The sequence below is a fragment of the Garra rufa genome, unplaced genomic scaffold (genome assembly GCF_049309525.1).
Source record: "Garra rufa unplaced genomic scaffold, GarRuf1.0 hap1_unplaced_001, whole genome shotgun sequence".
Classification (NCBI taxonomy): domain Eukaryota; kingdom Metazoa; phylum Chordata; class Actinopteri; order Cypriniformes; family Cyprinidae; genus Garra; species Garra rufa.
The window spans coordinates 9,816,971-9,961,149 of record NW_027394276.1 but is presented as its reverse complement, the minus strand read 5'-3'; positions in this window follow the sequence as shown (position 1 = coordinate 9,961,149).

Sequence of the window (144,179 nt, the reverse complement as noted above, 5' to 3'; positions counted from 1 at the left end):
ACTCGGATCATCTTCAGACCATGCTGACAAAAAGTTATGGATTTCGTGTCGATATTCGAAACCGTTTTCATTTAACGCATCAACGAATATGCAGGTAAGATGCCAAAGCGCATCGGAAGCTGTATCTCTGCAAAGCTTTGAGATATTTGCACCAAATTTGGTATGTGGCATTACCACCTCACACTGATTACACCACAAAAATTTGGTATCAGCGCCACCTATTGGTCAAGAGTAATGAAGCATTCATTAACAATTAGTTTTAAAATGAACAAAAATGCTAATAACTGTAGATAGCATTAGCCTATTGTAATGAAACTGGTCTCAAAATATTCCTTGGGTCATGCCGACAACATAGATACCAATTATGCAACAGTTGGCCAAACTCCCTGTCCGCCATTTTGATTTATGTTGAAAACCTACTTTTTCGAACTAGTCCTAGACCGCTTGTCCGATTTTCACCAAAATCGAATCAGATCATCTTCAGACTGTGCTGACAAAAAGTTATGAATTTCATGATGTTAGATGAAACCGTTTTCGTATAGCGCCTCTCTAAATTTAAGGCTTGATGTGAAAATGACTCTAAGGCTATATCTTTGGAAAACTTTGACATAATGACACCAAACTTTGTGTGAACGTTTGTCACCTCACACTAAACACACCACATCGATTTGATAACAGCGCCACCTGTTGGTCAAACCTAATAAGCATTAAATCATATCAGTAGGCGTTCTACATCATTTTTCTGTCGTTTTGACTAAAATCATCCTAAAATGGCTTCTTTTTACTTATTGTTGCAGTTGGTCTGCTGTTCCTGCCATCCTTAGCTCCTCATTTTCCGCTTTGAGTGCTTGGCCCCGTAATTGTTGCTTGCAGCTATATTTAGGGGCCAAGCACCGAAGGTGCGAAGGCACCTATTGAAACCGTTAGAATTCTTATTAGGGGCCAAGCACCGAAGGTGCGAAGGCACCTATTGAAACCGTTAGAATTCTTATTATTATTATTATTCTTCCGCCGCAAGTCTATGGCAGCCCATAGAACCGCTTGCGGGAAAGTTGTATAATTTGGCACACTAATAGTGGACCGTCCCAACATTAACCATAGCAAGTTTGGAGTCTCTAACTCAAACTCTCTAGCGCCACCACTTGTCCAAACTTTCACTTTCTTTTTGCTAATAACTTTTGAACCGTAAGCCATAAAATCAAAATTCCAATTTTCCCTGAATCCTTGGGTCATGCCGAGTCGAATGAACACCAAATTCCAAAAATCCTAAGGTTTAGTTTTTTTTCTATAATTTTTTGTTTATAAAACCTACTTTTTCGAACTCGTCCTAGACGGTTTGTCTGATTATCACCAAAATTGGCTCAAATCATCTTCAGCCCATGCAGGCAAAAAGTTATGGAATTCAAGTTGATTGGACAAACCGCACTCGAATAACGCGCTAATTAATTCTATGAAAAGCGTTCAAAAATGGAATTGAGGCCATATCTCCGCAATGCTTTGGAGTATTGAGACCAAACTTGGTGTGTGTTATAACAAGCATAACCTGAGGCTACCTGCAGCGTTTCGTCACAGTGCCACCTAGTGGTCAGGAGATATAAAAAATGGCTATTTTTGCTTATAACTTCTCAGTGGTTTGACCAAAAATCTCAAAACTGGTCTTGTTAGATTCGGAGGAGCATGCCGAGTCGACCCATATCCAATTTTCCCATGTCAGCCATTTTGGGTGTCGGCCATTTTGAATTTAGCTTTAAAATGCTGTATCTTGAGAACGGATTAACGTATCGTTTCGACAATAATTACAAAAATGTTCGGCACCATGCCCTGAATGTACATAAAAATTTTGGGGCCAGCGCCACCTTGTGGTCAAAAGTTATACCGAAATTTCGAAAAATGCTAATAACTTCTGAAACAAATGGCTTATTGTAATAAAAGTGATCTCAAAATATTCCTTGGGTCAGACCGAGAACATTGATACCAATTATGCCAAAATTGGCCTTACTTCCTGTTCGCCATTTTGATGAATGTAGAAAACCTACTTTTTCGAACTCCTCCTAGACCGTTAGTCTGATTTTCACCAAATTTGACTCGGATCATCTTCAGACCATGCTGACAAAAAGTTATGGATTTCGTGTCGATATTCGAAACCGTTTTCATTTAACGCATCAACGAATTTGCAGGTAAGATGCCAAAGCGCATCGGAAGCTGTATCTCTGCAAAGCTTTGAGATATTTGCACCAAATTTGGTATGTGGCATTACCACCTCACACTGATTACACCACATAAATTTGGTAGCAGCGCCACCTATTGGTCAAGAGTAATGAAGCATTCATTAACCATTAGTTTTTAAATGAACAAAAATGCTAATAACTGTAGATAGCATTAGCCTATTGTAATGAAACTGGTCTCAAAATATTCCTTGGGTCATGCTGACAACATAGATACCAATTATGCCACAGTTGGCCAAACTCCCTGTCCGCCATTTTGATTTATGTTGAAAACCTACTTTTTCGAACTAGTCCTAGACCGTTTGTCCGATTTTCACCAAAATCGAGTCAGATCATCTTCAGACTGTGCTGACAAAAAGTTATGGATTTCATGATGATAGATGAAACCGTTTTCGTATAGCGCCTCTATAAATTTAAGGCTTTATGATAAAATGACTCTGAGGCTGTATTTCTGCAAAGCTTTGATATAAAGACACCAAACTTTGTGTGCACGTTTGTCACCTCACACTAAACACACCACATGGATTTGAGAACAGTGCCACCTGTTGGTCAAACGTAATAAGCATTAAATCATATCAGTAGGCGTTCTACATCATTTTTCTGTAATTTTCACTAAAATCCTCTTAAAATTGGTTCCTTTTCCTTATTGTTGCAGTTGGTCTGCTGTTCCTGCCATCCTTAGCTCCTCATTTTCCGCTTTGAGTGCTTGGCCCCGTAATTGCTGCTTGCAGCTATATTTATTATTATTATTCTTCCGCCGCAAGTCTATGGCAGCCCATAGAACCGCTTGCGGGAAAGTTGTATGATTTGGCACACTGATAGAGGACCGTCCCAACATTAACCATAGCAAGTTTGGAGTCTCTAACTCAAACTCTCTAGCGCCACCACTTGTCCAAACTTTCACTTTCTTTTTGCTAATAACTTTTGATCCGTAAGTCATAAAATCAAAATTCCAATTTTCCCTGAATCCTTGGGTCATGCCGAGTCGAATGAACACCAAATTTCAAAAATCGTAAGGATTAGTTTTTTTTCTATAATTTTTTGTTTATAAAACCTACTTTTTCGAACTCGTCCTGGACGGTTTGTCTGATTTTCACCAAAATTGGCTCAGATCATGTTCAGACCATGTTGGCAAAAAGTTATGGAATTCAAGTTGATTGGACAAATTGTTTTCGAATAACATGCAAACTAATTCTACGAAAAGCGCGCAAAAATGGATGTGAGGTCATATCTCGGCAACGGTTTGTCCTATTGAGACCAAACTTGGTGTGTGTTATTACAAGCATGACCTGAGGCGTCCTGCAGTGTTTCGTCACAGTGCCACCTAGTGGTCAGGAGATATGAAAAATGGCTATTTTTGCTTATAACTTCTCAGTGGTTTGACCAAAAATCTCAAAACTGGTCTTGTTAGATTCGGAGGAGCATGCCGAGTCGAACGATATCCAATTTTCCCATGTCAGCCATTTTGGGTGTCGGCCATTTTGAATTTAGCTTTAAAATGCTGTATCTTGAGAACGGATTAACGTATCGTTTCGACAATAATTACAAAAATGTTCGGCACCATGCCCTGAATGTACATACCAATTTTGGGGCCAGCGCCACCTTGTGGTCAAAAGTTATAACGAAATTTCGAAAAATGCTAATAACTTCTGAAAAAAATGGCTTATTGTAATAAAAGTGATCTCAAAATATTCCTTGGGTCAGGCCGAGAACATTGATACCAATTATGCCAAAATTGGCCTAACTTCCTGTTCGCCATTTTGATGAATGTAAAAAACCTACTTTTTCGAACTCCTCCTAGACCGTAAGTCGGATTTTCACCAAATTTGACTCGGATCATCTTCAGACCATGCTGACAAAAAGTTATGGATTTCGTGTCGATATTCGAAACCGTTTTCATTTAACGCATCAACGAATTTGCAGATAAGATGCCAAAGCGCATCGGAAGCTGTATCTCTGCAAAGCTTTGAGATATTTGCACCAAATTTGGTATGTGGCATTAACACCTCACACTGATGACACCACATCAATTTGGTAGCAGCGCCACCTATTGGTCAAGAGTAATGAAGCATTCATTAACTATTAGTTTTAAAATGAACAAAAATGCTAATAACTGTAGATAGCATTAGCCTATTGTAATGAAACTGGTCTCAAAATATTCCTTGGGTCATGCCGACAACATAGATACCAATTATGCAACAGTTGGCCAAACTCCCTGTCCGCCATTTTGATTTATGTTGAAAACCTACTTTTTCGAACTAGTCCTAGACCGTTTGTCCGATTTTCACCAAAATCGAGTCAGATCATCTTCAGACTGTGCTGACAAAAAGTTATGGATTTCATGTTGATAGTTGAAACCGTTTTCGTACAGCGCCTCTATAAATTTTAGGCTTGATGTGAAAATGACTCTAAGGCTATATCTTTGGAAAACTTTTACATAATGACACCAAACTTTGTGTGAACGTTTGTCATCTCACACTAAACACACCACATCGATTTGATAACAGCGCCACCTGTTGGTCAAACCTAATAAGCCATTAAATCATATCAGTAGGCGTTCTACATCACTTTTCTGTCGTTTTGACTAAATCATCCTAAAATGGCTTCTTTTTACTTATTTTTGCAGTTGGTCTGCTGTTCCTGCCATCCTTAGCTCCTCATTTTCCGCTTTGAGTGCTTGGCCCCGTAATTGCTGCTTGCAGCTATATTTATTAGGGGCCAAGCACCGAAGGTGCGTAGGCACCTATTGTATCCGTTAGAATTCTTATTATTATTATTATTATTCTTCCGCCGCAAGTCTATGGCAACCCATAGAACCGATGGCGGGAAAGTTGTATAAATTTGCATACTGTTAGAGGACAGTCTGAAATGTCAGCATAGCCAATTTGGAATCTCTAACTCAAACTCTCTAGCGCCACCACTTGTCCAAACTTTCACTTTCTTTTTGCTAATAACTTTTGAACCGTAAGCCATAAAATCAAAAATCAATTTTCCCTGAATCCTTGGGTCATGCCGAGTCGAATGAACACCAAATTTCAAAAATCCTAAGGTTTAGTTTTTTTTCTATAATTTTTTGTTTACAAAACCTACTTTTTCGAACTCGTCCTAGACGGTTTGTCTGATTTTCACCAAAATTGGCTCAGATCATCTTCAGACCATGCAGGCAAAAAGTTATGGAATTCAAGTTGATTGGACAAAACGTTCTCGAATAACGCGCTAATTAATTCTACGAAAAGCGCGCAAGAATGGATGTGAGGCCGTATCTCGGCAACGGTTTGTCATATTGAGACCAAACTTGGTGTGTATTATAACAAGCATGACCTGAGGCTACCTGCAGTGTTTCGTCACAGTGCCACCTAGTGGTCAGGAGATATGAAAAATGGCTATTTTTGCTTATAACTTCTCAGTGATTTGACCAAAAATCTCAAAACTGGTCTTGTTAGATTCGGAGGAGCATGCCGAGTCGACCCATATCCAATTTTCCCATGTCAGCCATTTTGGGTGTCGGCCATTTTGAATTTAGCTTTAAAAAGCTGTATCTTGAGAACGGATTAACGTATCGTTTCGACAATAATTACAAAAATGTTCGGCACCATGCCCTGAATGTACATAAAAATTTTGGGGCCAGCGCCACCTTGTGGTCAAAAGTTATAACGAAATTTCGAAAAATGCTAATAACTTCTGAAAAAAATGGCTTATTGTAATAAAAGTGATCTCAAAATATTCCTTGGGTCAGGCCGAGAACATTGATACCAATTATGCCAAAATTGGCCTAACTTCCTGTTCGCCATTTTGATGAATGTAGAAAACCTACTTTTTCGAACTCCTCCTAGACCGTTAGTCGGATTTTCACCAAATTTGACTCGGATCATCTTCAGACCATGCTGACAAAAAGTTATGGATTTCGTGTCGATATTCGAAACCGTTTTCATTTAACGCATCAACGAATTTGCAGGTAAGATCCCAAAGCGCATCGGAAGCTGTAAATCTGCAAAGCTTTCAGATATTTGCACCAAAATTGGTATGTGGCATTAACACCTCACACTGATGACACCACATCAATTTGGTAGCAGCGCCACCTATTGGTCAAGAGTAATGAAGCATTCATTAACTATTAGTTTTAAAATGAACAAAAATTCTAATAACTGTAGATAGCATTAGCCTATTGTAATGAAACTGGACTCAAAATATTCCTTGGGTCATGCCGACAACATAGATACCAATTATGCCACAGTTGGCTAAACTCCCTGTCCGCCATTTTGATCTATGTTGAAAACCTACTTTGTAGAACTAGTCCTAGACCGTTTGTCTGATTTTCACCAAAATCGAGTCAGATCATCTTCAGACTGTGCTGACAAAAAGTTATGGATTTCATGATGATAGATGAAACCGTTTTCGTATAGCACCTCTATAAATTTAAGGCTTGATGTGAAAATGACTCTAAGGCTATATCTTTGGAAAACTTTTACATAATGACACCAAACTTTGTGTGTACGTCTGTCACCTCACACTAAACACACCACATCGATTTGATAACAGCGCCACCTGTTGGTCAAACGTAATAAGCCATTAAATCATATCAGTAGGCGTTCTACATCACTTTTCTGTCGTTTTGACTAAAATCATCTTAAAATTGCTTTCTTTTACTTATTGTTGCAGTTGGTCTGCTGTTCCTGTCATCCCTTGCTCCTCGTTTTCCGCTTTGAGTGCTTGGCCCCGTAATTGCTGCTTGCAGCTATATTTAGGGGCCAAGCACCGAAGGTGCGAAGGCACCTATTGAAACCGTTAGAATTCTTATTATTAGGGGCCAAGCACCGAAGGTGCGAAGGCACCTATTGTATCCGTTAGAATTCTTATTATTATTATTATTCCGCCGCAAGTCTATGGCAGCCCATAGAACCGCTTGCGGGAAAGTTGTATAATTTGGCACACTGATAGAGGACCGTCCCAACATTAACCATAGCAAGTTTGGAGTCTCTATATCAAACTCTCTAGCGCCACCACTTGTCCAAACTTTCACTTTCTTTTTGCTCATAACTTTTGAACCGTAAGCCATAAAATCAACATTCCAATTTTCCCTGAATCCTTGGGTCATGCCGAGTCGAATGAACACCAAATTTCAAAAATCGTAAGGTTTACTTTTTTTTCTATAATTTTTTGTTTATAAAACCTACTTTTTCGAACTCGTCCTAGACGGTTTGTCTGATTTTCACCAAAATTGGCTCAGATCATCTTCAGACCATGCAGGCAAAAAGTTATGGAATTCAAGTTGATTGGACAAACCGCTCTCGAATAACGCGCTAATTAATTCTAAGAAAAGCGTTCAAAAATGGAATTGAGGCCATATCTCCGCAACGCTTTGGAGTATTGAGACCAAACTTGGTGTGTGTTATAACAAGCATGACCTGAGGCTACCTGCAGTGTTTCGTCACAGTGCCACCTAGTGGTCAGGAGATATGAAAAATGGATATTTTTGCTTATAACTTCTCATTGGTTTGACCAAAAATCTCAAAACTGGTCTTGTTAGATTCGGAGGAGCATGCCGAGTCGAACCATATCCAATTTTCCCATGTCAGCCATTTTGGGTGTCGGCCATTTTGAATTTAGCTTTAAAATGCTGTATCTTGAGAACGGATTAACGTATCGTTTTGACAATAATTACAAAAATGTTCGGCACCATGCCCTGAATGTACGTACAAATTTTGGGGCCAGCGCCACCTTGTGGTCAAAAGTTATAACGAAATTTCGAAAAATGCTAATAACTTCTGAAAAAAATGGCTTATTGTAATAAAAGTGATCTCAAAATATTCCTTGGGTCAGGCCGAGAACATTGATACCAATTATGCCAAAATTGGCCTAACTTCCTGTTCGCCATTTTGATTAATGTAGAAAACCTACTTTTTCGAACTCCTCCTAGACCGTTAGTCTGATTATCACCAAATTTGACTCGGATCATCTTCAGACCATGCTGACAAAAAGTTATGGATTTCGTGTCGATATTCGAAACCGTTTTCATTTAACGCATCAACAAATTTGCAGGTAAGATGCCAAAGCGCATCGGAAGCTGTATCTCTGCAAAGCTTTGAGATATTTGCACCAAATTTGGTATGTGGCATTACCACCTCACACTGATGAAACCACATCAATTTGGTAGCAGCGCCACCTATTGGTCAAGAATAATGAAGCATTCATTAACCATTAGTTTTAAAATGAACAAAAATGCTAATAACTGTAGATAGCATTAGCCTATTGTAATGAAACTGGTCTCAAAATATTCCTTGGGTCATGCCGACAACATAGATACCAATTATGCCACAGTTGGCCAAACTCCCTGTCCGCCATTTTGATTTATGTTGAAAACCTACTTTTTCGAACTAGTCCTAGACCGTTTGTCCGATTTTCACCAAAATCGAGTCAGATCATCTTCAGACTGTGCTGACAAAAAGTTATGGATTTCATGTTGATAGTTGAAACCGTTTTCGTACAGCACCTCTATAAAATTTAGGCTTGATGTGTAAATGATATTAAGGCTATATCTTTGGAAAACTTTGACATAATGACACCAAACTTTGTGTGAACGTTTGTCATCTCACACTAAACACACCATATCGATTTGATAACAGCGCCACCTGTTGGTCAAACCTAATAAGCCATTATATCATATCACTAGGCGTTCTACATCATTTTTCTGTCGTTTTGACTAAAATCATCCTAAAATGGCTTCTTTTTACTTATTGTTGCAGTTGGTCTGCTGTTCCTGCCATCCTTAGCTCCTCATTTTCCGCTTTGAGTGCTTGGCCCCGTAATTGCTGCTTGCAGCTATATTTATTAGGGGCCAAGCACCGAAGGTGCGAAGGCACCTATTGAAACCGTTAGAATTCTTATTATTATTATTATTATTCTTCCGCCGCAAGTCTATGGCAGCCCATAGAACCGCTTGCGGGAAAGTTGTATAATTTGGCACACTGATAGAGGACCGTCCGAACATGAACCATAGGAAGTTTGGAGTCTCTAACTCAAACTCTCTAGCGCCACCATTTGTCCAAACTTTCACTTTCTTTTTGCTAATAACTTTTGAACCGTAAGCCACAAAATCAAAATTCCAATTTTCCCTAAATCCTTGGGTCATGCCGAGTCGAATGAACACCAAATTTCAAAAATCGTTAGGTTTAGTTTTTTTTCTATAATTTATTGTTTGTAAAACATACTTTTTCGAACTCGTCCTAGACGGTTTGTCTGATTTTCACCAAAATTGGCTCAGATCATGTTCAGACCATGAAGGCAAAAAGTTATGGAATTAAAGTTGATTGGACAAACCGTTCTCGAATAACGCGCTAATTAATTCTACGAAAAGCGTTCAAAAATGGAAGTGAGGCCATATCTCCGCAACGCTTTGGAATATTGAGACCAAACTTGATGTGTGTTGTAACAAGCATGACCTGAGGCTACCTGCAGTGTTTCGTCACAGTGTCACCTAGTGGTCAGGAGATATGAAAGTTGCCTATTTTTGCTTATAACTTCTTAGTGATTTGGCCAAAAATCTCAAAACTCGTCCCGTTAGATTCGGAGGAGCATGCCGAGTCGACCCATATCCAATTTTCCCATGTCAGCCATTTTGGGTGTCGGCCATTTTGAATTTCGCTTTAAAATGCTGTATCTTGAGAACGGATTAACGTATCGTTTCGACAATAATTACAAAAATGTTCGGCACCATGCCCTGAATGTACATAAAAATTTTGGGGCCAGCGCCACCTTGTGGTCAAAAGTTATAACGAAATTTCGAAAAATGCTAATAACTTCTGAAAAAAATGGCTTATTGTAATAAAAGTGATCTCAAAATATTCCTTGGGTCAGGCCGAGAACATTGATACCAATTATGCCAAAATTGGCCTAACTTCCTGTTCGCCATTTTGATGAATGTAGAAAACCTACTTTTTCGAACTCCTCCTAGACCGTTAGTCGGATTTTCACCAAATTTGACTCGGATCATCTTCAGACCATGCTGACAAAAAGTTATGGATTTCGTGTCGATATTCGAAACCGTTTTCATTTAACGCATCAACGAATTTGCAGGTAAGATCCCAAAGCGCATCGGAAGCTGTAAATCTGCAAAGCTTTCAGATATTTGCACCAAAATTGGTATGTGGCATTAACACCTCACACTGATGACACCACATCAATTTGGTAGCAGCGCCACCTATTGGTCAAGAGTAATGAAGCATTCATTAACTATTAGTTTTAAAATGAACAAAAATTCTAATAACTGTAGATAGCATTAGCCTATTGTAATGAAACTGGACTCAAAATATTCCTTGGGTCATGCCGACAACATAGATACCAATTATGCCACAGTTGGCTAAACTCCCTGTCCGCCATTTTGATCTATGTTGAAAACCTACTTTGTAGAACTAGTCCTAGACCGTTTGTCTGATTTTCACCAAAATCGAGTCAGATCATCTTCAGACTGTGCTGACAAAAAGTTATGGATTTCATGATGATAGATGAAACCGTTTTCGTATAGCACCTCTATAAATTTAAGGCTTGATGTGAAAATGACTCTAAGGCTATATCTTTGGAAAACTTTTACATAATGACACCAAACTTTGTGTGTACGTCTGTCACCTCACACTAAACACACCACATCGATTTGATAACAGCGCCACCTGTTGGTCAAACGTAATAAGCCATTAAATCATATCAGTAGGCGTTCTACATCACTTTTCTGTCGTTTTGACTAAAATCATCTTAAAATTGCTTTCTTTTACTTATTGTTGCAGTTGGTCTGCTGTTCCTGTCATCCCTTGCTCCTCGTTTTCCGCTTTGAGTGCTTGGCCCCGTAATTGCTGCTTGCAGCTATATTTAGGGGCCAAGCACCGAAGGTGCGAAGGCACCTATTGAAACCGTTAGAATTCTTATTATTAGGGGCCAAGCACCGAAGGTGCGAAGGCACCTATTGTATCCGTTAGAATTCTTATTATTATTATTATTCCGCCGCAAGTCTATGGCAGCCCATAGAACCGCTTGCGGGAAAGTTGTATAATTTGGCACACTGATAGAGGACCGTCCCAACATTAACCATAGCAAGTTTGGAGTCTCTATATCAAACTCTCTAGCGCCACCACTTGTCCAAACTTTCACTTTCTTTTTGCTCATAACTTTTGAACCGTAAGCCATAAAATCAACATTCCAATTTTCCCTGAATCCTTGGGTCATGCCGAGTCGAATGAACACCAAATTTCAAAAATCGTAAGGTTTACTTTTTTTTCTATAATTTTTTGTTTATAAAACCTACTTTTTCGAACTCGTCCTAGACGGTTTGTCTGATTTTCACCAAAATTGGCTCAGATCATCTTCAGACCATGCAGGCAAAAAGTTATGGAATTCAAGTTGATTGGACAAACCGCTCTCGAATAACGCGCTAATTAATTCTAAGAAAAGCGTTCAAAAATGGAATTGAGGCCATATCTCCGCAACGCTTTGGAGTATTGAGACCAAACTTGGTGTGTGTTATAACAAGCATGACCTGAGGCTACCTGCAGTGTTTCGTCACAGTGCCACCTAGTGGTCAGGAGATATGAAAAATGGATATTTTTGCTTATAACTTCTCATTGGTTTGACCAAAAATCTCAAAACTGGTCTTGTTAGATTCGGAGGAGCATGCCGAGTCGAACCATATCCAATTTTCCCATGTCAGCCATTTTGGGTGTCGGCCATTTTGAATTTAGCTTTAAAATGCTGTATCTTGAGAACGGATTAACGTATCGTTTTGACAATAATTACAAAAATGTTCGGCACCATGCCCTGAATGTACGTACAAATTTTGGGGCCAGCGCCACCTTGTGGTCAAAAGTTATAACGAAATTTCGAAAAATGCTAATAACTTCTGAAAAAAATGGCTTATTGTAATAAAAGTGATCTCAAAATATTCCTTGGGTCAGGCCGAGAACATTGATACCAATTATGCCAAAATTGGCCTAACTTCCTGTTCGCCATTTTGATTAATGTAGAAAACCTACTTTTTCGAACTCCTCCTAGACCGTTAGTCTGATTATCACCAAATTTGACTCGGATCATCTTCAGACCATGCTGACAAAAAGTTATGGATTTCGTGTCGATATTCGAAACCGTTTTCATTTAACGCATCAACAAATTTGCAGGTAAGATGCCAAAGCGCATCGGAAGCTGTATCTCTGCAAAGCTTTGAGATATTTGCACCAAATTTGGTATGTGGCATTACCACCTCACACTGATGAAACCACATCAATTTGGTAGCAGCGCCACCTATTGGTCAAGAATAATGAAGCATTCATTAACCATTAGTTTTAAAATGAACAAAAATGCTAATAACTGTAGATAGCATTAGCCTATTGTAATGAAACTGGTCTCAAAATATTCCTTGGGTCATGCCGACAACATAGATACCAATTATGCCACAGTTGGCCAAACTCCCTGTCCGCCATTTTGATTTATGTTGAAAACCTACTTTTTCGAACTAGTCCTAGACCGTTTGTCCGATTTTCACCAAAATCGAGTCAGATCATCTTCAGACTGTGCTGACAAAAAGTTATGGATTTCATGTTGATAGTTGAAACCGTTTTCGTACAGCACCTCTATAAAATTTAGGCTTGATGTGTAAATGATATTAAGGCTATATCTTTGGAAAACTTTGACATAATGACACCAAACTTTGTGTGAACGTTTGTCATCTCACACTAAACACACCATATCGATTTGATAACAGCGCCACCTGTTGGTCAAACCTAATAAGCCATTATATCATATCACTAGGCGTTCTACATCATTTTTCTGTCGTTTTGACTAAAATCATCCTAAAATGGCTTCTTTTTACTTATTGTTGCAGTTGGTCTGCTGTTCCTGCCATCCTTAGCTCCTCATTTTCCGCTTTGAGTGCTTGGCCCCGTAATTGCTGCTTGCAGCTATATTTATTAGGGGCCAAGCACCGAAGGTGCGAAGGCACCTATTGAAACCGTTAGAATTCTTATTATTATTATTATTATTCTTCCGCCGCAAGTCTATGGCAGCCCATAGAACCGCTTGCGGGAAAGTTGTATAATTTGGCACACTGATAGAGGACCGTCCGAACATGAACCATAGGAAGTTTGGAGTCTCTAACTCAAACTCTCTAGCGCCACCATTTGTCCAAACTTTCACTTTCTTTTTGCTAATAACTTTTGAACCGTAAGCCACAAAATCAAAATTCCAATTTTCCCTAAATCCTTGGGTCATGCCGAGTCGAATGAACACCAAATTTCAAAAATCGTTAGGTTTAGTTTTTTTTCTATAATTTATTGTTTGTAAAACATACTTTTTCGAACTCGTCCTAGACGGTTTGTCTGATTTTCACCAAAATTGGCTCAGATCATGTTCAGACCATGAAGGCAAAAAGTTATGGAATTAAAGTTGATTGGACAAACCGTTCTCGAATAACGCGCTAATTAATTCTACGAAAAGCGTTCAAAAATGGAAGTGAGGCCATATCTCCGCAACGCTTTGGAATATTGAGACCAAACTTGATGTGTGTTGTAACAAGCATGACCTGAGGCTACCTGCAGTGTTTCGTCACAGTGTCACCTAGTGGTCAGGAGATATGAAAGTTGCCTATTTTTGCTTATAACTTCTTAGTGATTTGGCCAAAAATCTCAAAACTCGTCCCGTTAGATTCGGAGGAGCATGCCGAGTCGACCCATATCCAATTTTCCCATGTCAGCCATTTTGGGTGTCGGCCATTTTGAATTTCGCTTTAAAATGCTGTATCTTGAGAACGGATTAACGTATCGTTTCGACAATAATTACAAAAATGTTCGACACCATGCCCTGAATGTACATACCAATTTTGGCACTAGCGCCACCTTGTGGTCAAAAGTTATAACGAAATTTCGAAAAATGCTAATAACTTCTGAAAAAAATGGCTTATTGTGATAAAAGTGATCTCAAAATATTCCTTGGGTCAGGCCGAGAACATCGATACCAATTATGCCAAAATTGGCCTAACTTCCTGTTCGCCATTTTGATGAATGTAGAAAACCTACTTTTTCGAACTCCTCCTAGACCGTTAGTCGGATTTTCACCAAATTTGACTCGGATCATCTTCTGATCATGCTGACAAAAAGTTATGGATTTCGTGTCGATATTCGAAACCGTTTTTATTTAACGCATCAACGAATTTGCAGGTAAGATGCCAAAGCGCATCGGAAGCTGTATCTCTGCAAAGCTTTGAGATATTTGCACCAAATTTGGTATGTGGCATTAACACCTCACACTGATGACACCACATCAATTTGGCAGCAGCGCCACCTATTGGTCAAGAGTAATGAAGCATTCATTAACTATTAGTTTTAAAATGAATAAAAATGCCAATAACTGTAGATAGCATTAGCCTATTGTAATGAAACTGGTCTCAAAATATTCCTTGGAACATGCCGACAACATAGATACCAATTATGCAACAGTTGGCCAAACTCCCTGTCCGCCATTTTGAATTATGTTGAAAACCTACTTTTTCGAACTAGTCCTAGACCGTTTGTCCGATTTTCATCAAAATCGAGTCAGATCATCTTCAGACTGTGCTGACAAAAAGTTATGGATTTCTTGTTGATAGTTGAAACCGTTTTCGTACAGCACCTCTATAAATTTTAGCCTTGATGCAAAAATGACTCTAAGGCTATATCTTTGGAAAACTTTGACATAATGACACCAAACTTTCTGTGCACGTGTGTCACCTCGCACTAAACACACCACATCAATTTGATAACAGCGCCACCTGTTGGTCGAACCTAATAAGCCGTTAAATCATATCAGTAGGCGTTCTACATCATTTTTCTGTCGTTTTGACTAAAATCATCCTAAAATGGCTTCTTTTTACTAATTGTTGCAGTTGGTCTGCTGTTCCCGCCATCCTTAGCTCCTCATTTTCCGCTTTGAGTGCTTGGCCCCGTAATTGCTGCTTGCAGCTATATTTATTATTATTATTCTTCCGCCGCAAGTCTATGGCAGCCCATAGAACCGCTTGCGGGAAAGTTGTATAATTTGGCACACTGATAGAGGGCCGACTCAACATTAACCATAGCAAGTTTGGAGTCTCTAACTCAAACTCTCTAGCGCCACCACTTGTCCAAACTTTCACTTTCTTTTTGCTAATAACTTTTGAACCGTAAGCCATAAAATCAAAATTCCAATTTTCCCTGAATCCTTGGGTGATGCCGAGTCGAATGAACACCAAATTTCAAAAATCGTAAGGTTTAGTTTTTTTTCTATAATTTTTTGTTTATAAAACCTACTTTTTCGAACTCGTCCTAGACGGTTTGTCTGATTTTCACCAAAATTGTCTCAGATCATCTTCAGACCATGCAGGCAAAAAGTTATGGAATTCAAGTTGATTGGACAAATTGTTTTCGAATAACATGCAAACGAATTCTACGAAAAGCGCGCAAAAATGGATGTGAGGCCATATCTCGGCAACGGTTTGTCGTATTGACACCAAACTCGGTGTGTGTTATAACAAGCATAACCTGAGGCTAACTACAGTGTTTCGTCACAGTGCCACCTAGTGGTCAGGAGATATGAAAAATGGCTATTTTTGCTTATAACTTCTCAGTGGTTTGACCAAAAATCTCAAAACTGGTCTTGTTAGATTCGGAGGAGCATGCCGAGTCGACCCATATCCAATTTTCCCATGTCAGCCATTTTGGGTGTCGGCCATTTTGAATTAAGCTTTAAAATGCTGTATCTTGAGAACGGATTAACGTATCGTTTCGACAATAATTACAAAAATGTTCGGCACCATGCCCTGAATGTACATACAAATTTTGGGGCCAGCGCCACCTTGTGGTCAAAAGTTATCACGAAATTTCGAAAAATGCTAATAACTTCTGAAAAAAATGGCTTATTGTAATAAAAGTGATCTCAAAATATTCCTTGGGTCAGGCCGAGAACATTGATACCAATTATGCCAAAATTGACCTAACTTCCTGTTCGCCATTTTGATGAATGTAGAAAACCTACTTTTTCGAACTCCTCCTAGACCGTTAGTCGGATTTTCACCAAATTTTACTCGGATCATCTTCAGACCGTTCTGACAAAAAGTTATGGATTGCGTGTCGATATTCGAAACCGTTTTCATTTAACGCATCAACGAATTTGCAGGTAAGATGCCAAAGCGCATCGGAAGCTGTATCTCTGCAAAGCTTTGAGATATTTGCACCAAATTTGGTATGTGGCATTACCACCTCACATTGATGACACAACATCAATTTGGTAGCAGCGCCACCTATTGGTCAAGAGTAATGAACCATTCATTAACCATTAGTTTTAAAATGATCAAAAATGCTAATAACTGTAGATAGCATTAGCCTATTTTAATGAAACTGGTCTTGAAATATTCCTTGGGTCATGCCGACAACATAGATACCAATTAGGCCACAGTTGACCAAACTTCCTGTCCGCCATTTTGATTTATGTTGAAAACCTACTTTTTCGAACTAGTCCTAGACCGTTTGTCCGATTCTCACCAAAATCGATTCAGATCATCTTCAGACAGTGCTGACAAAAAGTTATGGATTTCATGTTGATAGATGAAACCATTTTCGTACAGCGCCTCTATAAATTTTAGGCTTGATGTGAAAATGACTCTTAGGCTTTATCTCTGCAAAGCTTTGACATAACGACACCAAACTTTGTGTGTACGTTTGTCACCTCACAATAAACACACCACATGGATTTGATAACAGCGCCACCAGTTGGTCAAACGTAATAAGCCATTAAATCATATCAGTAGGCATTGTACATACTTTTTTTCTGTATTTTTGACCAAAATCATCATAAAATTGCTTCCTTTTCCTTATTGTTGCAGTTGGTCTGCTGTTCCTGCCATCCTTAGCTCCTCATTTTCCGCTTTGAGTGCTTGGCCCCGTAATTGCTGCTTGCAGCTATATTTATTATTATTATTCTTCCGCCGCAAGTCTATGGCAGCCCATAGAACCGCTTGCGGGAAAGTTGTATAATTTGGCACACTGATAGTGGACCCTCCCAACATAAACCATAGCAAGTTTGGAGTCTCTAACTCAAACTCTCTAGCGCCACCATTTGTCCAAACTTTCACTTTCTTTTTGCTAATAACTTTTGAACCGTAAGCCACAAAATCAAAATTCCAATTTTCCCTGAATCCTTGGGTCATGCCGAGTCGAATGAACACCAAATTTCAAAAATCCTAAGGTTTAGTTTTTTTTCTATAATTTTTTGTTTATAAAACCTACTTTTTCGAACTCGTCCTAGACGGTTTGTCTGATTTTCACCAAAATTGGCTCAGATCATCTTCAGACCATGCAGGCAAAAAGTTATGGAATTCAAGTTGATTGGACAAACCGTTCTCGAATAACGCGCTAATTAATTCTACGAAAAGTGCGCAAAAACGGATGTGAGGCCATATCTCCGCAACGGTTTGTCTTATTGAGACCAAACTTGGTGTGTGTTGTAACAAGCATGACCTGAGGCTACCTGCAGTGTTTCGTCATAGTGACACCTAGTGGTCAGGAGATATGAAAAATGGCTATTTTTGCTTATAACTTCTCAGTGGTTTGACCAAAAATCTCAAAACTGGTCTTGTTAGATTCGGAGGAGCATGCCGAGTCGACCCATATCTGATTTTCCCATGTCAGCCATTTTGGGTGTCGGCCATTTTGAATTTAGCTTTAAAATGCTGTATCTTGAGAACGGATTAACGTATCGTTTCGACCATAATTACAAAAATGTTCGGCACCATGCCCTGAATGTACATACCAATTTTGGGGCCAGCGCCACCTTGTGGTCAAAAGTTATAACGAAATTTCGAAAAATGTTAATAACTTCTGAAAAAAATGGCTTATTGTAATAAAAGTGATCTCAAAATATTCCTTGGGTCAGGCCGAGAACATTGATACCAATTATGCCAAAATTGGCCTAACTTCCTGTTCGCCATTTTGATGAATGTCGAAAACCTACTTTTTCGAACTCCTCCTAGACCGTTAGTCGGATTTTCACCAAATTTGACTCGGATCATCTTCAGACCATGCTGACAAAAAGTTATGGATTTCGTGTCGATGTTCAAAACCGTTTTCATTTAACGCATCAACGAATTTGCAGGTAAGATGCCAAAGCGCATCGGAAGCTGTATCTCTGCAAAGCTTTGAGATATTTGCACCAAATTTGGTATGTGGCATTAACACCTCACACTGATGACACCACATCAATTTGGTAGCAGCGCCACCTATTGGTCAAGAGTAATGAAGCATTCATTAACTATTAGTTTTAAAATGAACAAAAATGCTAATAACTGTAGATAGCATTAGCCTATTGTAATGAAACTGGTCTCAAAATATTCCTTGGGTCATGCCGACAACATAGATACCAATTATGCAACAGTTGGCCAAACTCCCTGTCCGCCATTTTGATTTATGTTGAAAACCTACTTTTTCAAACTAGTCCTAGACCGTTCGTCCGATTTTCACCAAACTCGAGTCAGATCATCTTCAGACTGTGCCTTCAAAAAGTTATGGATTTCATGATGATAGATGAAACCGTTTTCGTATAGCGCCTCTATAAATTTAAGGCTTGATGTGAAAATGACTCTAAGGCTATATCTTTGGAAAATTTTGACATAATGACACCAAACTTTGTGTGCACGTTTGTCACCTCACACTAAACACACCACATGGATTTGAGAACAGCGCCACCTGTTGGTCAAACGTAATAAGCATTAAATCATATCAGTAGGCGTTCTACACCATTTTTCTGTAATTTTCACTAAAATCCTCTTAAAATTGCTTCCTTTTCCTTATTGTTGCAGTTGGTCTGCTGTTCCTGCCATCCTTAGCTCCTCATTTTCCGCTTTGAGTGCTTGGCCCCGTAATTGCTGCTTGCAGCTATATTTAGGGGCCAAGCACCGAAGGTGCGAAGGCACCTATTGTATCCGTTAGAATTCTTATTATTATTATTATTATTATTCCGCCGCAAGTCTATGGCAGCCCATAGAACCGCTTGCGGGAAAGTTGTATAATTTGGCACACTAATAGTGGACCGTCCCAAAATTAACCATAGCAAGTTTGGAGTCTCTAACTCAAACTCTCTAGCGCCACCACTTGTCCAAACTTTCACTTTCTTTTTGCTAATAACTTTTGAACCGTAAGCCATAAAATCAAAATTCCAATTTTCCCTGAATCCTTGGGTCATGCCGAGTCGAATGAACACCAAATTTCAAAAATCCTAAGGTTTAGTTTTTTTTCTATAATTTTTTGTTTATAAAACCTACTTTTTCGAACTCGTCCTAGACGGTTTGTCTGATTTTCACCAAAATTGGCTCAGATCATCTTCAGACCATGCAGGCAAAAAGTTATGGAATTCAAGTTGATTGGACAAACCGTTATCGAATAACGCGCTAATTAATTCTACGAAAAGTGCGCAAAAACGGATGTGAGGCCATATCTCCGCAACGGTTTGTCTTATTGAGACCAAACTTGGTGTGTGTTGTGACAAGCATGACCTGAAGCTACCTGCAGTGTTTCGTCATAGTGACACCTAGTGGTCAGGAGATATGAAAAATGGCTATTTTTGCTTATAACTTCTCAGTGGTTTGACCAAAAATCTCAAAACTGGTTTTGTTAGATTCGGAGGAGCATGCCGAGTCGAACCATATCCAATTTTCCCATGTCAGCCATTTTGGGTGTCGGCCATTTTGAATTTAGCTTTAAAATGCTGTATCTTGAGAACGGATTAACGTATCGTTTTGACAATAATTACAAAAATGTTCGGCACCAAGCCCTGAATGTACAAAAAATTTTTGGGGCCAGCGCCACCTTGTGGTCAAAAGTTATAACGAAATTTCGAAAAATGCTAATAACTTCTGAAAAAAATGGCTTATTGTAATAAAAGTGATCTCAAAATATTCCTTGGGTCAGGCCGAGAACATTGATACCAATTATGTCAAAATTGGCCTAACTTCCTGTTCGCCATTTTGATGAATGTAGAAAACCTACTTTTTCGAACTCCTCCTAGACCGTTGTTCGGATTTTCACCAAATTTAACTCGGATCATCTTCAGACCATGCTGACAAAAAGTTATGGATTTCGTGTCGATATTCGAAACCGTTTTCATTTAAGGCATCAACGAATTTACAGGTAAGATGCCAAAGCGCATCGGAAGCTGTATCTCTGCAAAGCTTTGAGATATTTGCACCAAATTTGGTATGTGGCATTAACACCTCACACTGATGACACCACATCAATTTGGTAGCAGCGCCTCCTATTGGTCAAGAGTAATGAAGCATTCATTAACTATTAGTTTTAAAATGAACAAAAATAATAATAACTGTAGATAGCATTAGCCTATTGTAATGAAACTGGTCTCAAAATATTCCTTGGGTCATGCCGACAACATAGATACCAATTATGCAACAGTTGGCCAAACTCCCTGTCCGCCATTTTGATTTATGTTGAAAACCTACTTTTTCGAACTAGTCCTAGACCGTTTGTCCGATTTTCACCAAAATCGAGTCAGATCATCTTCAGACTGTCCTGACAAAAAGTTATGGATTTCATGATGATAGATGAAACCGTTTTCGTATAGCGCCTCTACAAATTTTAGGCTTGATGTGAAAATGATTCTAAGGCTATATCTTTGGAAAATTTTGCCATAATGACACCAAACTTTGTGTGCACGTTTGTCACCTCACACTAAACACACCACATGGATTTGAGAACAGCGCCACCTGTTGGTCAAACCTAATAATCCATTAAATCATATCAGTAGGCGTTCTACACCATTTTTCTGTCGTTTTGACTAAAATCATCCTAAAATGGCTTCTTTTTACTTATTGTTGCAGTTGGTCTGCTGTTCCTGCCATCGTTAGCTCCTCATTTTCCGCTTTGAGTGCTTGGCCCCATAATTGCTGCTTGCAGCTATATTTATTATTATTATTATTCCGCCGCAAGTCTATGGCAGCCCATAGAACCGCTTGCGGGAAAGTTGTATAATTTGGCACACTAATAGTGGACCGTCCCAACATTAACCATAGCAAGTTTGGAGTCTCTAACTCAAACTCTCTAGCGCCACCACTTGTCCAAACTTTCACTTTCTTTTTGCTAATAACTTTTGAACCGTAAGCCATAAAATCAAAATTCCAATTTTCCCTGAATCCTTGGGTCATGCCGAGTCGAATGAACACCAAATTCCAAAATTCCTAAGGTTTAGTTTTTTTTCTATAATTTTTTGTTTATAAAACCTACTTTTTCGAACTCGTCCTAGACGGTTTGTCTGATTATCACCAAAATTGGCTCAAATCATCTTCAGCCCATGCAGGCAAAAAGTTATGGAATTCAAGTTGATTGGACAAACCGCACTCGAATAACGCGCTAATTAATTCTATGAAAAGCGTTCAAAAATGGAATTGAGGCCATATCTCCGCAATGCTTTGGAGTATTGAGACCAAACTTGGTGTGTGTTATAACAAGCATAACCTGAGGCTACCTGCAGCGTTTCGTCACAGTGCCACCTAGTGGTCAGGAGATATAAAAAATGGCTATTTTTGCTTATAACTTCTCAGTGGTTTGACCAAAAATCTCAAAACTGGTCTTGTTAGATTCGGAGGAGCATGCCGAGTCGACCCATATCCTATTTTCCCATGTCAGCCATTTTGGGTGTCGGCCATTTTGAATTTAGCTTTAAAATGCTGTATCTTGAGAACGGATTAACGTATCGTTTCGACAATAATTACAAAAATGTTCGGCACCATGCCCTGAATGTACATACCAATTTTGGGGCCAGCGCCACCTTGTGGTCAAAAGTTATACCGAAATTCCGAAAAATGCTAATAACTTCTGAAAAAAATGGCTTATTGTAATAAAAGTGATCTCAAAATATTCCTTGGGTCAGACCGAGAACATTGATACCAATTATGCCAAAATTGGCCTTACTTCCTGTTCGCCATTTTGATGAATGTAGAAAACCTACTTTTTCGAACTCCTCCTAGACCGTTAGTCTGATTTTCACCAAATTTGACTCGGATCATCTTCAGACCATGCTGACAAAAAGTTATGGATTTCGTGTCGATATTCGAAACCGTTTTCACTTAACGCATCAACGAATTTGCAGGTAAGATGCCAAAGCGCATCGGAAGCTGTATCTCTGCAAAGCTTTGAGATATTTGCACCAAATTTGGTATGTGGCATTACCACCTCACACTGATTACACCACATAAATTTGGTAGCAGCGCCACCTATTGGTCAAGAGTAATGAAGCATTCATTAACCATTAGTTTTTAAATGAACAAAAATGCTAATAACTGTAGATAGCATTAGCCTATTGTAATGAAACTGGTCTCAAAATATTCCTTGGGTCATGCTGACAACATAGATACCAATTATGCCACAGTTGGCCAAACTCCCTGTCCGCCATTTTGATTTATGTTGAAAACCTACTTTTTCGAACTAGTCCTAGACCGTTTGTCCGATTTTCACCAAAATCGAGTCAGATCATCTTCAGACTGTGCTGACAAAAAGTTATGGATTTCATGATGATAGATGAAACCGTTTTCGTATAGCGCCTCTATAAATTTAAGGCTTTATGATAAAATGACTCTGAGGCTGTATTTCTGCAAAGCTTTGATATAAAGACACCAAACTTTGTGTGCACGTTTGTCACCTCACACTAAACACACCACATGGATTTGAGAACAGCGCCACCTGTTGGTCAAACGTAATAAGCATTAAATCATATCAGTAGGCGTTCTACATCATTTTTCTGTAATTTTCACTAAAATCCTCTTAAAATTGGTTCCTTTTCCTTATTGTTGCAGTTGGTCTGCTGTTCCTGCCATCCTTAGCTCCTCATTTTCCGCTTTGAGTGCTTGGCCCCGTAATTGCTGCTTGCAGCTATATTTATTATTATTATTAGGGCCCGAGCACTACAGTGCGAGGACCCTATTGGAATTGCTCCGTTTATTAGGGCCCGAGCCCAAAAGGGCGAAGGCCCTATTGTTCTTCTAAGGGTTATTTTTTTTTTTTTTTTTTTTTTTTTTCAACCTTCCGGGCACTTTTGGGGGCCTTAACATACTCAAAAACTCTTGAAAATTTGCACACACGTCGGAATCTGCGGCCATCAGGACTCCAAAGAGGCTGGGACCCGGGCGTGGTTCAGGGCCTCTACAGCGCCCCCTGGAACACAGTTTGAAAACTTGATGTACTGCGCACACATACTTGCATGTATTGATATGAAACTCGGTACACATATAGATCTCACTGAGCCAAACAACTTTTGTACTCTATGTCATGGGCTCCACGCAACAGGAAGTGAGATATTTAGGGCTGTTTAAAAAGCGCATGCTCTGGAATTTAACGTACTCCTCCCAGGAATTCCATGGGATTGTCACCAAACTCGGTCAGCATGATCTCAAGACATTGGGGACGCTAAATTGCGAGGAGATTTTTGATATCTCGAACGGTTTGGCCGTGGCAAGGCGACAAAGTTATGGCGAGAAATGAGAAACAGGAAGTGTCTAATAACTGTTGATCACATGGCCTGATTCTGATGAAACTTCACCAGTTTGTTCGTTGTATGATGCCGATTCCATAAATGTGACTATTATGAGTCAAAGTTATAGCGCCACCAACTGGCAGCAGGAAGTGTGTCATTTTCAAAATGCTTTGATATCAGCCTCTTAATTTTACTCGATTTTCTTTAAACTTCATCAAAATCATGTCAAAACACGGCCGATAAGAATATGTAAAGGGGTCGATGATAAATCGAATGCTGTTGCCATGGCAACATGTCAAACTTTAAAATTAGATTCCTGTCTTTTCGAGGCAGTTAACATGCTTAGAATTTCATGAAACTCAACACACACATCAATATTAATGATAGTTAGACACTGGCAAAAGGTCATAAATGGGCGTGGATCAGGCACTCTATAGCGCCATCTTTTGACAAAAGTTGGGGGGTTAGTTTTTCCTACAGTCACTAAACTCTGTACATATATTAATCTCATCAATTTGGACAACTTTCTAAATCAAACTCATTAGCTGAGACCAACAGGAAGCCGGCTATTTTGATTTGAATGTGGATTTTTGGAAAAATCAGGCTGTAAACAAATGCACACTACTTCTAAGAACAACCAGCTGTTCACACCAAACTTTTTTAACATGAAGAGAATATTCTGAAGATGTATCTTGAACGGTGTGGACGTGGTGATTTTTTAAAGATATAGTAAAAAATATTTTTATATCTTTAAAGTGCAGCATCCAAACTCTTTAAAACTTTTTTCACACAGAGATCTAATCATTCTGAGCAAGTGCTGGAAATAAAAAATGTATACAAGCTTCTATGAATTAAAGAAAATTTAAAAAAGAACTCAGAAACCTGCTGTCACTCTGGTGAATGTCCCTACTGTGTGTGTGCGTTCAGTCAGGCACAGAGAAGCTCATTATTGCAGGGGGGAGGGGTGAGAGGCAGAGAGGGTGACAGAGTAGAGAGCCATCCTACAGACCATCTTTGAACAAAATGCACATACTGTATGTAGTGTAATTACATAAATATGTCTGATCTTTGATAGTCTGATATTTTGAGAAAATATAAAGGGTCACTAAGTCTTTCATTGTTCATTTTTTGCAGTTGTTGTTTTTTATTCATTTTTTACTTAACTGTACCATGAACTTGTCCTATTCAGTCACATAGCAAAAGATTTTAAAAAATACAACTTTTTAGCATGATCAATTTATCTTCATTGATAGACAATATTTACATAGTGTTATTTATTGAATATAAAATCATAATAATAAAAAATTAAGACAAACTTTGACAACAAAACAAACGTTACTGTTATCTCTTCAAAACATCTGAAAACCATAATTTTAAGATCAGTTATATATATGTATCACCCCGTTAAAATACTCAACTTGATTTTTAAAGATATTTTGAAAGAAAGCGTTTATAGAGCACTTTATTGTGTATTGCTGTACACCCACATGAACTGTGTTCATGTTCATGTTAATTCACAGTACATAAACTTTATATGAATACTTTTTTTAGCTTAATATTAATTAACATTAATAAATGCTATTTATTTATTGGTCATGTTAACTGATATAGTTAATTTTAACAAATGAAACTGGATGGCAACATTTTATATTTTGTGTGTATGTGTCTGTGTGTTGATTTTAAAGTGTAACCCTTTCAATTCTGTAAACTTAAAATCCAAACTAGCAGATGGTTACTGTGAATGCATGTGCCAACTGGGCACCGTCTTCCTTATTGATTCTTAGTTATGACAACAATTGATTTTATACAAAAATATATTATACAAAAATTGTACAGATAGGTAACAATGACATTTAAGCAGAAGTGGTGGATATAAAGGAAGCAATAATAACATTTTACTATCATCATGAATTACATGTTCTTATTTGTAGCATACTGGTTCACAGTTGGCATCTATCTGAAGTCCTTGCATTGATTGCATTTAATTAAATCAACATTATATTTGGTCAGTCTGATCTTGAGGCCTTAGAGATGTTAAATTGTGAAGATCTTGAGTTTTCATTAAAGAGCATGTCCGTGGTGGCCTGACAAAGTTTGATGTTTCTGCATAGACATAGAAGTGGTTATAACTTAGCCTGAAAATGTCTGATCTGCCACAAAATTCACAGGTTTGGTAAGAGTCCTGGCCTGAAGACACCTAAAGACCAATATTCAGATATTATCATAGCGCCACCTGTTGGCAGCAGGATATCTCATATATTTCACTAACTCAAACACACCAAGGTCAATCTGAACCAAACTTCATATGTTTGATAATAGTGCTGGCCTGAACACATCTACATGTCAATAATCAGTTATAGGCATAGCGCCACCAGCTGGCAGCAGCAATTTTGGCACATTTAAATGACTTATGACATATTTTTTCTATATTTACTGTATTAAAAGCATACTGCCCACCGATTGCTGTTTTCCTGAAGCCACCGGTCGGCGGTGAGCCCGGGTGCGAGGGCCCGTTCATCGCTGCTCGCAGCTTTAATTATTAGGGCCCGAGCCCAAAAGGGCGAAGGCCCTATTGTTCTTCTAAGGGTTCTTATTTTTAGGGCCCGAGCCCAAAAGGGCGAAGGCCCTATTGTTCTTCTAAGGGTTATTATTTTTTTTTTTTTTTTTTTTTTTTTTTTTATTTTTTTCAACCTTCCGGGCACTTTTGGGGGCCTTAACATACTCAAAAACTCTTGAAAATTTGCACACATGTCGGAATCTGCGGCCATCAGGACGCCAAAGAGGCTGGGACCCGGGCGTGGTTCAGGGCCTCTACAGCGCCCCCTGGAACACAGTTTGAAAACTTGATGTACTGCGCACACATACTTGCATGTATTGATATGAAACTCGGTACACATATAGATCTCACTGAGCCAAACAACTTTTGTACTCTATGTCATGGGCTCCACGCAACAGGAAGTGAGATATTTAGGGCTGTTTAAAAAGCGCATGCTCTGGAATTTAACATACTCCTCCCAGGAATTCCATGGGATTGTCACCAAACTCGGTCAGCATGATCTCAAGACATTGGGGACGCTAAATTGCGAGGAGATTTTTGATATCTCGAACGGTTTGGCCGTGGCAAGGCGACAAAGTTATGGCGAGAAATGAGAAACAGGAAGTGTCTAATAACTGTTGACCACATTGCCTGATTCTGATGAAACTTCACCAGTTTGTTCGTTGTATGATGCCGATTCCATAAATGCGACTATTATGAGTCAAAGTTATAGCGCCACCAACTGGCAGCAGGAAGTGTGTCATTTTCAAAATGCTTTGATATCAGCCTCTTAATTTTACTCGATTTTCTTTAAACTTCATCAAAATCATGTCAAAACACGGCCGATAAGAATATGTAAAGGGGTCGATGATAAATCGAATGCTGTTGCCATGGCAACATGTCAAACTTTAAAATTAGATTTCTGTCTTTTCGAGGCAGTTAACATGCTTAGAATTTCATGAAACTCAACACACACATCAATATTTATGATAGTTAGACACTGGCAAAAGGTCATAAATGGGCGTGGAGCAGGCACTCTATAGCGCCATCTTTTGACAAAAGTTGGGGGGTTAGTTTTTCCTACAGTCACTAAACTCTGTACATATATTAATCTCATCAATTTGGACAACTTTCTAAATCAAACTCATTAGCTGAGACCAACAGGAAGCCGGCTATTTTGATTTGAATGTGGATTTTTGGAAAAATCAGGCTGTAAACAAATGCACACTACTTCTAAGAACAACCAGCTGTTCACACCAAACTTTTTTAACATGAAGAGAATATTCTGAAGATGTTAAATTGCGACCGGATTTTGGATATCTTGAACGGTGTGGACGTGGTGATTTTTTAAAGATATAGTAAAAAATATTTTTATATCTTTAAAGTGCAGCATCCAAACTCTTTAAAACTTTTTTCACACAGAGATCTAATCATTCTGAGCAATTGCTGGAAATAAAAAATGTATACAAGCTTCTATGAATTAAAGAAAATTTAAAAAAGAACTCAGAAACCTGCTGTCACTCTGGTGAATGTCTCTACAGTATGTGTGTGCGTTCAGTCAGGCACAGAGAAGCTCATTATTGCAGGGGGGAGGGGTGAGAGGCAGAGAGGGTGACAGAGTAGAGAGCCATCCTACAGACCATCTTTGAACAAAATGCACATACTGTATGTAGTGTAATTACATAAATATGTCTGATCTTTGAGAGTCTGATATTTTGAGAAAATATAAAGGGTCACTAAGTCTTTCATTGTTCATTTTTTGCAGTTGTTGTTTTTTATTTATTTTTTACTTAACTGTACCATGAACTTGTCCTATTCAGTCACATAGCAAAAGATTTTAAAAAATACAACTTTTTAGCATGATCAATTTATCTTCATTGATAGACAATATTTACATAGTGTTATTTATTGAATATAAAATCATAATAATAAAAAATTAAGACAAACTTTGACAACAAAACAAACGTTACTGTTATCTCTTCAAAACATCTGAAAACCATAATTTTAAGATCAGTTATATATATGTATCACCCCGTTAAAATACTCAACTTGATTTTTAAAGATATTTTGAAAGAATGAAGCGTTTATAGAGCACTTTATTGTGTATTGCTGTACACCCACATGAACTGTGTTCATGTTCATGTTAATTCACAGTACATAAACTTTATATGAATACTTTTTTTAGCTTAATATTAATTAACATTAATAAATGCTATTTATTTATTGGTCATGTTAACTGATATAGTTAATTTTAACAAATGAAACTGGATGGCAACATTTTATATTTTGTGTGTATGTGTCTGTGTGTTGATTTTAAAGTGTAACCCTTTCAATTCTGTAAACTTAAAATCCAAACTAGCAGATGGTTACTGTGAATGCATGTGCCAACTGGGCACCGTCTTCCTTATTGATTCTTAGTTATGACAACAATTGATTTTATACAAAAATATATTATACAAAAATTGTACAGATAGGTAACAATGACATTTAAGCAGAAGTGGTGGATATAAAGGAAGCAATAATAACATTTTGCTATCATCATGAATTACATGTTCTTATTTGTAGCATACTGGTTCACAGTTGGCATCTATCTGAAGTCCTTGCATTGATTGCATTTAATTAAATCAACATTATATTTGGTCAGTCTGATCTTGAGGCCTTAGAGATGTTAAATTGTGAAGATCTTGAGTTTTCATTAAAGGGCATGTCCGTGGTGGCCTGACAAAGTTTGATGTTTCTGCATAGACATAGAAGTGGTTATAACTTAGCCTGAAAATGTCTGATCTGCCACAAAATTCACAGGTTTGGTAAGAGTCCTGGCCTGAAGACACCTAAAGACCAATATTCAGATATTATCATAGCGCCACCTGTTGGCAGCAGGATATCTCATATATTTCACTAACTCAAACACACCAAGGTCAATCTGCACCAAACTTCATATGTTTGATAATAGTGCTGGCCTGAACACATCTACATGTCAATAATCAGTTATAGGCATAACGCCACCAGCTGGCAGCAGCAATTTTGGCACATTTAAATGACTTATGACATATTTTTTCTATATTTACTGTATTAAAAGCATACTGCCCACCGATTGCTGTTTTCCTGAAGCCACCGGTCGGCGGTGAGCCCGGGTGCGAGGGCCCGTTCATCGCTGCTCGCAGCTTTAATTTTTTTTTTTTTTTTTTTTTTTTTCAACCGTTGGGGCACTTTTGGGGGCCTTAACATACTCAAAAACTCTTGAAAATTTGCACACATGTCGGAATCTGCCGTCGTCCGGACGCCACAGAGGCTGGGACCCGGGCGTGGTTCAGGGCCTCTACAGCGCCCCCTGGAACACAGTTTGAAAACTTGATGTACTGCGCACACATACTTGCACGTATTGATATGAAACTCGGTACACATATAGATCTCACTGAGCCAAACACCTTTTGTACTCTATGTCATGGGCTGAACGCAACAGGAAGTGAGATATTTAAGGCTGTTTAAAAAGCGCATGCTCTGGAATTTAACGTACTCCTCCCAGGGTTTCCATAGGATTGTCACCAAACTCGGTCAGCATGATCTCAAGACATTGGGGACGCTAAATTGCGAGGAGATTTTTGATATCTCGAACGGTTTGGCCGTGGCAAGGCGACAAAGTTATGGCGAGAAATGAGAAACAGGAAGTGTCTAATTACTGTTGCACACATTGCTTGATTCTTATGAAACTTCACCGGTTTGTTTGTTGTATGATGCCGCTTCCATAAATGTGACTATTATGAGTCAAAGTTATAGCGCCACCAACTGGCAGCAGGAAACGTGTCATTTTCAAAATCCTTTGAAATCAGCCTCTTAATTTTACTTGATTTTCTTCAAACTTCATCAAAATCATGTCAAAACACGGCCGATGAGAATATGTAAAGGGGTCGATGATAAATCAAATGCTGTTGCCATGGCAACGTGTCAAACTTTAAAATTAGATTCCTGTCTTTTCGAGGCAGATAACATGCTTAGAATTTCATGAAACTCAACACACACGTCAATATTAATGATAGTTAGACACTGGCAAAAGGTCATAAATGGGTGTGGAGCAGGCACTCTATAGCGCCATCTTTTGACAAAAGTTGGGGGGTTAGTTTTTCCTACAGTCACCAAACTCTGTACATATATTGTTCTCATCAATCTGGACAACTTTCTAAATCAAACTCATTAGCTAAGACCAACAGGAAGCCGGCTATTTTGATTTGAATGTGGATTTTTGGAAAAATCAGGCTGTAAACAAATTCACACTCCTTCTAAGAAAAATAAGGTATTCACACCAAACTTTTTTAACATGAAGAGAAGATTCTGAAGATGTTAAATTGCGAGCGAATTTGGGATATCTTGAACGGTGTTGACGTGGTGATTTTTTAAAGATGTAGTAAAAAACATAACCGTAATTTTTTTATATCTTTAAAGTGCAGCATCCAAACTCTTTACAACTTTTTTCACACAGAGATCTTATCATTCTGAGCAAGTGGTGTAAATATCAATTTTATGCAAGCTTCTATGAATTAAAGAAAATTAAAAAAAGAAATTAGAAACCTGCTGTCACTCTGCCTGTGCCTGTCTGTGTTCAGTCACCATTGAGTCACTGAAGAGTGACTGAAGGGGGGAGGGGTGTAAGGGAGAGAGACCAGTGGAACATGCTGTTTTGCTTAAGACCATCTTTGAGGAAGATGAACATTGCTGTAGCGTAATCGACATAAATATGTCTGATATTTTGAGAAAATATAAAGGGTCATTAAATCTTTCATTGTTTTGTATTTTGCAGTTGTTGTTTTTTATTTATTTTTACTGAACTGTACCATGAACTTGTCCTATTCAGTCACATAGCAAAAGATTAAGAAAAATACAACTTTTAAGCATGAGTGAATAATCTTCATTGTAGACAATATTTTCATAGTGGTATTTATTGAATATAAAATTATAATAATTAAAAATTTCAAGACAAACTTTGACAACAAAACAAACTTAGCTGTTATCTGTTCAAAACATCCGAAAACCATCATTTTAAGATCAGTTATATATATATCGCCCCATTAAAACACTCAACTTGATTTTTAAAGATATTTTGAAAGAATTAAGCGTTTATAGAGCACTTTGTGTATTGCTGTACACCCACATGAACTGTGTTCATGTTCATGTTAATTCACAGTACATAAACTAATTTACCTTTAAACAATATATGAATACTTTTTTTTAGCTTAATATTAATTAACATTAATAAATGCTATTTAATTATTGTTCATGTTAACTAATATAGTTAATGTTAACAAATGAAACTGGATGGCATCATTTTATATATTGTGTGTATGTGTCTCTGTGTTGATTTTAAAGTGTAACCCTTTCAATTCAGTAAACTTAAAATCCAAACTAGCAGAGGGTTACTGTGAATGCATGTGCCAACTGTGCACCGTTTTCCTTATTGATTCTTAGTTATGTAGCGCTTAAGAGTGATGTCTTATAACAGGAGTCACCAGCAAAGCAATATCCACATACAAATTGTACAGATAGGTAACGATTTAAGCAGAAGTGGTGAATGTAATGCAAGCAATAATAACATTTTGTTATCATCATGAATTACATGTTCTTATCATCATCATCAAATTATTGGGAAAATGTTCACATTTGGTTCACAGTTGGCATTATCTGAAGTCCTTGCAGGGGATTAGGTTTATAGCAAACTCCTCCTAGACATTTAATGAAATCAACATTATATTTGGTCAGTCTGATCTAGAGGCCTTAGAGATGTTAAATTGTGAAGATCTTGAGTTTCAGTAAAGGGCGTGTCCGTGGCGGCCTGACAAAGTTTGATGTTTTGCCATGGACATAGGTGTAATAACTCAGCCATAAAATGTCTGATCTGCCTCAAACTTCAGAGGTTTGGTAAGAGTCCTGGCCTGAAGACACCTAAAGGCCAATATTCAGATATTATCATAGCGCCACCTGTTGACACCAGGATATATCATATCTTTCACTAACTCAAACATACCAAGGTCAATCTGCACCAAACTTCATATGTTTGATAATAGTGCTGGCCTGAACACATCTACATGCCATTTAAAGGCATAGCGCCACCAGCTGCCAATGGGAAGTTTGGCACATTTAAATGACTTATGACATATTTCTCATATATTTACTGTATTAAAAGCATACTGCCCACCCTTTGCTGTTTTCCTAAAGCCACCGGTCGGCGGTGAGCCCGGGTGCGAGGGCCCGTTCATCGCTGCTCGCAGCTTTAATTATTCTTCTTCTTCTTCTCCAAAATGAAAAGTCTTTTTGAGGGCCTAAACATGCCCGAAAACTCACGAAACTTTGCACACGCATCAGACCTGGCGAAAATTTACATCTGATATGGTTTTCAAAAGTGGGTGTGGCAAAATGGCTCGATAGCGCCACCTATAAAATTTCAACGGAGTGCGCCTCGAGCTACGTTTCACGTACATGTACGAAACTCGGTACACATATGTAACACACCAATACCTACAAAAAAGTCTCCTGGTGCAACATCCGAAACCCAACAGGAAGTCCGTTATATTGAATTTCCTGTACGATTTTTGTGCAGTTTTTGCCATTTTCAGGCCTCGTACTTTAACGAACTCCTCCTATAGTTTTTATCCGATCATCTTCAAATTTGCTGAGTGTCATCATAAGGCCTTTGCGATGTTAAATTGCGAAGCTTTAGAGTTTTCGTCGAATGGCGTATCCGTGGCGGTCGGACAAACTTTGATGTTTCGCCATGAAAAAGGAAGTTGCTATAACTCAGGCATATGATGTCCGATCTGCCTCAAACTTCACATGTTTGATGACAGTCCGGTCCTGAACACACGTCAGTGCCCATATTCAGTTATAGTCATAGCGCCACCTGCTGACAACAGGAAATAACATGGTTAACACTGTTACGGACTCCTAGAAACATATTGAAAAGCGTTAACAAGTCTTAAATAGGCTAGCAACATGCTACAAACATGCTAAAACATGCTAGCAACACTTAGCTAAGAGCTAAAGCATGCTATTAATACAAATACAAAAGGAAATTGCTGTAACTCATGTATATAATGTTGAATTTGACCCAAACTTAATATTCAACATGCTACAAAAATAATAAAGCATGCTAGCAACACTTAGCTAATATGCTAAAGCATGCTAATAATACAATGAAACAGGAAGTTACTCTAACTCAGGCATACAATGTCCAATCAGCCCCAAACTTAACATGTTTGATAAGAATCCTGGCCTAAACACACGCCCATGCCCGTATTCAGTTACAGTCATAGCGCCACCAGCTGGTAACAGGAAGCCACATGTTTAATACTGTTGTGGATGCCTAGCAACATTTTAAAAAAATTCAACAACTGTTAAACAGGGTAGCAACATGCTATAAACATGCTATAACATGTTAGCAACATTTAGCTAAGTGCTAAAGCATACTCTTAATGCAATGAAACAGAAAGTTACTGTAACTCAGGCATGCAATGTCCAATCAGCCCCAAACTTCACATGTTTGATAACAGTCCTGGCCTGAAGATATCTACATGCCAATATTCAGTTATAGTTATAGCGCCACCTACTGTCAACAGGAAGTGACATGTTTAACACTGTGACACACTATTAGCAACACACTAAAAAAGCCATTGAGTGCTAAACTAGTTTAAAACGTACTCAAACATGCTAGCAACACTTACTTAGTGCTAAAGCATGTTGTTAAAGACATAAAACAGGAAGTTACTGTAACTCAGACATGCAATGTCCAATCAGCCCCAAACTTCACATGTTTGATAAGAGTCCTGGCCTGAAGAGATATACATGCCCATATTCAGTTATAGTCACAGCGCCACCTGCTGACAACAGGAAGTGATGTTTAATGGTGTTACGGACTCCTAGCAACATATTAAAAAGCGTTAGCAAGTTTTAAATAGGCTAGCATCATGCTAGAATCATGTTAAAACATGCTAGCAACACTTAGCTAAGAGCTAAAGCATGATATTAATACAAAGAAAAATAAGTGTAACTCATGCATACAATGTCCAATCTGACCCAAGCTTAATATGTTTGATAAGAGTCCTGGTCTGAACACAAGCCCATGCCCATATTCAGTTAGTGCCACCTGCTGGCAACAGGAAGTCACATGTTTAATACTGTTGTGGATGCCAAGCAACATTTTAAAAATATCAACAATTGTTAAATAGGGTAGCAAAATGCTATAAACATGCTATAACATGTTAGCAACATTTAGCTAAGTGCTAAAGCATACTCTTAATGCAATGAAACAGGAAGTTACTGTAACTCAGGCATGCAATGCCCAATCAGCCCCAAACTTAATATGTTTGATAAGAGTCCTGGCCTGAATACATTTACATGCCAATATTTAGTTATAGTCATAGCGCCACCAGCTGGCAACAGCAAATTACTTGTTTTACACTAACTTAAGCATGCAATGTACAATTTGCACCAAACTTGACATGTTTGCCAATAGTCCTGGCCTGAAGACATCTAAAAGCCAATATTTTGTAATAGCGCCACCTGTTGGCAGCAGGATATGTCATGACTTACACTCAAGCATGCCATGTTCAAGCTTCACCAAACTTCATATGTTTGATAAAAGCACTGGCCTGAATACATCTGCATGCCAATATTCAGTTATCGGCATAGCGCCACCAGCTGGCAGAAGGAAGATTGGCACATATCAATGACTTTGACATATTCCTCCTACATTTTCTGTGTTAATAGCATAGTGCCCACCATTCGCCACCGATCGGCGGTGAGCCCGAGTGCGAGGGCCCTACCATCGCTGCTTGCAGCTTTAATTATTATTATTATTCTTCTCCAAAATGAATCGCATTTTAGAGGACCTAAACATGCCCGAAAACTCACAAAACTTTGCACACACATCAAACCTGGCGAAAATTTACGTCTGATATGGGTTTCAGAAGTGGGTGTGGCAAAATGGCTCGACAGCGCCACCTTTAGATGTTCAGCGGTGTGCGCTTTCAGCTGTGATTCACGTACATGTACGAAAATCGGTACACACATGTAACACACCAATACCTACAAAAAAGCCTCTTGGAGCAAAATCCGGAACCCAACAGGAAGTCGGTTAATATTAATATTCTCAACAAAATTTGTGTCATTTTTGCCATTTTCAGGCGTCGTACTTGAACGAACTCCTCCTAGAGATTTATTCCAATCAACAGCAAATTTGGTGAGTCTAATCTAAAGCCCTTTGTGACGTTAAATTGTGAAGATCTAGAGTTTTCATCAGAGGGCGTGTCCGTGGCGGCCTCGCAAATTTCGATGTTTCGCCATGAAAAAGGAAGTTGCTATAACTTAGCCATAAAATGTCCGATCTGTCCCAAACTTCACATGTGTGATAACACTCCTGACCTGAAGACATCTACATGCCCATATTCAGTTATAGTCATAGCGCCACCTGCAGGCAACAGGAAGTGTCATTCTGTACTCTTCAACCAACTCCTCCTAGAGATTTATACAGATCAATACCAAAATAGGCCAGTCTAATATAAAGGCCTTAGCAATGTTAAATTGTGAAGATCTTGAGTTTTCGGTAAAGGGCGTGTCCGTGGCAGCCTGACAAATTTCGAGGTCTCGCCATGGATATAAAACTTGTTATAACTCAGCCATAAAATGTCCGATTTGCCTCAAACTTCACATATTCGATAAGAGTCCTGGCCTGAACACATCTGAAGGCCAATATTCTATTATAATCACAGCGCCACCTGTTGGCAACAGGAAATGACTTGTATCAAACTCCTCCTAGAGATTTAATGATATCAACATTATATTTGGTCAGTCTGATCTAGAGGCCTTAGAGATGTTAAATTGCGAAGATCTTGAGTTTTCGTTAAAGGGCGTGTCTGTGGCGGCGTGACAAAGTTTGATGTTTCGCCATGGACATAGAAGTTGTTATAACTCAGCCATAAAATGTCTGATCTGCCTCAAACTTCACAAGTTTGGTAAGAGTCCTGGCCTGAAGACACCTAAAGGCAAATATTCAGATATTATCATAGCGCCACCTGTTGGCAGCAAGATATATCAAATCTTTCACTAACTCAAACATACCAAGGTCAATCTGCACCAAACTTCATATGTTTGATGAAAGTGGTGGCCTGAACACATCTACATGCCAATAATCAGTTATAGGCATAGCGCCACCAGCTGGCAGCAGGAAATTTGGCACATTTAAGTGACTTTGACATATTTCTCCTATTTTTACTGTATTAAAAGCATACTACCCACCATTTGCTGTGTTTCTAAAGCCACCGGTCGGCGGTGAGCCCGTGTGCGAGGGCCCGTTCATCGCTGCTTGCAGCTTTAATTATTATTAGGGCCCGAGCACCGATGGTGTGAGGACCCTATTGAATCTGCTCCGTTTATTATTAGGGCCCGAGCACTACAGTGCGAGGACCCTATTGGAATTGCTCCGTTTATTATTCTTCTTCTTCTTCTTCTTCTTCTTCTCCAAAATGAAAAGTCTTTTTGAGGGCCTAAACATGCCTGAAAACTCACGAAACTTTGCACACGCATCAGACCTGGCGAAAATTTACATCTGATATGGTTTTCAAAAGTGGGTATGGCAAAATGGCTCGATAGCGCCACCTATAAAATTTCAACGGAGTGCCCCTCGAGCTACGTTTCACGTACATGTACGAAACTCGGTACACATATGTAACACACCATTACCTACAAAAAAGTCTCCTGGTGCAACATCCGAAACCCAACAGGAAGTCTGTTATATTGAATTTCCTGTACGATTTTTGTGCAGTTTTTGCCATTTTCAGGCCTCATACTTTAACGAACTCCTCCTACAGTTTTTATCCGATCATCTTCAAATTTGCTGAGTGTCATCATAAGGCCTTTGCGATGTTAAATTGCGAAGCTTTAGAGTTTTCGTCGAAGGGCGTGTCCGTGGCGGCCGGACAAACTTTGATGTTTCGCCATGAAAAAGGAAGTTGTTATAACTCAGGCATACGGTGTCCGATCTGCCTCAAACTTCACATGTTTGATGACAGTCCGGTCCTGAACACACGTCAGTGCCCATATTCAGTTATAGTCATAGCGCCACCTGCTGACAACAGAAAATGACATGTTTAACACTGTTACGGACTCCTAGAAACATATTGAAAAGCGTTAACAAGTCTTAAATAGGCTAGCAACATGCTACAAACATGCTAAAACATGCTAGCAACACTTAGCTAAGAGCTAAAGCATGCTATTAATACAAATACAAAAGGAAATTGCTGAAACTCATGTATATAATGTTGAATCTGACCCAAACTTAATATTCAACATGCTACAAAAATAATAAAGCATGCTAGCAACACTTAGCTAATATGCTAAAGCATGCTAATAATACAATGAAACAGGAAGTTACTCTAACTCAGGCATACAATGTCCAATAAGCCCCAAACTTCACATGTTTGATAAGAGGCCTGGCCTGAACACACGCCCATGCCCGTATTCAGTTATAGTCATAGCGCCACCAGCTGGTAACAGGAAGCCACATGTTCAATACTCTTGTGGATGCCTACCAAAATTTTAAAAATATCAACAAGTGTTAAACAGGGTAGCAACATGCTAGAAACATGCTATAACATGTTAGCAACATTTAGCTAAGTGCTAAAGCATACTCTTAATGCAATGAAACAGGAAGTTACTGTAACTCAGGCATGCAATGTCCAATCAGCCCCAAACTTCACATGTTTGATAACAGTCCTGACCTGAAGATATCTACATGTCAATATTCAGTTATAGTCATAGCGCCACCTACTGTCAACAGGAAGTGACATGTTTAACACTGTGACACACTATTAGCAACACACTAAAAAAGCCATTGAGTGCTAAACTAGTTTAAAACGTACTCAAACATGCTAGCAACACTTACTTAGTGCTAAAGCATGTTGTTAAAGTTATAAAACAGGAAGTTACTGTAACTCAGGCATGCAATGTCCAATCAGCCCCAAACTTCACATGTTTGATAAGACTCCTGGCCTGAAGATATATACATGCCCATATTCAGTTATAGTCACAGCGCCACCTGCTGACAACAGGAAGTGACGTTTAATGGTGTTACGGACTCCTAGCAACATATTAAAAAGCGTTAGCAAGTTTTAAATAGGCTAGCATCATGCTAGAATCATGTTAAAACATGATAACAACACTTAGCTAAGAGCTAAAGCATGATATTAATACAAAGAAAAATAAGTGTAACTCATGCATACAATGTCCAATCTGACCCAAGCTTAATATGTTTGATAAGAGTCCTAGTCTGAACACAAGCCCATGCCTATATTCAGTTAAAGTCATAGTGCCACCTGCTAGCAACAGGAAGTCACATGTTTAATACCGATGTGGATGCCCAGCAACATTTTAAAAATATCAACAAGTGTTAAATAGGGTAGCAACATGCTAGAAACATGTTAGCAACATTTAGCTAAGTGCTAAAGCATACTCTTAATGCAATGAAACAGGAAGTTACTGTAACTCAGGCATGCAATGTCCAATCAGCCCCAAACTTAATATGTTTGATAAGAGTCCTGGCCTGAATACATATACATGCCAATATTCAGTTATAGTCATAGCGCCACCAGCTGGCAACAGCAAATTACTTGTTTTACACTAACTTAAACATGCAATGTACAATTTGCACCAAACTTGACATGTTTGCCAATAGTCCTGGCCTGAAGACATCTAAAAGCCAATATTTCGTAATAGCACCACCTGTTGGCAGCAGGATATGACATGAATTACACTCAAGCATGCCATGTTCAATCTTCACCAAACTTCATATGTTTGATAAAAGCGCTGGCCTGAAGACATCTGCATGCCAATATTCAGTTATAGGCATAGCGCCACCAGCTGGCAGCAGGAAGATAGGCACATATCAATGACTTTGACATATTCCTCCTACATTTACTGTGCTAATAGCATAGTGCCCACCATTCGCCACCGATCAGCGGTGAGCCCGAGTGCGAGGGCCCTACCATCGCTGCTTGCAGCTTTAATTATTATTATTATTATTATTATTATTCTTATCCGGAATGAATCACATTTTTGAGGGCCTAAACATACCCGAAAACTAACAAAACTTTGCACACACATCAGACCTGGCGAAAATGGACATCTGATATGGGTTGCAGAAGTGGGTGTGGCAAAATGGCTCAATAGCGCCACCTTTACACGTTCCGCGGTGTGCGCATTCAGCTGTGATTATCGTACATGCGCAAAAATCGGTACACATATGTAACACACCAATACCTACAAAAAAGCCTCTTGAGATAAAATCCGAAACCCAACAGGAAGTCGGTTATTATTAATTTTCTCAGCAAAATTTGTGTCATTTTTGCCATTTTCAGGTGTCATACTTGAACGAACTCCTCCTAGACATTTATTCGGATCAACACCAAATTTGGTGAGTCTAATCTAAAGCCCTTTGTGACGTTAAATTGTGAAGATCTAGAGTTTTCATCGGAGGGCGTGTCCGTGGCGGCCTCGCAAATTTCGATGTTTCGCCATGAAAAAGGAAGTTGCTATAACTTAGGCATAAAATGTCCGATCTGTCCCAAACTTCACATGTGTGATAACACTCCTGACCTGAAGACATCTACATGCCCATATTCAGTTATAGTCATAGCGCCACCTGCTGGCAACAGGAAGTGTCATGTTGTACTCTGCAACAAACTCCTCCTAGAAATTTATACAGATCAACACCAAAATCGGTCAGTCTAATATAAAGGCTTTAGTGATGTTAAATTGCGAAGATCTTGAGTTTTCGTTGAAGGGCGTGTCCGTGGCGGCCTGACAAATTTCGAGTTCTCGCCATGGATATAAAACTTGTTATAACTCAGCCATAAAATGTCCAATTAGCCTCAAACTTCACATATTCGATAAGAGTCCTGGCCTGAACACATCTGAAGGCCAATATTCTATTATAATCACAGCGCCACCTGTTGGCAACAGGAAATGACTTGTATCAAACTCCTCCTAGAGATTTAATGATATCAACATTATATTTGGTCAGTCTGATCTAGAGGCCTTAGAGATGTTAAATTGCGAAGATCTTGAGTTTTCGTCAAAGGGCGTGTCTTTGGCGGCCTGACAAAATTTGACGTTTCGCCATGGACATAGAAGTTGTTATAACTCAGCCATAAAATATCCGATCTGCCTCAAACTTCACAGGTTTGGTAAGAGTCCTGGCCTGAAGACATCTAAAGGCCAATATTCAAATATTATCATAGCGCCACCTGTTGGCAGCAGGATATATCATATCTTTCACTAACTCAAACATACCAAGGTCGATCTGCACCAAACGTCATATGTTTGATGAAAGTGCTGGCCTGAACACATCTACATGCCAATAATCAGTTATAGGCATAGCGCCACCAGCTGGCAGCAGAGAGTTTGGCACATTTAAGTGACTTTGATCTATTTTTCCTACATTTACTGTATTAAAAGCATACTGCCCACCGTTTGATGTTTTCCTAAAGCCACCGGTCGGCGGTGAGCCCGGGTGCGAGGGCCCGTTCATCGCTGCTTGCAGCTTTAATTATTATTATTCTTCTTCTCCAAAGTGAATCGCATTTTAGAGGACCTAAACATTCCCGAAAACTCACAAAACTTTGCACACACATCAAACCTGGCGAAAATTTACGTCTGATTTGGGTTTCAGAAGTGGGTGTGGCAAAATGGCTCGACAGCGCCACCTTTAGACATTCAGCGGTGTGCGCTTTCAGCTGTGATTCACGTACATGCACGGAAATCGGTACACACATGTAACACACCAAAACCTACAAAAAAGCCTCTTGGAGCAAAATCCGGAACCCAACAGGAAGTCGGTTAATATTAATATTCTCAACAAAATTTGTGTCATTTTTGCCTTTTTCAGGTGTCGTACTTGAACGAACTCCTCCTACAGATTTATTCGGATCAACGCCAAATTTGCTGAGTCTAGTCTAAAGCCCTTTTTGACGTTAAATTGTGAAGATCTAGAGTTTTCATCGGAGGGCGTGTCCGTGGCGGCCTCGCAAATTTCGATGTTTCGCCATGAAAAAGGAAGTTGCTATAACTCAGGCATACAATGTCCTATCTGTCCCAAACTTCACATGTGTGATAACACTCCTGACCTGAAGACATCTACATGCCCATATTCAGTTATAGTCATAGCGCCACCTGCAGGCAACAGGAAGTGTCATGCTGTACTCTACAACCAACTCCTCCTAGAGATTTATTCAGATCAACACCAAAATCGGTCAGTCTAATATAAAGGCCGTAGCGATGTTAAATTGTGAAGATCTTGAGTTTTCGGTAAAGGGCGTGTCCGTGGCGGCCTGACAAATTTCGAGGTCTCGCCATGGATATAAAACTTGTTATAACTCAGCCATAAAATGTCCGATTTGCCTCAAACTTCACATATTAGATAAGAGTCCTGGCCTGAACACATCTGAAGGCCAATATTCTATTATAATCACAGCGCCACCTGTTGGCAACAGGAAATGACTTGTATCAAACTCCTCCTAGAGATTTAATGATATCAACATTATATTTGGTCAGTCTGATCTAGAGGCCTTAGAGATGTTAAATTGCGAAGATCTTGAGTTTTCGTTAAAGGGCGTGTCCGTGGCGGCGTGACAAAGTTTGATGTTTCGCCATGGACATAGAAGTTGTTATAACTCAGCCATAAAATGTCCGATCTGCCTCAAACTTCACAGGTTTGGTAAGAGTCCTGGCCTGAAGACACCTAAAGGCCAATATTCAGATATTATCATAGCGCCACCTGTTGGCAGCAAGATATATCATATCTTTCACTAACTCAAACATACCAAGGTCAATCTGCACCAAACTTCATATGTTTGATGAAAGTGGTGGCCTGAACACATCTACATGCCAATAATCAGTTATATGCATAGCGCCACCAGCTGGCAGCAGGAAATTTGGCACATTTAAGTGACTTTGACATATTTCTCCTATTTTTAATGTATTAAAAGCATACTACCCACCATTTGCTGTGTTCCTAAAGCCACCCGTCGGCGGTGAGCCCGTGTGCGAGGGCCCGTTCATCGCTGCTTGCAGCTTTAATTATTAGGGCCCGAGCACCGATGGTGTGAGGACCCTATTGGAATTGCTCCGTTTATAATTAGGGCCCGAGCCCAAAAGGGCGAAGGCCCTATTGTTCTTCTAAGGATTCTTATTTGTTGTTTTTTTTATTTTTTTTCAACCGTTGGGGCACTTTTGGGGGCCTTAACATACTCAAAAACTCTTGAAAATTTGCACACACGTTGGAATCTGCCGTCGTCCGGACGCCACAGAGGCTGGGACCCGGGCGTGGTTCAGGGCATCTACAGCGCCCCCTGGAACACAGTTTGAAAACTTGATGTACTGCGCACACATACTTGCACATATTGATATGAAACTCGGTACACATATAGATCTCACTGAGCCAAACAACTTTTGTACTCTATGTCATAGGCTCCACGCAACAGGAAGTGAGATATTTAGGGCTGTTTAAAAAGTGCATGCTCTGGAATTTAACGTACTCCTCCCAGGGTTTCCATAGGATTGTCACCAAACTCGGTCAGCATGATCTCAAGACATTGGGGACGCTAAATTGCGAGGGGATTTTTGATATCTCGAACGGTTTGGCCGTGGCAAGGCGACAAAGTTATGGCGAGAAATTAGAAACAGGAAGTGTCTAATTACTGTTGCACACATTGCCTGATTCTTATGAAACTTCACCAGTTTGTTCGTTGTATGATGCCGATTCCATAAATGTGACTATTATGAGTCAAAGTTATAGCGCCACCAACTGGCAGCAGGAAGCGTGTCATTTTCAAAATCCTTTGAAATCAGCCTCTCAATTTTACTTGATTATCTTCAAACTTCATCAAAATAATGTCAAAACACGGCCGATGAGAATATGTAAAGGGGTCGATGATAAATCAAATACTGTTGCCATGGCAACGTGTCAAACTTTAAAATTAGATTCCTGTCTTTTCGAGGCAGATAACATGCTTAGAATTTCATGAAACTCAACACACACATCAATATTAATGATAGTTAGACACTGGCAAAAGGTCATAAATGGGCGTGGAGCAGGCACTCTATAGCGCCATCTTTTGACAAAAGTTGGGGGGTTAGTTTTTCCTACAGTCACCAAACTCTGTACGTATATTGTTCTCATCAATCTGGACAACTTTCTAAATCAAACTCATTAGCTAAGACCAACAGGAAGCCAGCTATTTTGAACTGAATGTGGATTTTTGGAAAAATCAGGCTGTAAACAAATTCACACTCCTTCTAAGAACAACAAGGAATTCACACCAAACTTTTTTAACATGAAGAGAAGATTCTGAAGATGTTAAATTGCGAGCGGATTTGGGATATCTTGAACGGTGTTGACGTAGTGATTTTTTAAAGATGTAGTAAAAAACATAACCGTAATTTTTTAATATCTTTAAAGTGCAGCATCCAAACTCTTTACAACTTTTTTCACACAGAGATCTTATCATTCTGAGCAAGTGCTGTAAATATAATTTTTTTACAAGCTTCTATGAATTAAAGAAAATTAAAAATCGAAATCAGAAACCTGCTGTCACTCTGAGTCTCTGTGTGTGTGCGTAGTTGAGTCACAGTAACTTAAGAGAGACTGAGGGGGGAGGGGTGAAAGGAAGAGAGAGAGTGAAACCCATTACCCCATTACAATACTCAACTTGATTTTTAAAGATATTTTGAAAGAAAGAAGCGTTTATAGAGCACTTTGTGTATTGCTGTACACCCACATGAACTGTGTTCATGTTCATGTTAATTCACAGAACATAAACTAATGTTAAAATATACTATTTTACCATTAAACGATATATGAATACTTTTTTTGGCTTAATATTAAAATTAATGAATACTATTTAATTATTGTTCATGTTAACTAATATAGTTAATGTTAACAAATGAAACTGGTTGGCAATTTTATATATTGTGTGCATGTGTCTGTGTGTTGATTTTAAAGTTTAACCCTTTCAATTCAGTAAACTTTAATTCCAAACTGGCTGAGGGTTACTGTGAATGCATGTGCCAACTGGGCACCGTTTTCCTAATTGATTCTTTGTTATGTAGCGCTTAAAAGCGATGTCTTATAACAGGAGTCACCTGCAAAGCAATATCCACACAAAAATTGAACAGATAGGTAACGATGACATTTAAGCAGAAGTGGTGGACGTAAAGCAAGCAATAATAACATTTTGTTATCATCATGAATTACATGTTCTTATCATCATCAACAGAATATAGGGAAAATGTTCCCTATATTGTGAACGGCTTTGGGATATCTTGAACGGTGTTGATGTGGTGATTTATGAAAGTAACAATAAAAAAGATGAAGAGTTATTTTCATATATCTTTAAATTGCATTATTCTTACTCATCAAAACTTTTTACATATAAAGAACAAGAAATTCTTAGGAAATACGTGTAGTTTCAAAATGTTATCATGCTCAGAGGCCCCAAAAACATTAAAAGTGTCAAATAAATTCGTCAGATTAAAGCTGTAATACCAGGGATGAACACTAGAGGTCCTCATAAAATAAAGAATCGTTTGACCTCTAATGCTATTTAGCTCATTGTCAGTGTATAAGAATGACAATAATCCATAGAATCAGTTGATATGTACTGTAATGTCAGTGTAATTTTACATAATTATTTTGTATAGGTGCTTAAAGAGCATTAAAATCTTTTTTTTATCTTTTAAGGAAAAATTATGTGATTTAAATACATATATACACTCTCACTGATAGAACAAAGTATCTTATAAGAATGACACTATACTGCTCAGTTCACTTAATTAGAATGAGAAACAAATACAAAAAGGCCAAAAAATCAACTAAGTTAATATGTATTTATTTTTAATATATTTGTTTCTAATTATTTCACAGATGCTTATAGACTATTAAAATAATATTTAAAAATGCTTGTAGACCATAAAACATGGTAACTATTTAAAATAGGGTCCAATACCTACAAAAAAGCTTCTTGGAGCAAAATTTGACACCCAACAGGAAGTCGGTTATTTTTAATTTTCTCAGCAAATTTTGTCATTTTTGCCATTTTCAGGCCTCGTACTTGAACGAACTCCTCCTAGAGATTTATCCGGATTAACGCCAAATTTGCTGAGTGTAATCTAAAGCACTTTGTGACGTTAAATTGCAAAGATCTAGAGTTTTCATTGGAGGGCGTGTCCATAGCGGTCTCGCAAATTTCGATGTTTCGCCATGAAAAAGGAAGTTTCTATAACTCAGGCATACAATGTCCGATCTGTCCCAAACTTCACATGTGTGATAACACTCCTGACCTGAAGACATCTACATTCCCATATTCAGTTATAGTCATAGCAGCACCTGCTGGCAACAGGAAGTGTCATGCTGTACTCTACAACAAACTCCTCCAAGAGATTTATACAGATCAACACCAAAATCGGTCAGTCTAATAAAAAGGCTTTAGTGATGTTAAATTGCGAAGATCTTCAGTTTTCGTTGAAGGGCATGTCCGTGGTGGCCTGACAAAGTTTGATGTTTGGTCATGGACATAGAAGTTATTATAACTCAGCCATAAAATGTCCAATCTGCCTCAAACTTCACATGTTTGATAAGAGTCCTGGCCTGAAGACACCTTAAGGCCAATATTCAGATATTATCATAGCGCCACCTATTGACAGCAGGATATATCATATCTTGCACTAACTTAAACATACCAAGGTCAATCTGAACCAGACTTCATATGTTTGATGAAAGTGCTGGCCTGAACACATCTACATGTCAATAATCAGTTACAGGCATAGCGACACCAGCTGGCAGCAGGAGGTTTGGCACATTTAAGTGACTTTGATCTATTTTTCCTACATTTACTGTATTAAAAGCATACTGCCCACCGTTTGCTGTTTTCCTAAAGCCACCGGTCGGCGGTGAGCCCTGGTGCGAGGGCCCGTTCATCGCTGCTTGCAGCTTTAATTAGGGCCCGAGCCCAAAAGGGCGAAGGCCCTATTGTTTTTCTAAGGATTATTATTATTAGGGCCCGAGCCCAAAAGGGCGAAGGCCCTATTGTTCTTCTAAGGATTCTTATTTGTTTTTTTTTTGTTTGTTTTTTTTTTTTGTTTTTTTTTCAACCGTTGGGGCACTTTTGGGGGCCTTAACATACTCAAAAACTCTTGAAAATTTGCACACACGTCGGAATCTGCCGTCGTCCGGACGCCACAGAGGCTGGGACCCGGGCGTGGTTCAGGGCCTCTACAGCGCCCCCTGGAACACAGTTTGAAAACTTGATGTACTGCGCACACATACTTGCACGCACTCATATGAAACTCGGTACACATATAGAACTCATCGAGCTGAACAACTTTTGTACTCTATGTCATGGGCTCCACGCAACAGGAAGTGGGATATTTAGGGCTGTTTAAAAAGCGCATGCTCTGGAATTTAACGTACTCCTCCCAGGAATTCCATAGGATTGTCACCAAACTCGGTCAGCATGATCTCAAGACATTGGGGACGCTAAATTGCGAGGGGATTTTTGATATCTCGAACGGTTTGGCCGTGGCAAGGCGACAAAGTTATGGCGAGAAATTAGAAACAGGAAGTGTCTAATTACTGTTGCACACATTGCCTGATTCTTATGAAACTTCACCAGTTTGTTCGTTGTATGATGCCGATTCCATAAATGTGACTATTATGAGTCAAAGTTATAGCGCCACCAACTGGCAGCAGGAAGCGTGTCATTTTCAAAATCCTTTGAAATCAGCCTCTCAATTTTACTTGATTATCTTCAAACTTCATCAAAATAATGTCAAAACACGGCCGATGAGAATATGTAAAGGGGTCGATGATAAATCAAATACTGTTGCCATGGCAACGTGTCAAACTTTAAAATTAGATTCCTGTCTTTTCGAGGCAGATAACATGCTTAGAATTTCATGAAACTCAACACACACATCAATATTAATGATAGTTAGACACTGGCAAAAGGTCATAAATGGGCGTGGAGCAGGCACTCTATAGCGCCATCTTTTGACAAAAGTTGGGGGGTTAGTTTTTCCTACAGTCACCAAACTCTGTACGTATATTGTTCTCATCAATCTGGACAACTTTCTAAATCAAACTCATTAGCTAAGACCAACAGGAAGCCAGCTATTTTGAACTGAATGTGGATTTTTGGAAAAATCAGGCTGTAAACAAATTCACACTCCTTCTAAGAACAACAAGGAATTCACACCAAACTTTTTTAACATGAAGAGAAGATTCTGAAGATGTTAAATTGCGAGCGGATTTGGGATATCTTGAACGGTGTTGACGTAGTGATTTTTTAAAGATGTAGTAAAAAACATAACCGTAATTTTTTAATATCTTTAAAGTGCAGCATCCAAACTCTTTACAACTTTTTTCACACAGAGATCTTATCATTCTGAGCAAGTGCTGTAAATATAATTTTTTTACAAGCTTCTATGAATTAAAGAAAATTAAAAATCGAAATCAGAAACCTGCTGTCACTCTGAGTCTCTGTGTGTGTGCGTAGTTGAGTCACAGTAACTTAAGAGAGACTGAGGGGGGAGGGGTGAAAGGAAGAGAGAGAGTGAAACCCATTACCCCATTACAATACTCAACTTGATTTTTAAAGATATTTTGAAAGAAAGAAGCGTTTATAGAGCACTTTGTGTATTGCTGTACACCCACATGAACTGTGTTCATGTTCATGTTAATTCACAGAACATAAACTAATGTTAAAATATACTATTTTACCATTAAACGATATATGAATACTTTTTTTGGCTTAATATTAAAATTAATGAATACTATTTAATTATTGTTCATGTTAACTAATATAGTTAATGTTAACAAATGAAACTGGTTGGCAATTTTATATATTGTGTGCATGTGTCTGTGTGTTGATTTTAAAGTTTAACCCTTTCAATTCAGTAAACTTTAATTCCAAACTGGCTGAGGGTTACTGTGAATGCATGTGCCAACTGGGCACCGTTTTCCTAATTGATTCTTTGTTATGTAGCGCTTAAAAGCGATGTCTTATAACAGGAGTCACCTGCAAAGCAATATCCACACAAAAATTGAACAGATAGGTAACGATGACATTTAAGCAGAAGTGGTGGACGTAAAGCAAGCAATAATAACATTTTGTTATCATCATGAATTACATGTTCTTATCATCATCAACAGAATATAGGGAAAATGTTCCCTATATTGTGAACGGCTTTGGGATATCTTGAACGGTGTTGATGTGGTGATTTATGAAAGTAACAATAAAAAAGATGAAGAGTTATTTTCATATATCTTTAAATTGCATTATTCTTACTCATCAAAACTTTTTACATATAAAGAACAAGAAATTCTTAGGAAATACGTGTAGTTTCAAAATGTTATCATGCTCAGAGGCCCCAAAAACATTAAAAGTGTCAAATAAATTCGTCAGATTAAAGCTGTAATACCAGGGATGAACACTAGAGGTCCTCATAAAATAAAGAATCGTTTGACCTCTAATGCTATTTAGCTCATTGTCAGTGTATAAGAATGACAATAATCCATAGAATCAGTTGATATGTACTGTAATGTCAGTGTAATTTTACATAATTATTTTGTATAGGTGCTTAAAGAGCATTAAAATCTTTTTTTTATCTTTTAAGGAAAAATTATGTGATTTAAATACATATATACACTCTCACTGATAGAACAAAGTATCTTATAAGAATGACACTATACTGCTCAGTTCACTTAATTAGAATGAGAAACAAATACAAAAAGGCCAAAAAATCAACTAAGTTAATATGTATTTATTTTTAATATATTTGTTTCTAATTATTTCACAGATGCTTATAGACTATTAAAATAATATTTAAAAATGCTTGTAGACCATAAAACATGGTAACTATTTAAAATAGGGTCCAATACCTACAAAAAAGCTTCTTGGAGCAAAATTTGACACCCAACAGGAAGTCGGTTATTTTTAATTTTCTCAGCAAATTTTGTCATTTTTGCCATTTTCAGGCCTCGTACTTGAACGAACTCCTCCTAGAGATTTATCCGGATTAACGCCAAATTTGCTGAGTGTAATCTAAAGCACTTTGTGACGTTAAATTGCAAAGATCTAGAGTTTTCATTGGAGGGCGTGTCCATAGCGGTCTCGCAAATTTCGATGTTTCGCCATGAAAAAGGAAGTTTCTATAACTCAGGCATACAATGTCCGATCTGTCCCAAACTTCACATGTGTGATAACACTCCTGACCTGAAGACATCTACATTCCCATATTCAGTTATAGTCATAGCAGCACCTGCTGGCAACAGGAAGTGTCATGCTGTACTCTACAACAAACTCCTCCAAGAGATTTATACAGATCAACACCAAAATCGGTCAGTCTAATAAAAAGGCTTTAGTGATGTTAAATTGCGAAGATCTTCAGTTTTCGTTGAAGGGCATGTCCGTGGTGGCCTGACAAAGTTTGATGTTTGGTCATGGACATAGAAGTTATTATAACTCAGCCATAAAATGTCCAATCTGCCTCAAACTTCACATGTTTGATAAGAGTCCTGGCCTGAAGACACCTTAAGGCCAATATTCAGATATTATCATAGCGCCACCTATTGACAGCAGGATATATCATATCTTGCACTAACTTAAACATACCAAGGTCAATCTGAACCAGACTTCATATGTTTGATGAAAGTGCTGGCCTGAACACATCTACATGTCAATAATCAGTTACAGGCATAGCGACACCAGCTGGCAGCAGGAGGTTTGGCACATTTAAGTGACTTTGATCTATTTTTCCTACATTTACTGTATTAAAAGCATACTGCCCACCGTTTGCTGTTTTCCTAAAGCCACCGGTCGGCGGTGAGCCCTGGTGCGAGGGCCCGTTCATCGCTGCTTGCAGCTTTAATTAGGGCCCGAGCCCAAAAGGGCGAAGGCCCTATTGTTTTTCTAAGGATTATTATTATTAGGGCCCGAGCCCAAAAGGGCGAAGGCCCTATTGTTCTTCTAAGGATTCTTATTTGTTTTTTTTTTTTTTTTTTTTTTTTTTTTTTTTTTTTCAACCGTTGGGGCACTTTTGGGGGCCTTAACATACTCAAAAACTCTTGAAAATTTGCACACACGTCGGAATCTGCCGTCGTCCGGACGCCACAGAGGCTGGGACCCGGGCGTGGTTCAGGGCCTCTACAGCGCCCCCTGGAACACAGTTTGAAAACTTGATGTACTGCGCACACATACTTGCACGCACTCATATGAAACTCGGTACACATATAGAACTCATCGAGCTGAACAACTTTTGTACTCTATGTCATGGGCTCCACGCAACAGGAAGTGGGATATTTAGGGCTGTTTAAAAAGCGCATGCTCTGGAATTTAACGTACTCCTCCCAGGAATTCCATGGGATTGTCACCAAACTCGGTCAGCATGATCTCAAGACATTGGGGACGCTAAATTGCGAGGAGATTTTTGATATCTCGAACGGTTTGGCCGTGGCAAGGCGACAAAGTTATGGCGAGAAATGAGAAACAGGAAGTGTCTAATAACTGTTGCACACATTGCCTGATTCTGATGAAACTTCACCAGTTTGTTCCGTGTATGATGCCGATTCCATAAATGTGACTATTATGAGTCAAAGTTATAGCGCCACCAACTGGGAGCAGGAAGTGTGTCATTTTCAAAATGCTTTGAAATCAGCCTCTTAATTTTACTCGATTTTCTTTAAACTTCATCAAAATCATGTCAAAATACGGCCGATAAGAATATGTAAAGGGGTCGATGATAAATCAAATGCTGTTGCCATGGCAACGTGTCAAACTTTAAAATTAGATTCCTGTCTTTTCGAGGCAGATAACATGCTTAGAATTTCATGAAACTCAACACACACATCAATATTAATGATAGTTAGACACTGGCAAAAGGTCATAAATGGGCGTGGAGCAGGCACTCTATAGCGCCATCTTTTGACAAAAGTTGGGGGGTTAGTTTTTCCTACAGTCACCAAACTCTGTACTTATATTGTTCTCATCAATCTGGACAACTTTCTAAATCAAACTCATTAGCTAAGACCAACAGAAAGCCGGCTATTTTGATTTGAATGTGGATTTTTTGAAAAATCAGGTAGTAAACAAATTCACACTACTCCTAAGAACAACCAGCTTTTCACACCAAACTTTGTTAACATGAAGAGAAGATTCTGAAGATGTTAAATTGCGAGCGGATTTGGGATATCTCGAACGGTGTTGACGTGGTGATTTTTTAAAGATGTAGTAAAAAACATAACCTTAATTTTTTATATCTTTAAAGTGCAGCATCCAAACTCTTTAAAACTTTTTTCACACAGAGATCTAATCATTCTGAGCAAGTGCTGGAAATATAAATTTTATACAAGCTTCAATGAATTAAAGAAAATTAAAAAAATAACTCAGAAACCTGCTGTCACTCTGGTGAATGTCTCTACAGTATGTGTGTGCGTTCAGTCAGGCACAGAGAAGCTCATTATTGCAGGGGGGAGGGGTGAGAGGCAGAGAGGGTGACAGAGTAGAGAGCCATCCTACAGACCATCTTTGAACAAAATGCACATACTGTATGTAGTGTAATTACATAAATATGTCTGATCTTTGAGAGTCTGATATTTTGAGAAAATATAAAGGGTCACTAAGTCTTTCATTGTTCGTATTTTGCAGTTGTTGTTTTTTATTTATTTTTTACTTAACTGTACCATGAACTTGTCCTATTCAGTCACATAGCAAAAGATTTTAAAAAATACAACTTTTTAGCATGATCAATTTATCTTCATTGATAGACAATATTTACATAGTGTTATTTATTGAATATAAAATAATAATAATAAAAAATTAAGACAAACTTTGACAACAAAACAAACGTTACTGTTATCTCTTCAAAACATCTGAAAACCATAATTTTAAGATCAGTTATAAATATATATATATCACCCCGTTAAAATACTCAACTTGATTTTTAAAGATATTTTGAAAGAATGAAGCGTTTATAGAGCACTTTATTGTGTATTGCTGTACACCCACATGAACTGTGTTCATGTTCATGTTAATTCACTGTACATAACCTTTATATGAATACTTTTTTTTAGCTTAATATTAATTAACATTAATAAATGCTATTTATTTATTGGTCATGTTAACTGATATAGTTAATTTTAACAAATGAAACTGGATGGCAACATTTTATATTTTGTGTGTATGTGTCTGTGTGTTGATTTTAAAGTGTAACCCTTTCAATTCTGTAAACTTAAAATCCAAACTAGCAGATGGTTACTGTGAATGCATGTGCCAACTGGGCACCATCTTCCTTATTGATTCTTAGTTATGACAACAATTAATTTTATACAAAAATATATTATACAAAAATTGTACAGATAGGTAACAATGACATTTAAGCAGAAGTGGTGGATATAAAGGAAGCAATAACAACATTTTGCTATCATCATGAATTACATGTTCTTATTTGTAGCATACTGGTTCACAGTTGGCATCTATCTGAAGTCCTTGCATTGATTGCATTTAATTAAATCAACATTATATTTGGTCAGTCTGATCTTGAGGCCTTAGAGATGTTAAATTGTGAAGATCTTGAGTTTTCATTAAAGGGCATGTCCGTGGTGGCCTGACAAAGTTTGATGTTTCTGCATAGACATAGAAGTGGTTATAACTTAGCCTGAAAATGTCTGATCTGCCACAAAATTCACAGGTTTGGTAAGAGTCCTGGCCTGAAGACAGCTAAAGACCAATATTCAGATATTATCATAGCGCCACCTGTTGGCAGCAGGATATCTCATATATTTCACTAACTCAAACACACCAAGGTCAATCTGCACCAAACTTCATATGTTTGATAATAGTGCTGGCCTGAACACATCTACATGCCAATAATCAGTTATAGGCATAGCGCCACCAGCTGGCAGCAGCAAGTTTGGCACATTTAAATGACTTATGACATATTTTTTCTATATTTACTGTATTAAAAGCATACTGCCCACCGTTTGCTGTTTTCCTGAAGCCACCGGTCGGCGGTGAGCCCGGGTGCGAGGGCCCGTTCATCGCTGCTCGCAGCTTTAATTATTATTATTATTATTATTATTATTTTTTTTTTTTCAATGTTTTGGGGGATTTCGGGGGCCTTAACATACACGAAAACTCTTGAAACTTTGCACACACATTGGAACCTGCGGCCATCAGGGCCGGACAGACTTTGACATGGGGGGGTCACCTGGGGGGGGGGGCATGGTACAGCGTTAAAAATTGCGACTTTTGAAGGGCTCTGGAGCGCACAACGGTTGACCTACAGTCACCAAAATTCATACACATATAGACCTCATCGGGCCGAACAAATTTCACACTCATAGTCCGTGCTTCGCCAAACAGGAAGTTGGCTATTCAGGGATGTCTAAAAAGTGCATGCAATGGAATTTGAAATACTCCTACTAGGCCTTTCCACCGATGGCCACCAAACTCGGTCAGCATGATCTCAAGACATTGGGGACGCAAAATTGCCAGGGGATTTTTGATATCTCGAACGGTTTGACCGTGACGGGGCGACAAATTTATGGCGAGAAATGAGAAACAGGAAGTGCCTAATAACTTTGACATACTTTGTCTGATTTTGACCAAACTTCAGCAGTTTGTTCATCGTCTGATGCCGATCACAGAGATGTGACTATTATGAGTCAAAGTTATAGCGCCACCAACTGGCAGCAGAAAGCGTGACGTTTTTGAAACGCTTTAAACTCAGCCTCTTAATTTTACTCAATTTGCTTCAAACTTCATCCCAATAATGTCAAAACACGACCGATAAGAATCTGTGAAGGGCGTTATCCATAACTTTTATCATGTTGCCATGGCAACGTGTCAAACTTTAACTTTAGTTTTTTGTGTTTTTGAGCCACTTAAAATGCTTAGAATTTCATGAAACTCAACACACACATCTGTATTAATGACAGTTAAACACTGATAAAAGCCCATAAATGGGCGTGGAGCAGGCGCTCCATAGCGCCACCTTTTGACAAAAGTTGGGGGGTTACTTTGTCCTACAGTCACCAAACTCGGTACATATATTGGACTCATCAAGCCGGACAACTTTCTAATTTACACCCATTAGCTACGACCAACAGGAAGTCACCTATTTTTATTTAAATATGGATTTTTGGAAAAATCAAGCTGTGGAATTTGAAATACTCCTCCTAGACCTTTCCACCGATGGCCACCAAACTCGGTCAGCATGATCTCAAGATATTGGGAATGCAAAATTGCCAGGGGATTTTTGGTATCTCGAACGGTTTGGCCGTGGCAGGGCGACAAATTATGGCGAGAAATGAGAAACAGGAAATGTCTAATAATTTTGACACACTTTATCTGATTTTGACCAAACTTAAGCAGTTTGTTCGTCGTATGATACCGATCACAGAGATGTGACTATTATGAGTCAAAGTTATAGCGCCACCAACTGGCAGCAGGAAGTGTGTTGCTTGCAAAACGCTTTTAAATCAACCTCTTAATTTTACTCAATTTGCTTCAAACTTCATCAGAATAATATCAAAACACGGCCGATGAGAATCTGTGAAGGGGTCCTTGATACATCAAATGCTGTTGCCATGGCAACATGTCAAACTTTAACATTTGTTTCCTGTGTTTTTAAATATAGCTGTGAATAAATTCATATCACTCATAGCAGAATCAGACAGTTCACACCAAACTTTGTCAACATGATGCCAAGATACAGAAGATGTTAAATTGTGAACGGCTTTGGGACATCTTGAACGGTGTTGATGTGGTGATTTATGAAAGTAACAATAAAAAAGATGAAGAGTTATTTTCATATATCTTTAAATTGCATTATTCTAACTCATCAAAACTTTTTACATATAAAGAACAAGAAATTCTTAGGAAACACGTGTAGTTTCAAAATGGTATCATGCTCAGAGGCCCCAAAAACATTAAAAGTGTCACATAAATTTGTCAGATTAAAGCTCTAATACCAGGGATGAACACTAGAGGTCCTCATAAGATAAGGAATCGTTTGACCTTTAATGCTATTTAGCTCATTCTCAGTGTATAAGAATGAAAATAATCCATAGAATCAGTTGATATAGACTGTACTGTCAGTGTACTTTTACATAATTATTTTGTATAGGTGCTTAAAGAGCATTAAAATCTTTTTTTAATCTTTTAAGGAAAAATTATATGATTTATATACATATATACAATCTCACTGATAGAATAAAAAATCTTATAAGTATGACACTATACTGCTCAGTTCACTTAATTAGAATGAGAAACAAATACATCAACTAAGTTAATATGTATTTATTTTTAATATATTTGTTTATAATTATTTCACAGATGCTTATAGATCATTAAAATAATATTTAAAAATGGATGTAGATCATAAAACATGGTAACTATTTAAAATAGGGTCTCTTTTGTTAACATTGGTTAATGAACTAACACACGAACGAACAACGAACAATATATTTGTACTCGATTTTCTTCAAACTTCATCAGAATGATGTAAAAACACGGCCGATGAGAGTCTGTAAAGGCGTCCCTGATGCATCAAATGCTGTTGCCATGGCAAATAAATAAAAATACAAAATACATTCAAATATTTGTTTCCTGTGTTTTTGAGGCAGATAGCGTGCCTAGAATTTTATTTTCCATTTTCAATTTTCAATGATTTATTATATATTTAAAGTGCAGCATCCTAACTCTTTGAAACTTTTTTCATACAAATAACTATTCATTCTGATTAAACACAGTTCATTTCATAATTATACAAAACTCCACGAATGAAAGAAAATTAAAAAACAAATCTGATCTCACTCTGCTCTGCACTCTATGTGTGTGTTTGTGTGGTAAGTGGCTGAGTGTAAGGAGGTGGGATGGGTGGTAAGAGAAAGAGTCAGACAGGAGGAGAGACAGTTAGGGTTAGTCCAAAGGGTTATTGTGAATGCATGTGCCAACTGGGCACCGTTTTCCTGATGCTATCGGGATGGCGACTGCCAGACGGCGAGGGCCCGGTCAACGCTGCTTGCAGCTTTAATTATTATTATTATTCTCAAAATGAATCGCATTTTTGAGGGCCTAAACATACCCGAAAACTCATGAAACTTTGCACACACATCAAACCTGGCGAAAATGTACATCTGATATGGGTTTCAGAGACGGGTGTGGCAAAATGGCTCGACAGCGCCACCTTTACACGTTCCGCGTTGTGCGCATTCAGCTGAGATTCACGTACATGCACGAACATCGGTACACACATGTAACACACCAATACCTACAAAAAAGCCTCTTGGAGCAAAATTTGACACCCAACAGGAAGTCGGTTATTTTTAATTTTCTCAGCAAAATTTGTCATTTTTGCCCATTTCAAGCGTCGTTCTTGAACGAACTCCTCATAGAGATTGATTCGGATCAATGCCGAATTTGGTGAGTCCGATCTAAAGCCCTTTGTGACGTTAAATTGCGAAGATCTAGAGTTTTCGTCGGAGGGCGTGTCCGTGGCGGCCTCGCAAATTTCGATGTTTCGCCATGAAAAAGGAAGTTGCTATAACTTAGGCATAAAATGTCCGATCTGTCCCAAACTTCACATGTGTGACAACACTCCTGATCTGAAGACATCTACATGCCCATATTCAGTTATAGTCATAGCGCCACCTGCAGGCAACAGGAAGTGTCATGCTGTACTCTACAACAACCTCCTCCTAGAGATTTATACAGATCAACACCAAAATCGGTCAGTCTAATATAAAGGCCTTAGTGATGTTAAATTGCGAAGATCTTGAGTTTTCGTTAAAGTGCGTGTCTGTGGCGGCGTGACAAAGTTTGATGTTTCGCCATGGACATAGAAGTTGTTATAACTCAGCCATAAAATGTCCGATCTGCCTCAAACTTCACAGGTTTGGTAAGAGTCCTGGCCTGAAGACACCTAAAGGCCAATATTCAGATATTATCATAGCGCCACCTGTTGGCAGCAGGATATATCATATCTTTCACTAACTCAAACATACCAAAGTCAATCTGCACCAAACTTCATATGTTTGATGAAAGTGGTGGCCTGAACACATCTACATGCCAATAATCAGTTATAGGCATAGCGCCACCAGCTGGCAGCAGGAAATTTGGCACATTTAAGTGACTTTGACATATTTGTCCTATCTTTACTGTATTAAAAGCATACTACCCACCATTTGCTGTGTTCCTAAAGCCACCGGTCTGCGGTGAGCCCGTGTGCGAGGGCCCGTTTATCGCTGCTTGCAGCTTTAATTAGGGCCCGAGCACTACAGTGCGAGGACCCTATTGGAATTGCTCCGTTTATTCTTCTTCTTCTTCTTCTTCTTCTTCTTCTCCAAAATGAAAAGTCTTTTTGAGGGCCTAAACATGCCCGAAAACTCACGAAACTTTGCACACGCATCAGACCTGGCGAAAATTTACATCTGATATGGTTTTCAAAAGTGGGTGTGGCAAAATGGCTCCATAGCGCCACCTATAAAATTTCAACGGAGTGCCCCTCGAGCTACGTTACATGTACATGTACGAAACTCGGTACACATATGTAACACACCAATACCTACAAAAAAGTCTCCTGGTGCAACATCCGAAACCCAACAGGAAGTCCGTTATATTGAATTTCCTGTACGATTTTTGTGCAGTTTTTGCCATTTTCAGGCCTCATACTTTAACGAACTCCTCCTACAGTTTTTATCTGATCATCTTCAAATTTGCTGCGTGTCATCATAAGGCCTTTGCGATGTTAAATTGCGAAGCTTTAGAGTTTTCGTCGAAGGGCGTGTCCGTGGCGGCCGGACAAACTTTGATGCTTCGCCATGAAAAAGGAAGTTGCTATAACTCAGGCATACGATGTCCGATCTGCCTCAAACTTCACATGTTTGATGACAGTCCGGTCCTGAACACACGTCAGTGCCCATATTCAGTTATAGTCATAGCGCCACCTGCTGACAACAGGAAATGACATGTTTAACACTGTTACGGACTCCTAGAAACATATTGAAAAGCGTTAACAAGTCTTAAATAGGCTAGCAACATGCTACAAACATGCTAAAACATGCTAGCAACACTTAGCTAAGAGCTAAAGCATGCTATTAATACAAATACAAAAGGAAATTGCTGTAACTCATGTATATAATGTTGAATCTGACCCAAACTTAATATTCAACATGCTACAAAAATAATAAAGCTTGCTAGCAACACTTAGCTAATATGCTAAAGCATGCTAATAATACAATGAAACAGGAAGTTACTCTAACTCAGGCATACAATGTCCAATCAGCCCCAAACTTAACATGTTTGATAAGAATCCTGGCCTAAACACACGCCCATGCCCGTATTCAGTTATAGTCATAGCGCCACCAGCTGGTAACAGGAAGCCACATGTTTAATACTGTTGTGGATGCCTAGCAACATTTAAAAAAAATTCAACAACTGTTAAACAGGGTAGCAACATGCTAGAAACATGCTATAACATGTTAGCAACATTTAGCTAAGTGCTAAAGCATACTCTTAATGCAATGAAACAGGAAGTTACTGTAACTCAGGCATGCAATGTCCAATCAGCCCCAAACTTCACATGTTTGATAACAGTCCTGGCCTGAAGATATCTACATGCCAATATTCAGTTATAGTTATAGCGCCACCTACTGTCAACAGGAAGTGACATGTTTAACACTGTGACACACTATTAGCAACACACTAAAAAAGCCATTGAGTGCTAAACTAGTTTAAAACGTACTCAAACATGCTAGCAACACTTACTTAGTGCTAAAGCATGTTGTTAAAGACATAAAACAGGAAGTTACTGTAACTCAGACATGCAATGTCCAATCAGCCCCAAACTTCACGTTTGATAAGAGTCCTGGCCTGAAGATATATACATGCCCATATTCAGTTATAGTCACAGCGCCACCTGCTGAGAACAGGAAGTGACGTTTAATGGTGTTACGGACTCCTAGCAACATAATAAAAAGCGTCAGCAAGTTTTAAATAGGCTAGCATCATGCTAGAATCATGTTAAAACATGCTAGCAACACTTAGCTGAGAGCTAAAGCATGATATTAATACAAAGAAAAATAAGTGTAACTCATGCATACAATGTCCAATCTGACCCAAGCTTAATATGTTTGATAAGAGTCCTGGTCTGAACACAAGCCCATGCCTATATTCAGTTATAGTCATAGTGCCACCTGCTGGCAACAGAAAGTCACATGTTTAATACCGATGTTTATGCCCAGCAACATTTTAAAAATATCAACAAGTGTTAAATAGGGTAGCAACATGCTAGAAACATGTTAGCAACATTTAGCTAAGTGCTAAAGCATACTCTTAATGCAATGAAACAGGAAGTTACTGTAACTCAGGCATGCAATGTCCAATCAGCCCCAAACTTAATATGTTTGATAAGAGTCCTGGCCTGAATACATTTACATGCCAATATTTAGTTATAGTCATAGCGCCACCAGCTGGCAACAGCAAATTACTTGTTTTACACTAACTTAAGAATGCAATGTACAATTTGCACCAAACTTGACATGATTGCCAATAGTCCTGGCCTGAAGACATCTAAAAGCCAATATTTCGTAATAGCGCCACCTGTTGGTAGCAGGATATGTCATGACTTACACTCAAGCATGCCATGTTCAATCTTCACCAAACTTCATATGTTTGATAAAAGCGCCGGCCTGAACACATCTGCATGCCAATATTCAGTTATAGGCATAGCGCCACCAGCTGGCAGCAGGAAGATTGGCACATATCAATGACTTTGACATATTCCTCCTACATTTACTGTGTTAATAGCATAGTGCCGACCATTCGCCACCGATCGGCGGTGAGCCCGAGTGCGAGGGCCCTACCATCGCTGCTTGCAGCTTTAATTATTATTCTTCTTCTTCTCCGAAATGAAAAGTCTTTTTGAGGGCCTAAACATGCCCGAAAACTCACGAAACTTTGCACACGCATCAGACCTGGCGAAAATTTACATCTGATATGGTTTTCAGAAGTGGGTGTGCCAAAATGGCTCGATAGCGCCACCTATAAAATTTCAACGGAGTGCGCCTTGAGCTACGTTTCACGTACATGTACGAAACTCGGTACACACATGTAACACACCAATACCTACAAAAAAGTCTCCTGGTGCAACATCCGAAACCCAACAGGAAGTCTGTTATATTGAATTTCCTGTACGATTTTTGTGCAGTTTTTGCCATTTTCATGCCTAGTACTTTAACGAACTCCTCCTACAGTTTTTATCCGATCATCTTCAAATTTGCTGAGTGTCTTCATAAGGCCTTTGCGATGTTAAATTGCGAAGCTTTAGAGTTTTCGTCAAAGGGCGTGTCCGTGGCGGCCGGACAAACTTTGATGTTTCGCCATGAAAAAGGAAGTTGCTATAACTCAGGCATACAATGTCCGATCTGCCTCAAACTTCACATGTTTGATAACAGTCCGGTCCTGAACACACGTCAGTGCCCATATTCAGTTATAGTCATAGCGCCACCTGCTGACAACAGGAAGTGACATGTTTAACACTGTTACGGACTCTTAGCAACATATTGAAAAGCCTTAACAAGTCTTAAATAGGCTAGCAACATGCTAGAAACATGCTAAAACATGCTAGCAACACTTAGCTAATATGCTAAAGCATGCTAATAATACAAATACAAAAGGAAATTGCTGTAACTTATGCATATAATGTCAAATCTGACCCAAACTTAATATTCAACATGCTACAAACATAGTAAAGCATGCTAGCAACACTTAGCTAATATGCTAAAGCATGCTAATAATACAATGAAACAGGAAGTTACTCTAACTCAGGCATACAATGTCCAATCAGCCCCAAACTTCACATGTTTGATAAGAGGCCTGGCCTGAACACACGCCCATGCCCGTATTCAGTTATAGTCATAGTGCCACCAGCTGGTAACAGGAAGCCACATGTTCAATACTCTTGTGGATGCCTACCAAAATTTTAAAAATATCAACAAGTGTTAAACAGCGTAGCAACATGCTAGAAACATGCTATAACATGTTAGCAACATTTAGCTAAGTTCTAAAGCATACTCTTAATGCAATGAAACAGGAAGTTACTGTAACTCAGGCATGCAATGTCCAATCAGCCCCAAACTTCACATGTTTGATAACAGTCCTGACCTGAAGATATCTACATGTCAATATTCAGTTATAGTCATAGCGCCACCTACTGTCAACAGGAAGTGACATGTTTAACACTGTGACACACTATTAGCAACACACTAAAAAAGCCATTGAGTGCTAAACTAGTTTAAAACATACTCAAACATGCTAGCAACACTTACTTAGTGCTAAAGCATGTTGTTAAAGATATAAAACAGGAAGTTACTGTAACTCAGGCATGCAATGTCCAATCAGCCCCAAACTTCACATGTTTGATAAGACTCCTGGCCTGAAGATATATACATGCCCATATTCTGTTATAGTCACAGCGCCACCTGCTGACAACAGGAAGTGACGTTTAATGGTGTTACGGACTCCTAGCAACATATTAAAAAGCGTTAGCAAGTTTTAAATAGGCTAGCATCATGCTAGAATCATGTTAAAACATGATAACAACACTTAGCTAAGAGCTAAAGCATGATACTAATACAAAGAAAAATAAGTGTAACTCATGCATGCAATGTCCAATCTGACCCAAGCTTAATATGTTTGATAAGAGTCCTAGTCTGAACACAAGCCCATGCCTATATTCAGTTATAGTCATAGTGCCACCTGCTGGCAACAGGAAGTCACATGTTTAATACCGATGTGGATGCCCAGCAACATTTTAAAAATATCAACAAGTGTTAAATAGGGTAGCAACATGCTAGAAACATGTTAGCAACATTTAGCTAAGTGCTAAAGCATACTCTTAATGCAATGAAACAGGAAGTTACTGTAACTCAGGCATGCAATGTCCAATCAGCCCCAAACTTAATATGTTTGATAAGAGTCCTGGCCTGAATACATTTACATGCCAATATTCAGTTATAGTCATAGCGCCACCAGCTGGCAACAGCAAATTACTTGTTTTACACTAACTTAAACATGCAATGTACAATTTGCACCAAACTTGACATGTTTGCCAATAGTCCTGGCCTGAAGACATCTAAAAGCCAATATTTCGTAATAGCACCACCTGTTGGCAGCAGGATATGTCATGAATTACACTCAAGCATGCCATGTTCAATCTTCACCAAACTTCATATGTTTGATAAAAGCGCTGGCCTGAAGACATCTGCATGCCAATATTCAGTTATAGGCATAGCGCCACCAGCTGGCAGCAGGAAGATAGGCACATATCAATGACTTTGACATATTCCTTCTACATTTACTGTGCTAATAGCATAGTGCCCACCATTCGCCACCGATCAGCGGTGAGCCCGAGTGCGAGGGCCCTACCATCGCTGCTTGCAGCTTTAATTAGGGCCCGAGCACTACAGTGCGAGGACCCTATTGGAATTGCTCCGTTTATTCTTCTTCTTCTTCTTCTTCTTCTTCTCCAAAGTGAAAAGTCTTTTTGAGGGCCTAAACATGCCCGAAAACTCACGAAACTTTGCACACGCATCAGACCTGGCGAAAATTTACATCTGATATGGTTTTCAAAAGTGGGTGTGGCAAAATGGCTCGATAGCGCCACCTATAAAATTTCAACGGAGTGCCCCTCGAGCTACGTTTCATGTACATGTACGAAACTCGGTACACATATGTAACACACCAATACCTACAAAAAAGTCTCCTGGTGCAACATCCGAAACCCAACAGGAAGTCCGTTATATTGAATTTCCTGTATGATTTTTGTGCAGTTTTTGCCATTTTCAGGCCTCATACTTTAACGAACTCCTCCTACAGTTTTTATCCGATCATCTTCAAATTTGCTGAGTGTCATCATAAGGCCTTTGCGATGTTAAATTGCGAAGCTTTAGAGTTTTCGTCAAAGGGAGTGTCCGTGGCGGCCGGACAAACTTTGATGTTTTGCCATGAAAAAGGAAGTTGCTATAACTCAGGCATACGATGTCCGATCTGCCTCAAACTTCACATGTTTGATGACAATCCGGTCCTGAACACACATCAGTGCCCATATTCAGTTATAGTCATAGCGCCACCTGCTGACAACAGGCAATGACATGTTTAACACTGTTACGGACTCCTAGAAACATATTGAAAAGCGTTAACAAGTCTTAAATAGGCTAGCAACATGCTACAAACATGCTAAAACATGCTAGCAACACTTAGCTAAGAGCTAAAGCATGCTATTAATACAAATACAAAAGGAAATTGCTGTAACTCATGTATATAATGTTGAATCGGACCCAAACTTAATATTCAACATGCTACAAAAATAATAAAGCATGCTAGCAACACTTAGCTAATATGTTAAAGCATGCTAATAATACAATGAAACAGGAAGTTACTCTAACTCAGGCATACAATGTCCAATCAGCCCCAAACTTAACATGTTTGATAAGAATCCTGGCCTAAACACACGCCAATGCCCATATTCAGTTATAGTCATAGCGCCACCAGCAGGTAACAGGAAGCCACATGTTTAATACTGTTGTGGATGCCTAGCAACATTTTAAAAAAATTCAACAACTGTTAAACAAGGTAGCAACATGCTAGAAACATGCTATAACATGTTAGCAACATTTAGCTAAGTGCTAAAGCATACTCTTAATGCAATGAAACAGGAAGTTACTCTAACTCAGGCATGCAATGTCCAATCAGCCCCAAACTTCACATGTTTGATAACAGTCCTGACCTGAAGATATCTACATGCCAATATTCAGTTATAGTCATAGCGCCACCTACTGTCAACAGGAAGTGACATGTTTAACACTGTGACACATTATTAGCAACACACTAAAAAAGCCATTGAGTGCTAAACTAGTTTAAAACGTACCCAAACATGCTAGCAGCACTTACTTAGTGCTAAAGCATGTTGTTAAAGACATAAAACAGGAAGTTACTGTAACTCAGGCATGCAATGTCCAATCAGCCCCAAACTTCACATGTTTGATAAGACTTCTGGCCTGAAGATATATACATGCCCATATTCAGTTATAATCACAGCGCCACCTGCTGACAACAGGAAGTGACATTTAATGGTATTACGGACTCCTAGCAACATATTAAAAAGCGTTAGCAAGTTTTAAATAGGCTAGCATCATGCTAGAATCATGTTAAAACATGCTAGCAACACTTAGCTAAGAGCTAAAGCATGATATTAATACAAAGAAAAATAAGTGTAACTCATGCATACAATGTCCAATCTGACCCAAGCTTAATATGTTTGATAAGAGTCCTGGTCTGAACACAAGCCCATGCCTATATTCAGTTATAGTCATAGTGCCACCTGCTGGCAACAGAAAGTCACATGTTTAATACCGATGTGGATGCCCAGCAACATTTTAAAAATATCAACAAGTGTTAAATAGGGTAGCAACATGCTAGAAACATGTTAGCAACATTTAGCTAGGTGCTAAAGCATACTCTTAATGCAATGAAACAGGAAGTTACTGTAACTCAGGCATGCAATGTCCAATCAGCCCCAAACTTAATATGTTTGATAAGAGTCCTGGCCTGAATACATTTACATGCCAATATTTAGTTATAGTCATAGCGCCACCAGCTGGCAACAGCAAATTACTTGTTTTACACTAACTTAAGAATGCAATGTACAATTTGCACCAAACTTGACATGATTGCCAACAGTCCTGGCCTGAAGACATCTAAAAGCCAATATTTCGTAATAGCGCCACCTGTTGGTAGCAGGATATGTCATGACTTACACTCAAGCATGCCATGTTCAATCTTCACCAAACTTCATATGTTTGATAAAAGCGCCGGCCTGAACACATCTGCATGCCAATATTCAGTTATAGGCATAGCGCCACCAGCTGGCAGAAGGAAGATTGGCACATATCAATGACTTTGACATATTCCTCCTACATTTTCTGTGTTAATAGCATAGTGCCCACCATTCGCCACTGATCGGCGGTGAGCCCGAGTGCGAGGGCCCTACCATCGCTGCTTGCAGCTTTAATTATTATTATTATTCTTCTTCTCCGGAATGAATCGCATTTTTGAGGGCCTAAACATACCCGAAAACTCATGAAACTTTGCACACACATCAAACCTGGCGAAAATGGATGTCTGATATGGGTTTCAGAGATGGGTGTGGCAAAACGGCTCGATAGCGCCACCTTTACACGTTCAGCGGTGTGCGCTTTCAGCTATGATTCACGTACATGCATGAAAATCGGTACACACATGTAACTCACCAATACCTACAAAAAAGCCTCCTGGGACAAAATCCGAAACCCAACAGGAAGTCGGTTATTATTAATTTTCTTAGCAAAATTTGTGTCATTTTTGCCATTTTCAGGCATCATACTTGAACGAACTCCTCCTAGAGATTTACTCCGATCAACAGCAAATTTGGTGAGTCTAATCTAAAGCCCTTTGTGACGTTAAATTGCGAAGATCTAGAGTTTTCATCAGAGGGCGTGTCCGTGGCGGCCTGACAAATTTCGATGCTTCGCCATGAAAAAGGAAGTTGTTATAACTCAGGCATAAAATGTCCGATCTGCCCCAAACTTCACATGTGTGATAACACTCCTGACCTGATGACATCTATATGTCCATATTCAGTTATAGTCATAGCGCCACCTGCTGGCAACAGGAAGTGTCATGCTGTACTCTGCAACAAACTCCTCCTAGAGATTTATACAGATCAACACCAAAATCGGTCAGTCTAATATAAAGGCTTTAGTGATGTTTATTTGCGAAGATCTTGAGTTTTCGTTGAAGGGCGTGTCCGTGGCGGCCTGACAAATTTCGAGGTCTCGCCATGGATGTAAAACTTGTTATAACTCAGCCATAAAATGCCCGATTTGCCTCAAACTTCACATATTCGATAAGAGTCCTGGCCTGAACAAATCTGAAGGCCAATATTCTATTATAATCACAGCGCCACCTGTTGGCAACAGGAAATGACTTGTAGCAAACTCCTCCTAGAGATTTAATGATATCAACTTTATATTTGCTCAGTCTGATCTAGAGGCCTTAGAGATGTTAAATTGTGAAGATCTTGAGTTTTCGTTAAAGGGCGTGTCCGTGGCGGCGTCACAAAGTTTGATGTTTCGCCATGTACATAGAAGTTGTTATAACTCAGCCATAAAATGTCCGATCTGCCTCAAACTTCACAGGTTTTGTAAGAGTCCTGGCCTGAAGACACCTAAAGGCCAATATTCAGATATTATCATAGCGCCACCTGTTGGCAGCAGGATATATCATATCTTTCACTAACTCAAACATACCAAGGTCAATCTGCACCAAACTTCATATGTTTGATGAAAGTGCCAGCCTGAACACATCTACATGCCAATAGTCAGTTATAGGCATAGCGCCACCAGCTGGCAGCAGGAAATTTGGCACATTTAAGTGACTTTGACATAATTTTTCCTATTTTTACCGGATTAAATGCATACTGCCCACCATTAGCTGTGTTCCAAAAGCCACCGGTCGGCGGTGAGCCCGTGTGCGAGGGCCCGTTCATCGCTGCTTGCAGCTTTAATTATTATTATTATTATTCTTATCCGGAATGAATCGCATTTTTGAGGGCCTAAACATACCCGAAAACTCACAAAACTTTGCACACACATCAGACCTGGCGAAAATGGACGTCTGATATGGGTTGCAGAAGTGGGTGTGGCAAAATGGCTCAATAGCGCCACCTTTACACGTTCCGCGGTGTGCGCATTCAGCTGTGATTACCGTACATGCACAAAAATCGGTAAAAACATGTAACACACCAATACCTACAAAAAAGCCTCTTGAGATAAAATCCGAAACCCAACAGGAAGTCGGTTATTATTAATTTTCTCAGCAAAATTTGTGTCATTTTTGCCATTTTCAAGTGTCATACTTGAACGAACTCCTCCTAGAGAATTATTCCGATCAACAGCAAATTTGGTGAGTCTAATCTAAAGCCCTTTGCGACGTTAAATTGTGAAGATCTAGAGTTTTCATTGGAGGGCGTGTCCGTGACGGCCTCGCAAATTTCGATGTTTCGCCATGAAAAAGGAAGTTGCTATAACTTAGGCATGAAATGTCTGATCTGTCCCAAACTTCACATGTGTGATAACACTCCTGACCTGAAGATATCTACATGCCCATATTCAGTTATAGTCATAGCGCCACCTGCAGGCAACAGGAAGTGTCATGCTGTTCTCTACAACCAACTCCTCCCAGAGATTTATACAGATCAACTCCAAAATCGGTCAGTCTAATATAAAGGCCTTAACGATGTTAAATTGTAAAGATCTTGAGTTTTCGGTAAAGGGCGTGTCCGTGGCGGTCTGACAAATTTCGAGGTCTCGCCATGGATATAAAACTTGTTATAACTCAGCCATAAAATGTCCGATTTGCCTCAAACTTCACATATTCGATAAGAGTCCTGGCCTGAACACATCTCAAGGCCAACATTCTATTATAATCACAGCGCCACCTGTTGGCAACAGGAAATGACTTGTATCAAACTCCTCTTAGAGATTTAATGATATTAACATTATATTTGGTCATTCTGATCTAAAGGCCTTAAAGATGTTAAATTGCGAAGATCTTGAGTTTTCATTAAAGGGCGTGTCTGTGGAGGCGTGACAAAGTTTGATGTTTCGCCATGGACATAGAAGTTGTTATAACTCAGCCATAAAATGTTCGATCTGCCTCAAACTTCACAGGTTTGGTAAGAGTCCTGGCCTGAAGACACCAAAAGGCCAATATTCAGATATTATCATAGCGCCACCTGTTGGCAGCAGGATATATCATATCTTTCACTAACTCAAACATACCAAGGTCAATCTGCACCAAACTTCATATGTTTGATGAAAGTGGTGGCCTGAACACATCTACATGCCAATAATCAGTTATATGCATAGCGCCACCAGCTGGCAGCAGGAAATTTGGCACATTTAAGTGACTTTGACATATTTCTCCTATTTTTAATGTATTAAAAGCATACTACCCACCATTTGCTGTTTTCCTAAAGCCACCGGTCGGTGGTGAGCCCGGGTGCGAGGGCCCGTTCATCGCTGCTTGCAGCTTTAATTATTATTATTATTATTAGGGCCCGAGCCCAAAAGGGCGAAAGCCCTATTGTTCTTCTAAGGATTCTTATTTGTTTTTTTTTTAGGGCCCGAGCCCAAAAGGGCGAAGGCCCTATTGTTCTTCTAAGGATTCTTATTTTTAGGGCCCGAGCACCGATGGTGTGAGGACCCTATTGAATCTGCTCCGTTTATTATTATTATTATTATTATTAGGGCCCGAGCACCGATGGTGTGAGGACCCTATTGGATCTGCTCCGTTTATTATTATTATTAGGGCCCGAGCACCGATGGTGTGAGGACCCTATTGGAATTGCTCCGTTTATTATTATTATTATTATTCTCAAAATGAATCGCATTTTTCAGGGCCTAAACATACCCGAAAACTCATGAAACTTTGCACACACATCAAACCTGGCGAAAATTTACGTCTGATATGGGTTGCAGAAGTGGGTGTGGCAAAATGGCTCGACAGCGCCACCTTTACACGTTCTGCGGTGTGCGCTTTCAGCTGTGATTCACGTACATGCACGAAAATCGGTACACACATCTAACACACCAATACCTACAAAAAAGCCTCTTGGAGAAAAATTTGACACCCAACAGGAAGTCGGTTATTTTTAATTTTCTCAGCAAAATTTTTGTCATTTTTGCCATTTTCAGGCGTCGTACTTGAACGAACTCCTCATAGAGATTGATTCAGATCAATGTCGAATTTGGTCAGTCCAATCTAAAGCCCTTTGTGACGTTAAATTGCGAAGATCTAGAGTTTTCATCGGAGGGCGTGTCTGTGGCGGCCTCGCAAATTTCGATGCTTCGCCATGAAAAAGGAAGTTGCTATAACTCAAGCATAAAATGTCCGATCTGTCCCAAACTTTATATGTGTGATAACACTCCTGATCTGAGGACAACTACATGCCCATATTCAGTTTTACTCATAGCGCCACCTGCTGGCAACAGGAAGTGTCATGCTGTACTCTGCAACAAACTCCTCCAAGAGATTTAATCAGATCAACACCAAAATCGGTCAGTCAAATAAAAAGGCTTTAGTGATGTTAAATTGCGAAGATCTTGAGTTTTCGTTGAAGGGCGTGTCCGTGGCGGCCTGACAAATTTCGAGGTCTCGCCATGGTTATAAAACTTGTTATAACTCAGCCATAAAATGTCCGATTTGCCTCAAACTTCACATGTTTGATAAGAGTCCTGGCCTGAACCAATCTGAAGGCCAATATTCTATTATAATCACAGCGCCACCTGTTGGCATCAGGAAATGACTTGTACCAAACTCCTCCTAGAGATTTAATGATATCAACATTATATTTGGACAGTCTGATCTAGAGGCCTTAGAGATGTTAAATTGTGAAGATCTTGAGTTTTCGTCAAAGGGCGTGTCCTTGGTGGCCTGACAAAGTTTGATGTTTCGCCATGGACATAGAAGTTGTTATAACTCAGCCACAAAATGTCCGATCTGCCTCAAACTTCACATGTTTGGTAAAAGTCCTGGCCTGAAGAAATCTAAAGGCCAATATTCAGATATTATCATAGCGCCACCTATTGGCAGTAGGATATATCATATCTTGCACTAACTCAAACATAGCAAGGTCAATCTGCACCAAACTTCATATGTTTGATGAAAGTGGTGGCCTGAACACATCTACATGCCAATAATCAGTTATATGCATAGCGCCACCAGCTGGCAGCAGGAAATTTGGCACATTTAAGTGACTTTGACATATTTCTCCTATTTTTAATGTATTAAAAGCATACTACCCACCATTTGCTGTTTTCCTAAAGCCACCGGTCGGTGGTGAGCCCGGGTGCGAGGGCCCGTTCATCGCTGCTTGCAGCTTTAATTATTATTATTATTATTAGGGCCCGAGCCCAAAAGGGCGAAAGCCCTATTGTTCTTCTAAGGATTCTTATTTGTTTTTTTTTTAGGGCCCGAGCCCAAAAGGGCGAAGGCCCTATTGTTCTTCTAAGGATTCTTATTTTTAGGGCCCGAGCACCGATGGTGTGAGGACCCTATTGAATCTGCTCCGTTTATTATTATTATTAGGGCCCGAGCACCGATGGTGTGAGGACCCTATTGGAATTGCTCCGTTTATTATTATTATTATTATTCTCAAAATGAATCGCATTTTTCAGGGCCTAAACATACCCGAAAACTCATGAAACTTTGCACACACATCAAACCTGGCGAAAATTTACGTCTGATATGGGTTGCAGAAGTGGGTGTGGCAAAATGGCTCGACAGCGCCACCTTTACACGTTCAGCGGTGTGCGCTTTCAGCTGTGATTCACGTACATGCACGGAAATCGGGACTCACATGTAACACACCAATACCTACAAAAAAGCCTCTTGGAGCAAAATCCGGAACCCAACAGGAAGTCGGTTAATATTAATATTCTCAACAAAATTTGTGTCATTTTTGCCATTTTCAGGTGTCGTACTTGAACGAACTCCTCCTAGAGATTTATTCGGATCAACGCCAAATTTGCTGAGTCTAGTCTAAAGCGCTTTGTGACGTTAAATTGTGAAGATCTAGAGTTTTCATTGGAGGGCGTGTCCATGGCGGCCTCGCAAATTTCGATGTTTCGCCATGAAAAAGGAAGTTGCTATAACTCAGGCATACAATGTCCTATCTGTCCCAAACTTCACATGTGTGATGACACTCCTGACCTGATGACATCTACATGCCCATATTCAGTTTTACTCATAGCGCCACCTGCAGGCAACAGGAAGTGTCAGGCTGTACTCTGCAACAAACTCCTCCAAGAGATTTAATCAGATCAACACCAACATCGGTCAGTCTTATATAAAGGCTTTAGCGATGTTAAATTGCGAAGACCTTGAGTTTTCGTTGAAGGGGATGTCCGTGGCGGCCTGACAAATTTCGAGGTCTCGCCATGGATATAAAACTTGTTATAACTCAGCCATAAAATGTCCGATTTGCCTCAAACTTCACATGCTCGATAAGAGTCCTGGCCTGAACCAATCTGAAGGCCAATATTCTATTATAATCACAACGCCACCTGTTGGCAACAGGAAATGACTTGTAGCAAACTTCTACTAGAGATTTAATGATATCAACATTATATTTGGTCAGTCTGATCTAGAGGCCTTAGAGATGTTAAATTGCGAAGATCTTGAGTTTTCGTTATAGTGCGTGTCCGTGGTGGCGTGACAAAGTTTGATGTTTCGCCATGGACATCGAAGTTGTTATAACTCAGCCATAAAATGTCCGATCTGCCTCAAACTTCACAGGTTTGGTAAGAGTCTTGGCCTGAAGACACCTAAAGGCCAATATTCAGATATTATCATAGCGCCACCTGTTGGCAGCAGGATATATCATAACCTTCACTACCTCAAACATACCAAGGTCAATCTGCACCAAACTTCATATGTTTGATAATAGTGCCAGCCTGAACACATCTACATGCCAGTAATCAGTTATAGGCATAGCGCCACCAGCTGGCAGCAGGAAATTTGGCACATTTAAGTGACTTTGACATATTTCTCCTATTTTTACTGTATTAAAAGCATACTGCCCACCATTTGCTGTGATCTTAAAGCCACCGGTCGGCGGTGAGCCCGTGTGCGAGGGCCCGTTCATCGCTGCTTGCAGCTTTAATTAGGGCCCGAGCACCGATGGTGTGAGGACCCTATTGGATCTGCTCCGTTTCTTATTAGGGCCCGAGCACCGATGGTGTGAGGACCCTATTGGATCTGCTTCGTTTATTATTATTATTATTATTCTTCTTCTCCGGAATGAATCGCATTTTTGAGGGCCTAAACATACCCGAAAACTCATGAAACTTTGCACACACATCAAACCTGGCGAAAATGGATGTCTGATATGGGTTTCAGAGATGGGTGTGGCAAAACGGCTCGATAGCGCCACCTTTACACGTTCCGCGGTGTGCGCTTTCAGCTATGATTCACGTACATGCATGAAAATCGGTACACACATGTAACTCACCAATACCTACAAAAAAGCCTCCTGGGACAAAATCCGAAACCCAACAGGAAGTCGGTTATTATTAATTTTCTTAGCAAAATTTGTGTCATTTTTGCCATTTTCAGGCGTCGTACTTGAACGAACTCCTCCTAGAGATTTACTCCGATCAACAGCAAATTTGGTGAGTCTAATCTAAAGCCCTTTGTGACGTTAAATTGTGAAGATCTAGAGTTTTCATCGGAGGGCGTGTCCGTGGCGGCCTCGCAATTTTCGATGTTTCGCCATGAAAAAGGAAGTTGCTATAACTTAGGCATAAAATGTCCGATCTGTCCCAAACTTCACATGTGTGATAACACTCCTGACCTGATGACATCTACATATCCATATTCAGTTATAGTCATAGCGCCACCTGCTGGCAACAGGAAGTGTCATGCTGTACTCCACAACCAACTCCTCCTAGAGATTTATACAGATCAACACCAAAATCGGTCAGTCTAATATAAAGGCCTTAGTGATGTTAAATTGTGAAGATCTTGAGTTTTCGTTGAAGGGCGTGTCCGTGGCGGCCTGACAAATTTCGAGGTCTCGCCATGGATATAAAACTTGTTATAACTCAGCCATAAAATGTCCGATTTGCCTCAAACTTCACATATTCGATAAGAGTCCTGGCCTGAACACATCTGAAGGCCAATAATCTATTATAATCACAGCGCCACCTGTTGGCAACAGGAAATGACTTGTATCAAACTCCTCCTAGAGATTTAATGATATCGACATTATATTTGGTCAGTCTGATCTAGAGGCCTTAGAGATGTTAAATTGCGAAGATCTTGAGTTTTCGTTAAAGGGCGTGTCCGTGGCTGCGTGACAAAGTTTGATGTTTCGCCATGGACATAGAAGTTATTATAACTCAGCCATAAAATGTCCGATCTGCCTCAAACTTCACAGGTTTGGTAAGAGTCCTGGCCTGAAGACACCTAAAGGCCAATATTCAGATATTATCATAGCGCCACCTGTTGGTAGCAGGATATATCATATCTTTCACTAACTCAAACATACCAAGGTCAATCTGCACCAAACTTCATATGTTTGATGAAAGTGGTAGCCTAAACACATCTACATGCCAATAATCAGTTATAGGCATAGCGCCACCAGCTGGCGGCAGTAAATTTGGCACATTTAAGTGACTTTGACATATTTCTCCTATTTTTACTGTATTAAAAGCATACTACCCACCATTTGCTGTGTTCCTAAAGCCACCGGTCAGCGGTGAGCCCGTGTGCGAGGGCCCGTTCATCGCTGCTTGCAGCTTTAATTATTATTATTCTTCTTCTCCGGAATGAATCGCATTTTTGAGGGCCTAAACATACCCGAAAACTCATGAAACTTTGCACACACATCAAACCTGGCGAAAATGGATGTCTGATATGGGTTTCAGAGATGGGTGTGGCAAAACGGCTCGATAGCGCCACCTTTACACGTTCCGCGGTGTGCGCTTTCAGCTATGATTCACGTACATGCATGAAAATCGGTACACACATGTAGCTCACCAATACCTACGAAAAAGCCTCCTGGGACAAAATCCGAGACCCAACAGGAAGTCGGTTATTATTAATTTTCTTAGCAAAATTTGTGTCATTTTTGCCATTTTCAGGCGTCGTACTTGAACGAACTCCTCCTAGAGATTTACTCCGATCAACAGCAAATTTGGTGAGTCTAATCTAAAGCCCTTTGTGACGTTAAATTGTGAAGATCTAGAGTTTTCATCGAAGGGCGTGTCCGTGGCGGCCTCGCAAATTTCGATGTTTCGCCATGAAAAAGGAAGTTGCTATAACTCAGGCATACAATGTCCGATCCGTCCCAAACTTCACATGTGTGATAACACTCCTGACCTGATGACATCTACATGCCCATATTCAGTTTTACTCATAGCGCCACCTGCTGGCAACAGGAAGTGTCATGCTGTACTCTGCAACAAACTCCTCCAAGAGATTTTATCAGATCAACACAAAAATCGGTCAGTCTAATAAAAAGGCTTTAGTGATGTTAAATTGCGAAGATCTTGAGTTTTCGTTGAAGGGCGTGTCCGTGGCGGCCTGACAAATTTCGAGGTCTCGCCATGGATATAAAACTTGTTATAACTCAGCCATAAAATGTCCGATTTGCCTCAAACTTCACATATTCGATAAGAGTCCTGGCCTGAACACATCTGAAGGCCAATATTCTATTATAATCACAGCGCCACCTGTTGGCAACAGGAAATGACTTGTATCAAACTCCTCCTAGAGACTTAATGATATCAACATTATATTTGGTCAGTCTGATCTAGAGGCCTTAGAGATGTTAAATTGCGAAGATCTTGAGTTTTCGTTAAAGGGCGTGTCTGTGGCGGCGTGACAAAGTTTGATGTTTCGCCATGGACATATAAGTTGTTATAACTCAGCCATAAAATGTCCGATCTGCCTCAAACTTCACAGGTTTGGTAAGAGTCCTGGCCTGAAGACACCTAAAGGCCAATATTCAGATATTATCATAGCGCCACCTGTTGGCAGTAGGATATATCATATCTTTCACTAACTCAAACATACCAAGGTCAATCTGCACCAAACTTCATATGTTTGATGAAAGTGGTGGCCTGAACACATCTACATGCCAATAATCAGTTATAGGCATAACGCCACCAGCTGGCAGCAGGAAATTTGGCATATTTAAGTGACTTTGACATATTTCTCCTATTTTTACTGTATTAAAAGCATACTACCCACCATTTGCTGTGTTCTTAAGGCCACCGGTCGGTGGTGAGCCCATGTGCGAGGGCCCGTTCATTGCTGCTTGCAGCTTTAATTATTATTATTATTCTTCTCCAAAATGAATCGCATTTTAGAGGGCCTAAACATGCCCGAAAACTCACGAAACTTTGCACACACATCAAACCTGGCGAAAATTTACGTCTGATATGGGTTTCAGAAGTGGGTGTGGCAAAATGGCTCGACAGCGCCACCTTTACACGTTCTGCGGTGTGCGCTTTCAGCTGTGATTCACGTACATGCACGAAAATCGGTACACACATCTAACACACCAATACCTACAAAAAAGCCTCTTGGAGAAAAATTTGACACCCAACAGGAAGTCGGTTATTTTTAATTTTCTCAGCAAAATTTTTGTCATTTTTGCCATTTTCAGGCGTCGTACTTGAACGAACTCCTCATAGAGATTGATTCAGATCAATGTCGAATTTGGTCAGTCCAATCTAAAGCCCTTTGTGACGTTAAATTGCGAAGATCTAGAGTTTTCATCGGAGGGCGTGTCTGTGGCGGCCTCGCAAATTTCGATGCTTCGCCATGAAAAAGGAAGTTGCTATAACTCAAGCATAAAATGTCCGATCTGTCCCAAACTTTATATGTGTGATAACACTCCTGATCTGAGGACAACTACATGCCCATATTCAGTTTTACTCATAGCGCCACCTGCTGGCAACAGGAAGTGTCATGCTGTACTCTGCAACAAACTCCTCCAAGAGATTTAATCAGATCAACACCAAAATCGGTCAGTCAAATAAAAAGGCTTTAGTGATGTTAAATTGCGAAGATCTTGAGTTTTCGTTGAAGGGCGTGTCCGTGGCGGCCTGACAAATTTCGAGGTCTCGCCATGGTTATAAAACTTGTTATAACTCAGCCATAAAATGTCCGATTTGCCTCAAACTTCACATGTTTGATAAGAGTCCTGGCCTGAACCAATCTGAAGGCCAATATTCTATTATAATCACAGCGCCACCTGTTGGCATCAGGAAATGACTTGTACCAAACTCCTCCTAGAGATTTAATGATATCAACATTATATTTGGACAGTCTGATCTAGAGGCCTTAGAGATGTTAAATTGTGAAGATCTTGAGTTTTCGTCAAAGGGCGTGTCCTTGGTGGCCTGACAAAGTTTGATGTTTCGCCATGGACATAGAAGTTGTTATAACTCAGCCACAAAATGTCCGATCTGCCTCAAACTTCACATGTTTGGTAAAAGTCCTGGCCTGAAGAAATCTAAAGGCCAATATTCAGATATTATCATAGCGCCACCTATTGGCAGTAGGATATATCATATCTTGCACTAACTCAAACATAGCAAGGTCAATCTGCACCAAACTTCATATGTTTGATGAAAGTGCTGGCCTGAACACATCTACATGCCAATAATCAGTTATAGGCATAGCGCCACCAGCTGGCAGCAGGAAGTTTGGCACATTTAAGTGACTTTGATCTATTTTTCCTACATTTAATGTATTAAAAGCATACTGCCCACCATTTGCTGCTTTCCTAAAGCCACCGGTCGGCGGTGAGCCCGGGTGCGAGGGCCCGTTCATCGCTGCTTGCAGCTTTAAATAGGGCCCGAGCACCGATGGTGTGAGGACCCTATTGAATCTGCTCCGTTTATTAGGGCCCGAGCACCGATGGTGTGAGGACCCTATTGAATCTGCTCCGTTTATTAGGGCCCGAGCACTACAGTGCGAGGACCCTATTGGAATTGCTCCGTTTATTCTTCTTCTTCTTCTTCTTCTTCTTCTTCTTCTTCTTCTTCTTCTTCTCCAAAGTGAAAAGTCTTTTTGAGGGCCTAAACATGCCCGAAAACTCACGAAACTTTGCACACGCATCAGACCTGGCGAAAATTTACATCTGATATGGTTTTCAAAAGTGGGTGTGGCAAAATGGCTCGATAGCGCCACCTATAAAATTTCAACGGAGTGCCCCTCGAGCTACGTTTCATGTACATGTACGAAACTCGGTACACACATGTAACACACCAATACCTACAAAAAAGTCTCCTGGTGCAACATCCGAAACCCAACAGGAAGTCCGTTATATTGAATTTCCTGTACGATTTTTGTGCAGTTTTTGCCATTTTCAGGCCTCATACTTTAACGAACTCCTCCTACAGTTTTTATCCGATCATCTTCAAATTTGCTGAGTGTCATCATAAGGCCTTTGCGATGTTAAATTGCGAAGATTTAGAGTTTTCGTCGAAGGGCGTGTCCGTGGCGGCCGGACAAACTTTGATGTTTCGCCATGAAAAAGGAAGTTGCTATAACTCAGGCATACGATGTCCGATCTGCCTCAAACTTCACATGTTTGATGACAGTCCGGTCCTGAACACACGTCAGTGCCCATATTCAGTTATAGTCATAGCGCCACCTGCTGACAACAGGAAATGACATGTTTAACACTGTTAAGGACTCCTAGAAACATATTGAAAAGCGTTAACAAGTCTTAAATAGGCTAGCAACATGCTACAAACATGCTAAAACATGCTAGCAACACTTAGCTAAGAGCTAAAGCATGCTATTAATACAAATACAAAAGGAAATTGCTGTAACTCATGTATATAATGTTGAATCTGACCCAAACTTAATATTCAACATGCTACAAAAATAATAAAGCATGCTAGCAACACTTAGCTAATATGCTAAAGCATGCTAATAATACAATGAAACAGGAAGTTACTCTAACTCAGGCATACAATGTCCAATCAGCCCCAAACTTAACATGTTTGATAAGAATCCTGGCCTAAACACACGCCAATGCCCATATTCAGTTATAGTCATAGCGCCACCAGCTGGTAACAGGAAGCCACATGTTTAATACTGTTGTGGATGCCTAGCAACATTTTAAAAAAATTCAACAACTGTTAAACAGGGTAGCAACATGCTAGAAACATGCTATAACATGTTAGCAACATTTAGCTAAGTGCTAAAGCATACTCTTAATGCAATGAAACAGGAAGTTACTGTAACTCAGGCATGCAATGTCCAATCAGCCCCAAACTTCACATGTTTGATAACAGTCCTGGCCTGAAGATATCTACATGCCAATATTCAGTTATAGTTATAGCACCACCTACTGTCAACAGGAAGTGACATGTTTAACACTGTGACACACTATTAGCAACACACTAAAAAAGCCATTGAGTGCTAAACTAGTTTAAAACGTACTCAAACATGCTAGCAACACTTACTTAGTGCTAAAGCATGTTGTTAAAGACATAAAACAGGAAGTTACTGTAACTCAGACATGCAATGTCCAATCAGCCCCAAACTTCACGTTTGATAAGAGTCCTGGCCTGAAGATATATACATGCCCATATTCAGTTATAGTCACAGCGCCACCTGCTGACAACAGGAAGTGACGTTTAATGGTGTTACGGACTCCTAGCAACATAATAAAAAGCGTCAGCAAGTTTTAAATAGGCTAGCATCATGCTAGAATCATGTTAAAACATGCTAGCAACACTTAGCTGAGAGCTAAAGCATGATATTAATACAAAGAAAAATAAGTGTAACTCATGCATACAATGTCCAATCTGACCCAAGCTTAATATGTTTGATAAGAGTCCTGGTCTGAACACAAGCCCATGCCCATATTCAGTTATAGTCATAGTGCCACCTGCTGGCAACAGGAAGTCACATGTTTAATACTGTTGTGGATGCCCAGCAACATTTTAAAAATATCAACAAGTGTTAAATAGGGTAGCAACATGCTAGAAACATGTTAGCAACATTTAGCTAAGTGCTAAAGCATACTCTTAATGCAATGAAACAGGAAGTTACTGTAACTCAGGCATGCAATGTCCAATCAGCCCCAAACTTCACATGTTTGATAAGAGTCCTGGCCTGAATACATTTACATGCCAATATTCAGTTATAGGCATAGCGCCACCAGCTGGCAGCAGGAAGATTGGCACATATCAATGACTTTGACATATTCCTCCTACATTTACTGTGTTAATAGCATAGTGCCCACCATTCGCCACCGATTGGCGGTGAGCCCGAGTGCGGGGGCCCTACCATCGCTGCTTGCAGCTTTAATTATTAGGGCCCGAGCACCGATGGTGTGAGGACCCTATTGGATCTGCTCCGTTTCTTATTAGGGCCCGAGCACCGATGGTGTGAGGACCCTATTGAATCTGCTCCGTTTATTATTAGGGCCCGAGCACCGATGGTGTGAGGACCCTATTGGATCTGCTCCGTTTCTTATTATTATTATTCTTATCCGGAATGAATCGCATTTTTGAGGGCCTAAACATACCCGAAAACTAACGAAACTTTGCACACACATCAGACCTGGCGAAAATGGACGTCTGATATGGGTTGCAGAAGTGGGTGTGGCAAAATGGCTCAATAGCGCCACCTTTACACGTTCCGCGGTGTGCGCATTCAGCTGTGATTATCGTACATGCACAAAAATCGGTACACATATGTAACACACCAATACCTACAAAAAAGCCTCTTGAGATAAAATCCGAAACCCAACAGGAAGTCAGTTATTGTTAATTTTCTCAGCAAATTTTGTGTCATTTTTGCCATTTTCAGGCGTCATACTTGAACGAACTCCTCCTAGAGATTTATTCGGATCAACGCCAAATTTGCTGAGTCTAATCTAAAGCCCTTTGTGACGTTAAATTGCGAAGATCTAGAGTTTTCATCAGAGGGCGTGTCCGTGGCGGCCTGACAAATTTCGATGCTTCGCCATGAAAAAGGAAGTTGTTATAACTCAGGCATAAAATGTCCGATCTGCCCCAAACTTCACATGTGTGATAACACTCCTGACCTGATGACATCTATATGTCCATATTCAGTTATAGTCATAGCGCCACCTGCTGGCAACAGGAAGTGTCATGCTGTACTCTGCAACAAACTCCTCCTAGAGATTTATACAGATCAACACCAAAATCAGTCAGTCTAATAAAAAGGCTTTAGCGATGTTAAATTGCGAAGATCTTGAGTTTTCGTTGAAGGGTGTGTCCGTGGCGGCCTGGCAAATTTCGTGGTCTCGCCATGGATATAAATCTTGTTATAACTCAGCCATAAAATGTCCGATTTGCCTCAAACTTCACATGTTCGATAAGAGTCCTGGCCTGAACCAATCTGAAGGCCTATATTCTATTATAATCACAGCGCCACCTGTTGGCAACAGGAAATGACTTGTACCAAACTCCTCCTAGAGATTTAATTATATTAACATTATATTTGGTCAGTCTGATCTCGAGGCCTTAGAGATGTTAAATTGTGAAGATCTTGAGTTTTCGTTAAAGGGCGTGTCTGTGGCGGCCTGACAAAGTTTGATGTTTCGCCATGGACATAAAAGTTGTTATAACTCAGCCATAAAATGTCCGATCTGCCTCAAACTTCACATGTTTGGTAAGAGTCCTGGCCTGAAGACATCTAAAGGCCAATATACAGATATTATCATAGCGCCACCTATTGGCAGCAGGATATATCATATCTTGCACTAACTCACACATACCAAGGTCAATCTGCACCAAACTTCATATGTTTGATGAAAGTGCTGGCCTGAACACATCTACATGCCAATAATCAGTTATAGCATAGCGCAACCAGCTGGCAGCAGGAAGTTTGGCACATTTAAGTGACTTTGATCTATTTTTCCCACATTTACTGTATTAAAAGCATACTGCCCACCGTTTGCTGTGTTCCTAAAGCCACCGGTCGGCGGTGAGCCCGTGTGCGAGGGCCCGTTCATCGCTGCTTGCAGCTTTAATTATTATTATTATTCTTCTCCAAAATGAATCGCATTTTAGAGGGTCTAAACATGCCCGAAAACTCATGAAACTTCGCACACACATCAGACCTGGCGAAAATTTACGTCTGATATGGGTTGCAGAAGTGGGTGTGGCAAAATGGCTCGACAGCGCCACCTTTACACGTTCCGCGGTGTGCGCATTCAGCTGTGATTCACATACATGCACGAAAATCGGTACACACATGTAACACACCAATACCTACAAAAAAGCCTCTTGGAGCTAAATTTGACACCCAACAGGAAGTCGGTTATTTTTAATTTTCTCAACAAATTTTGTGTCATTTTTGCCATTTTCAGGCCTCGTATCTGAACGAACTCCTCCTAGAGATTTATTCGGATAAACGCCAAATTTGCTGAGTCTAATCTAAAGCCCTTTGTGACGTTAAATTGTGAAGATCTAGAGTTTTCATCGGAGGGCGTGTCCGTGGCGGCCTGGTAAATTTCGATGTTTCGCCATGAAAAACGAAGTTGCTATAACTCAGGCATACAATGTCCGATCTGTCCCAAACTTCACATGTGTGATAACACTCTTGACCTGATGACATCTACATGCCCATATTCAGTTATAGTCATAGCGCCACCTGCTGGCAACAGGAAGTGTCATGCTGTACTCTACAACAGACTCCTCCTAGAGATTTATACACATCAACACCAAAATCGGTCAGTCTAATATAAAGGCCTTAATGATGTTAAATTGTGAAGATCTTGAGTTTTCGTTGAAGGGCGTGTCCGTGGCGGCCTGACAAATTTCGAGGTCTCGCCATGGATATAAAACGTGTTATAACTCAGCCATAAAATGTCCGATTTGCCTCAAACTTCACATGCTCGATAAGAGTCCTGGCCTGAAAACATCTGAAGGCCAATATTCTATTATAATCACAGCGCCACCTGTTGGCAACAGGAAATGACTTGTAGCAAACTCCTCCTAGAGATTTAATGATATCAACATTATATTTGGTCAGTCTGATCTAGAGGCCTTAGAGATGTTAAATTGCGAAGATCTTGAGTTTCCGTTATAGGGCGTGTCTGTGGCGGCGTGACAAAGTTTGATGTTTCGCCATGGACATAGAAGTTGTTATAACTCAGCCATAAAATGTCCGATCTGCCTCAAACTTCACAGGTTTGGTAAGAGTCCTGGCCTGAAGACACCTAAAGGCCAATATTCAGATATTATCATAGCGCCACCTGTTGGCAGCAGGATATATCATATCTTTCACTAACTCAAACATACCAAGGCCAATCTGCACCAAACTTCATATGTTTGATAAAAGTGCTGACCTGAACACATCTAAATGCCAATAATCAGTTATAGGCATAGCGCCACCAGCTGGCAGCAGGAAATTTGGCACTTTTAAGTGACTTTGACATATTTCTCCTATTTTTACTGCATTAAAAGCATACTGCCCACCATTAGCTGTGTTCCTAAAGCCACCGGTCGGCGGTGAGCCCGTGTGCGAGGGCCCGTTCATCGCTGCTTGCAGCTTTAATTAGGGCCCGAGCACCGATGGTGTGAGGACCCTATTGAATCTGCTCCGTTTATTATTATTATTAGGGCCCGAGCACTACAGTGCGAGGACCCTATTGGAATTGCTCCGTTTATTATTCTTCTTCTTCTTCTTCTCCAAAATGAAAAGTCTTTTTGAGGGCCTAAACATGCCCGAAAACTCACGAAACTTTGCACACGCATCAGACCTGGCGAAAATTTACATCTGATATGGTTTTCAAAAGTGGGTGTGGCAAAATGGCTCGATAGCGCCACCTATAAAATTTCAACGGAGTGCCCCTCGAGCTACGTTTCATGTACATGTACGAAACTCGGTACACATATGTAACACACCAATACCTACAAAAAAGTCTCCTGGTGCAACATCCGAAACCCAACAGGAAGTCCGTTATATTGAATTTCCTGTACGATTTTTGTGCAGTTTTTGCCATTTTCAGGCCTCATACTTTAACGAACTCCTCCTACAGTTTTTATCCGATCATCTTCAAATTTGCTGAGTGTCATCATAAGGCCTTTGCGATGTTAAATTGCGAAGCTTTAGAGTTTTCGTCGAAGGGCGTGTCCGTGGCGGCCGGACAAACTTTGATGTTTCGCCATGAAAAAGGAAGTTGCTATAACTCAGGCATACGATGTCCGATCTGCCTCAAACTTCACATGTTTGATGACAGTCCGGTCCTGAACACACGTCAGTGCCCATATTCAGTTATAGTCATAGCGCCACCTGCTGACAACAGGAAATTACATATTTAACACTGTTACGGACTCTTAGCAACATATTGAAAAGCGTTAACAAGTCTTAAATAGGCTAGCAACATGCTACAAACATGCTAAAACATGCTAGCAACACTTAGCTAAGAGCTAAAGCATGCTATTAATACAAATACAAAAGGAAATTGCTGTAACTCATGTATATACTGTTGAATCTGACCCAAACTTAATATTCAACATGCTACAAAAATAATAAAGCATGCTAGCAACACTTAGCTAATATGCTAAAGCATGCTAATTATACAATAAAACAGGAAGTTACTCTAACTCAGGCATACCATGTCCAATCAGCACCAAACTTAACATGTTTGATAAGAATCCTGGCCTAAACACACGCCCATGCCTGTATTCAGTTATAGTCATAGCGCCACCAGCTGGTAACAGGAAGCCACATGTTTAATACTGTTGTGGATGATTAGCAACATTTAAAAAAATTCAACAACTGTTAAAAAGGGTAGCAACATGCTAGAAACATGCTATAACATGTTAGCAACATTTAGCTAAGTGCTAAAGCATGCTCTTAATGCAATGAAACAGGAAGTTACTGTAACTCAGGCATGCAATGTCCAATCAGCCCCAAACTTCACATGTTTGATAACTGTCCTGGCCTGAAGATGTCTACATGCCAATATTCAGTTATAGTTATAGCGCCACCTACTGTCAAGAGGAAGTGACATGTTTAACACGGTGACACACTATTAGCAACACACTAAAAAAGCCATTGAGTGCTAAACTAGTTTTAAAAACGTACTCAAACATGCTAGCAACACTTACTTAGTGCTAAAGCATGTTGTTAAAGACATAAAACAGGAAGTTATTGTAACTCAGGCATGCAATGTCCAATCAGCCCCAAACTTCACATGTTTGATAAGACTCCTGGCCTGAAGATATAAACATGCCCATATTCAGTTATAGTCACAGCGCCACCTGCTGACAACAGGAAGTGTCGTTTAATGGTGTTACGGACTCCTAGCAACATATTAAAAAGCGTTAGCAAGTTTTAAATAGGCTAGCATCATGCTAGAATCATGTTAAAACATGCTAGCAACACTTAGCTAAGAGCTAAAGCATGATATTAATACGAAGAAAAATAAGTGTAACTCATGCATACAATGTCCAATCTGACCCAAGCTTAATATGTTTGATAAGAGTCCTGGTCTGAACACAAGCCCATGCCCATATTCAGTTATAGTCATAGTGCCACCTACTGGCAACAGGAAGTCACATGTTTAATACTGTTGTGGATGCCAAGCAACATCTTAAAAATATCAACAAGTGTTAAATAGGGTAGCAACATAATAGAAACATGTTAGCAACATTTAGCTAAGTGCTAAAGCATACTCTTAATGCAATGAAACAGGAAGTTACTGTAACTCAGGCATGCAATGTCCAATCAGCCCCAAACTTAATTTGTTTGATAAGAGTCCTGGCCTGAATACATTTACATGCCAGTATTTAGTTATAGTCATAGTGCCACCAGCTGGCAACAGCAAATTACTTGTTTTACACTAACTTAAGCATGCAATGTACAATATGCACCAAACTTGACATGTTTGCCAATAGTCCTGGCCTGAAGACATCTAAAAGCCAATATTTCGTAATAGCGCCACCTGTTGGCAGCAGGATATGTCATGACTTACACTCAAGCATGCCATGTTCAAGCTTCACCAAACTTCATATGTTTCATAAAAGCACTGGCCTGAACACATCTGCATGCCAATATTCAGTTATAGGCATAGCACCACCAGCTGGCAGCAGGAAGATTGGCACATATCAATGACTTTGACATATTCCTCCTACATTTACTGTGTTAATAGCATAGTGCCCACCATTCGCCACCGATCGGCGGTGAGCCCGAGTGCGAGGGCCCTACCATCGCTGCTTGCAGCTTTAATTAGGGCCCGAGCACTACAGTGCGAGGACCCTATTGGAATTGCTCCGTTTATTATTCTTCTTCTTCTTCTTCTCCAAAATGAAAAGTCTTTTTGAGGGCCTAAACATGCCCGAAAACTCACCAAACTTTGCACACGCATCAGACCTGGCGAAAATTTACATCTGATATGGTTTTCAGAAGTGGGTGTGGCAAAATGGCTCGATAGCGCCACCTATAAAATTTCAACGGAGTGCGCCTCGAGCTGCGTTTCACGTACATGTACGAAACTCGGTACACATATGTAACACACCAGCACCTACAAAAAAGTCTCCTGGTGCAACATCCGAAACCCAACAGGAAGTCCGTTATATTGAATTTCCTGTACGATTTTTGTGCAGTTTTTGCCATTTTCAGGCCTCATACTTAAACGAACTCCTCCTACAGTTTTTATCCGATCATCTTCAAATTTGCTGAGTGTCATCATAAGGCCTTTGCGATGTTAAATTGCGAAGCTTTAGAGTTTTCGTCGAAGGGCGTGTCCGTGGCGGTCGGACAAACTTTGATGTTTCGCCATGAAAAAGGAAGTTGCTATAACTCAGGCATACGATGTCCGATCTGCCTCAAACTTCACATGTTTGATGACAGTCTGGTCCTGAACACACGTCAGTGCCCATATTCAGTTATAGTCATAGCGCCACCTGCTGACAACAGGAAATGACATGTTTAACACTGTTATGGACTCCTAGAAACATATTGAAAAGCGTTAACAAGTCTTAAATAGGCTAGCAACATGCTACAAACATGCTAAAACATGCTAGCAACACTTAGCTAAGAGCTAAAGCATGCTATTAATACAAATACAAAAGGAAATTGATGTAACTCATGTATATAATGTTGAATCTGACCCAAACTTAATATTCAACATGCTACAAAAATAATAAAGCATGCTAGCAACACTTAGCTAATATGCTAAAGCATGCTAATAATACAATGAAACAGGAAGTTACTCTAACTCAGGCATACAATGTCCAATCAGCCCCAAACTTAACATGTTTGATAAGAATCCTGGCCTAAACACACGCCCATGCCCGTATTCAGTTATAGTCATAGCGCCACCTGCTGGTAACAGGAAGCCACATGTTTAATACTGTTGTGGATGCCTAGCAACATTTTAAAAAAATTCAACAACTGTTAAACAGGGTAGCAACATGCTAGAAACATGCTATAACATGTTAGCAACATTTAGCTAAGTGCTAAAGCATACTCTTAATGCAATGAAACAGGAAGTTACTGTAACTCAGGCATGCAATGTCCAATCAGCCCCAAACTTCACATGTTTGATAACAGTCCTGGCCTGAAGATATCTACATGCCAATATTCAGTTATAGTTATAGCGCCACCTACTGTCAACAGGAAGTGACATGTTTAACACTGTGACACACTATTAGCAACACACTAAAAAAGCCATTGAGTGCTAAACTAGTTTAAAACGTACTCAAACATGCTAGCAACACTTACTTAGTGCTAAAGCATGTTGTTAAAGACATAAAACAGGAAGTTACTGTAACTCAGGCATGCAATGTCCAATCAGCCCCAAACTTCACGTTTGATAAGAGTCCTGGCCTGAAGATATATACATGCCCATATTCAGTTATAGTCACAGCGCCACCTGCTGACAACAGGAAGTGACTTTTAATGGTGTTACGGACTCCTAGCAACATAAAAAAAAGCGTCAGCAAGTTTTAAATAGGCTAGCATCATGCTAGAATCATGTTAAAACATGCTAGCAACACTTAGCTGAGAGCTAAAGCATGATATTAATACAAAGAAAAATAAGTGTAACTCATGCATACAATGTCCAATCTGACCCAAGCTTAATATGTTTGATAAGAGTCCTGGTCTGAACACAAGCCCAAGCCCATATTCAGTTATAGTCATAGTGCCACCTGCTGGCAACAGGAAGTCACATGTTTAATACTGTTGTGGATGCCCAGCAACATTTTAAAAATATCAACAAGTGTTAAATAGGGTAGCAACATGCTAGAAACATGTTAGCAACATTTAGCTAAGTGCTAAAGCATACTCTTAATGCAATGAAACAGGAAGTTACTGTAACTCAGGCATGCAATGTCCAATCAGCCCCAAACTTAATATGTTTGATAAGAGTCTTGGCCTGAATACATTTACATGCCAATATTTAGTTATAGTCATAACGCCACCAGCTGGCAACAGCAAATTACTTGTTTTACACTAACTTAAGCATGCAATGTACAATTTGCACCAAACTTGACATGTTTGCCAATAGTCCTGGCCTGAAGACATCTAAAAGCCAATATTTTGTAATAGCGCCACCTGTTGGCAGCAGGATATGTCATGACTTACACTCAAGCATGCCATGTTCAAGCTTCACCAAACTTCATATGTTTGATAAAAGCACTCAGTTATAGGCATAGCGCCACCAGCTGGCAGAAGGAAGATTGGCACATATCAATGACTTTGACATATTCCTCCTACATTTTCTGTGTTAATAGCATAGTGCCCACCATTCGCCACCGATCGGCGGTGAGCCCGAGTGCGAGGGCCCTACCATCGCTGCTTGCAGCTTTAATTATTATTATTATTATTATTCTTATCCGGAATGAATCGCATTTTTGAGGGCCTAAACATACCCGAAAACTAACGAAACTTTGCACACACATCAGACCTGGCGAAAATGGACGTCTGATATGGGTTGCAGAAGTGGGTGTGGCAAAATGGCTCAATAGCGCCACCTTTACACGTTCCGCGGTGTGCGCATTCAGCTGTGATTATCGTACATGCACAAAAATCGGTACACACATGTAACACACCAATACCTACAAAAAAGCCTCTTGAGATAAAATCCGAAACCCAACAGGAATTCGGTTATTATTAATTTTCTCAGCAAAATTTGTGTCATTTTTGCAATTTTCAGGTGTCATACTTGAACGAACTCCTCCTAGAGATTTATTCCGATCAACACCAAATTTGGTGAGTCTAATCTAAAGCCCTTTGTGACGTTAAATTGTGAAGATCTAGAGTTTTCATCGGAGGGCGTGTCCGTGGCGGCGTGACAAAGTTTGATGTTTCGCCATGGACATAGAAGTTGCTATAACTTAGGCATAAAATGTCCGATCTGTCCCAAACTTCACATGTGTGATAACACTCCTGACCTGAAGACATCTACATGCCCATATTCAGTTATAGTCATAGCGCCACCTGCAGGCAACAGGAAGTGTCATGCTGTACTCTACAACCAACTGCTCCTAGAGATTTATACAGATCAACTCCAAAATCGGTCAGTCTAATATAAAGGCCTTAGCGATGTTAAATTGCGAAGATCTTGAGTTTTCGTTAAAGGGCGTGTCTGTGGCGGCCTGACAAAGTTTGATGTTTCGCCATGGACATAGAAGTTGTTATAACTCAGCCATAAAATGTCCGATCTGCCTCAAACTTCACAGGTTTGGTAAGAGTCCTGGCCTGAAGACACCTAAAGGCCAATATTCAGATATTATCATAACGCCACCTGTTGGCAGCAGGATATATCATATCTTTCACTAACTCAAACATACCAAGGTCAATCTGCACCAAACTTCATATGTTTGATGAAAGTGGTGGCCTGAACACATCTACATGCCAATAATCAGTTATATGCATAGCGCCACCAGCTGGCAGCAGGAAATTTGGCACATTTAAGTGACTTTGACATATTTCTCCTATTTTTACTGTATTAAAAGCATACTACCCACCATTTGCTGTTTTCCTAAAGCCACCGGTCGGCGGTGAGCCCGGGTGCGAGGGCCCGTTCATCGCTGCTTGCAGCTTTAATTAGGGCCCGAGCACTACAGTGCGAGGACCCTATTGGAATTGCTCCGTTTATTATTAGGGCCCGAGCCCAAAAGGGCGAAGGCCCTATTGTTCTTCTAAGGATTCTTATTAGGGCCCGAGCACTACAGTGCGAGGACCCTATTGGAATTGCTCCGTTTATTAGGGCCCGAGCACCGATGGTGTGAGGACCCTATTGAATCTGCTCCGTTTATTATTATTATTATTATTATTCTTCTTATCCGGAATGAATCGCATTTTTGAGGGCCTAAACATACCCGAAAACTAACGAAACTTTGCACACACATCAGACCTGGCGAAAATGGACATCTGATATGGGTTGCAGAAGTGGGTGTGGCAAAATGGCTCAATAGCGCCACCTTTACACGTTCCGCGGTGTGCGCATTCAGCTGTGATTATCGTACATGCACAAAAATCGGTACACACATGTAACACACCAATACCTACAAAAAAGCCTCTTGAGATAAAATCCGAAACCCAACAGGAAGTCGGTTATTATTAATTTTCTCAGCAAAATTTGTGTCATTTTTGCCATTTTCAGGTGTCATACTTGAACGAACTCCTCCTAGAGATTTATTCCGATCAACACCAAATTTGGTGAGTCTAATCTAAAGCCCTTTGTGACGTTAAATTGTGAAGATCTAGAGTTTTCATCGGAGGGCGTGTCCGTGGCGGCCTCGCAAATTTCGATGTTTCGCCATGAAAAAGGAAGTTGCTATAACTTAGGCATAAAATGTCCGATCTTTACCAAACTTCACATGTGTGATAACACTCCTGACCTGAAGACATCTACATGCCCATATTCAGTTATAGTCATAGCGCCACCTGCAGGCAACAGGAAGTGTCATGCTGTACTCTGCAACAAACTCCTCCTAGAGATTTATACAGATCAACTCCAAAAACGGTCAGACTAATATAAAGGCTTTAGCGATGTTAAATTGTAAAGATCTTGAGTTTTCGGTAAAGGGCGTGTGCGTGGCGGCCTGACAAATTTCGAGGTCTCGCCATGGATATAAAACTTGTTATAACTCAGCCATAAAATGTCCGATTTGCCTCAAACTTCACATATTCGATAAAAGTCCTGGCCTGAACACATCTCAAGGCCAACATTCTATTATAATCACAGCGCCACCTGTTGGCAACAGGAAATGACTTGTATCAAACTCCTCTTAGAGATTTAATGATATCAACATTATATTTGGTCATTCTGATCTAGAGGCCTTAAAGATGTTAAATTGCGAAGATCTTGAGTTTTCGTTAAAGGGCGTGTCCGTGGCGGCCTGACAAAGTTTGATGTTTCGCCTTGGACATAGAAGTTGTTATAACTCAGCCATAAAATGTCCGATCTGCCTCAAACTTCACAGGTTTGGTAAGAGTCCTGGCCTGAAGACACCTAAAGGCCAAAATTCAGATATTATCATAGCGCCACCTGTTGGCAGCAGGATATATCATATCTTTCACTAACTCAAACATACCAAGGTCAATCTGCACCAAACTTCATATGTTTGATGAAAGTGGTGGCCTGAACACATCTACATGCCAATAATCAGTTATAGGCATAGCGCCACCAGCTGGCAGCAGGAAATTTGGCATATTTAAGTGACTTTGACATATTTCTCCTATTTTTACTGTATTAAAAGCATACTACCCACCATTTGCTGTGTTCCTAAAGCCACCGGTCGGCGGTGAGCCCGTGTGCGAGGGCCCGTTCATCGCTGCTTGCAGCTTTAATTATTCTTCTTCTTCTTCTTCTTCTCCAAAGTGAAAAGTCTTTTTGAGGGCCTAAACATGCCCGAAAACTCACGAAACTTTGCACACGCATCAGACCTGGCGAAAATTTACATCTGATATGGTTTTCAAAAGTGGGTGTGGCAAAATGGCTCGATAGCGCCACCTATAAAATTTCAACGGAGTGCCCCTCGAGCTACGTTTCATGTACATGTACGAAACTCGGTACACATATGTAACACACCAATACCTACAAAAAAGTATCCTGGTGCAACATCCGAAACCCAACAGGAAGTCCGTTATATTGAATTTCCTGTATGATTTTTGTGCAATTTTTGCCATTTTCAGGCCTCATACTTTAACAAACTCCTCCTACAGTTTTTATCCGATCATCTTCAAATTTGCTGAGTGTCATCATAAGGCCTTTGCGATGTTAAATTGCGAAGCTTTAGAGTTTTCGTCGAAGGGCGTGTCCGTGGCGGCCGGACAAACTTTGATGTTTCGCCATGAAAAAGGAAGTTGCTATAACTCAGGCATACGATGTCCGATCTGCCTCAAACTTCACATGTTTGATGACAGTCCGGTCCTGAACACACATCAGTGCCCATATTCAGTTATAGTCATAGCGCCACCTGCTGACAACAGGAAATGACATGTTTAACACTGTTACGGACTCCTAGAAACATATTGAAAAGCGTTACTGTAACTCAGGCATGCAATATCCAATCAGCCCCAAACTTCACATGTTTGATAAGACTCCTGGCCTGAAGATATATACATGCCCATATTCAGTTATAATCACAGCGCCACCTGCTGACAACAGGAAGTGACATTTAATGGTATTACGGACTCCTAGCAACATATTAAAAAGCGTTAGCAAGTTTTAAATAGGCTAGCATCATGCTAGAATCATGTTAAAACATGCTAGCAACACTTAGCTAAGAGCTAAAGCATGATATTAAAAGTATCCTGGTGCAACATCCGAAACCCAACAGGAAGTCCGTTATATTGAATTTCCTGTATGATTTTTGTGCAATTTTTGCCATTTTCAGGCCTCATACTTTAACAAACTCCTCCTACAGTTTTTATCCGATCATCTTCAAATTTGCTGAGTGTCATCATAAGGCCTTTGCGATGTTAAATTGCGAAGCTTTAGAGTTTTCGTCGAAGGGCGTGTCCGTGGCGGCCGGACAAACTTTGATGTTTCGCCATGAAAAAGGAAGTTGCTATAACTCAGGCATACGATGTCCGATCTGCCTCAAACTTCACATGTTTGATGACAGTCCGGTCCTGAACACACATCAGTGCCCATATTCAGTTATAGTCATAGCGCCACCTGCTGACAACAGGAAATGACATGTTTAACACTGTTACGGACTCCTAGAAACATATTGAAAAGCGTTAACAAGTCTTAAATAGGCTAGCAACATGCTACAAACATGCTAAAACATGCTAGCAACACTTAGCTAAGAGCTAAAGCATGCTATTAATACAAATACAAAAGGAAATTGCTGTAACTCATGTATATAATGTTGAATCTGACCCAAACTTAATATTCAACATGCTACAAAAATAATAAAGCATGCTAGCAACACTTAGCTAATATGTTAAAGCATGCTAATAATACAATGAAACAGGAAGTTACTCTAACTCAGGCATACAATGTCCAATCAGCCCCAAACTTAACATGTTTGATTAGAATCCTGGCCTAAACACACGCCAATGCCCGTATTCAGTTATAGTCATAGCGCCACCAGCTGGTAACAGGAAGCCACATGTTTAATACTGTTGTGGATGCCTAGCAACATTTTAAAAAAATTCAACAACTGTTAAACAGGGTAGCAACATGCTAGAAACATGCTATAAAATGTTAGCAACATTTAGCTAAGTGCTAAAGCATACTCTTAATGCAATGAAACAGGAAGTTACTCTAACTCAGGCATGCAATGTCCAATCAGCCCCAAACTTCACATGTTTGATAACAGTCCTGACCTGAAGATATCTACATGCCAATATTCAGTTATAGTCATAGCGCCACCTACTGTCAACAGGAAGTGACATGTTTAACACTGTGACACACTATTGGCAACACACTAAAAAAGCCATTGAGTGCTAAACTAGTTTAAAACGTACCCAAACATGCTAGCAGCACTTACTTAGTGCTAAAGCATGTTGTTAAAGACATAAAACAGGAAGTTACTGTAACTCAGGCATGCAATATTCAATCAGCCCCAAACTTCACATGTTTGATAAGACTCCTGGCCTGAAGATATATACATGCCCATATTCAGTTATAATCACAGCGCCACCTGCTGACAACAGGAAGTGACATTTAATGGTATTACGGACTCCTAGCAACATATTAAAAAGCGTTAGCAAGTTTTAAATAGGCTAGCATCATGCTAGAATCATGTTAAAACATGCTAGCAACACTTAGCTAAGAGCTAAAGCATGATATTAATACAAAGAAAAATAAGTGTAACTCATGCATACAATGTCCAATCTGACCCAAGCTTAATATATTTGATAAGAGTCCTGGTCTGAACACAAGCCCATGCCTATATTCAGTTATAGTCATAGTGCCACCTGCTGGCAACAGAAAGTCACATGTTTAATACCAATGTGGATGCCCAGCAACATTTTAAAAATATCAACAAGTGTTAAATAGGGTAGCAACATGCTAGAAACATGTTAGCAACATTTAGCTAAGTGCTAAAGCATACTCTTAATGCAATGAAACAGGAAGTTACTGTAACTCAGGCATGCAATGTCCAATCAGCCCCAAACTTAATATGTTTGATAAGAGTCTTGGCCTGAATACATTTACATGCCAATATTTAGTTATAGTCATAGCGCCACCAGCTGGCAACAGCAAATTACTTGTTTTACACTAACTTAAGTTTGAAAACTTGATGTACTGTGCACACATACTTGCATATATTGATATGAAACTCGGTACACATATAGAACTCATCGAGCTGAACAACTTTTGTACTCTATGTCATGGGCTCCACGCAACAGGAAGTGAGATATTTAGGGCTGTTTAAAAAGCGCATGCTCTGGAATTTAACGTACTCCTCCCAGGGTTTCTATAGGATTGTCACCAAACTCGGTCAGCATGATCTCAAGACATTGGGGACGCTAAATTGCGAGGGGATTTTTGATATCTCGAATGGTTTGGCCGTGGCAAGGCGACAAAGTTATGGCGAGAAATGAGAAACAGGAAGTGTCTAATTACTGTTGCACACATTGCCTGATTCTTATGAAACTTCACCAGTTTGTTCGTTGTATGATGCCGATTCCATAAATGTGACTATTATGAGTCAAAGTTATAGCGCCACCAACTGGCAGCAGGAAGTGTGTCATTTTCAAAATCCTTTGAAATCAGCTTCTTAATTTTACTTGATTTTCTTTAAACTTCATCAAAATCATGTCAAAACACGGCCGATGAGAATATGTAAAGGGGTCGATGATAAATCAAATGCTGTTGCCATGGCAACGTGTCAAACTTTAAAATTAGATTCCTGTCTTTTCGAGGCAGATAACATGCTTAGAATTTCATGAAACTCAACACACACATCAATATTAATGATAGTTAGACACTGGCAAAAGGTCATAAATGGGCGTGGAGCAGGCACTCTATAGCGCCATCTTTTGACAAAAGTTGGGGGGTTAGTTTTTCCTACAGTCACCAAACTCTGTACATATATTGTTCTCATCAATCTGGACAACTTTCTAAATTAAACTCATTAGCTAAGACAAACAGGAAGCCAGCTATTTCCATTTGAATGTGTTTTTTTGGAAAAATCAGGCTGTAAACAAATTCACACTCCTTTTAAGAACAACCAGCTATTCACACCAAACTTTTTTAACATGAAGGGAAGATTCTGGAGATGTTAAATTGCGAGCGGATTTTTGATATCTTGAACGGTGTTGACGTGGTGATTTTTTAAAGATATAGTAAAAAAGATGAGCGTAGTTTTTTTACATCTTTAAAATGCAGCATCCAAACTCTTTAAAACTTTTTTCACACAGAGATCTTATCATTCTGAGCAAGTTCTGTTAATATAAATTTTATACAAGCTTCTATGAATTAAAGAAAATTAAAAAATGAAATCGGAAACCTGCTGTCACTCAGCAGGCTAAATGTCATTATGTGTGTGTGTTCAGTCACCACAGAATGACAGTCAGAGTGAGAGAGTGCAGGGGGGAGGGGTGAAAGGGAGAGAGGGAGAGGGAGTGAAACTGTTTTGCAATAGACCATCTTTTAGGTAGAAATACACATATGTAGAGTAATTGGCATAAATATGTCTGATCTTTGAGAGTCGGATATTTTGAGAAAATATAAAGGGTCACTAAGTCTTTCATTGTTTGTATTTTGCAGTTGTTGCAGTTTTTTTACTGAACTGTACCATGAACTTGTCCTATTCAGTCATATAGCAAAAGATTAAGAAAAATACAACTTTTTAGCATGAGCAATTTATCTTCATTGATAGACATTTATTTTCATTGTTAATTAAAATTTTATATTCAATAAATAAAACTATTTCAAGACAAACTTTGACAACAAAACAAACTTTGCTGTTATCTGTTCAAAACATCTGAAAATTGTACCATTTTAAGATGAGTTTCATATATATATATATATATATATATATCGCCCCATTACAACACTCAACTTGATTTTTAAAGATATTTTGAAAGAATGAAGCGTTTACTGAGCACTTTATTGTGTATTGCTGTACACCCACATGAACTGTGTTCATGTTCATGTTAATTCACAGTACATAAACTAATGTTAAAAGATACTAATTTACCTTTAAACAATATATGAATACTTTTTTTTAGCTTAATATTAATTAACATTAATAAATGCTATTTAATTATAGTTCATGTTAATGAAACTGGATGGCAACATTTTATATATTGTGTGTATGTGTCGATTGTTGTGTTGACTTTAAAATGTAACCCTTTCAATTCAGTAAACTTTAAATCCAAACTGGCTGAGGGTTACTGTAAATGCATGTGCCAACTGGGCACCGTCTTCCTTATTGATTCTTAGTTATGTAGCGCTTAAGAGTGATGTCTTATAACAGGAGTCACCAGCAAAGCAATATCCACATACAAATTGTACAGATAGGTAACAATGACATTTAAGCAGAAGTGGTGGACGTAATGCAAGCAATAATAACATTTTGTTCTCATCATCAGAATATAGGGAAAATGTAGCATATTGGTTCACAGTTGGCATTTATCTGAAGTCCTTGCAGGGGATTAGGTTTATAGCAAACTCCTTCTAGAGATTTAATGAAATCAACATTATATTTGATCAGTCTGTTCTAGAGGCCTTAGAGATGTTAAATTGTGAACATCTTTAGTTTTCATTAAAGGGCGTGTCCGTGGTGACCTGACAAAGTTTGATGTTTCGCCATAGACATAGAAGTTGTTATAACTTAGCCATAAAATGTCCGATCTGCCTCAAACTTCACAGGTTTGGTAAGAGTCCTGGCCTAAAGACACCTAAAGGTCAATATTCAGATATTGTCATAGCGCCACCTGTTGGCAGCAGGATATATCATATCTTTCACTAACTCAAACATACCAAGGCCAATCTGCACCAAACTTCATATGTTTGATAAAAGTGCTGGCCTGAACACATCTAAATGCCAGTAATCAGTTATAGGCATAGCGCCACCAGCTGGCAGCAGGAAATTTGGCACTTTTAAGTGACTTTGACATATTTCTCCTATTTTTACTCTATTAAAAGCATACTGCCCACCATTAGCTGTGTTCCTGAAGCCACCGGGCGGCGGTGAGCCCGTGTGCGAGGGCCCGTTCATCGCTGCTTGCAGCTTTAATTATTAGGGCCCGAGCACCGATGGTGTGAGGACCCTATTGGATCTGCTTCGTTTATTATTATTATTAGGGCCCGAGCACCGATGGTGTGAGGACCCTATTGAATCTGCTCCGTTTATTATTATTATTATTATTAGGGCCCGAGCACTACAGTGCGAGGACCCTATTGGAATTGCTCCGTTTATTAGGGCCCGAGCCCAAAAGGGCGAAGGCCCTATTGTTTTTCTAAGGATTATTATTATTATTATTATTTTTTTTTCAATGTTTTGGGGGATTTCGGGGGCCTTAACATACACGAAAACTCTTGAAACTTTGCACACACATTGGAACCTGCGGCCATCAGGGCCGGACAGACTTTGACATGGGGGGGTCACCTGGGGGGGGCATGGCACAGCGTTAAAAATTGCGACTTTTGAAGGGCTCTGGAGCGCACAACGGTTGACCTACAGTCACCAAAATTCATACACATATAGACCTCATCGGGCCGAACAAATTTCACACTCATAGTCCATGCTTCGCCAAACAGGAAGTCGGCTATTCAGGGATGTCTAAAAAGTGCATGCAATGGAATTTGAAATACTCCTACTAGGCCTTTCCACCGATGGCCACCAAACTCGGTCAGCATGATCTCAAGACATTGGGGACGCAAAATTGCCAGGGGATTTTTGATATCTCGAACGGTTTGACCGTGACGGGGCGACAAATTTATGGCGAGAAATGAGAAACAGGAAGTGCCTAATAACTTTGACATACTTTGTCTGATTTTGACCAAACTTCAGCAGTTTGTTCACCGTCTGATGCCGATCACAGAGATGTGACTATTATGAGTCAAAGTTATAGCGCCACCAACTGGCAGCAGGAAGCGTGACGTTTTTGAAACGCTTTAAACTCAGCCTCTTAATTTTACTCAATTTGCTTCAAACTTCATCACAATAATGTCAAAACACGGCCGATAAGAATCTGTGAAGGGCGTTATCCATAACTTTTATCATGTTGCCATGGCAACGTGTCAAACTTTAACTTTAGTTTTTTGTGTTTTTGAGCCACTTAAAATGCTTAGAATTTCATGAAACTCAACACACACATCTGTATTAATGACAGTTAAACACTGATAAAAGCCCATAAATGGGCGTGGAGCAGGCGCTCCATAGCGCCACCTTTTGACAAAAGTTGGGGGGTTACTTTGTCCTACAGTCACCAAACTCGGTACATATATTGGACTCATCAAGCCGGACAACTTTCTAATTTACACCCATTAGCTACGACCAACAGGAAGTCAGCTATTTTTATTTAAATATGGATTTTTGGAAAAATCAAGCTGTGGAATTTGAAATACTCCTCCTAGACCTTTCCACCGATGGCCACCAAACTCGGTCAACATGATCTCAAGATATTGGGAATGCAAAATTGCCAGGGGATTTTTGCTATCTCGAACGGTTTGGCCGTGGCAGGACGACAAATTATGGCGAGAAATGAGAAACAGGAAATGTCTAATAATTTTGACACACTTTATCTGATTTTGACCAAACTTAAGCAGTTTGTTCGTCGTATGATACCGATCACAGAGATGTGACTATTATGAGTCAAAGTTATAGCGCCACCAACTGGCAGCAGGAAGTGTGTTGCTTGCAAAACGCTTTTAAATCAACCTCTTAATTTTACTCAATTTGCTTCAAACTTCATCAGAATAATATCAAAACACGGCCGATGAGAATCTGTGAAGGGGTCCTTGATACATCAAATGCTGTTGCCATGGCAACATGTCAAACTTTAACATTTGTTTCCTGTGTTTTTAAATATAGCTGTGAATAAATTCATATCACTCACAGCAGAATCAGACAGTTCACACCAAACTTTGTCAACATGATGCCAAGATACTGAAGATGTTAAATTGTGAACGGCTTTGGGACATCTTGAACGGTGTTGATGTGGTGATTTATGAAAGTAACAATAAAAAAGATGAAGAGTTATTTTCATATATCTTTAAATTGCATTATTCTAACTCATCAAAACTTTTTACATATAAAGAACAAGAAATTCTTAGGAAATACGTGTAGTTTCAAAATGTTATCATGCTCAGAGGCCCCAAAAACATTAAAAGTGTCACATAAATTTGTCAGATTAAAGCTCTAATACCAGGGATGAACACTAGAGGTCCTCATAAGATAAGGAATCGTTTGACCTCTAATGCTATTTAGCTCATTCTCAGTGTATAAGAATGGAAATAATCCATAGAATCAGTTGATATAGACTGTACTGTCAGTGTACTTTTACATAATTATTTTGTATAGGTGCTTAAAGAGCATTAAAATATTTTTTTAATCTTTTAAGGAAAAATTATATGATTTATATACATATATACAATCTCACTGATAGAATAAAAAATATTATAAGTATGACACTATACTGCTCAGTTCACTTAATTAGAATGAGAAACAAACACATCAACTAAGTAAATATGTATTTATTTTTAATATATTTGTTTATAATTATTTCACAGATGCTTATAGATCATTAAAATAATATAAAAAAAAATGGATGTAGATCATAAAACATGGTAACTATTTAAAATAGGGTCTCTTTTGTTAACATTGGTTAATGAACTAACACACGAACGAACAACGAACAATATATTTGTACTCGATTTTCTTTAAACTTCATCAGAATGATGTAAAAACACGGCCGATGAGAGTCTGTAAAGGCGTCACTGATGCATCAAATGCTGTTGCCATGGCAAATAAAAAAAAAAATACAAAATACATTCAAATATTTGTTTCCTGTGTTTTTGAGGCAGATAGCGTGCCTAGAATTTCATTTCCCATTTTCAATTTTCAATGATTTATTATATATTTAAAGTGCAGCATCCTAACTCTTTGAAACTTTTTTCATACAAATAACTATTCATTCTGATTAAACACAGTTCATTTCATAATTATATAAAACTCCACGAATGAAAGAAAATTAAAAAACAAATCTGATCTCACTCTGCTCTGCACTCTATGTGTGTGTTTGTGTGGTAAGTGGCTGAGTGTAAGGAGGTGGGATGGGTGGTAAGAGAAAGAGTCAGACAGGAGGAGAGACAGTTAGGGTTAGTCCAAAGGGTTATTGTGAATGCATGTGCCAACTGGGCACCGTTTTCCTGATGCTATCGGGATGGCGACTGCCAGACGGCGAGGGCCCGGTCAACGCTGCTTGCAGCTTTAATTATTCTTCTTCTTCTTCTTCTCCAAAATGAAAAGTCTTTTTGAGGGCCTAAACATGCCCGAAAACTCACGAAACTTTGCACACGCATCAGACCTGGCGAATATTTACATCTGATATGGTCTTCAAAAGTGGGTGTGGCAAAATGGCTCGATAGCGCCACCTATAAAATTTCAACAGAGTGCGCCTCGAGCTACGTTTCACGTACATGTACGAAACTCGGTACACATATGTAACACACCAATACCTACAAAAAAGTCTCCTGGTGCAACATCCGAAACCCAACAGGAAGTCCGTTATATTGAATTTCCTGTACGATTTTTGTGCAGTTTTTGCCATTTTCAGGCCTCGTACTTTAACGAACTCCTCCTACAGTTTTTATCCGATCATCTTCAAATTTGCTGAGTGTCATCATAAGGCATTTGCGATGTTAAATTGCGAAGCTTTAGAGTTTTCGTCGATGGGCGTGTCCGTGGCGACCTGACAAACTTTGATGTTTCTCCATGAAAAAGGAAGTTGCTATAACTCAGGCATACGATGTCCGATCTGCCTCAAACTTCACATGTTTGATGACAGTCCGGTCCTGAACACATGTCAGTGCCCAAATTCAGTTATAGTCATAGCGCCACCTGCTGACAAAAGGAAATGACATGTTTAACACTGTTACGGACTCTTAGCAACATATTGAAAAGCGTTAACAAGTCGTAAATAGCCTAGCAACATGCTACAAACATGCTAAAACATGCTAGCAACACTTAGCTAAGAGCTAAAGCATGCTATTAATACAAATACAAAAGGAAATTGCTGTAACTCATGTAAATACTGTTGAATCTGACCCAAACTTAATATTCAACATGCTACAAAAATAATAAAACATGCTAACAACACTTAGCTAATATGCTAAAGCATGTTAATAATACAATAAAACAGGAAGTTACTCTAACTCAGGCATACCATGTTCAATCAGCCCCAAACTTAACATGTTTGATAAGAATCCTGGCCTAAACACACGCCCATGCCTGTATTCAGTTATAGTCATAGCGCCACCAGCTGGTAACAGGAAGCCATATGTTTAATACTGTTGTGGATGACTAGCAACATTTTAAAAAAAATTCAACAACTGTTAAAAAGGGTAGAAACATGCTAGAAACATGCTATAACATGTTAGCAACATTTAGCTAAGTGCTAAAGCATGCTCTTAATGCAATGAAACAGGAAGTTACTGTAACTCAGGCATGCAATGTCCAATCAGCCCCAAACTTCACATGTTTGATAACAGTCGTGACATGAAGACATCTACATGCCCATATTCAGTTATAGTCATAGCGCCACCTGCAGGCAACAGGAAGTGTCATGCTGTACTCTACAACCAACTCCTCCTAGAGATTTATACAGATCAACTCCAAAATCGGTCAGTCTAATATAAAGGCCTTAGCGATGTTAAATTGTAAAGATCTTGAGTTTTCGGTAAAGGGCGTGTCCGTGGCGGCCTGACAAATTTCGAGGTCTCGCCATGGATATAAAACTTGTTATAACTCAGCCATAAAATGTCCGATTTGCCTCAAACTTCACATATTCGATAAGAGTCCTGACCTGAACACATCTCAAGGCCAACATTCTATTATAATCACAGCGCCACCTGTTGGCAACAGGAAATGACTTGTATCAAACTCCTCTTAGAGATTTAATGATATTAACATTATATTTGGTCATTCTGATCTAGAGGCCTTAAAGATGTTAAATTGCGAAGATCTTGAGTTTTCGTTAAAGGGCGTGTCTGTGGCGGCCTGACAAAGTTTGATGTTTCGCTATGGACATAGAAGTTGTTATAACTCAGCCATAAAATGTCCGATCTGCCTCAAACTTCACAGGTTTGGTAAAAGTCCTGGCCTGAAGACACCTAAAGGCCAATATTCAGATATTATCATAGCGCCATCTGTTGGCAGCAGGATATATCATATCTTTCACTAACTCAAACATACCAAGGTCAATCTGCACCAAATTTCATATGTTTGATGAAAGTGGTGGCCTGAACACATCTACATGCCAATAATCAGTTATATGCATAGCGCCACCAGCTGGCAGCAGGAAATTTGGCACATTTAAGTGACTTTGACATATTTCTCCTATTTTTACTTTATTAAAAGCATACTACCCACCATTTGCTGTTTTCCTAAAGCCACCGGTCGGCGGTGAGCCCGGGTGCGAGGGCCCGTTCATCGCTGCTTGCAGCTTTAATTCTTCTTCTTCTTCTTCTTCTCCAAAGTGAATCGCATTTTAGAGGACCTAAACATTCCCGAAAACTCACAAAACTTTGCACACACATCAAACCTGGCGAAAATTTACGTCTGATTTGGGTTTCAGAAGTGGGTGTGGCAAAATGGCTCGACAGCGCCACCTTTAGACGTTCAGCGGTGTGCGCTTTCAGCTGTGACTCACGTACATGCACCGAAATCGGTACACACATGTAACTCACCAATACCTACAAAAAAGCCTCTTGGAACAAAATCCGGAACCCAACAGGAAGTCGGTTAATATTAATATTCTCAGCAAAATTTGTGTCATTTTTGCCTTTTTCAGGTGTCGTACTTGAACGAACTCCTCCTACAGATTTATTCGGATCAACGCCAAATTTGCAGAGTCTAGTCTAAAGCCCTTTGTGACGTTAAATTGTGAATATCTAGAGTTTTCATCGGAGGGCGTGTCCGTGGCGGCCTGACAAATTTCGATGTTTCGCCATAAACACAGACTTCATTCATACCACACTGAATGTGACCAAATAATTTTTTCCAAATATTTTTATTAATAAATGCTTATTCATAAAAAATATGATTGTTGTGTGATTATTACTTATGATATATACTGCTTGGAGCTAAAAAAAAAAAAAGTGAACAACCCTGCAAATTAATGCTTAAATGTTCTGTATACCTGTTTAGGCAAAGTGAGTACAAATACAGAAATTCTGCTCACAACTAGGCCCAACGTTGCAATATTACAACATTTCCCTAAAAACTTACTAAAAAGTAAAAAATGTGAAAAATCTTTAATTCCTACATCAGAGGCCTCCTAAAACAATATCTGAGAGGTCAAAAAAAATTTTGCTCATTTTTTTCTATATTTGGGTCTTACAGGGTTAAAAGCATACTACCCCCCATTTGCTGTTTTCCTAAAGCCACCGGTCGGCGGTGAGCCCGGGTGCGAGGGCCCGATCATCGCTGCTTGCAGCTTTAATTTTATTTATTTATTTTTTTTTTAAACCTTCTGGGCACTTTTGGGGGCCTTAACATACTCAAAAACTCTTGAAAATTTGCACACACGTCGGAATCTGCGGCCATCAGGACGCCACAGAGGCTGGGACCCGGGCGTGGTTCAGGGCCTCTACAGCGCCCCCTGGAACACAGTTTGAAAACTTGATGTACTGCGCACACATACTTGCACGTATTGATATGAAACCCGGTACACATATAGATCTCACTGAGCCAAACAACTTTTGTACTCTATGTCATGGGCTGAACGCAACAGGAAGTGAGATATTTAGGGCTGTTTAAAAAGCGCATGCTCTGGAATTTAACGTACTCCTCCCAGGGTTTCCATAGGATTGTCACCAAACTCGGTCAGCATGATCTCAAGACATTGGGGACGCTAAATTGCGAGGGGATTTTTGATATCTCGAACGGTTTGGCCGTGGCAAGGCGACAAAGTTATGGCGAGAAATGAGAAACAGGAAGTGTCTAATTACTGTTGCACACATTGCTTGATTCTTATGAAACTTCACCAGTTTGTTTGTTGTATGATTCCGATTCCATAAATGTGACTATTATGAGTCAAAGTTATAGCGCCACCAACTGGCAGCAGGAAGCGTGTCATTTTCAAAATCCTTTGAAATCAGCCTCTTAATTTTACTTGATTTTCTTCAAACTTCATCAAAATAATGTCAAAACACGGCCGATGAGAATATGTAAAGGGGTCGATGATAAATCAAATACTGTTGCCATGGCAACGTGTCAAACTTTAAAATTTGATTCCTGTCTTTTCGAGGCAGATAACATGCTTAGAATTTCATGAAACTCAACACACACGTCAATATTAATGATAGTTAGACACTGGCAAAAGGTCATAAATGGGCGTGGAGCAGGCACTCTATAGCGCCATCTTTTGACAAAAGTTGGGGGGTTAGTTTTTCCTACAGTCACCAAACTCTGTACATATATTGTTCTCATCAATCTGGACAACTTTCTAAATCAAACTCATTAGCTAAGACCAACAGGAAGCCGGCTATTTTGATTTGAATGTGGATTTTTGGAAAAATCAGGCTGTAAACAAATTCACACTCCTTCTAAGAAAAATAAGGTATTCACACCAAACTTTTTTAACATGAAGAGAAGATTCTGAAGATGTTAAATTGCGAGCGGATTTGGGATATCTTGAACGGTGTTGACGTGGTGATTTTTTAAAGATGTAGTAAAAAACATAACCGTAATTTTTTTATATCTTTAAAGTGCAGCATCCAAACTCTTTACAACTTTTTTCACACAGAGATCTTATCATTCTGAGCAAGTGCTGTAAATATAATTTTTTTTACAAGCTTCTATGAATTAAAGAAAATTAAAAATCGAAATCAGAAACCTGCTGTCACTCTGGGTCTCTGTGTGTGTGCGTAGTTGAGTCACAGTAAGAGAGACTGAAGGGGGGAGGGGTGAAAGGAAGAGAGAGTGAAACCCATTACCCCATTACAATACTCAACTTGATTTTTAAAGATATTTTTAAAGAAAGAAGCGTTTATAGAGCACTTTGTGTATTGCTGTACACCCACATAAACTGTGTTCATGTTCATGTTAATTCACAGAACATAAACTAATTAAACAATATATGAATACTTTTTTTGGCTTAAAATTAAAATTAATAAATACTATTTAATTATTGTTCATGTTAACTAATATAGTTAATGTTAACAAATGAAACTGGTTGGCAATTTTATATATTGTGTGCATGTGTCTGTGTGTTGATTTTAAAGGTTAACCCTTTCAATTCAGTAAACTTTAATTCCAAACTGGCTGAGGGTTACTGTGAATGCATGTGCCAACTGGGCACCGTTTTCCTAATTGATTCTTTGTTATGTAGCGCTTAAAAGCGATGTCTTATAACAGGAGTCACCTGCAAAGCAATATCAACACACAAATTGAACAGATAGGTAACGATGACATTTAAGCAGAAGTGGTGGACGTAAAACAAGCAATAATAACATTTTTTTATCATCATGAATTACATGTTCTTATCATCATCATCAGAATATAGGGAAAATGTTCCCTATATTGTGAACGGCTTTGGGATATCTTGAACGGTGTTGATGTGGTGATTTATGAAAGTAACAATAAAAAAGATGAAGAGTTATTTTCATATATCTTTAAATTGCATTATTCTTACTCATCAAAACTTTTTACATATAAAGAACAAGAAATTCTTAGGAAATACGTGTAGTTTCAAAATGTTATCATGCTCAGAGGCCCCAAAAACATTAAAAGTGTCAAATAAATTTGTCAGATTAAAGCTCTAATACCAGGGATGAACACTAGAGGTCCTCATAAGATAAGGAATCGTTTGACCTCTAATGCTATTTAGCTCATTGTCAGTGTATAATAATGACAATAATCCATAGAATCAGTTGATATGTACTGTACTGTCAGTGTGATTTTACATAATTATTTTGTATAGGTGCTTAAAGAGCATTAAAACATTTTTTTTATCTTTTAAGGAAAAATTATGTGATTTAAATACATATATACACTCTGACTGATAGAACAAAGTATCTTATAAGTATGACACTATACTGCTCAGTTCACTTAATTAGAATGAGAAACAAATACAAAAAGGCCAAAAAATCAACTAAGTTAATATGTATTTATTTTTAATATATTTGTTTATAATTATTTCACAGATGCTTATAGACTATTAAAATAATATTTAAAAATGCTTGTAGACCATAAAACATGGTAACTATTTAAAATAGGGTCCAATACCTACAAAAAAGCCTCTTGGAGCAAAATTTGACACCCAACAGGAAGTCGGTTATTTTTAATTTTCTCAGCAAATTTTGTCATTTTTGCCATTTTCAGGCCTCGTACTTGAAGGACCTCCTCCTAGAGATTTATCCGGATTAACGCCAAACTTGCTGAGTGTAATCTAAAGCACTTTGTGACGGTAAATTGCAAAGATCTAGAGTTTTCATTGGAGGGCGTGTCCAAATCGGTATCGCAAATTTCGATGTTTCGCCATGAAAAAGGAAGTTTCTATAACTCAGGGATACAATGTCCGATCTGTCCCAAACTTCACATGTGTGATAACACTCCTGACCTGAAGACATCTACATTCCCATTTTCAGTTATAGTCATAGCGCCACCTGCTGGCAACAGGAAGTGTCATGCTGTACTCTACAACAAACTCCTCCAAGAGATTTATACAGATCAACACCAAAATCGGTCAGTCTAATAAAAAGGCTTTAGAGATGTTAAATTGTGAAGATCTTGAGTTTTCGTTGAAGGGCTTGTCCATGGCGGCCTGACAAAGTTTGATGTTTGCTCATGGACATAGAAGTTGTTATAACTCAGCCATAAAATGTCCAATCTGCCTCAAACTTCACATGTTTGATAAGAGTCCTGGCCTGAAGACATCTTAAGGCCAATATTCAGATATCATCATAGCGCCACCTATTGACAGCAGAATATATCATATCTTGCACTAACTTAAACATACCAAGGTCAATCTGCACCAAACTTCATATGTTTGATGAAAGGGCTGGCCTGAACACATCTACATGTCAATAATCAGTTACAGGCATAGCGCCACCAGCTGGCAGCAGGAGGTTTGGCACATTTAAGTGACTTTGATATATTTTTCCTACATTTACTGTATTAAAAGCATACTGACCCACCGGTCGGCGGTGAGCCCTGGTGCGAGGGCCCGTTCATCGCTGCTTGCAGCTTTAATTAGGGCCCGAGCACCGATGGTGTGAGGACCCTATTGGATCTGCTCCGTTTATTATTATTATTATTATTATTATTAGGGCCCGAGCACCGATGGTGTGAGGACCCTATTGGATCTGCTTCGTTTATTATTATTAGGGCCCGAGCACTACAGTGCGAGGACCCTATTGGAATTGCTCCGTTTATTATTCTTCTTCTTCTTCTTCTTCTCCAAAGTGAAAAGTCTTTTTGAGGGCCTAAACATGCCCGAAAACTCACGAAACTTTGCACACACATCAGATCTGGCGAAAATTTACATCTGATATGGTTTTCAAAAGTGGGTGTGGCAAAATGGCTCGATAGCGCCACCTATAAAATTTCAACGGAGTGCCCCTCGAGCTACGTTTCATGTACATGTACGAAACTCGGTACACATATGTAACACACCAATACCTACAAAAAAGTCTCCTGGTGCAACATCCGAAACCCAACAGGAAGTCCGTTATATTGAATTTCCTGTATGATTTTTGTGCAGTTTTTGCCATTTTCAGGCATCATACTTTAACGAACTCCTCCTACAGTTTTTATCCGATCATCTTCAAATTTGCTGAGTGTCATCATAAGGCCTTTGCGATGTTAAATTGCGAAGCTTTAGAGTTTTCGTCGAAGGGCGTGTCCGTGGCGGCCGGACAAACTTTGATGTTTCGCCATGAAAAAGGAAGTTGCTATAACTCAGGCATACGATGTCCGATCTGCCTCAAACTTCACATGTTTGATGACAGTCCGGTCCTGAACACACATCAGTGCCCATATTCAGTTATAGTCATAGCGCCACCTGCTGACAACAGGATGTTGTCAAGAAAAATGTTTAACACTGTTACGGACTCCTAGAAACATATTGAAAAGCGTTAACAAGTCTTAAATGGGCTAGCAACATGCTACAAACATGCTAAAACATGCTAGCAACACTTAGCTAAGAGCTAAAGCATGCTATTTATACAAATACAAAAGGAAATTGCTGTAACTCATGTATATAATGTTGAATCGGACCCAAACTTAATATTCAACATGCTACAAAAATAATAAAGCATGCTAGCAACACTTAGCTAATATGTTAACGCATGCTAATAATACAATGAAACAGGAAGTTACTCTAACTCAGGCATACAATGTCCAATCAGCCCCAAACTTAACATGTTTGATTAGAATCCTGGCCTAAACACACGCCAATGCCCGTATTCAGTTATAGTCATAGCGCCACCAGCTGGTAACAGGAAGCCACATGTTTAATACTGTTGTGGATGCCTAACAACATTTTTAAAAAATTCAACAACTGTTAAACAGGGTAGCAACATGCTAGAAACATGCTATAACATGTTAGCAACATTTAGCTAAGTGCTAAAGCATACTCTTAATGCAATGAAAGAGGAAGTTACTCTAACTCAGGCATGCAATGTCCAATCAGCCCCAAACTTCACATGTTTGATAACAGTCCTGACCTGAAGATATCTACATGCCAATATTCAGTTATAGTCATAGCGCCACCAACTGTCAACAGGAAGTGACATGTTTAACACTGTGACACACTATTGGCAACACACTAAAAAAGCCATTGAGTGCTAAACTAGTTTAAAACGTACCCAAACATGCTAGCAGCACTTACTTAGTGCTAAAGCATGTTGTTAAAGACATAAAACAGGAAGTTACTGTAACTCAGGCATGCAATGTCCAATCAGCCCCAAACTTCACATGTTTGATAAGACTCCTGGCCTGAAGATATATACATGCCCATATTCAGTTATAATCACAGCGCCACCTGCTGACAACAGGAAGTGACATTTAATGGTGTTACGGACTCCTAGCAACATATTAAAAAGCGTTAGCAAGTTTTAAATAGGCTAGCATCATGCTAGAATCATGTTAAAACATGCTAGCAACACTTAGCTAAGAGCTAAAGCATGATATTAATACAAAAAAAAAATAAGTGTAACTCATGCATACAATGTCCAATCTGACCCAAGCTTAATATGTTTGATAAGAGTCCTGGTCTGAACACAAGCCCATGCCTATATTCAGTTATGGTCATAGTGCCACCTGCTGGCAACAGAAAGTCACATGTTTAATACCGATTTGGATGCCCAGCAACATTTTAAAAATATCAACAAGTGTTAAATAGGGTAGCAACATGCTAGAAACATGTTAGCAACATTTAGCTAAGTGCTAAAGCATACTCTTAATGCAATGAAACAGGAAGTTACTGTAACTCAGGCATGCAATGTCCAATCAGCCCCAAACTTAATATGTTTGATAAGAGTCCTGGCCTGAATACATTTACATGCCAATATTTAGTTATAGTCATAGCGCCACCAGCTGGCAACAGCAAATTACTTGTTTTACACTAACTTAAGAATGCAATGTACAATTTGCACCAAACTTGACATGATTGCCAACAGTCCTGGCCTGAAGACATCTAAAAGCCAATATTTCGTAATAGCGCCACCTGTTGGTAGCAGGATATGTCATGACTTACACTCAAGCATGCCATGTTCAATCTTCACCAAACTTCATATGTTTGATAAAAGCGCCGGCCTGAACACATCTGCATGCCAATATTCAGTTATAGGCATAGCGCCACCAGCTGGCAGCAGGAAGATTGGCACATATCAATGACTTTGACATATTCCTCCTACATTTACTGTGTTAATAGCATAGTGCCCACCATTCGCCACCGATCGGCGGTGAGCCCGAGTGCGAGGGCCCTACCATCGCTGCTTGCAGCTTTAATTATTATTATTCTTCTTCTTCTCCAAAATGAATCGCATTTTTGAGGACTTAGACATACCCAAAAACTCATGAAACTTCGCACACACATCAGACCTGGCGAAAATTTACGTCTGATATGGGTTGTAGAAGTGGGTGTGGCAAAATGGCTCGACAGCGCCACCTTTACATGTTCCGCGGTGTGCGCATTCAGCTGTGATTCACGTACATGCACGAAAATCGGTACACACATGTAACACACCAATACCTACAAAAAAGCCTCTTGGAGCTAAATTTGACACCCAACAGGAAGTCGGTTATTTTTAATTTTCTCAACAAATTTTGTGTCATTTTTGCCATTTTCAGGCCTCGTATCTGAACGAACTCCTCCTAGAGATTTATTCGGATAAACGCCAAATTTGCTGAGTCTAATCTAAAGCCCTTTGTGACATTAAATTGTGAAGATCTAGAGTTTTCATCGGAGGGCGTGTCCGTGGCGGCCTGGCAAATTTCGATGTTTCGCCATGAAAAAGGAAGTTGCTATAACTCAGGCATACAATGTCCGATCTGTCCCAAACTTCACATGTGTGATAACACTCCTGACCTGATGACATCTACATGCCCATATTCAGTTATAGTCATAGCGCCACCTGCTGGCAACAGGAAGTGTCATGCTGTACTCTACAACAAACTCCTCCTAGAGATTTATACACATCAACACCAAAATCGGTCAGTCTAATATAAAGGCCTTAATGATGTTAAATTGTGAAGATCTTGAGTTTTCGTTGAAGGGCGTGTCCGTGGCAGCCTGACAAATTTCGAGGTCTCACCATGGATATAAAACTTGTTATAACTCAGTCATAAAATGTCCGATTTGCCTCAAACTTCACATATTCGATAAGAGTCCTGGCCTGAAAACATCTGAAGGCCAATATTCTATTATAATCACAGCGCCACCTGTTGGCAACAGGAAATGACTTGTAGCAAACTCCTCCTAGAGATTTAATGATATCAACATTATATTTGGTCAGTCTGATCTAGAGGCCTTAGAGATGTTAAATTGCGAAGATCTTGAGTTTTCGTTATAGGGCGTGTCTGTGGCGGCGTGACAAAGTTTGATGTTTCGCCATGGACATAGAAGTTGTTATAACTCAGCCATAAAATGTCCGATCTGCCTCAAACTTCACAGGTTTGGTAAGAGTCTTGGCCTGAAGACACCTAAAGGCCAATATTCAGATATTATCATAGCGCCACCTGTTGGCAGCAGGATATATCATATCTTTCACTAACTCAAACATACCAAGGCCAATCTGCACCAAACTTCATATGTTTGATAAAAGTGCTGGCCTGAACACATCTAAATGCCAATAATCAGTTATAGGCATAGCGCCACCAGCTGGCAGCAGGAAATTTGGCACTTTTAAGTGACTTTGACATATTTCTCCTATTTTTACTGTATTAAAAGCATACTGCCCACCATTAGCTGTGTTCCTAAAGCCACCGGTCGGCGGTGAGCCCGTGTGCGAGGGCCCGTTCATCGCTGCTTGCAGCTTTAATTATTATTATTATTCTCCAAAATGAATCGCATTTTTGAGGGCTTAGACATACCCGAAAACTCATGAAACTTCGCACACACATCAGACCTGGCGAAAATTTACGTCTGATATGGGTTGCAGAAGTGGGTGTGGCAAAATGGCTCGATAGCGCCACCTTTACACGTTCCGCGGTGTGCGCTTTCAGTTGTGATTCACGTACATGCACGAAAATCGGTACACACATGTAGCTCACCAATACCTACAAAAAAGCCTCTTGGAGCAAAATTTGACACCCAACAGGAAGTCGGTTATTTTTAATTTTCTTAGCAAAATTTGTGTAATTTTTGCCATTTTCAGGCGTCATACTTGAACGAACTCCTCCTAGAGATTTATTCGGATCAACGGCAAATTTGGTGAGTCTAATCTAAAGCCCTTTGTGACGTTAAATTGTGAAGATCTAGAGTTTTCATCGGAGGGCGTGTCCGTGGCGGCCTGGCAAATTTCGATGCTTCGCCATGAAAAAGGAAGTTGCTATAACTCAGGCATAAAATGCCCGATCTGCCCCAAACTTCACATGTGTGATAACACTCCTGACCTGATGACATCTACATGCCCATATTCAGTTTTACTCATAGCGCCACCTGCTGGCACCAGGAAGTGTCATGCTGTACTCTGCAACAAACTCCTCCAAAAGATTTAATCAGATCAACACCAAAATCGGTCAGTCTAATAAAAAGGCTTTAGCGATGTTAAATTGCGAAGATCTTGAGTTTTCGTTGAAGGGCGTGTCCGTGGCGGCCTGGCAAATTTCGTGGTCTCGCCATGGATATAAAACTTGTTATAACTCAGCCATAAAATGTCCAATTTGCCTCAAACTTCACATGTTCGATAAGAGTCCTGGCCTGAACCAATCTGAAGGCCTATATTCTATTATAATCACAGTGCCACCTGTTGGCAATAGGAAATGACTTGTACCAAACTCCTCCTAGAGATTTAATGATATCAACATTATATTTGGTCAGTCTGATCTCGAGGCCTTAGAGATGTTAAATTGTGAAGATCTTGAGTTTTCGTTAAAGGGCGTGTCCATGGCGGCCTGACAAAGTTTGATGTTTCGCCATGGACATAAAAGTTGTTATAACTCAGCCATAAAATGTCCGATCTGCCTCAAACTTCACATGTTTGGTAAAAGTCCTGGCCTGAAGACATCTAAAGGCCAATATACAGATATTATTATAGCGCCACCTATTGGCAGCAGGATATATCATATCTTGCACTAACTCACACATACCAAGGTCAATCTGCACCAAACTTCATATGTTTGATCAAAGTGCTGCAATATCCACACACAAATTGAACAGATAGGTAACGATGACATTTAAGCAGAAGTGGTGGACATAAAACAAGCAATAATAACATTTTGTTATCATCATGAATTACATGTTCTTATCATCATCATCAGAATATAGGGAAAATGTTCCCTATATTGTGAACGGCTTTGGGATATCTTGAACGGTGTTGATGTGGTGATTTATGAAAGTAACAATAAAAAAGATGAAGAGTTATTTTCATATATCTTTAAATTGCATTATTCTTACTCATCAAAACTTTTTACATATAAAGAACAAGAAATTCTTAGGAAATACGTGTAGTTTCAAAATGTTATCATGCTGAGAGGCCCCAAAAACATTAAAAGTGTCAAATAAATTTGTCTGATTAAAGCTCTAATACCAGGGATGAACAGTAGAGGTCCTCATAAGATAAGGAATCGTTTGACCTCTAATGCTATTTAGCTCATTGTCAGTGTATAATAATGACAATAATCCATAGAATCAGTTGATATGTACTGTACTGTCAGTGTAATTTTACATAATTATTTTGTATAGGTGCTTAAAGAGCATTAAAATATTTTTTTTTATCTTTTAAGGAAAAATTATGTGATTTAAATACATATATACACTCTGACTGATAGAACAAAGTATCTTATAAGTATGACACTATACTGCTCAGTTCACTTAATTAGAATGAGAAACAAATACAAAAAGGCCAAAAAAATCAACTAAGTTAATATGTATTTATTTTTAATATATTTGTTTATAATTATTTCACAGATGCTTATAGACTATTAAAATAATATTTAAAAATGCTTGTAGACCATAAAACATGGTAACTATTTAAAATAGGGCCCAATACCTACAAAAAAGCCTCTTGGAGCAAAATTTGACACCCAACAGGAAGTCGGTTATTTTTAATTTTCTCAGCAAATTTTGTCATTTTTGCCATTTTCAGGCCTCGTACTTGAATCAGTTACAGGCATAGCGCCACCAGCTGGCAGCAGGAGGTTTGGCACATTTAACTGACTTTGATATATTTTTCCTACATTTACTGTATTAAAAGCATACTGCCCACCGTTTGCTGTTTTCCTTAAGCCACCGGTCGGCGGTGAGCCCTGGTGCGAGGGCCCGTTCATCGCTGCTTGCAGCTTTAATTATTAGGGCCCGAGCACTGCAGTGCGAGGACCCTATTGGAATTGCTCCGTTTATTAGGGCCCGAGCACTACAGTGCGAGGACCCTATTGGAATTGCTCCGTTTATTAGGGCCCGAGCACTACAGTGCGAGGACCCTATTGGAATTGCTCCGTTTATTATTAGGGCCCGAGCACTACAGTGCGAGGACCCTATTGGAATTGCTCCGTTTATTATTCTTCTTCTTCTTCTTCTCCAAAATGAAAAGTCTTTTTGAGGGCCTAAACATGCCCGAAAACTCACGAAACTTTGCACACGCATCAGACCTGGCGAAAATTTACATCTGATATGGTTTTCAAAAGTGGGTGTGGCAAAATGGCTCGATAGCGCCACCTATAAAATTTCAACGGAGTGCGCCTCGAGCTACGTTTCACGTACATGTACGAAACTCGGTACACATATGTAACACACCAATACCTACAAAAAAGTCTCCTGGTGCAACATCCGAAACCCAACAGGAAGTCCGTTATATTGACTTTCCTGTACGATTTTTGTGCAGTTTTTGCCATTTTCAGGCCTCGTACTTTAACGAACTCCTCCTACAGTTTTTATCCGATCATCTTCAAATTTGCTGAGTGTCATCATAAGGCCTTTGCGATGTTAAATTGCGAAGCTTTAGAGTTTTCGTCGATGGGCGTGTCCGTGGCGGCCTGACAAACTTTGATGTTTCGCCATGAAAAAGGAAGTTGCTATAACTCAGGCATACGATGTCCGATCTGCCTCAAACTTCACATGTTTGATGACAGTCCGGTCCTGAACACATGTCAGTGCCCAAATTCAGTTATAGTCATAGCGCCACCTGCTGACAACAGGAAATGACATCTTTAACACTGTTACGGACTCTTAGCAACATATTGAAAAGCGTTAACAAGTCGTAAATAGGCTAGCAACATGCTACAAACATGCTAAAACATGCTAGCAACACTTAGCTAAGAGCTAAAGCATGCTATTAATACAAATACAAAAGGAAATTGCTGTAACTCATGTATATACTGTTGAATCTGACCCAAACTTAATATTCAACATGCTACAAAAATAATAAAGCATGCTAGCAACACTTAGCTAATATGCTAAAGCATGCTAATAATACAATAAAACAGGAAGTTACTCTAACTCAGGCATACCATGTCCAATCAGCCCCAAACTTAACATGTTTGATAAGAATCCTGGCCCAAACACACGCCCATGCCTGTATTCAGTTATAGTCATAGCGCCACCAGCTGGTAACAGGAAGCCATATGTTTAATACTGTTGTGGATGACTAGCAACATTTAAAAAAAAAATCAACAACTGTTAAAAAGGGTAGAAACATGCTAGAAACATGCTATAACATGTTAGCAACATTTAGCTAAGTTCTAAAGCATGCTCTTAATGCAATGAAACAGGAAGTTACTGTAACTCAGGCAGGCAATGTCCAATCAGCCCCAAACTTCACATGTTTGATAACAGTCGTGACCTGAAGATGTCTACATGCCAATATTCAGTTATAGTTATAGCGCCACCTACTGTCAACAGGAAGTGACATGTTTAACACTGTGACACACTATTAGCAACACACTAAAAAAGCCATTGAGTGCTAAACTAGTTTAAAACGTACTCAAACATGCTAGCAACACTTACTTAGTGCTAAAGCATGTTGTTAAAGACATAAAACAGGAAGTTACTGTAACTCAGGCATGCAATGTCCAATCAGCCCCAAACTTCACATGTTTGATAAGACTCTTGGCCTGAATATATATACATGCCCATATTCAGTTATAGTCACAGCGCCACCTGCTGACAACAGGAAGTGATGTTAAATGGTGTTACGGACTCCTAGCAACATATTAAAAAGCTTTAGCAAGTTTTAAATAGGCTAGCATCATGCTAGAATCATGTTAAAACATGCTAGCAACACTTAGCTAAGAGCTAAAGCATGATATTAATACAAAGAAAAATAAGTGTAACTCATGCATACAATGTCCAATCTGACCCAAGCTTAATATGTTTGATAAGAGTGCTGGTCTGAACACAAGCCAATGCCCATATTCAGTTATAGTCATAGTGCCACCTGCTGGCATCAGGAAGTCACATGTTTAATACTGTTGTGGATGCCAAGCAACATTTTAATAACATCAACAAGTGTTAAATAGGGTAGCAACATGCTAGAAACATGTTAGCAACATTTAGCTAAGTGCTAAAGCATACTCTTAATGCAATGAAACAGGAAGTTACTGTAACTCAGGCATGCAATGTCCAATCAGCCCCAAACTTAATATGTTTGATAAGAGTCCTGGCCTGAATACATTTACATGCCAGTATTTAGTTATAGTCATAGCGCCACCAGCTGGCAACAGCAAATTACTTGTTTTACACTAACTTAAGCATGCAATGTACAATTTGCACCAAACTTGACAAGTTTGCCAATAGTCCTGGCCTGAAGACATCTAAAAGCCAATATTTCATAATAGCGCCACCTGTTGGCAGCAGGATATGTCATGACTTACACTCAAGCATGCCATGTTCAAGCTTCACCAAACTTCATTTGTTTCATGAAAGCACTGGCCTGAACACATCTGCATGCCAATATTCAGTTATAGGCATAGCGCCACCAGCTGGCAGCAGGAAGATTGGCACATATCAATGACTTTGACATATTCCTCCTACATTTACTGTGTTAATAGCATAGTGCCCACCATTCGCCACCGATCGGCGGTGAGCCCGAGTGCGAGGGCCCTACCATCGCTGCTTGCAGCTTTAATTATTCTTCTTCTTCTTCTTCTTCTCCAAAATGAAAAGTCTTTTTGAGGGCCTAAACATGCCCGAAAACTCACGAAACTTTGCACACGTATCAGACCTGGCGAAAATTTACATCTGATATGGTTTTCAAAAGTGGGTGTGGCAAAATGGCTCGATAGCGCCACCTATAAAATTTCAACGGAGTGCCCCTTGAGCTACGTTTCATGTACATGTACGAAACTCGGTACACATATGTAACACACCAATACCTACAAAAAAGTCTCCTGGTGCAACATCCGAAACCCAACAGGAAGTCCGTTATATTGAATTTCCTGTACGATTTTTGTGCAGTTTTTGCCATTTTCAGGCCTCATACTTTAACGAACTCCTCCTACAGTTTTTATCCGATCATCTTCAAATTTGCTGAGTGTCATCATAAGGCCTTTGCGATGTTAAATTGCGAAGCTTTAGAGTTTTCGTCGAAGGGCGTGTCCGTGGCGGCCGGACAAACTTTGATGTTTCGCCATGAAAAAGGAAGTTGCTATAACTCAGGCATACGATGTCCGATCTGCCTCAAACTTCACATGTTTGATGACAGTCCGGTCCTGAACACACGTCAGTGCCCATATTCAGTTATAGTCATAGCGCCACCTGCTGACAACAGGAAATGACATGTTTAACACAGTTAAGGACTCCTAGAAACATATTGAAAAGCGTTAACAAGTCTTAAATAGGCTAGCAACATGCTACAAACATGCTAAAACATGCTAGCAACACTTAGCTAAGAGCTAAAGCATGCTATTAATACAAATACAAAAGGAAATTGCTGTAACTCATGTATATAATGTTGAATCTGACCCAAACTTAATATTCAACATGCTACAAAAATAATAAAGCATGCTAGCAACACTTAGCTAATATGCTAAAGCATGCTAATAATACAATGAAACAGGAAGTTACTCTAACTCAGGCATACAATGTCCAATCAGCCCCAAACTTAACATGTTTGATAAGAATCCTGGCCTAAACACACGCCAATGCCCGTATTCAGTTATAGTCATAGCGCCACCAGCTGGTAACAGGAAGCCACATGTTTAATACTGTTGTGGATGCCTAGCAACATTTTAAAAAAATTCAACAACTGTTAAACAGGGTAGCAACATGCTAGAAACATGCTATAACATGTTAGCAACATTTAGCTAAGTGCTAAAGCATACTCTTAATGCAATGAAACAGGAAGTTACTCTAACTCAGGCATGCAATGTCCAATCAGCCCCAAACTTCACATGTTTGATAACAGTTCTGGCCTGAAGATATCTACATGCCAATATTCAGTTATAGTTATAGCGCCACCTACTGTCAACAGGAAGTGACATGTTTAACACTGTGACACACTATTAGCAACACACTAAAAAAGCCATTGAGTGCTAAACTAGTTTAAAACGTACTCAAACATGCTAGCAACACTTACTTAGTGCTAAAGCATGTTGTTAAAGACATAAAACAGGAAGTTACTGTAACTCAGACATGCAATGTCCAATCAGCCCCAAACTTCACGTTTGATAAGAGTCCTGGCCTGAAGATATATACATGCCCATATTCAGTTATAGTCACAGCGCCACCTGCTGACAACAGGAAGTGATGTTTAATGGTGTTACGGACTCCTAGCAACATAATAAAAAGCATCAGCAAGTTTTAAATAGGCTAGCATCATGCTAGAATCATGTTAAAACATGCTAGCAACACTTAGCTGAGAGCTAAAGCATGATATTAATACAAAGAAAAATAAGTGTAACTCATGCATACAATGTCCAATCTGACCCAAGCTTAATATGTTTTATAAGAGTCCTGGTCTGAACACAAGCCCATGCCCATATTCAGTTATAGTGATAGTGCCACCTGCTGGCAACAGGAAGTCACATGTTTAATACTGTTGTGGATGCCAAGCAACATTTTAAAAAATATCAACAAGTGTTAAATAGGGTAGCAAGATGCTAGAAACATGTTAGCAACATTTAGCTAAGTGCTAAAGCATACTCTTAATGCAATGAAACAGGAAGTTACTGTAACTCAGGCATGCAATGTCCAATCAGCCCCAAACTTAATATGTTTGATAAGAGTCTTGGCCTGAATACATTTACATGCCAATATTCAGTTATAGTCATAGCGCCACCAGCTGGCAACAGCAAATTACTTGTTTTACACTAACTTAAGCATGCAATGTACAATTTGCACCAAACTTGACATGTTTGCCAATAGTCCTGGCCTGAAGACATCTAAAAGCCAATATTTTGTAATAGCGCCACCTGTTGGCAGAAGGATATGTCATGACTTACACTCAAGCATGCCATGTTCAAGCTTCACCAAACATCATATGTTTGATAAAAGCACTGGCCTGAACACATCTGCATGCCAATATTCAGTTATAGGCATAGCGCCACCAGCTGGCAGAAGGAAGATTGGCACATATCAATGACTTTGACATATTCCTCCTACATTTTCTGTGTTAATAGCATAGTGCCCACCATTCGCCACCGATCGGCGGTGAGCCCGAGTGCGAGGGCCCTACCATCGCTGCTTGCAGCTTTAATTAGGGCCCGAGCACTACAGTGCGAGGACCCTATTGGAATTGCTCCGTTTATTATTATTCTTCTTCTTCTTCTCCGAAATGAAAAGTCTTTTTGAGGGCCTAAACATGCCCGAAAACTCACGAAACTTTGCACACGCATCAGACCTGGCGAAAATTTACATCTGATATGGTTTTCAAAAGTGGGTGTGGCAAAATGGCTCGATAGCGCCACCTATAAAATTTCAACAGAGTGCGCCTCGAGCTACGTTTTACGTACATGTACGAAACTCGGTACACATATGTAACACACCAATACCTACAAAAAAGTCTCCTGGTGCAACATCCGAAACCCGACAGGAAGTCCGTTATATTGAATTTCCTGTACGATTTTTGTGCAGTTTTTGCCATTTTCAGGCCTCGTACTTTAACGAACTCCTCCTACAGTTTTTATCCGATCATCTTCAAATTTGCTGAGTGTCATCATAAGGCCTTTGCGATGTTAAATTGCGAAGCTTTAGAGTTTTCGTCGATGGGCGTGTCCGTGGCAGCCTGACAAACTTTGATGTTTATCCATGAAAAACGAAGTTGCTATAACTCAGGCATACGATGTCCGATCTGCCTCAAACTTCACATGTTTGATGACAGTCCGGTCCTGAACACATGTCAGTGCCCAAATTCAGTTATAGTCATAGCGCCACCTGCTGACAACAGGAAATGACATGTTTAACACTGTTACGGACTCCTAGCAACATATTGAAAAGCGTTAACAAGTCGTAAATAGCCTAGCAACATGCTACAAACATGCTAAAAAATGCTAGCAACACTTAGCTAAGAGCTAAAGCATGCTATTAATACAAATACAAAAGGAAATTGCTGTAACTCATGTAAATACTGTTGAATCTGACCCAAACTTAATATTCAACATGCTACAAAAATAATAAAGCATGCTAGCAACACTTAGCTAATATGCTAAAGCATGCTAATAATACAACAAAACAGGAAGTTACTCTAACTCAGGCATACCATGTCCAATTAGCCCCAAACTTAACATGTTTGATAAGAATCCTGGCCTAAACACACGCCCATGCCTGTATTCAGTTATAGTCATAGCGCCACCAGCTGGTAACAGGAAGCCATATGTTTAATACTGTTGTGGATGACTAGCAACATTTTAAAAAAAATTCAACAACTGTTAAAAAGGGTAGAAACATGCTAGAAACATACTATAACATGTTAGCAACATTTAGCTAAGTGCTAAGTGTTAAAGCATGCTCTTAATGCAATGAAACAGGAAGTTACTGTAACTCAGGCATGCAATGTCCAATCAGCCCCAAACTTCACATGTTTGATAACAGTCGTGACATGAAGATGTCTACATGCCAATATTCAGTTATAGTTATAGCGCCACCTACTGTCAACAGGAAGTGACATGTTTAACACTGTGACACACTATTAGCAACACACTAAAAAAGCCATTGAGTGCTAAACTAGTTCAAAACGTACTCAAACATGCTAGCAACACTTACTTAGTGCTAAAGCATGTTGTTAAAGACATAAAACAGGAAGTTACTGTAACTCAGGCATGCAATGTCCAATCAGCCCCAAACTTCACATGTTTGATAAGACTCCTGGCCTGAAGATATATACATGCCCATATTCAGTTATAGTCACAGCGCCACCTGCTGACAACAGGAAGTGATGTTTAATGGTGTTACGGACTCCTAGCAACATATTAAAAAGCTTTAGCAAGTTTTAAATAGGCTAGCATCATGCTAGAATCATGTTAAAACATGCTAGCAACACTTAGCTAAGAGCTAAAGCATGATATTAATACAAAGAAAAATAAGTGTAACTCATGCATACAGTGTCCAATCTGACCCAAGCTTAATATGTTTGATAAGAGTCCTGGTCTGAACACAAGCCCATGCCCATATTCAGTTATAGTCATAGTGCCACCTGCTGGCAACAGGAAGTCACATGTTTAATACTGTTGTGGATGCCAAGCAACATTTTAAAAATATCAACAAGTGTTAAATAGGGTAGCAACATTCTAGAAGCATGTTAGCAACATTTAGCTAAGTGCTAAAGCATACTCTTAATGCAATGAAACAGGAAGTTACTGTAACTCAGGCATGCAATGTCCAATCAGCCCCAAACTTAATATGTTTGATAAGAGTCCTGGCCTGAATACATTTACATGCCAGTATTTAGTTATAGTCATAGCGCCACCAGCTGGCAACAGCAAATTACTTGTTTTACACTAACTTAAGCATGCAATGTACAATTTGCACCAAACTTGACATGTTTGCCAATAGTCCTGGCCTGAAGACATCTTAAAGCCAATATTTCGTAATAGCGCCACCTGTTGGCAGCAGGATATGTCATGACTTACACTCAAGCATGCCATGTTCAAGCTTCACCAAACTTCATATGTTTCATGAAAGCACTGGCCTGAACACATCTGCATGCCAATATTCAGTTATAGGCATAGCGCCACCAGCTGGCAGCAGGAAGATTGGCACATATCAATGACTTTGACATATTCCTTCTACATTTACTGTGTTAATAGCATAGTCCCCACCATTCGCCACAGATCGGCGGTGAGCCCGAGTGCGAGGGCCCTACCATCGCTGCTTGCAGCTTTAATTATTATTATTCTTCTTCTTCTCCAAAGTGAATCGCATTTTAGAGGACCTAAACATTCCCGAAAACTCACAAAACTTTGCACACACATCAAACCTGGCGAAAATTTACGTCTGATTTGGGTTTCAGAAGTGGGAGTGGCAAAATGGCTCGACAGCGCCACCTTTAGACGTTCAGCGGTGTGCGCTTTCAGCTGTGATTCACGTACATGCACGGAAATCGGTACACACATGTAACACACCAAAACCTACAAAAAAGCCTCTTGGAGCAAAATCCGGAACCCAACAGGAAGTCGGTTAATATTAATATTCTCAACAAAATTTGTGTCATTTTTGCCTTTTTCAGGTGTCGTACTTGAACGAACTCCTCCTACAGATTTATTCAGATCAACGCCAAATTTGCTGAGTCTAGTCTAAAGCCCTTTGTGACGTTAAATTGTGAAGATCTAGAGTTTTCATCGGAGGGCGTGTCCGTGGCGGCCTCGCAAATTTCGATGTTTCGCCATGAAAAAGGAAGTTGCTATAACTCAGGCATACAATGTCCTATCTGTCCCAAACTTCACATGTGTGATAACACTCCTGACCTGAAGACATCTACATGCCCATATTCAGTTATAGTCATAGCGCCACCTGCAGGCAACAGGAAGTGTCATGCTGTACTCTACAACCAACTCCTCCTAGAGATTTATTCAGATCAACACCAAAATCGGTCAGTCTAATATAAAGGCCGTAGCGATGTTAAATTGTGAAGATCTTGAGTTTTCGGTAAAGGGCGTGTCCGTGGCGGCCTGACAAATTTCGAGGTCTCGCCATGGATATAAAACTTGTTATAACTCAGCCATAAAATGTCCGATTTGCCTCAAACTTCACATATTAGATAAGAGTCGTGGCCTGAACAAATCTGAAGGCCAATATTCTATTATAATCACAGCGCCACCTGTTGGCAACAGGAAATGACTTGTATCAAACTCCTCCTAGAGATTTAATGATATCAACATTATATTTGGTCAGTCTGATCTAGAGGCCTTAGAGATGTTAAATTGCAAAGATCTTGAGTTTTCGTTAAAGGGCGTGTCTGTGGTGGCGTGACAAAGTTTGATGTTTCGCCATGGACATAGAAGTTGTTATAACTCAGCCATAAAATGTCCGATCTGCCTCAAACTTCACAGGTTTGGTAAGAGTCCTGGCCTGAAGATATCTAAAGGACAATATTCAGATATTATCATAGCGCCACCTGTTGGCAGCAGGATATATCATATCTTTCACTAACTCAAACATACCAAGGTCAATCTGCACCAAACTTCATATGTTTGATGAAAGTGGTGACCTGAACACATCTACATGCCAATAATCAGTTATAGGCATAGCGCCACCAGCTGGCAGCAGGAAATTTGGCACATTTAAGTGACTTTGACATATTTCTCCTATTTTTACTGTATTAAAAGCATACTACCCACCATTTGCTGTGTTCCTAAAGCCACCGGTCGGCGGTGAGCCCGTGTGCGAGGGCCCGTTCATCGCTGCTTGCAGCTTTAATTATTCTTCTTCTTCTTCTTCTCCAAAATGAAAAGTCTTTTTGAGGGCCTAAACATGCCCGAAAACTCACGAAACTTTGCACATGCATCAGACCTGGCGAAAATTTACATCTGATATGGTTTTCAAAAGTGGGTGTGGCAAAATGGCTCGATAGCGCCACCTATAAAATTTCAACGGAGTGCGCCTCGAGCTACGTTTCACGTACATGTACGAAACTCGGTACACATATGTAACACACCAATACCTACAAAAAAGTCTCCTGGGGCAACATCCGAAACCCAACAGGAAGTCCGTTATATTGACTTTCCTGTACGATTTTTGTGCAGTTTTTGCCATTTTCAGGCCTCGTACTTTAACGAACTCCTCCTACAGTTTTTATCCGATCATCTTCAAATTTGCTGAGTGTCATCATAAGGCCTTTGCGATGTTAAATTGCGAAGCTTTAGAGTTTTCGTCGATGGGCGTGTCCGTGGCGACCTGACAAACTTTGATGTTTCGCCATGAAAAAGGAAGTTGCTATAACTCAGGCATACGATGTCCGATCTGCCTCAAACTTCACATGTTTGATGACAGTCCGGTCCTGAACACACGTCAGTGCCCAAATTCAGTTATAGTCATAGCGCCACCTGCTGACAACAGGAAATGACATGTTTAACACTGTTACGGACTCTTAGCAACATATTGAAAAGCGTTAACAAGTCGTAAATAGGCTAGCAACATGCTACAAACATGCTAAAACATGCTAGCAACACTTAGCTAAGAGCTAAAGCATGCTATTAATACAAATACAAAAGGAAATTGCTGTAACTCATGTATATACTGTTGAATCTGACCCAAACTTAATATTCAACATGCTACAAAAATAATAAAGCATGCTAGCAACACTTAGCTAATATGCTAAAGCATGCTAATAATACAATAAAACAGGAAGTTACTCTAACTCAGGCATACCATGTCCAATCAGCCCCAAACTTAACATGTTTGATGAGAATCCTGGCCTAAACACACGCCCATGCCTGTATTCAGTTATAGTCATAGCGCCACCAGCTGGTAACAGGAAGCCATATGTTTAATATAATACTGTTGTGGATGACTAGCAACATTTAAAAAAAAATTCATCAACTGTTAAAAAGGGTAGAAACATGCTAGAAACATGCTATAACATGTTAGCAACATTTAGCTAAGTGATAAAGCATGCTCTTAATGCAATGAAACAGGAAGTTGCTGTAAGTCAGGCATGCAATGTCCAATCAGCCCCAAACTTCACATGTCTGATTACAGTCGTGACCTGAAGATGTCTACATGCCAATATTCAGTTATAGTTATAGCGCCACCTACTGTCAACAGGAAGTGACATGTTTAACACTGTGACACACTATTAGCAACACACTAAAAAAGCCATTGAGTGCTAAACTAGTTCAAAACGTACTCAAACATGCTAGCAATACTTACTTAGTGCTAAAGCATGTTGTTAAAGACATAAAACAGGAAGTTACTGTAACTCAGGCATGCAATGTCCAATCAGCCCCAAACTTCACATGTTTGATAAGACTCCTGGCCTGAAGATATATACATGCCCATATCCAGTTATAGTCACAGCGCCACCTGCTGACAACAGGAAGTGATGTTTAATGGTGTTATGGACTCCTAGCAACATATTAAAAAGCTTTAGCAAGTTTTAAATAGGCTAGCATCATGCTAGAATCATGTTAAAACATGCTAGCAACACTTAGCTAAGAGCTAAAGCATGATATTAATACAAAGAAAAATAAGTGTAACTCATGCATACAATGTCCAATCTGACCCAAACTTAATATGTTTGATAAGAGTCCTGGTCTGAACACAAGCCCATGCCCATATTCAGTTATAGCCATAGTGCCACCTGCTGGCAACAAGAAGTCACATGTTTAATACTGTTGTGGATGCCAAGCAACATTTTAAAAATATCAACAAGTGTTAAATAGGGTAGCAACATGCTAGAAACATGTACCAACATTTAGCTAAGTGCTAAAGCATACTCTTAATGCAATGAAACAGGAAGTTACTGTAACTCAGGCATGCAATGTCCAATCAGCCCCAAACTTCACATGTTTGATAAGAGTCCTGGCCTGAACACATGCTCATGCCCATATTTAGTTATAGTCATAGCGCCACCTGCTGGTAACAGGAAGTCACATGTTTAATACTGTTTTGGATGCCCAGCAACATTTTAAAAATATCAACAAGTGTTAAATAGGGTAGCAACATGCTAGAAACATGTAAGCAACATTTAGCTAAGTGCTGAAGCATACTCTTAATGCAATGAAACAGGAAGTTACTGTAACTCAGGCATGCAATGTCCAATCAGCCCCAAACTTAATATGTTTGATAAGAGTCCTGGCCTGAATACATTTACATGCCAATATTAAGTTATAGTCATAGCGCCACCAGCTGGCAACAGCAAATTACTTGCTTTACACTAACTTAAGCATGCAATGTACAATTTGCACCAAACTTGACATGTTTGCCAATAGTCCTGGCCTGAAGACATCTAAAAGCCAATATTTCGTAATAGTGCCACCTGTTGGCAGCAGGATATGTCATGACTTACACTCAAGCATGCCATGTTCAATCTTCACCAAACTTCATATGTTTGATAAAAGCGCTGGCCTGAACACATCTGCATGCCAATATTCAGTTATAGGCATAGCGCCACCAGCTGGCACCAGGAAGATTGGCACATATCAATGACTTTGACATATTCCTCCTACATTTACTGTATTAATAGCATAGTGCCCACCATTCGCCACTGATCGGTGGTGAGCCCGAGTGCGAGGGCCCTACCATCGCTGCTTGCAGCTTTAATTATTAGGGCCCGAGCCCAAAAGGGCGAAGGCCCTATTGTTTTTCTAAGGATTATTATTATTATTATTATTATTATTATTTTTTTTTCAATGTTTTGGGGGATTTCGGGGGCCTTAACATACACGAAAACTCTTGAAACTTTGCACACACATTGGAACCTGCGGCCATCAGGGCCGGACAGACTTTGACATGGGGGGGTCACCTGGGGGGGGCATGGCACAGCGTTAAAAATTGCGACTTTTGAAGGGCTCTGGAGCGCACAACGGTTGACCTACAGTCACCAAAATTCATACACATATAGACCTCATCGGGCCGAACAAATTTCACACTCATAGTCCGTGCTTCGCCAAACAGGAAGTCGGCTATTCAGGGATGTCTAAAAAGTGCATGCAATGGAATTTGAAATACTCCTACTAGGCCTTTCCACCGATGGCCACCAAACTCGGTCAGCATGATCTCAAGACATTGGGGACGCAAAATTGCCAGGGGATTTTTGATATCTCGAACGGTTTGACCGTGACGGGGCGACAAATTTATGGCGAGAAATGAGAAACAGGAAGTGCCTAATAACTTTGACATACTTTGTCTGATTTTGACCAAACTTCAGCAGTTTGTTCGTCGTCTGATGCCGATCACAGAGATGGGACTATTATGAGTCAAAGTTATAGCGCCACCAACTGGCAGCAGAAAGCGTGACGTTTTTGAAACGCTTTAAACTCAGCCTCTTAATTTTACTCAATTTGCTTCAAACTTCATCCCAATAATGTCAAAACACGACCGATAAGAATCTGTGAAGGGCGTTATCCATAACTTTTATCATGTTGCCATGGCAACGTGTCAAACTTTAACTTTAGTTTTTTGTGTTTTTGAGCCACTTAAAATGCTTAGAATTTCATGAAACTCAACACACACATCTGTATTAATGACAGTTAAACACTGATAAAAGCCCATAAATGGGCGTGGAGCAGGCGCTTCATAGCGCCACCTTTTGACAAAAGTTGGGGGGTTACTTTGTCCTACAGTCACCAAACTCGGTATATATATTGAACTCATCAAGCCGGACAACTTTCTAATTTACACCCATTAGCTACGACCAACAGGAAGTCAGCTATTTTTATTTAAATATGGATTTTTGGAAAAATCAAGCTGTGGAATTTGAAATACTCCTCCTAGACCTTTCCACCGATGGCCACCAAACTCGGTCAGCATGATCTCAAGATATTGGGAAAGCAAAATTGCCAGGGGATTTTTGGTATCTCGAACGGTTTGGCCTTGGCAGGGCGACAAATTATGGCGAGAAATGAGAAACAGGAAATGTCTAATAATTTTGACACACTTTATCTGATTTTGACCAAACTTAAGCAGTTTGTTCGTCGTATGATACCGATCACAGAGATGTGACTATTATGAGTCAAAGTTATAGCGCCACCAACTGGCAGCAGGAAGTGTGTTGCTTGCAAAACGCTTTTAAATCAACCTCTTAATTTTACTCAATTTGCTTCAAACTTCATCAGAATAATATCAAAACACGGCCGATGAGAATCTGTGAAGGGGTCCTTGATACATCAAATGCTGTTGCCATGGCAACATGTCAAACTTTAACATTTGTTTCCTGTGTTTTTAAATATAGCTGTGAATAAATTCATATCACTCATAGCAGAATCAGACAGTTCACACCAAACTTTGTCAACATGATGCCAAGATACTGAAGATGTTAAATTGTGAACGGCTTTGGGACATCTTGAACGGTGTTGATGTGGTGATTTATGAAAGTAACAATAAAAAAGATGAAGAGTTATTTTCATATATCTTTAAATTGCATTATTCTAACTCATCAAAACTTTTTACATATAAAGAACAAGAAATTCTTAGGAAATACGTGTAGTTTCAAAATGTTATCATGCTCAGAGGCCCCAAAAACATTAAAAGTGTCACATAAATTTGTCAGATTAAAGCTCTAATACCAGGGATGAACACTAGAGGTCCTCATAAGATAAGGAATCGTTTGACCTCTAATGCTATTTAGCTCATTCTCAGTGTATAAGAGTGAAAATAATCCATAGAATCAGTTGATATAGACTGTACTGTCAGTGTACTTTTACATAATTATTTTGTATAGGTGCTTAAAGAGCATTAAAATCTTTTTTTAATCTTTTAAGGAAAAATTATATGATTTATATACATATATACAATCTCACTGATAGAATAAAAAATCTTATAAGCATGACACTATACTGCTCAGTTCACTTAATTAGAATGAGAAACAAATACATCAACTAAGTTAATATGTATTTATTTTTAATATATTTGTTTATAATTATTTCACAGATGCTTATAGATCATTAAAATAATATTTAAAAATGGATGTAGATCATAAAACATGGTAACTATTTAAAATAGGGTCTCTTTTGTTAACATTGGTTAATGAACTAACACACGAACGAACAACGAACAATATATTTGTACTCGATTTTCTTCAAACTTCATCAGAATGATGTAAAAACACGGCCGATGAGAGTCTGTAAAGGCATCCCTGATGCATCAAATGCTGTTGCCATGGCAAATAAATAAAAATACAAAATACATTCAAATATTTGTTTCCTGTGTTTTTGAGGCAGATAGCGTGCCTAGAATTTTATTTTCCATTTTCAATTTTCAATGATTTATTATATATTTAAAGTGCAGCATCCTAACTCTTTGAAACTTTTTTCATACAAATAACTATTCATTATGATTAAACACAGTTCATTTCATAATTATACAAAACTCCACGAATGAAAGAAAATTAAAAAACAAATCTGATCTCACTCTGCTCTGCACTCTATGTGTGTGTTTGTGTGGTAAGTGGCTGAGTGTAAGGAGGTGGGATGGGTGGTAAGAGAAAGAGTCAGACAGGAGGAGAGACAGTTAGGGTTAGTCCAAAGGGTTATTGTGAATGCATGTGCCAACTGGGCACCGTTTTCCTGATGCTATCGGGATGGCGACTGCCAGACGGCGAGGGCCCGGTCAACGCTGCTTGCAGCTTTAATTCTTCTTCTTCTTCTTCTTCTTCTTCTCCAAAGTGAAAAGTCTTTTTGAGGGCCTAAACATGCCCGAAAACTCACGAAACTTTGCACACGCATCAGACCTGGCGAAAATTTACATCTGATATGGTTTTCAAAAGTGGGTGTGGCAAAATGGCTCGACAGCGCCACCTATAAAATTTCAACGGAGTGCCCCTCGTGCTACGTTTCATGTACATGTACGAAACTCGGTACACATATGTAACACACCAATACCTACAAAAAAGTCTCCTGGTGCAACATCCGAAACCCAACAGGAAGTCCGTTATATTGAATTTCCTGTATGATTTTTGTGCAGTTTTTGCCATTTTCAGGCCTCATACTTTAACGAACTCCTCCTACAGTTTTTATCCGATCATCTTCAAATTTGCTGAGTGTCATCATAAGGCCTTTGCGATGTTAAATTGCGAAGCTTTAGAGTTTTCGTCAATGGGCGTGTCCGTGGCGGCCTGACAAACTTTGATGTTTCGCCATGAAAAAGGAAGTTGCTATAACTCAGGCATACGATGTCCGATCTGCCTCAAACTTCACATGTTTGATGACAGTCAGGTCCTGAACACACATCAGTGCCCATATTCAGCTATAGTCATAGCGCCACCTGCTGACAACAGGAAATGACATGTTTAACACTGTTACGGACTCCTAGAAACATATTGAAAAGCGTTAACAAGTCTTAAATAGGCTAGCAACATGCTACAAACATGCTAAAACATGCTAGCAACACTTAGCTAAGAGCTAAAGCATGCTATTAATACAAATACAAAAGGAAATTGCTGTAACTCATGTATATAATGTTGAATCTGACCCAAACTTAATATTCAACATGCTACAAAAATAATAAAGCATGTTAGCAACACTTAGCTAATATGCTAAAGCATGCTAATAATACAATAAAACAGGAAGTTACTCTAACTCAGGCATACCATGTCCAATCAGCCCCAAACTTAACATGTTTGATAAGAATCCTGGCCTAAACACACGCCCATGCCTGTATTCAGTTATAGTCATAGCGCCACCAGCTGGTAACAGGAAGCCATATGTTTAATACTGTTGTGGATGACTAGCAACATTGTAAAAAAAAAATCAACAACTGTTAAAAAGGGTAGAAACATGCTAGAAACATGCTATAACATGTTAGCAACATTTAGCTAAGTGTTAAGCATGCTCTTAATGCAATGAAACAGGAAGTTACTGTAACTCAGGCATGCAATGTCCAATCAGCCCCAAACTTCACATGTTTGATAACAGTCGTGACCTGAAGATGTCTACATGCCAATATTCAGTTATAGTTATAGCGCCACCTACTGTCAACAGGAAGTGACATGTTTAACACTGTGACACACTATTAGCAACACACTAAAAAAGCCATTGAGTGCTAAAATAGTTTAAAACGTACTCAAACATGCTAGCAACACTTACTTAGTTCTAAAGCATGTTGTTAAAGACATAAAACAGGAAGTTACTGTAACTCAGGCATGCAATGTCCAATCAGCCCCAAACTTCACATGTTTGATAAGACTCTTGGCCTGAAGATATATACATGCCCATATTCAGTTATAGTCACAGCGCCACCTGCTGACAACAGGAAGTGATGTTAAATGGTGTTACGGACTCCTAGCAACATATTAAAAAGCTTTAGCAAGTTTTAAATAGGCTAGCATCATGCTAGAATCATGTTAAAACATGCTAGCAACACTTAGCTAAGAGCTAAAGCATGATATTAATACAAAGAAAAATAAGTGTAACTCATGCATACAATGTCCAATCTGACCCAAGCTTAATATGTTTGATAAGAGTGCTGGTCTGAACACAAGCCAATGCCCATATTCAGTTATAGTCATAGTGCCACCTGCTGGCAACAGGAAGTCACATGTTTAATACTGTTGTGGATGCCAAGCAACATTTTAAAAATATCAACAAGTGTTAAATAGGGTAGCAACATGCTAGAAACATGTTAGCAACATTTAGCTAAGTGCTAAAGCATACTCTTAATGCAATGAAACAGGAAGTTACTGTAACTCAGGCATGCAATGTCCAATCAGCCCCAAACTTAATATGTTTGATAAGAGTCTTGGCCTGAATACATTTACATGCCAATATTCAGTTATAGTCATAGCGCCACCAGCTGGCAACAGCAAATTACTTGTTTTACACTAACTTAAGCATGCAATGTACAATTTGCACCAAACTTGACATGTTTGCCAATAGTCCTGGCCTGAAGACATCTAAAAGCCAATATTTTGTAATAGCGCCACCTGTTGGCAGAAGGATATGTCATGACTTACACTCAAGCATGCCATGTTCAAGCATCACCAAACTTCATATGTTTGATAAAAGCACTGGCCTGAACACATCTGCATGCCAATATTCAGTTATAGGCATAGCGCCACCAGCTGGCAGAAGGAAGATTGGCACATATCAATGACTTTGACATATTCCTCCTACATTTTCTGTGTTAATAGCATAGTGCCCACCATTCGCCACCGATCGGCGGTGAGCCCGAGTGCGAGGGCCCTAGCATCGCTGCTTGCAGCTTTAATTATTCTTCTTCTTCTTCTTCTCCAAAATGAAAAGTCTTTTTGAGGGCCTAAACATGCCCGAAAACTCACGAAACTTTGCACACGCATCAGACCTGGCGAAAATTTACATCTGATATGGTTTTCAGAAGTGGGTGTGCCAAAATGGCTCGATAGCGCCACCTATAAAATTTCAACGGAGTGCGCCTCGAGCGTCGTTTCACGTACATGTACGAAACTCGGTACACATATGTAACACACCAGTTCCTACAAAAAAGTCTCCTGGTGCAACATCCAAAACCCAACAGGAAGTCCGTTATATTGAATTTCCTGTACGATTTTTGTGCAGTTTTTGCCATTTTCAGGCCTCGTACTTTAACGAACTCCTCCTACAGTTTTTATCCGATCATCTTCAAATTTGCTGAGTGTCATCATAAGGCCTTTGCGATGTTAAATTGCGAAGCTTTAGAGTTTTCGTCGAAGGGCGTGTCCGTGGCAGCCGGACAAACTTTGATGTTTCGCCATGAAAAAGGAAGTTGCTGTAACTCAGGCATACGATGTCCGATCTGCCTCAAACTTCACATGTTTGATAATAGTCCGGTCCTGAACACAGGTCAATGCCCATATTCAGTTATAGTCATAGCGCCACCTGCTGACAACAGGAAGTGACATGTTTAACACTATTACGGACTCCTAGCAACATTTTGAAAAGCGTTAACAAGTCTTAAATAGGCTAGCAACATGCTACAAACATGCTAAAACATGCTAGCAACACTTAGCTACGAGCTAAAGCATGCTATTAATACAAATACAAAAGGAAATTGCTGTAACTCATGTATATAATGTTGAATCTGACCCAAACTTAATATTCAACATGCTACAAAAATAATAAAGCATGCTAGCAACACTTAGCTAATATGCTAAAGCATGCTAATAATACAATGAAACAGGAAGTTACTGTAACTCAGGCATACAATGTCCAATCAGCCCCAAACTTAACATGTTTAATAAAAGTCCTGGCCTAAACACACGCCCATGCCCATATTCAGTTATAGTCATAGCGCCTCCAGCTGGTAACAGGAAGCCACATGTTTAATACTGTTGTGGATGCCTAGCAACATTTAAAAAATATCAACAACTGTTCAAAACGGTAGCAACATGCTAGAAACATGCTATAACATGTTAGCAACATTTAGCTAAGTGCAAAAGCATACTCTTAATGCAATGAAACAGGAAGTTACTGTAACTCAGGCATGCAATGTCCAATCAGCCCCAAACTTCACATGTTTGATAACAGTCCTGACCTGAAGATATCTAAATGCCAATATTCAGTTATAGTCATAGCGCCACCTACTGTCAACAGGAAGTGACATGTTTAACACTGTGACACACTATTAGCAACACACTAAAAAAGCCATTGAGTGCTAAACTAATTTAAAACGTACTCAAACATGCTAGCAACACTTACTTAGTGCTAAAGCATGTTGTTAAAGACATAAAACAGGAAGTTACTGTAACTCAGGCATGCAATGTCCAATCAGCCCCAAACTTCACATGTTTGATAAGACTCCTGGCCTGAAGATATATACATGCCCATATTCAGTTATAGTCACAGCGCCACCTGCTGACAACAGGAAGTGACGTTTAATGGTGTTACGGACTCCTAGCAACATATTAAAAAGCGTTAGCAAGTTTTAAATAGGCTAGCATCATGCTAGAATCATGTTAAAACATGCTAGCAACACTTAGCTAAGAGCTAAAGCATGATATTAATACAAAGAAAAATAAGTGTAACTCATGCATACAATGTCCAATCTGACCCAAGCTTAATATGTTTGATAAGAGTCCTGGTCTGAACACAAGCCCATGCCCATATTCAGTTATAGTCATAGTGCCACCTGCTGGCAACAGGAAGTCACATGTTAAATACAGTTGTGGAAGCCCAGCAACATTTTAAAAATATCAACAAGTGTTAAATAGGGTAGCAATATGCTAGAAACATGTTAGCAACATTTAGCTAAGTGCTAAAGCATACTCTTAATGCAATGAAACAGGAAGTTACTGTAACTCAGGCATGCAATGTCCAATCAGCCCCAAACTTAATATGTTTGATAAGAGTCCTGGCCTGAATACATTTACATGCCAATATTTAGTTATAGTCATAGCGCCACCAGCTGGCAACAGCAAATTACTTGTTTTACACTAACTTAAGCATGCAATATACAATTTGCACCAGACTTGACATGTTTGCCAATAGTCCTGGCCTGAAGACATCTCAAAGCCAATATTTCGTAATAGCGCCACCTGTTGGCAGCAGGATATGTCATGACTTACACTCAAGCATGCCATGTTCAATCTTCACCAAACTTCATATGTTTGATAAAAGCGCTGGCCTGAAGACATCTGCATGCCAATATTCAGTTATAGGCATAGCTATAGGCATAGCGCCACCAGCTGGCAGCAGGAAGATTGGCACATATCAATGACTTTGACATATTCCTCCTACATTTACTGTGTTAATAGCATAGTGCCCACCATTCGCCACCGATCGGCGGTGAGCCCGAGTGCGAGGGCCCTACCATCGCTGCTTGCAGCTTTAATTATTAGGGCCCGAGCACTACAGTGCGAGGACCCTATTGGAATTGCTCCGTTTATTATTATTCTTCTTCTTCTTCTCCAAAATGAAAAGTCTTTTTGAGGGCCTAAACATGCCCGAAAACTCACGAAACTTTGCACACGCATCAGACCTGGCGAAAATTTACATCTGATATGGTTTTCAGAAGTGGGTGTGCCAAAATGGCTCGATAGCGCCACCTATAAAATTTCAACGGAGTGCGCCTCGAGCTGCGTTTCACGTACATGTACGAAACTCGGTACACATATGTAACACACCAGTTCCTACAAAAAAGTCTCCTGGTGCAACATCCAAAACCCAACAGGAAGTCCGTTATATTGAATTTCCTGTACGATTTTTGTGCAGTTTTTGCCATTTTCAGGCCTCGTACTTTAACGAACTCCTCCTACAGTTTTTATCCGATCATCTTCAAATTTGCTGAGTGTCATCATAAGGCCTTTGCGATGTTAAATTGCGAAGCTTTAGAGTTTTCGTCGAAGGGCGTGTCCGTGGCAGCCGGACAAACTTTGATGTTTCGCCATGAAAAAGGAAGTTGCTGTAACTCAGGCATACGATGTCCGATCTGCCTCAAACTTCACATGTTTGATAATAGTCCGGTCCTGAACACAGGTCAATGCCCATATTCAGTTATAGTCATAGCGCCACCTGCTGACAACAGGAAGTGACATGTTTAACACTATTACGGACTCCTAGCAACATTTTGAAAAGCGTTAACAAGTCTTAAATAGGCTAGCAACATGCTACAAACATGCTAAAACATGCTAGCAACACTTAGCTACGAGCTAAAGCATGCTATTAATACAAATACAAAAGGAAATTGCTGTAACTCATGTATATAATGTTGAATCTGACCCAAACTTAATATTCAACATGCTACAAAAATAATAAAGCATGCTAGCAACACTTAGCTAATATGCTAAAGCATGCTAATAATACAATGAAACAGGAAGTTACTGTAACTCAGGCATACAATGTCCAATCAGCCCCAAACTTAACATGTTTAATAAAAGTCCTGGCCTAAACACACGCCCATGCCCATATTCAGTTATAGTCATAGCGCCTCCAGCTGGTAACAGGAAGCCACATGTTTAATACTGTTGTGGATGCCTAGCAACATTTAAAAAATATCAACAACTGTTCAAAACGGTAGCAACATGCTAGAAACATGCTATAACATGTTAGCAACATTTAGCTAAGTGCAAAAGCATACTCTTAATGCAGTGAAACAGGAAGTTACTGTAACTCAGGCATGCAATGTCCAATCAGCCCCAAACTTCACATGTTTGATAACAGTCCTGACCTGAAGATATCTAAATGCCAATATTCAGTTATAGTCATAGCGCCACCTACTGTCAACAGGAAGTGACATGTTTAACACTGTGACACACTATTAGCAACACACTAAAAAAGCCATTGTGTGCTAAACTAATTTAAAACGTACTCAAACATGCTAGCAACACTTACTTAGTGCTAAAGCATGTTGTTAAAGACATAAAACAGGAAGTTACTGTAACTCAGGCATGCAATGTCCAATCAGCCCCAAACTTCACATGTTTGATAAGACTCCTGGCCTGAAGATATATACATGCCCATATTCAGTTATAGTCACAGCGCCACCTGCTGACAACAGGAAGTGACGTTTAATGGTGTTACGGACTCCTAGCAACATATTAAAAAGCGTTAGCAAGTTTTAAATAGGCTAGCATCATGCTAGAATCATGTTAAAACATGCTAGCAACACTTAGCTAAGAGCTAAAGCATGATATTAATACAAAGAAAAATAAGTGTAACTCATGCATACAATGTCCAATCTGACCCAAGCTTAATATGTTTGATAAGAGTCCTGGTCTGAACACAAGCCCATGCCCATATTCAGTTATAGTCATAGTGCCACCTGCTGGCAACAGGAAGTCACATGTTAAATACAGTTGTGGAAGCCCAGCAACATTTTAAAAATATCAACAAGTGTTAAATAGGGTAGCAATATGCTAGAAACATGTTAGCAACATTTAGCTAAGTGCTAAAGCATACTCTTAATGCAATGAAACAGGAAGTTACTGTAACTCAGGCATGCAATGTCCAATCAGCCCCAAACTTAATATGTTTGATAAGAGTCCTGGCCTGAATACATTTACATGCCAATATTTAGTTATAGTCATAGCGCCACCAGCTGGCAACAGCAAATTACTTGTTTTACACTAACTTAAGCATGCAATATACAATTTGCACCAGACTTGACATGTTTGCCAATAGTCCTGGCCTGAAGACATCTCAAAGCCAATATTTCGTAATAGCGCCACCTGTTGGCAGCAGGATATGTCATGACTTACACTCAAGCATGCCATGTTCAATCTTCACCAAACTTCATATGTTTGATAAAAGCGCTGGCCTGAAGACATCTGCATGCCAATATTCAGTTATAGGCATAGCTATAGGCATAGCGCCACCAGCTGGCAGCAGGAAGATTGGCACATATCAATGACTTTGACATATTCCTCCTACATTTACTGTGTTAATAGCATAGTGCCCACCATTCGCCACCGATCGGCGGTGAGCCCGAGTGCGAGGGCCCTACCATCGCTGCTTGCAGCTTTAATTATTCTTCTTCTTCTTCTCCAAAATGAAAAGTCTTTTTGAGGGCCTAAACATGCCCGAAAACTCACGAAACTTTGCACACGCATCAGACCTGGCGAAAATTTACATCTGAAACGGTTTTCAGAAGTGGGTGTGCCAAAATGGCTCCATAGCGCCACCTATAAAATTTCAACGGAGTGCGCCTCGAGCTGCGTTTCACGTACATGTACGAAACTCGGTACACACATGTAACACACCAATACCTACAAAAAAGTCTCCTGGTGCAACATCCGAAACCCAACAGGAAGTCCGTTATATTGAATTTCCTGTACGATTTTTGTGCAGTTTTTGCCATTTTCAGGCCTCGTACTTTAACGAACTCCTCCTACAGTTTTTATCCGATCATCTTCAAATTTGCTGAGTGTCATCATAAAGCCTTTGCGGTGTTAAATTGCGAAGCTTTAGAGTTTTCGTCAAAGGGCGTGTCCGTGGCGGCCGGACAAACTTTGATGTTTCGCTATGAAAAAGGAAGTTGCTATAACTCAGGCATACAATGTCCGATCAGCCTCAAACTTCACATGTTTGATAACAGTCCGGTCCTGAACACATGTCAGTGCCCATATTCAGTTATAGTCATAGGGCCACCTGCTGACAACAGGAAGTGACATGTTTAACACTGTTACGGACTCCTAGCAACATATTGAAAAGCGTAAACAAGTCTTAAATAGGCTAGCAACATGCTACAAACATGCTAAAACATGCTAGCAACACTTAGCTAACAGCTAAAGCATGCTATCAATACAAATACAAAAGGAAATTGCTGTAACTCATGTATATACTGTTGAATCTGACCCAAACTTAATATTCAAGATGCTACAAAAATAATAAAGCATGCTAGCAACACTTAGCTAATATGCTAAAGCATGCTAATTATACAATAAAACAGGAAGTTACTCTAACTCAGGCATACCATGTCCAATCAGCCCCAAACTAAACATGTTTGATAAGAATCCTGGCCTAAACACACGCCCATGCCTGTATTCAGTTATAGTCATAGCGCCACCAGCTGGTAACAGGAAGCCACATGTTTAATACTGTTGTGGATGATTAGCAACATTTTAAAAAAAATTCAACAACTGTTAAATAGGGTAGCAACATGCTAGAAACATGCTATAACATGTTAGCAACATTTAGCTAAGTGCTAAAGCATGCTCTTAATGCAATGAAACAGGAAGTTAACTCAGGCATGCAATGTCCAATCAGCCCCAAACTTCACATGTTTGATAACAGTCCTGGCCTGAAGATGTCTACATGCCAATATTCAGTTATAGTTATAGCGCCACCTACTGTCAACAGGAAGTGACATGTTTAACACTGTGACACACTATTAGCAACACACTAAAAAAGCCATTGAGTGCTAAACTAGTTTAAAACGTACTCAAACATGCTAGCAACACTTACTTAGTGCTAAAGCATGTTGTTAAAGACATAAAACAGGAAGTTACTGTAACTCAGGCATGCAATGTCCAATCAGCCCCAAACTTCACATGTTTGATAAGACTCCTGGCCTGAAGATATATACATGCCCATATTCAGTTATAGTCACAGCGCCACCTGCTGACAACAGGAAGTGATGTTTAATGGTGTTACGGACTCCTAGCAACATATTAAAAATCTTTAGCAAGTTTTAAATAGGCTAGCATCATGCTAGAATCATGTTAAAACATGCTAGCAACACTTAGCTAAGAGCTAAAGCATGATATTAATACAAAGAAAAATAAGTGTAACTCATGCATACAATGTCCAATCTGACCCAAGCTTAATATGTTTGATAAGAGTCCTGGTCTGAACACAAGCCCATGCCCATATTCAGTTATAGTCATAGTGCCACCTGCTGGCAACAGGAAGTCACATGTTTAATACTGTTGTGGATGCCCAGCAACATTTTAAAAATATCAACAAGTGTTAAATAGGGTAGCAACATGCTAGAAACATGTTAGCAACATTTAGCTAAGTGCTAAAGCATACTCTTAATGCAATGAAACAGGAAGTTACTGTAACTCAGGCATGCAATGTCCAATCAGCCCCAAACTTAATATGTTTGATAAGAGTCCTGGCCTGAATACATTTACATGCCAGTATTTAGTTATAGTCATAGCGCCACCAGCTGGCAACAGCAAATTACTTGTTTTACACTAACATAAGCATGCAATGTACAATTTGTACCAAACTTGACATGTTTGCCAATAGTCCTGGCCTGAAGACATCTAAAAGCCAATATTTCGTAATAGCGCCACCTGTTGGCAGTAGGATATGTCATGACTTACACTCAAGCATGCCATGTTCAAGCTTCACCAAACTTCATATGTTTCATAAAAGCACTGGCCTAAACACATCTGCATGCCAATATTCAGTTATAGGCATAGCGCCACCAGCTGGCAGCAGGAAGATTGGCACATATCAATGACTTTGACATATTCCTCCTACATTTACTGTGTTAATAGCATAGTGCCCACCATTCGCCACCGATCGGCGGTGAGCCCGAGTGCGAGGGCCCTACCATCGCTGCTTGCAGCTTTAATTAGGGCCCGAGCCCAAAAGGGCGAAGGACCTATTGTTCTTCTAAGGATTCTTTTTTTTTTTTTTCCAACCGTTGGGGCACTTTTGGGGGCCTTAACATACTCAAAAACTCTTGAAAATTTGCACACACGTCGGAATCTGCCGTCGTCCGGACGCCACAGAGGCTGGGACCCGGGCGTGGTTCAGGGCCTCTACAGCGCCCCCTGGAACACAGTTTGAAAACTTGATGTACTGCACACACATACTTGCACGTACTCATATGAAACTCGGTACACATATAGAACTCATCGAGCTGAACAACTTTTGTACTCTATGTCATGGGCTCCACGCAACAGGAAGTGAGATATTTAGGGCTGTTTAAAAAGCGCATGCTCTGGAATTTAACGTACTCCTCCCAGGAATTCCATGGGATTGTCACCAAACTCGGTCAGCATGATCTCAAGACATTGGGGACGCTAAATTGCGAGGAGATTTTTGATATCTCGAACGGTTTGGCCGTGGCAAGGCGACAAAGTTATGGCGAGAAATGAGAAACAGGAAGTGTCTAATAACTGTTGCACACATTGCCTGATTCTGATGAAACTTCACCAGTTTGTTCGTTGTATGATGCCGATTCCATAAATGTGACTATTATGAGTCAAAGTTATAGCGCCACCAACTGGGAGCAGGAAGTGTGTCATTTTCAAAATGCTTTGAAATCAGCCTCTTAATTTTACTCGATTTTCTTTAAACTTCATCAAAATCATGTCAAAACACGGCCGATAAGAATATGTAAAGGGGTCGATGATAAATCGAATGCTGTTGCCATGGCAACGTGTCAAACTTTAAAATTAGATTCCTGTCTTTTCGAGGCAGATAACATGCTTAGAATTTCATGAAACTCAACACACACATCAATATTAAGGATAGTTAGACACTGGCGAAAGGTCATAAATGGGCGTGGAGCAGGCACTCTATAGCGCCATCTTTTGACAAAAGTTGGGGGGTTAGTTTTTCCTACAGTCACCAAACTCTGTACATATATTGTTCTCATCAATCTGGACAACTTTCTAAATCAAACTCATTAGCTAAGACCAACAGGAAGCCGGCTATTTTGATTTGAATGTGGATTTTTGGAAAAATCAGGCTGTAAACAAATTCACACTACTTCTAAGAACAACAAGCTTTTCACACCAAACTTTTTTAACATGAAGAGAAGATTCTGAAGATGTTAAATTGCGAGCGGATTTGGGATATCTTGAACGGTGTTGACGTGGTGATTTTTTAAAGATATAGTAAAAAAGATGAGCGTAGTTTTTTTTATATCTTTAAAGTGCAGCATCCAAACTCTTTAAAACTTTTTTCACACAGAGATCTTATCATTCTGAGCAAGTGCTGTTAATATAAATTTTATACAAGCTTCTATGAATTAAAGAAAATTAAAAAAATAAATCAGAAACCTGCTGTCACTCAGCAGGCAGAATGTCATTATGTGTGTGTGTTCAGTCACCACAGAATGACAGTCTGAGTGAGAGAGTGCAGGGGGGAGGGGTGAAAGGGAGATAGAGAGAGTGAAACTGTTTTGCAATAGACCATCTTTGAGGAAGAAATACACACACACACATATATATATATATATATATATATATATATATATATATATATATATATATATATATATATAGTGTAATCGACATAAATATGTCTGATCTTTGAGAGTCGGATATTTTGAGAAAATATAAAGGGTCACTAAGTCTTTCATTGTTTGTATTTTGCAGTTGTTGCAGTTTTTTTTACTGAACTGTACCATGAACTTGTCCTATTCAGTCACATAGCAAAAGATTAAGAAAAATGCAACTTTTAGCATTAGCGATTTATCTTCATTGATAGACATTTATTTTCATAGTGTTATTTATTGAATATAAAATTTAAATTAACAATTTCAAGACAAACTTGGACAACAAAACAAGCTTTGCTGTTATCTGTTCAAAACATCTGAAAATTATACAATTTTAAGATGAGTTTTATATATATATATATATATATATTGCCCCTTTCAATACTCAACTTGTTTTTAAAGATATTTTGAAAGAATGAAGCGTTTATAGAGCACTTTATTTTGTATTGCTGTACACCCACATGAACTGTGTTCATGTTCATGTTAATTCACAGTACATAAACTATATATGAATACTTTTTAGCTTAATATTAATTAACATTAATAAATGCTATTTATTTATTGGTCATGTTAACTAATATAGTTAATGCTAACAAATAAAACTGAATGGCAACATTTTATATTTTGTGTGTATGTGTCTGTGTGTTGATTTTAAAGTCTAACCCTTTCAATTCTGTAAACTTAAAATCCAAACTAGCAGAGGGTTACTGTGAATGCATGTGCCATCTGGGCACCGTCTTCCTTATTGATTCTTAGTTATGTAGCGCTTAAGAGTGATGTCTCATAACAGGAGGAGTCACCTGCAAAGCAATATCCACACACAAATTGTACAGAAAGGTAACGATGACATTTAAGCAGAAGTGGTGGACGTAAAGCAAGCAATAATAACATTTTGTTATCATCATGAATCATGTTCTTATCATCATCATCATCAGAGTATAGGGAAATTTTTGCATATTGGTTCAGAGTTGGCATTATCTGAAGTCCTTGCATTGATTGCATTTAATTAAATCAACATTATATTTGGTCAGTCTGATCTTGAGGCCTTAGAGATGTTAAATTGTGAAGATCTTGAGTTTTCATTGAGTTGTTATAACTTAGCCATAAAATGTCTGATCTGCCACAAAATTCACAGGTTTGGTAAGAGTCCTGGCCTGAAGACACCTAAATACTAATATTCAGATATTATCATAGCGCCACCTGTTGGCAGCAGGATATATCATATCTTTCACTAACTCAAACATACCAAGGTCAATCTGCACCAAACTTCATATGTTTGATAATAGTGCTGGCCTGAACACATCTACATGCCAATAATCAGTTATAGGCATAGCGCCACCATCTGGCAGAGGCTAGTTTGGCACATTTAAATGACTTATGACATATTTTTTTTATATTTACTGTATTAAAAGCATACTGCCCAGCGTTTGCTGATTTCCTGAAGCCACCGGTCGGCGGTGAGCCCAGGTGCGAGGGCCCGTTCATCGCTGCTCGCAGCTTTAATTATTATTATTATTATTTTTTTTTCAATGTTTTGGGGGATTTCGGGGGCCTTAACATACACGAAAACTCTTGAAACTTTGCACACACATTGGAACCTGCGGCCATCAGGGCCGGACAGACTTTGACATGGGGGGGTCACCTGGGGGGGGCATGGCACAGCGTTAAAAATTGCGACTTTTGAAGGGCTCTGGAGCGCACAACGGTTGACCTACAGTCACCAAAATTCATACACATATAGACCTCATCGGGCCGAACAAATTTCACACTCATAGTCCGTGCTTCGCCAAACAGGAAGTTGGCTATTCAGGGATGTCTAAAAAGTGCATGCAATGGAATTTGAAATACTCCTACTAGGCCTTTCCACCGATGGCCACCAAACTCGGTCAGCATGATCTCAAGACATTGGGGACGCAAAATTGCCAGGGGATTTTTGATATCTCGAACGGTTTGACCGTGATGGGGCGACAAATTTATGGCGAGAAATGAGAAACAGGAAGTGCCTAATAACTTTGACATACTTTGTCTGATTTTGACCAAACTTCAGCAGTTTGTTCAACGTCTGATGCCAATCACAGAGATGTGACTATTATGAGTCAAAGTTATAGCGCCACCAACTGGCAGCAGAAAGCGTGACGTTTTTGAAACGCTTTAAACTCAGCCTCTTAATTTTACTCAATTTGCTTCAAACTTCATCCCAATAATGTCAAAACACGACCGATAAGAATCTGTGAAGGGCGTTATCCATAACTTTTATCATGTTGCCATGGCAACGTGTCAAACTTTAACTTTAGTTTTTTGTGTTTTTGAGCCACTTAAAATGCTTAGAATTTCATGAAACTCAACACACACATCTGTATTAATGACAGCTAAACACTGATAAAAGCCCATAAATGGGCGTGGAGCAGGCGCTCCATAGCGCCACCTTTTGACAAAAGTTGGGGGGTTACTTTGTCCTACAGTCACCAAACTCGGTACATATATTGGACTCATCAAGCCGGACAACTTTCTAATTTACACCCATTAGCTACGACCAACAGGAAGTCAGCTATTTTTATTTAAATATGGATTTTTGGAAAAATCAAGCTGTGGAATTTGAAATACTCCTCCTAGACCTTTCCACCGATGGCCACCAAACTCGGTCAGCATGATCTCAAGATATTGGGAATGCAAAATTGCCAGGGGATTTTTGGTATCTCGAACGGTTTGGCCGTGGCAGGGCGACAAATTATGGCGAGAAATGAGAAACAGGAAATGTCTAATAATTTTGACACACTTTATCTGATTTTGACCAAACTTAAGCAGTTTGTTCGTCGTATGATACCGATCACAGAGATGTGACTATTATGAGTCAAAGTTATAGCGCCACCAACTGGCAGCAGGAAGTGTGTTGCTTGCAAAACGCTTTTAAATCAACCTCTTAATTTTACTCAATTTGCTTCAAACTTCATCAGAATAATACCAAAACACAGCCGATGAGAATCTGTGAAGGGGTCCTTGATACATCAAATGCTGTTGCCATGGCAACATGTCAAACTTTAAAATTTGTTTCCTGTGTTTTTAAATATAGCTGTGAATAAATTTATATCACTCATAGCAAAATCAGACAGTTCACACCAAACTTTGTCAACATGATGCCAAGATACTGAAGATGTTAAATTGTGAACGGCTTTGGGACATCTTGAACGGTGTTGATGTGGTGATTTATGAAAGTAACAATAA